This window comes from Trachypithecus francoisi, unplaced genomic scaffold, assembly GCF_009764315.1.
Source record: "Trachypithecus francoisi isolate TF-2019V2 unplaced genomic scaffold, Tfra_2.0 Lachesis_group7, whole genome shotgun sequence".
NCBI classification, from domain to species: domain Eukaryota; kingdom Metazoa; phylum Chordata; class Mammalia; order Primates; family Cercopithecidae; genus Trachypithecus; species Trachypithecus francoisi.
This window is the reverse complement of record NW_022681472.1, coordinates 28,499,170-28,643,348: the sequence shown is the minus strand read 5'-3', so window position 1 is coordinate 28,643,348 and position 144,179 is coordinate 28,499,170. Positions and strand designations below refer to the sequence as shown.

At 41.7% G+C, this 144,179-nt stretch overlaps 2 protein-coding genes, 1 long non-coding RNA gene and 1 other non-coding gene across 7 annotated transcripts; 2 read left to right on the top strand and 2 right to left on the bottom strand.

Moving 5' to 3' along the window:
* Positions 1 to 34,150: 34,150 nt before the first annotated feature.
* Positions 34,151 to 65,482, top strand: SBSPON (somatomedin B and thrombospondin type 1 domain containing). Its single transcript, XM_033203621.1, is given in 6 exon segments — positions 34,151 to 34,372; positions 34,375 to 34,509; positions 46,431 to 46,625; positions 56,038 to 56,128; positions 58,244 to 58,420; positions 61,431 to 65,482. Coding segments are annotated over 6 exon segments (792 nt in total). The 5' UTR covers positions 34,151 to 34,296; the 3' UTR covers positions 61,549 to 65,482.
* Positions 65,483 to 76,969: 11,487 nt separating this feature from the next.
* LOC117079597 lies at positions 76,970 to 80,530 on the bottom strand. Its single transcript, XR_004435507.1, has 2 exons — positions 77,800 to 80,530; positions 76,970 to 77,587 (listed from the first exon to the last, which is right to left on the bottom strand). It is a non-coding gene; the product is annotated as an uncharacterized LOC117079597 (long non-coding RNA).
* A 557-nt stretch (positions 80,531 to 81,087) lies between these two features.
* Positions 81,088 to 118,704, bottom strand: TERF1 (telomeric repeat binding factor 1). Of its 4 annotated transcripts, XM_033203616.1 has the most exons (10): positions 118,318 to 118,704; positions 111,148 to 111,243; positions 103,617 to 103,738; positions 102,103 to 102,189; positions 99,136 to 99,285; positions 97,135 to 97,247; positions 93,750 to 93,809; positions 91,996 to 92,090; positions 85,544 to 85,647; positions 81,088 to 82,876 (listed from the first exon to the last, which is right to left on the bottom strand). In XM_033203616.1, the coding sequence occupies exons 1-10, from the start codon at positions 118,625 to 118,627 to the stop codon at positions 82,700 to 82,702; spliced, it is 1,314 nt and encodes a 437-aa protein (XP_033059507.1). In that variant the 5' UTR covers positions 118,628 to 118,704; the 3' UTR covers positions 81,088 to 82,699. The 4 variants fall into 4 exon arrangements, with proteins under 4 accessions (XP_033059507.1, XP_033059510.1, XP_033059509.1 ...); XM_033203619.1 differs by lacking the exon at positions 99,136 to 99,285; XM_033203618.1 differs by lacking the exon at positions 93,750 to 93,809 and having other exon boundaries at positions 118,318 to 118,644.
* On the top strand, positions 105,352 to 105,455 carry LOC117079757. Its single transcript, XR_004435599.1, has one exon. It is a non-coding gene; the product is annotated as a U6 spliceosomal RNA (small nuclear RNA).
* Positions 118,705 to 144,179: the final 25,475 nt, after the last annotated feature.

Below are 144,179 nucleotides of genomic sequence, written 5' to 3'. Positions count from 1 at the left end.
ACACTTGGAGAAATCCTGCTTTTCTCTTTTAAGGCCTAAACTGTGGCAGGTCACTCAGCTTCTGAAGTGTTCCATGTTATTTATTTAACAATACTTTGTATCCTTTGGCTTGAGAAATTCAAAAGTGAAAAGAGGACTTGAAAGGATGGGTGTTAGAAAGCAATTAGCACCCTAAGCATGCACAGAACAGTTTGTAAAAGTCATTCTTATTCCCTGTAGCACACGAATGGGGATGGGCTCACGTCAGAGAGATCAGCAGCAGCCCATTCAAGAATGTAATTAGAGATAAGAGCATCTGAGTGTGCTATGTTTTCCATGGTACAGAGCTGGATCCAATGGCTCTCATCACTCAGCATGGCAGTAATCCTTGGCATGGAGCTAAATGGAGCAGTGACTTCAGAATGACAACATTGATCTTGATTTTAAACTGAGCTCAGGAATTTCTGTGTTCTCAGGTTTCACTGCATGCCTGATATTGCACAAATTCTTCAGGTTTTTTTTTTTTTTTTCTCTAAATAGACCTTTTTAAGCTCAAAATGAGTTCTATATGCTGAATGGACTGTCTGACCCAATGCCAGGCACAACAGCAGGGTCACAATAGATTTTGTATTCTTGCTGGGCCTCCTCGACGTCACTTTGCAAGTAGTATCTTTGGAAGAATATACAATGGTACTCTGTATTATTTTTCAAAGCACATTCATGTCTTTCATCTCATCCTATCTGTCACAGATATTAATGACAAAGCCAGGAAGAGAATCCAGGTTTCCTGGATCTTAGCCTCATGTTCTATCTGCTTCGTGCTCCTGAAACACTTTTATCTCAGTCTCTAGATCAATGCCCAGGACGTTGTTCCATCTATAGGGGAAACATAGCCTATGGGGTAGGCGGGGAGAAAGAAAGAGAGAAATAAAGAGAGACAGACAGAGGTAGAGACAGGGAAGGAAAGAAAGAGAGAAACTGACAGAGGCAGAGAGACAGAGGCAGAGAGGAAGAAAGAACAAAAAAGTGGAGAAGATGAAGGTAACCCCCAAACAGGGAAGGATAAGCAAAGGAGGAAAAGAGAAAGAAAGAAGAAAGAAAATAGACGCTGAACGCCCTAAAGGACCATTGGAAGCCATCATCTTCCATGTACTTGAACAGGAATCATAATCTAATTTCCTTGGGATGGTGACAAAACACCATCATAACCCCTAGAGAAGTGGTGGGTGTCACAGTGATTAATTACAGATAACAGTTGTCACTTCCTTTTCCCTTGGCTCCTTGCCCTGCCCTTGAGTGATGGCTCAGCTTCTCTTGCCTCCTCCCCACTTTCTTCTCCCTCACTGCTGGGGTCTGAGAGAGCTGTGTAGAGAGGTTACCTGTCTGCAGGTCACCTTGTGCTGTTTACAGGCTGATCTCAGGGTCCTCGTGGGGCAAAGTGAGGACTGGACAATGACACGAACATGCTGCCTATCACTTGGCTTCAGTCCCATGCTGTTAGCATCACAGGGCACCCAGAGTGATTTCTGGAACAGAAACTGGACAAACAACCCTTGCTGTTCTTTTTAGGTGTCATCTTGGCTCCTATAAGATTTAGATTATGAAACCTTTTGACAGTGAATAAGAGTCAATGTAACACTGCTCAAAATGGTGAAATATTTTTAGAATCTAGAATGGAAATACTATATCCCTTATGTAAGTATGCTTTAACAACTGTCAGTATGTCCAGGTTGGGGGATGGGGAGATGGCAAAGAAGAAATGCCTGTCAAATGTTAGAGGATGCGCTGGATTTTGTTTTGACTTTTAGTATCCAGAACCATCTCACTTTTTTCAAGGATCTCTTTCTTATTCCTCATCTGTATTCTCTCATCCTATTCTCTGTACCTACATAGGTGTTTCTTGAGTAGTCAGGATCCTGGCATAGCACCTGGCACACTGCAGGTGCTTAATGAATGAGTAGGGGGATATTGGAGACAGAGAGGCACTGCTTGTGGAAAGAACTCAGGCAGAGATTGCTGGGCCTGTCATTTGGCAGGAGTGTGGGAGTCATGCATAAGACAGATGGTTAGGCTCCATGACTCTACCATTCTTCCAAACCCTGGGAGTTCACAATTCTTATGTATTTAGAAAAGTTCAGAAATGCCAATATCTGCATCTGAAGGTGTGATGGTTAATACTGAGTGTCAACTTGATTGGATTGAAAGATACAAAGTATTGTTCCTCAGGGTGTCTGTGAAGGTGTTGCCAAAGGAGATTAACTTTGAGTTAGTGGACAGGGAAAGGCAGACCCACCCTCAATCTGGGGGGGCACCATCTAATCAACTGCCAGCATGGCCAGAATAAAAGCAGGTGGGATGCTGTGAACAAGCCCTAAGCCTGTCATAAACAGGCCTTAAAGAAACTGACCATAAACAGGATTTCTGCAGCAATGTGACATGTTCATGATGACTATAATGCACACTGCTGAAAGTTATTGGCTTACTGGAGCGTGGCAAGGAAAGTCTGGCCTGCCCGGAGTGGAAAACTGCTCAAACCACAAACAATAGCAGGAGCGGCCTGTGCCTCAACAACATGCTTTTGCTGCAAATAATCAGCCAGAGCCTGTTTCTCTCCTCCTCTCTAAGAATGCGTTGTTTCCCGTAAGGAATGCCTTTAGCTAATCTATAATCTATAGAAACTATGCTTATCATTGGCTTACTGTCAATAAATATGTGGGTCAGACTCTGTTTGTGGCTCTCAACTCTGAAGGCCGTCAGTCCCCTGATGCCACTCTGCATTCTATTTTTGTGTCTGTGTCTTTAATTCTTCTAGTGCTGCTGGATTAGGGTCTCCACGACCGAGCTGGTCTCGGCAGTGGAAGAACATGGAAACACTAGGCTGACTTAGTCTCCCAGCCTACATCTTTCTCCCATGCTGCATGCTTCCTGCCCTCAAACATCAGACTCCAAGTTCTTCAGCTTTTGGACTCTTGGACTTACACCAGTGATTTGCCAGGAGCTCTCAGGCCTTGAGCCACAGACTGAAGGCTCTTCTGTCGGCTTCCCTACTTTTGAGGTTTTAGGACTCAGACTGGCTTCCTGGCGCCTCAGCTTGCAGATGGCCTATTGTGGGACTTCACCTTGTGATTGCATGGATCCATACTCCTGATAAACTCCCCTTCATATATACATCTATCCTATTAGCTGTGTCCCTATAGAGAACCCCGACTAATACAGAAAGGAATTGTATTAAAGATTTACGGTGTGTTTTTGTCAGAGGTTTATAAATGCACCATAATTTGTCTTTAGCGTAAGTTCCAAGTTTTTAATATTCTCATTTACTTATATTCCATTTCTATAACAGAATTGGAAACCAAGAGTCTGAGAACACTTACTATTGTCATACTGTATTATTTTACAAAACTGAAAGGGTATGTTTTTAGAATTGCAAAAGAAAGTTAACTACTTCAAATGGAGCAAATACCAGCAAAACATAAATTGCCTCTGCCCAAGGAAAGTAGTAAAAAGGATCAAAACTTGGGTCTTTCAAATATTTCCATAAAAACATCCATCAATCTGAAAGCTCTGGGAGACCAACAAGGCTTAATAAATGGTTTCCCGTGGTGATAATGTTTGGTTGTAAAAAAAATAGCTCAAAGTTCTATAGCTGAAGGAAAGAGAAAGAAAAGTAACAAATATCATAACTATGAAATTTTAAAAATTGAAGAATATTTTACTTCTAACAACTATAAGCAAGCTTCACATAAAACAAAACAAGCTTCATGTAAAACAAAAAACTCAACCTCCATTGTCACCAATCCCTGCAAGATTTGCCAGGTTTTATGTTCTTGAGGAAGAGAGTAAGGAACTTGATAAGGAGGCTCCCAGCATGGTGCAGAGACTTGATTCGTACCAAACCAAAAACTGCCCCGAATTGTCCAGGAATTTCTGTTATCTATTATAGTTGCCGAGGGGATGGAGGCTTGAATCTGTGCAGAAATATCACTTACATGAATGTTTGGGAAAGGAAGTTCCCAAAGGAAAACAGTAACATTCCACCTAAGAAATTGTACAGTCTCAGGCTTTGACAGTCATTGCAGAAGTAGGCTTCTTTCATATTTGATAGCATTTTATATCAACCCTTAGATTATTTGCTGATCATAAATGGGGAAGTGAGTCTTCACAAAGAAGGGATGAAGCTGTCATCTCCTGAACCCACTGATCAGTTTTTGTCTCACTAAAAGTGAGAGAATAAGACATTATGTCTCCAGTATCACACATTATGAGGACATTGCATCATTATCAAGTATTCTTCCCAGAAAGTTAGAATGCAAACTCAAGCATTTAGATCTAACTTCCAGTTTATGGGAAGCACAGTGGATAGAAGATCTGTTTCAACAACACCACGAGGAAGTCAGTAGAGAAATTCAGAATGTGAGAACTTCTATAACATACCTGACATCTCCCAACAGGTCAATGGCAGGAAAAAAATGGCATGTGTGCTGATAGAGCAGAGACTGTTGAAGATCAGGAGACCAAGGACATGGGGCAAACAATGTGTGGACCTTATATTTGGATCCTGATGAAAACAAACCAACATTGGGGAAATAGTTGGGGAAATTAGAATATTAGATGATATTAAGGCATTACTGTTGCACTTCTTGGTTGTTACGTTAGCATAGTGGTTATGTAAGAAGCTGACCTTAATTTTTAGAAAGATGTACGTAACTATTAGGGTAAAATAGCCTTTAAAATACCTCAAAAGGTTTTCATGTCGATATAAGTATCAATAATCCCTTAATGCCTTCGTCAGTCAGTTTGAATTGCGTTTTCTTAACAATATGTTTGAATGTTGATAGTGGTTATCTAGTAGAGAGAGAGGGGAGAATTTCTGGAGTCATGTCTCTGAGCAGGCAGGAAGAGCTGTGATCTAGCACAGGGCTAGCTACTCACAGTGGTTCAGGGACCCTTGCCAGCCTGTAAAGTGCTTGCTATTGGTCCTCGAGAAGATAAACATGAAAGTCGAGAGTACACATTTAGAAACTCTTATACAAATTCAACAGAGTAACAGAGTAATTTTATCCCCATTGAATCTAATAATTTTTAAATGAGGCTTAAAATGGGGTTTTCCTGTTACCCATAACAGAAAGATTCCTAAGTGATATGATATTTCTTATTTTACCATCCCTATTTTCTGGGCTTCATAGCCTGGATTCTTGGGTGTGCTTCATGGGGTCTGTGAACCTCTTGAAATTGCATGCCAAATGGAATTGCAGACAGATACTCTCACACACACATCCATGCCCTCACACACATTTGCCAACAGCTGTCATCAGATTCTTGTAGAGGTCCACAACATCCAAAATGATAAAGAACCCTTTCCCTAGAGTTGCCTTAGAGTAGTCCTCCCCACACTGCTTAGAGCTGCCTGTGCAGACGCTTTCATTTTTTCTAGTTTTCAAATGCTTCAAATGCTAATTTCTAGCTCTATGCCCCGCTACAGGTCTTTAGTTGGCTGCTCTCCTCATCACTTTGCCAAAAGGCAGCTCTGAAAACACACACTATGGGCCAACCAAGCTTCCACCAGGACAGACAAGCTCCCTTCCACCCAAACTGGGTGAGGGGGGTGAGGGGTGCAAGCCACTTTCTCAAGCCTCTGGCACCAAGTGCTGAGTGATTGCCCTCCTCAGCTCTACCAGGTTGGCAGCCTCCATTTGCACAATCCTTTTTGGCTTAGCTACTCACCACACGATGCACTGTTTAAACAAATTCCAGAAAGCACATCAATTATTACTAATGAATTCCAAATCAAATCATCCAGAACTACAAAGGACTGCCAGATGTTTCAGGCAAGGAGAAAAGATGGGGTGGGAGGCATGGGGAGAGGAAGGATTCTTTCCCACGCTCTATTAACTTGAATCTAAAAGCCATAATTTATCAGGCACCCAATGTAAAGAGGCATCACATACATCTGAAAATATTTTTTGGAGATTGTCCTGATGTTAATTTCAATGTGCAATATTACTTTATATTGGTATCATACCTAAAAATAATTTTCAGACCTCTTTTACACAGACATATATCACTTTATCCTTAACAGTGTCTGAGTGAGGATGCAAAGGCTGTGAATGTTTCTCATTCTTTCAGATGAGTAGGTTACAGCACAATGAGACCCACAGGATTTTTTTGTTTTGTTTTATTTTAATAGTAGGGAGGGCTATGTTTAGAAACCAGGTGTTCTGAAGTTTTGTTTTATTTTAATAGTAGGGAGGGCTATGTTTAGAAACCAGTTGTTCTGTCATTTCCAAACAACCAGTGAGTCACTAGGAAAAAAAGCTTTCCAAGGAGTAATGTCACAAGGGCCTATAGGAAAACCACATGATGTGTTTTAAAGGATGTATGTTAATGAGCTAAAACCAGGGCCAGAAAACAAATCTGCAGGGGTGAGCCAAAGTGAGAAAGTGAGAAAGCTGGGATGGCTGTGGCAGGTGACGGTCCCCTGTGGTTGGGATCCCTGGTAGGGAGTCAGGGGCAGAGGTTCTTTAGGCAGTGGGATACCACCTTTGCAAAGGTACGCAAAAGTTTTCAGTGGTAAATTGCGGCCGACTGGCCCTTCTCTGAGCTTCTGACTCCTCTGGGAAGCTTGATCCATTACTAACCAGAATTAAAGACCTCCAGAGGACTCGTGTCTAAACAACACCCCTTCAAACGGCTGGGGGTCAGTGTTATCAAAATATAGATGACTTACAAAGTGATGATTTTGGACTCGGAAGTGAGAAGGAGGGAATCGTGGCATAGGAGGCCAGGAAGGGACCTGAACATACGTGATCCAACATGTTCATCTCTCAGGCAAGGGACCTGGGGCCCAGGTAAGGGCAAGCCATTTGCTAGGTGTACACTCCTTTTCTTTAGAGATGGAGTGATTATATGTTAATGAATTGTTTCCTTCTACTTTGTCTCATCTTTATGCTCCTTTTAAATATTTACAGGTTTCCAGTAGGTTTAAATATTTAAAACTTGTGCTCTGAAATGTTAGAATGAGTAAGAATTAAGTGCTGGTTTTTGTCTCTCCTACCATATATTTGATCAAGAAGTCAAATTTTCTTTGAAGGTAGATTTCTAATATTTTTTAATAAGAACACATGTTAAATATCTCAAAAAAAGGCCTTCATGTAGCAAAAAGGCTTAGTGGCTACACTTCTGTTGATACTGTGTGAAGACTGCTGAAGAAGGCTGGATTTTTGTTTGTGAGTGCATTGCATACTGCATTCCAGCCCTACAATACATTTGATTTATAAACTCTAAAAATAAGACATACTTTAGAAAAAGATGTGGGCTTGGTCAGAGTAAAAGTAATGGAATAAACAATTTCTTGCTATCACTAACATTCCAAAACCATTTTCCAGAGTGATTATCAAGTCAAGAACTACAAAAACACTTTAATTTACAAATCAATGCACAATAAAAAAGCTTTATTTACTGACTCAAGAATATATTGTTTGTTTTTCAACTCTAAGATCAACTTCTTAACCATTCATTTTTTTTTAGAACAGTGAGGTGATAGTACAATTAGAACTACACCTCCTTTCTTTCTCCTATCTTCTCCCTGTCTTCTTTTTTACTGGATTTTAAATGAACTTTCATTTAAAAACTATAGTATATAAGCATGCATAATAAAAAATGTTAAGTGTTTAACATCTAGGCTATTTTAAATTTTAAGAATACAAAAATTCGAAATATATAAATATTATTGCTTCATGGGGTCTGTGAACCTCTTGAAATTGCACGCCAAATGGAATTGCAGACAGATACTCACATACACACATTCATGCCCTCAAACATTTGTGTGAGAATGTGTGAGAGAAAGTGTGTATCTCCATCAAGTTCTCTTCTGACAAATACCACAACCCTCCTTTTCTCTACTGAAGCCACTGGCCAAGCACCATGCTTGAAGTAACCAAAACCCAATATTTCAATATTTCTTCGGAGTTATAAAGAAATAACTTGAAGGACTGCCAACCTCCTTGAGAAACAGAAGTGTTGAGCAAAGGCACCATCCAGGCATTGTGAGCCATCACAACTTTGTGTTTGAGATCTACTTTCCAATGGAGTAGTCACTCAACAGATATGTATTGTTAGCCACCCACCAGGAGCTGGATTTCACTGATGAGTAAGATATAGTCCCTGGCTTACAGGTTCTAGTTCTGGAGAGGAGATGGATGAATGGACCATACAGCCTCACATTGTAATATGCACTGGAATGAAGAGATAATAGTGATAACGGCTAACATTTATGAAATGCTTGCTGAGGGTGTGGCGTTGGGCTGATAATGTACATGGTGCTGAGAGAGTGTGGGGAAGGGATGGGAGTAGTCAGGAAGAGAGAACATTTTGTTATATATGAAAACAAAAGCAGGCTGCCCACACACACACACCACACAAGATGACACACGATGGAAGAAATGTGGCAGCATGGCGCCGGAGAAAGGCCACAGGCAGGCTGGCTGATGGAACGTTGCTTTATTTTCATTACCTCATAAAACCTGAAGTGACAGATACCTGGAAGCCTGTGTCCCTCAGCCCACCCCTGAGCCTCACTCAGTTTCGTCCACTCTCTGGCACTCAAGGAAGTCAGGAACAGACCAAAATGCCATTGGTTAAACAAAAAAGCTGAGAGTTTATTAAATACCCTTTTTCCGCCTCAGGGAAATGTTCCTGGCTGTGGCATTACAATGTATGTTAAAGCCATCTCATGGCTTTGGAGTCTGCAGAGGTGGCTCTGAACCCTGTCTAAGCCCTCTGAGGGACTGGGTGTAGGACCCTGGACACATACATCACCTAACTGAGCCTCAGTTTCTTCCTCTGTGAAGTTAGACTGTGAGGGCTTCACTTCCAGGGCTGCTGCAGGGATTCAATGAGCTGTGAGAAAAGCACAGTACCTGACACACAGTAGTTAAGATCAGCAGCTCTTACTGCTGTTATTCAGTCACCCTAGCCTCTAAGTGACAGCCCAAAGCCTTGGCACCTGGGACTCAGACCCAGACCCAGATTCCTGCATTCACCCTTGGGTGCGCACATGTGTGTGCATTCATGTGTGTGTGTGTTTGTGTGTCCTGGGCATGGAGTATAAAAAAAGGGAAACGATGGATCGGTCTATACCAGGGTTTACCAACCTCAGCACGATTGACATTTTGAACTAGATAATTTTTTGTTGTGAGCAACTGTCTTCTGTTTTATTGGATTTTAAACTAATTTTCATTTAAAATTATAGTATATAAGCATGCATAATAAAAAATGTTAAGTGTTTAACATTTAGTCTATTTTAAATTTTAAGAATAAAAAAATTCAAAATATATAAATATTCAGAGAAAGTGTGTGTCTCCATCAAATTCTTTTCTGACAAATACCACAACTCTCCTCCTCTCTACTGAAGCCACTGGCCAAGCACTACACTTGAAGTAACCAAAACCCAGTGTTTGTTTAGAGTTATGACTTTGAAGGGCTGCCCAACACTCTTGAGAAACAGAAGTGCTGAGCATTGCAGGGTGCTCGGCAGCACCCTGTCCTCTACCCATCAGATGCTAGTAGTGCCCATACCCCCCAATCCCCTGCCAAGTTGTGACAACCAAAAATGTTTCCAGACATTGCCAAATGTCCCCTGGGCAAAATCACCCCCGGCTGAGAACCACGCTCTATACATTGGCATTTTACATCTCTTGTTGCCAACTAAATAAAACACGGGGTTGGGGATGACTGAGCCCATGGGGATTAATGTTACATGAAAGGTTTCCAACATTCTGTAGAGATAGCACTGTGGTCTTTTTCCCCACCCGTCGAACCAGAGTAAACAAAAAAACACAAAAAAACCTGCTTCTAAGGACAGACCTTGCCAATGTTATCTGCAGCCTTTCACTCCTGCTCTTACCAGCAAAGCGCTCTTGCTTTTTGAGTTCAAAATGCTCCTTCCGAAACAATCTCCCCCTCCAGGTTCTCTGACCCACCGCAACTCCTTTCTGCCTCCCAAGTCAGCTCCCTCCTCTGCACTTGTGTGCCAGGACACTGTGGCAATCTCATCCCGTGCACCTTGCTGGGTTCCTGTTTCTCATTTTGTCCAAGGGGACATCCTGTTGACCTCTTTCTTGTTCTTCTGGATGTCTGTGTTCCCCACCGCCACCCCAGCTGAAGCAGCCTCCCACCTCCTTCCTGCCCATCACCCCATCTTTTCCTTGCAGAACTTTTTCCAAACCCTACTCCACAGGGAAGTCTTTCCACACTCTCTGTCTGCTCATCTCTCTTCCCTCCAACAACTTTCCCATGAAGATATCTATCTACCCCTTGGTGGACAGATTCTGAGAAAAGCATCGTTTGATAACATGCCCAGGGGATTTTATTAAATGCATGGAAACACTTCACTGCTCTCGACCGCCATTCCTGAGCTGCTTTCACACAGCAGTTGTGGTGAATTTCAAAACTGTCTCTCATATTTATCTTGATCAAACTTCTGTGTGTTCTATATCTACTGACAGTTGAAAAATGAATGCCTATACAGTAGATGATTGGTTGTTTACAAAGTCCACTGACTATCAGACGTGAACACACAATCAAGCCTGTACCCTTGGGCAGTTCGTTCTTGTCTTGTTCTTGCCGACTTTGCTCTCTGATTCAAATCAATTTTGTTTTCCAAACTCCCCCCCTTTTTTTCTGGCATTTAGCTCTCCAGTTTATAACACTTTCTCCTATACTTCAGTTCTGGCTGTAAAGTTAGAAGTAATTTTTAGTGAGGGAAAAAGACTTAAAGTTAAGTGAATAAAGAGATGACAGTGGGTAGGGAAATAAAGGCTTTGATGAATGTGCTGTATCTCATGTTCAGGACACATTTATGTTAAAACATATTAATGTTTTTATGTTTATTCTTGCATTTCATTGAGCCAATAGCATTATCAAAGGCTACTTAGGATACTTTCAGGAAAGATTTGGGCGTATGCTGTGCTTAATGAATCCAGTTACCAGAAATGTCTTCATCAGTGTAATAAGAATGGCTTTTTCTTCTGTGTTAAAATATAAAATAGACTACTGAGCTTTTATGTTTTACAAAAATTCCCCGCTGTGCAGTTCTTCGTGTTCTGGTTTTCATTAAGTTTATCCAGCGATGTATTCATAAGCTGTGAGCATGTTCACCCATTTTCCTGACGAGAAACTAAATAGAGGCCAGCACAGTGAATCACACCAGTAATCCCAGCATCTTGGGAGACCAAGGCAGGAGGGTCAGTTAAACCCAGGAGTTTGAAACCAGCCTGGGCAAAATAGCAAGACCCCGTCTCTATTAGAGAGAGAGAGAGAGAGAGAGAGAGAGAGAGAGAGAGAGAATGAACAGTATAGTCTCTGGGTTCCCTTAATTGAGATCTCAGTCTTAGCACTGGTAAGACTAGCACTCCTATTCCTCTCACTTCCTGCATCATTGATCCCATTCATTAGTAGAAACTCATAGTTTTTCACTGAAGTTTATCCATTTCATCCCTACAGGTGCTTATTTTTGTCCGCTTCTTTTCTATTTGCATAGGTAATTTTTTAAGACTCTCAGCATGCTTGTTGCTCTCCTGACCGCATTTCAGTTCTGCCATAGAAGCTCATCTTCCTGTCCTAACAGCTTTATAGAACCTGAAATATAAACTGAACTGAAAACTACCCTTTAGAATTTATTAACAAGGCCGAAATTTTAGCTGAGGACTACCTCAATCCACCCTTATTTTACCTACACTGATGCCTATCCAAACGGGGTTTAAATCCCCACTTTACCATTTTCTAACTGTGCGTTTGGAGCAAGATGTGTCAGTTTTTTCCTCTGTGAAATGTATTTCATAGGATTGTCATGAAGATTAGATGAATTAATAACTGAAAGCACTTCAAACAGTGCCTAGCACACAGTAAGAACTCAATGGATGTTAGCCCTATTATTATGGAAACTGTGATCAGAGAAGAATATCAAAAGAAAGTTCTTAACATTTCTCTTGGAATGGAATCAGAATGAGAGCTCTAACAGGAACAAGGCAAGATACAGATCATTACTCTAAAAGTTAGAAAATACCAACTATGATTGTGAGGCAATAAACATCAATTTTAAAGTGAATTACCTGGCCGGGCATTGTGGCTCATGCCTGCAATCCCAGCACTTTGGGAGGCCAAAGCGGGTGAATCACCTGAGGTCAGGAGTTTGAGACCAGCCTGGCCAACATGGTGAAACCCCATCTCTACTAAAAATACAAAAATTAGCTGGGCATACTGGCAGGCGCCTGTAATACCAGCTACCCAGGAGGCTGAGGCAGTATAATTGCTTGAACCTGGGAGGTGGAGGTTGCAGTGAGCCGAGATTATGCCACTGCACTCCAGCCTGGCGACAGAGTGGGACTCCATGTCAAAAAAAAATTAACAATAAATAAATAAAATAAAAAATAAAGATAAAGTGAATCGCTCAATTAAAAAATGGGCAAATGACTTCAATAGACATTTCTTTAAAGAAGATATACAAGTGGCCAGTGAGAGGCCATGCATGGCAATGCATGGCCAGTGAGTGGCCATGCATTTCAGCCCAAGTGCATGAAAAGATGCTCAACATCACTAGTCATTAAGGAAATGCAAATCAAGACCATGATAAGATACCACTGCATCCTCGACAGGATGGCTATCGTTTTTAAAAATGTGCACACTGACCACCTGGAAGCTGGGGCCATATCACCCCGCAGTGCCCCCAGCCTGGTGTAAAAATAAAAAGTGCATATTGCTGGTGGGAATATAAAAAGGTACAGCTGTTGTAGAAAACAGTTTGGCAGTTCCTCAAAAATTTAAACATAGAACTACTATATGATTGTATAATCCCACACCTAGGTATATACCCCAAAGAGCTGAAAACAGGTATTCAGACACACACATGTGCACACATGTTTATAGCAGTGCTAGTCACAATAGCCAGAAGGTGAAAACAACCCAAATGTTCACCAACGGATGGATAGAAAAATAAAATGTGGTACATCCATGCAATGGAGTATTATTCAGCCAAAAAAGGGATGAACTACGGATGTATACTACAACACGGATCAACCTTGAAAAAAATTATGCTAAGTGAAAGAAGCTAGATGCAACAAGTCACATATCATATGATCCTATTTATATGAAATAACCAGGATGAGTTTATCCATAGAGACAGAACACAGCCTGGTGTTCGCCAGGGCCTGGGGAAAGGGGAGAATCAGGAATACCTGCTTAATAGACACAGGGTTTCCTTTTGAGGTGATGAGAATGTTTTGGAACTAGATAAAGGTGATGGTTGCACAACATTGTGAATGTACTAAATAGCACTATTGTCCAGTTTTTATTACTCCACTACAACCCGCAGTACTCCAGGGGCAACTAAGTGTTGTTCATTTTCTTCATTATCTGTCCAGCTCAATGAAACCAAATTGCACTGAGTTTGGCTTTGATGCCAGTTGGCTGAATCATTCATATTAAAATGATTAATTTTATGTTACGTGAATTTCACCTTAATTAAAACACAAAGCAGAAGTGAATCACTCATTTGCCAGTGAGCATTTAATACTTCATTGAAATAGAAGGTATATTATCTATGCATTCTCTTGGATACTTCAGTACACCTAAGAAAATTCTGAGGAAATACTTTCTTTGAAAACCAAAAATGCCAGTCATGGTGGTTCATGCCTGTAATCCCAACACTTTGGGAGGCTGAAGCTGGTGGATCATCTGCTCAGGAGTTTGAGATCAGCCTGAGCCACATGGTGAAACATCGTCTCTACAAAAAAATACAAAAATTAGCCAGGTGTGGTGGCATGCACCCTGTAGTCCCAGCTACTCAGGAGGCTGAGGTGGGAGAATCACTTGAACTCAGCAGGTGGACGTTGCAGTGAGCAATTGTACTGCAGCCTGGGCAACAGAGAGAGAACCTGTTTCAAAACACGAACGAACGAATGAAGAAAGAGAGAGAGAGAGAGAGAGAAAGAAAGAAAGAAAGAAAGAGAGAGAGAGAGAGAGAGAGAGAGAAAGAAAGAAAGAAAGAGAGAGAGAGAGAGAAAGAAAGAAAGAAAAAAGAAAGAAGAAAAAAAGAAAGAAAGAAAGAAAGAAAGAAAGAAGAAATAAAGAAGGAGGGAGGTGGGGAAGGGAGGGAGGGAAGGAAGGAAGAAAGAAAGAAAAGAAAAGGAAGGAGAAAGAAAGAAAAAAAAGGAAGAAAGAAAGGAAGGAAGAAAAGAAAGAAAATGAGAGAAAGAAAAAAGAAAAAACAGAAAGAAAGAATGAAAGAACGAATGAACGAATGAAAGAAAGAAGGAAAAGAAAGGGAGAGAGAGAGAAAGAAAAGTCAAAACCCCAACAAAACTGATAATGAACTCGGCACTTTAAATTGCTTTGGTGTGAAGCTGCACCCTCCACGCTGTGGTGGAGTATGTATCCCTCTCGCTGTTCAAGCCTCACTGCGTTTATGGCCTGGGCTGCTGTGGCTCGCCGGGCAGGTGGGCATGGCCTGCTCCCCAGTAATGCAGGTGCCATGAAACAGCTTGGTTGGTGGAAGAGGAAAATCTAACCAGACAAGGGAAAATTGCTAACCTCAGTTAAAAAAAAAATGAGTGTCTCTGTTATCAGAATCTTCCAACATGCTCTCAACGTACACATTACAGCAGACACCTCCAGTGCTTTAATCCAGAAGGGTGACTAGTCAGGGAAATTTGAAGCCCCGTAACGTGGCAGTAGATACAGGGGATGGTATTTATGAAAGTGGGGCTTTCTGCCCATTTCATACCAAGTATGCCATCACTCCTCATGCCCCTGGCTACAGCCAGCCCAAATGGAATAGAACTGACTTCAGAACAATTGTGTGGCTATACCAAGTGCTGCTTTTTCACTGCCAGCTTAGAACCTAGGTGAGCTCAGTGAAATCTGTGGTTTTAGCCATATAAAGCCAGCCACTGCCTGCAGGCCACATATTTTCCAGGATGTCCCATCTCCAACTCATGTGTCACTTCAGTTTAGCTACCCCTGTCCACACTGCCACTCCATCTCCAATTTCCTATGTCCTATCTCTGCTTGTCGTCCAGCTTTTATTACACTGCTACAGCCCAAATACTCGAGTGGTGACTACATGTTCTTTTCTTCATTATTTGTCCAGCTCATGATACCAAATTACATGGAGTCTGGCTTTAATGTCAGTTGGCTGGCTTCTTTCCAGGTGTTAATTATTGAAGACCTTGTCTTACTATTTGATATTAATTATTTTGTGTGGGCTTCAGTGGGAAAAAAATGGTCCAGGAATGGAATGTGACCTTGGAAAACAAACAGGTCTAAATGCTGAATATTCTTCCCACAAGACAGGCTGCACAGAGATTTTAACCCCGAGAGGAATGATGCAGTGCATGCGGGTGCCTTTAGAGAAGTCTTAAGACATTGCTAAACCTAAAGAAAAATGGGAAGAACAAAAAGAGGAGGATCAAGGAGAGTGGATGAGTGTGATGGGTGTGCAGGACACAGCAAGGCAAAGGCACTAAAAGGACGGAGATTCAGGGAGCACCCCTGCTAGCCATCCTAGGGATTAAGATGGGCTACAAATGGTCACTTTCCACATAGTTGCTCCTGGGAGACATAATAGTTAAGACTACAGATTTGGGAATCAGAACAGTGTGGGTTTTAAGTCAAGCTTTTCCAGTTACGCAAGTAGTCTTCAGGCAAACTGTCTCATCCCTTATGTTCCCTGTTTCCTCCTATATAAAATGGGGATAAAATTGACTGCAGAATATCTTTATTATTGTGAGACTCTCATTTCCCACCTCTCCTTTTATGATCATTCCACTTCCATTTTACAAGAGGAAGATTCAACCTATCTCTAATCTTACCATACTGCATTGTCCTGTGTCTGACAAACCTCTGGGGTGCCTAATAAAGGGACAATTTGGCAAATGGGTTTTTTTGTTTGTTTGTTTTGAGACGGAGTCTCGCTCTGTCATCCAGGCTGGAGTGCAGTGGTGCGATCTCGGCTCACTGCAACCTCTGCCTTCCGTGTTCAAGTGATTCTCCTGCCTCAGCCCCTTGAGTAGCTGGGACTACAGGGGTGGGCCACCACACCTGGCTAATTTTTTTTTGTATTTTTAATAGAGACAGGGTTTCACAACATTGGCCAGGTTGGTCTCAAACTCCCAACCTCAAGGGATCCCCCCTACCTTGGCCTCCCAAAGTGCTGGGATTACAGGCGTGAGCCATTGTTCTCAGCCTGGCAGATGGTTTTGACACTGGTCTTGAGAAGGTGAGTGATTCTAATGATCAGGTAACATGTTTTTGCAGTTCAGTTCGTTGTCAAATATTTGCTCTCAATACAATTGAAGGAAGTCCTTTTTGAGCTGTAAGCTGATTATTACAAATAATTTGGATTATAGAATACTCAGATGATGTTCAAGGGGCTGAGGGGCTTTGCTATGACAAAACACCTTCCATTCTCGTAAATTTATACTAACTTCAGCTCATTGTAGCAATAAATATGTATTTGTCCATGGATACATGAAAGATTTTTTTTTTTAAATTCCAGCTAACCCATTAAGAGACATATTTCAGGACACACCCCCTCCAACACCCTAGGGCCTCTCACTACCGGGGTCCCTTCTTGACAGTTCTACGAACTTAGAGACGCCCTTACTCCCGGCCCCCTTTCCTGGACATGCAGACTGACTGGTGGGCTACCCCAATGTGTAGACAATCTTCTATGGTTCTCCTTAGCACATTGACACTGCTCAGCTGAATTAATTAAAGAAAAAGGCCTTTGTGTTTAGTGGAAAGATATTGCATAAAAGGCTTATTGAACAGTCAGAATTTAGTTGATCACAAACAAAAAATAGTCCAATCTTTTTTATTCAATCGTTGCTTTTTAAAGTACTCTGTCAAATCCCTCATCCACAGCTTTCTGATCCCTTGTGGCTTTTAAAAAGTAGGATCCTGTCTAATTTAAAATGAAGTCATATCCAATTTGGCAATTGACCTGTATTATTTCATTGAAACTTTCTCTCTCCCACTAAATAGTTTATTAAGAAAAGCACATTTCACGGCTCCTCCCACCCTCAGATGAGGCCACGAGCTCTCTAATGCAGTGGTCAGCAAAATATTTGTTTCTACTCCCCACCAAAGGAATGTTGAAAAACTTTGTATCCCCATACTTTAAAAAATGTGACATCGGCCGGGCGCGGTGGCTGAAGCCTGTAATCCCAGCACTTTGGGAGGCCGAGATGGGCGGATCACGAGGTCAGGAGATCGAGACCATCCTGGCTAACACGGTGAAACCCCGTCTCTACTAAAAATACAAAAACTAGCCGGGCGAGGTGGTGGGCGCCTGTAGTCCCAGCTACTCGGGAGCCTGAGGCAGGAGAATGGCGTAAACCCGGGAGGCGGAGCTTGCAGTGAGCTGAGATCCGGCCACTGCACTCCAGTCCGGGCGACAGAGCGAGACTCCGCCTCAAAAAAAAAAAAAAAAGTGACATCTAAGTTTTTTTTATTTTGATGCAAAAGCTGTAATTTTTATTGTATTGTAAATATTGGCACTTATAAATAACACTACTATAATTACTCTTAAATAAACCTACTATGCTACAGATATGGTAGTCATTTTATAACCACTGTCATGCATTTGTAATACATGGGAAAGTTCTCCCCTAACGCTGGGAAAGTTTGCAGCGCTTCTTTGCCTCCTTGGACTTGTATTTCCATTCCACTTCTCCCACAGAATTTTATCCCCTTATCTTGTTCTGCTTAAAAGTTTTTGCTAACCACCCTATCATAATTTCCTACAATAAAAATACCTCATGTAAATGTAAATGTTTTGATTTCCTATGTCTCTAAGACCGTAAGTATTTTTAAAAAATGTATTCTGGAGTGAGTTATCAAGTGTTTTTAGGGCCAGGTAAAGTGGCTTATGCCTGTAATCCCAGCACTTAGGAGGCTGAGGTGAGAGGATCACTTTAGGCCAGGAGGTAAGATCAACCTGTGCAATATAGTGAGACCTCTGTCACTATATTTTTAAAAAAATTTTTAAACTAGCTGGGCATGGTGGTGAGTGCCTGCAGTCCTAACTACTTGGGAGGCTAATGTGGGAGGATTGCTTGAGCACAGGAGTTGAAGGCTGCTATGAATTGTGATCATGCCACTGCACTAGCCTGGGCAACAGAGAGAGACCCTGTCACTTAAAAAAAAAAAAAAAAAAAGGGTTTTTAGGGCCGGGTGTGGTGGCTCATGCCTGTAATTCCAGCACTTTGGGAGGCCGAGGCAGTTAGATCACTTGATGTCAGGAGTTTGAGACCAGCCTGGCCAACATGGGGAAACCCTGTCTCTACTAAAAATAAAAATATTAGCTGGGCATGGTGGTGGATGCCTGTAATCCCAGCTACTCGGGTAGCTGAGGCAGGAGAATTGCTTGAACCCGGGAGGCAGAGGTTGCAGTGAGCTGAGATCACACCACTGCATTCCGGCCTGGCGACAAAGTGAGGCTCTGCCTCAAAATATACACATATGTATTTAAATTTTTAATAAATAATTTTTGTTGGAAAAATTATTTATTAAAACATGAAAAATAAAACATGAAAAATAAAAGTTTGTTGGAAGTTTATTTTAGGGAGCCTCCAACTTTTCCCTCCAGTCCTGTCCCGCCCATGGTGCTGTCAGGGACAGTGCAGCAAGTTCTGGGAAAGGAGCTTCTTTCTCTTTGGGAATGGAAGTAAGTGGTGGCTGGTGTGGAGGAGCCCCAGATGTAGGCCAAACAGCTGCACCTCAGTTCTTTCCCAGGTGGCTACCTTCTTCCACAGGCCACTTGACTTCTTTTAGTCTCTGTTTCCTATTCTTGTAAACTGGGGTTAATACAACACGTGCCCTGTTTCCCTCAGAGTTGTAGAAAGCTTCACTCAATATAACGCAAAAGTGCTTTGTAAGCATTAAAAACAAAAATACCATTGTTAGTCACTGTTTTGGGTAAGAGGGAAATGTTCTTTCTGAAATTTGGCATCAGAGGTCTGGAATTTACACTGCAGTTTAATCTGACCTCTTTGGTATTGCTTTAGCCTTATCTGTGTCCAAGATATTAAAGTACATTTATTTTTCTAAAGAAAAACATAAGGATCTTAATCATCCTTGAAGTAATCTTAAAATTAAAAGAATTCCTAATAATCCTAAATGATTCGGTGACCACTTGAGTGAGACGTTAGCTCTGGGTCAGTCCCCAGCCAGGACCTGGAAGCCAGGGAAGGTGTATCACCAACTAGTCAACCAGGAGTGAAGCTGCGAATCACGGAATCACGCAACCAGGCAGCTTCTGGTCTTAGGAGCTTCTCATTCAAGGCCCTTAGAGGAGAAGAAAGATGGGAAGGGAGGGAAAGGAGTGAGGGAAGGAGGGAGAGAGGGAAAGAGGGAGAGAGGGAAGGAAAAAGAATGTCTTTCAAGAGTACACAGATATAAGGAAATAAGCAAGGGAGAGAAGAGGGGAAAAGAAAAACAGAAAAACGCAGCTTGTGCGAAGTGCCCTCATCCTGATTCCATCAGTTAAATCCCTGGAGAGTAAACAAAGCGAGCCCTGCACATCTGTAGTCCCAGCCCCGGGTGGGTCCCAGTGTGGAGGTGGAGGTGTGGCATGCTCTCCCCTGACAGATCCTACATCTCAGCTCCTCTTTGAAGTTGACCTGAACAATCCTTTCATCGGGTTTTCAATATTGCTGTGGCTATAATTTAAACTTGAAACAGGAACAAAGTGTTTTTGCTATTGAGTAAATCCTCTGTTAGAAGAGATTCTCTGCATGCAGATGGTTTCCCTCTGTTCTCCTCTTCCTGGTGGTGCATTTAGCCCCCACATTTCACACATCAAGTTTGGAAACATCACTCTGCAGAACAAGACAACAAATACACACCAGGACTGACTGCGGGGTCTGAACATTGACAATCCCTTTTCCCAAGCCTCTCTTTGTCCCTTCCAACCTTACTCTCTCCATTCCTCTCTCCTCTTTTCTTTTTCTTTTTTTCCTTTTTTTTTGGGGGGGGGCTTCTTTTCTTTTCTTCCTTTCTTAAAATAATTTCTTATAATACTAATGCAATAGTACTGTAAATATGATGTTTATTATAAAACATTAAGAAAATACAAATAAGCAAAACCAAAACAAATCAAAATAAAAACATGAATTGCTTTATCCAAAGTTACTCAGTTAACATTCTAGTAAAAATTCTTCCAGGATTTTCATCTACCTCTCTCTCTCTCTCTCCTTTCTCTCTTTCTCTTTCACTCTGTTTGTGTGTTTGTGTGTGTGTGTGTGTGTAGGTGACTGTACTAGAAATAAGGTGTCTTGAGGGTAACGACTTTCATTTTTCTCAATTTGACCCAATTCTAAATAGAAGCTTCTTCTTGTTTTCCTCAGTAGAGATACTTAAGTTTTACCTACAAAGAGCTAACTCTTAGATCATGTAATCCAATGTGATTTTTAGGTCACAGTTACTTGAGAAGGTCAGTCTAAAGTTTTTGTTCCTGATGGTGACTTGGGGTTAAACTTTCAGGGGTGTGAATAGATGCTGAAATCAGAGCTTTTTCTCTGAGTAGGCTTTTCTGATCTTGACCAACAAGGTGTGATTGAAAAGTGTGAAGTAAAGCAGCCCCTCAACAAGTCCCTCACCAACTGCCCTCCTCCTCAGCTAACTCTGGCCCCTACACATTCCAAGAACCCAGTGTTCTTTGTACTACAGAAATTCTGGGAGGATTTGCAAATGGAAATGTGCCTGCTTGTAGATATCACACCAAAGCCTTGTCATTGGTGTGATGGCACTGAAGGACACTCTGACTTGGATTAGATCATCAGTTCCTGGGAAGAGAAAAAGACCTTGACAAAGGTGTGGGTTGAGTTGGAGGAGAATTAAGGAGAATGCAGAGTTAAGGGGCGGGAAAGATGAGGAAAGATTCTGACATTATACAGTTTCTCCAATTTGATAAGTGTTCAATAGCAACGACCAAAAACCCACTCGACTTAGTGCACACTCATACACACACACAGAGAGGGAGGGAGGGAGGATTCCTGTAAAGATCCAATATTCTTAGAAGCTATGGGGACATGAAATAAAGTAGAGCCAGTCCTTGGCAGTTGGAAATTCAGAAAGAGCTCCTCTCTTCCTTTTCTGCCTCTTTCTCTTCAGTTCCTCTATCGTCCAAACAACACCTTCTAATCTCTCACTTGGCACTTGGCCTAAAATGGTCTCAAGCCCTGATATTACAACAACACTTTTCCAGTACCCACCACTGTTGAGAACTGTTTCTGTATCTTTTAATTCAAATTTACTAGAGTAGTGGCTCCCAAGACTGGCTTGTTATTTACATCAGTTGGGGCAATTTCTAAAGATCTAGATTTCTAGGGTCCAGCTGGGCAGACTTTGTCATAGCTGCTGGTTGGTTGCCCTTAGGTCAAGTGACCATCCAAGGACACTGAACTATGTTTGGGGTGGAGGGGCTTCCAGAGACACATGGGGCCACTTTAGGGCTGCGGCCAGGGCAAACCCTTCAGTGCTCCCTTCAATTCACTCTCTACTTGTCACTAGGGAGTTTTAAAAAAATATGTAGAAATCACATCATGCTCAGCCAGCTTCAAATCCTTTGGTTGATTAGCAATCTTCTTAGATAAGGATCAGAATTCTTAATGTGGTTCACAGGAAGAGAAAGATGAGGGCAGGAACAGAGGGAAAAAATAACTAAATAGAAGAATTAAGTTCTAGTGTTCTGTAGCACTCTAGGATGACTAGTTAACAAAAATATCCTATACAGTTTCAAACAGCTGGGAGGATATCGAATGTTCCCAACACAAAGAAATTATGTTTGAGATAATGGACATGCTACTTAGCCGGGTCTGATCACTATCTATTATATATTTTAAAACATCACCATGTACCCCACAGATATATACAATTATTATTTGTCCATTTAAAAAATACAGCCGGGGATGGAGGGAACATGGCCGAGGCAGGAGGATTGCTTGAGGCCAGGAATTTGAGACCAGCCTGGGCAACACAGAAAGACTCCATCTCTTCAAAAAAAAAAAAAAAAAAAAACACATTAAAAGCAAAACTGGAGTCTGGAGATCTGAATTATGGTTTGGAGTCTGCAAAATCTTGTCAGTCTTGCAACTTCTCTGGCCTCAGTTTCTTCACTATAAAAGTATGTAGGTAGGCCAAGCACAGTGGCTTAAGCTTGTAATTCCAGCACTTTGGGAGGCCAAGGCAGGAAGATCGCTTAACCCCAGGAGTTCTAGACCAGCTAGGGGAACCTGTCTCTGCAAAATGTTTAAAAAATTAGCTGGGCATGGTGGTGCATGCCTGTAGTCCCAGCTACTCAGGAGGCTGAAGTGAGAGGATCAACTGAGCCCAGGAGTTCAAGATTGCAGTGAGCTATGATTGCGCCACTGCACTGCACTCCAGCCAGGCTGACAGAGCAAGACCCTATTAAAAAAAAAAAAAAAAAAAAAATATATATATATATATAATTTACAAAGACAGATAAGATGATCTCTAACTATCTCAGCTTTACCTTTCTGACATTTCTTGGTCCTGTGCCACAATCTGGGGGAAAGAAATCCATTCCAGGGCAAGGTAGGATTTGGTTGGTGCAACATGGGTCATGAATACATTCACCTCTTATTAATTACTGAGATGTAAAACTAAAAAATCAGTGGTAATGAAGGACTCTGTGTACAAGATCCTAACCAAACCTTGGCTTTGTAGACAATAAACATGCAGACTTTTTCTGGCTTTTGATGACACAATCAAATGATTTAAGTGAAAATTGTGATTCTGAGACTATTCTTTCAAAAAGGATAATTCTAAAGCTGACTTGCTAGTGCATCCAGATTTTAGCTTGCTGAGTGTATAGCAAATGCTGAAATAATTCAATCCTAAACAAACTGCAAGAATTGGTGCAAGTGGAAATGATGTGAAACTAACTACCAAGAGAAAATCAAAAGTTTCTATGGATGACTGGCCACATTGCAGCTCATAATAGTCATCTGTAGGGTAGATGAAATAGTGTGTCAACAATTCATTGCTTGGATGATTATAATGATACCTGTAAATTGATGAAGAGGCTTGAATTGCAATTTTTAAAGCAAGTTCAGAAATGCTTCATTCATTTCCACCGAGCAATGTGCATGTCCCTGAGGTCAAAGACAGCATCCATCACTTCAGCGTACCCAAGTCCTTAACAAATTCAAACTAATCCACAGCAGTAGACTGAGGTCGTGGTTGGATGAAAGACTGCTCAAAGACCCTTTCACCTCGTATCCCACTTGCACTTCCAAGCCGCCTCCCAGGCTTCCCGCAGTGTGCTAAAATGCCTCTCTCTTCTGCAGGCTAGGCTTGGTTTCTTAGGCTCAACCTACTAACAGATTTTATATTCACCGAGAATGCTGTCCTTTATTGCATAGATAGGGACTGATGACTTCTGATACCTGATGCTTACTTAATCTCTGCATTTTGCGTGCTGCCGTGTCATCTTACAAATACCGTGATTACGAGGCTTGGAGCATTGATTATGTCTGTCTGCCTTCTCGTTACAGCAGACATCAATGCGTCACTTCTGTATCTCCCACATCTACCACAGTGCCCAGCACATAACTGGTTCGCAATAAATACTTAGAGAAAAAATTGTAACGATGTCTTGCAGGGACGTGGGTGGGAAGGGGAGAAGAGATAGTTACTATCTCATAAGGACTTTTGTTTTCAAGTGTTTTTTTCCTAGGGACAGGGTCTTGCTCTTTTACCAGGCTGGAGTGCAGTGGCATGATCATGGCTCACTACAGCCTCAAACTCCTGGGCTCAGCCTCGTGAGTAGCTGGGACCACAGGTGCACGCCACCAGACCCAGCTAATTTTAAAAAAATTATTATATATATTTTTTGTAAAGACGGGATCTTGTTATGTTGCCCAGGCTGGTCTTGAATTCCTGAGCTCAAGCAAACCTCCTGCCTCAGCCTCCCAAAGTTCTGGGATTATAGACATGAGCCACTGTTCTTAGCCAGGAATTTTATTCCAATTTATTTTGTGCCACTTAAAATACTACACATTGACAATGTAAATATATCACATTGCAATAGAAGTTGAATATTAACGATTGAAACATGAAAATGCTGTGTGGGAAATATTTATCTTGAACAATGGTGCTGGAGGGAAAGAAAATAAACTGGTTTAAATAAAGGATGGTGAAGAAAGACCTTCGGAAGATAATCCACACCTCCTGAGTGATTTTAGGAGTTGCTCACACTCTACCCAGGTCTAGTTAAATTTCAAAGCACATGGCCTTCTTTTTCCTAGACATGCCCATTCTTATGTGTTCCTATTCCATATGTGATACTTTGTAGGCTGAAGGGTAGGTAGAGAGCATGTAGAAGAGAGATTGAAGATAAAAGACTGCCTTGAGGGGTCTGAGCAAATTGGAAGAGAAAAGAAGATGGGGAACAGTTACGCGTTGAATTGTGTCTCTCCCCACCATCAAATTCATATGTTGAAATGCTGGGTGTTAAGCCCAGTATTTCAGCATGTGACCTTATGTGGAAACAAGTTTGTTGCAGACATAATCGGTTAAGTTAAAATTTGGGAGGGCTCCAATTCAATATGACTATTGTCTTCATAAAAAGGGAATATTTGAATACGGAAACACGTACACAGGAAGACTGCCGTGTGAACATGAAGACAACCTTCTATAAGCCAAGGAGAGAAGCATGGAACAGATTCTTCCCTCACAGCCCTCGGAAGGAATCGACCTGCCAACATCTTGATCTCTGACTCCCTGTGCTACTGTGAGGCAGTAAATCTCTGTTTAAGTCACCCTGTTCGTGGTACTTCACTATGGCAGCCCTAGCAAACTAATGCAGGAATGACAGAGAATGTGTGTGTACATGTTAAAGAATGATTTACTGAGATAGAATTAATTGAATTGTGGGCTGTGAAATAGCAGGTCTGAGGAGGACAGCTGGTGTTAGACAGTCCAGAGGAGGAAAAAAGGTGAGAAGATATTGACTCTGTTCCTGGCACTAGCCTGCAGATGGGCTGCTGATTGGAACAGCCTCTCTGTAGGAGGAGGAGAGATGTTTGTACTCGGTGGGTCTTTCCAATTTGTCAGATATTTGAAAGTGGAGTGGCCATGTAGCCACAGTGTGGAAATTGCCGGACAGGCCGACTACTGCTAATCTGTGGCCCTGCATCCTCTGTGACTCTTGGAAGGCTGTAAAAGCAGGAATTTGTGGAAAATAATACTGGTGGCTATAATCTAGGTGGGTGCACATGTGTGCTGCGTGGTGTGTGGGCATGGAATTTAAACTTTTACCACATCTGACATTGCATTTTAATGCAAACTCCTAGAGGGTTTGTAACTGTGGCTGTACCACTCTCTTGGCATAACATCTTATGCAAAGCTAGAAGATAGCTTCTCTTTGTGATAATAATTTTATCCTTTTAAGCTTGGTGAAAGGAGAAATACTTTTGAAAGTTATATTTTTAAGCCAATAGTATGCACAAAGTCTGCATTTACATCTACTGAAATCTTTGAGACATGCTTCTGTTTACTTCTTAGAATATAAACATTTTAATATAAAAAACTGCAATATAAAAAATGGAACCCAACAGTAACCAAGAAATAATAGTGAGTGTTTTCAAAGCACTTTCACATATACTATTTTATTTGATCCTCACAAGATCCCTGTGGGATTGTCAAAGTAGATCTTGCTGTCCCTCCCTTACAGATGAAGAAAACAGACTTGTAGAGTTTAAGTAAATGTAATCACACAGGTAGAGAGTAGCAAAAACAAAACTAGAACCTTGGCTAGTTTCAGTGACTCATGCCTGTAATCCCAGTACTTTGAGAGGCCAAGGCTGAAGGATCACTTGAGCCCAGGAGTTCAAAACCACCCTGGGCAACATGGCAAAACCCTGTCTCTACAAAAAGTGCAAAAATTAGCTGGGTGTGGTGGTGCACATCTGTAGTCCCAGCTACTTGGGAAACTGAGGTGGAAGCATCCCTTGAGCCCGAGAGGTGGAGGTTGCAGTGAGCTGAGATCGTGCCACTGCACTTCGGCCTGGGCAACTGTACTTCAGCCTGGGCTACAGAGTGAGACCCTGTCATAAATAAATAAATAAATAAATAAATAAACCTTTAGAACCTCGTTCTTTCCATCTCCAATTCAATAATCTTTATCATTAATTAAATATTTTAAAATTTAAGAAACTTAACAGAAAATAATACCACAAGGTTTAAGGTCTTAGGTTTTTTTAACGGTCTAAATATGCCTTTTTTGTCTTCAAGATATTTATCATAAAAAGTCTATGAAATCTTAATAGAAATCCAATTGCTAACTGTACAATTCATTTTCTAAGTAGAAAAAAATGTGACTCTGGAAATTGCAGAACTGGTTTGAATATCTCTAATTTGGGCACGTTATTTTACATCTTCAAACTTCAATTTTTTTCAACTGTGAAAGATAAATGGTAACACCTGCCTTATAAGCTCCATCAAGATAAGATACATTAAATATTTAATATAGTTCCTGGTACTAAATAGGCCTTAATAAATGTATTGTGAATAAGAGAGTATTTGGAGGCTTAGTGTGCAAAGAACATGTTTTCCCTCAAGCAAATGTCTAGGATCAAGGTCAAAACCATGATACGCACCCATGAGCTGCATTCACACCCACACAGGGCTGCTGCTGGCCAGTGAGTGCACTTACTTCCCACTTACTTGTTAGAACTAAATGGGGTAGAACATTCCTTTCCCTTGAAGGGGCACATTTCTCTCTGATTTGTCGTGTGGCAGGCTTCCTAGGACTCTCTGCCCTTCGCTGACACAAGGAGAGTTTTGCATGTAGGAAGAAAGAACAATTTGCCATAAAGATCTCTACTGTGGATCAGAGAAGGCTATTTACCAAAAAAGGAGCAAAATTAGATGACTTCTTTAATGTCATCCAGATGATTTTCTCCTTTTCATTTTTGTAAGCTCTCTTAGAATTCCACAGCATTTTCTAGCAGCACAGGATTAACCTTGGCATTATCCGTAGTTTTACCATCATAAACAATGTTTGCTGGGTGTGAGTGTTCTGGCTGCGCCTTTTTAATTTCAGAATTCCATTTTATCTAAACCCCTTATATATGGATTAATGCTGTGTAGTTTACAAAGTGTTTAATGTCACCTCGCCTACTGAATGTGTCCAGTTCTAAATTTTATTATTATTTATTTATTTTTGAGACAGAGTCTCGCTTTGTTGCCCAGGCTGGAGTGCAGTGGTGTAATCTCAGCTCACTGCGACCTCCGTCTCCTGGGTTCAAGCAGTTCTCCTGCCTGAGCCTCCTGAATACCTGGGATTACAGGTGTGCTCCATCGCATGAGGATAATTTTTGTATTTGTGGTAGAGACGGGGTTTCACCATGTTGGCTGGGCTGGTCTCGAACTCCTGGCCTCAAGTGATCCACCTGCCTCAGCTTCCCGAAGTTCTGAGATTACAGGCATAAGACAGTGTGCCCGGCCCAGCTCTATGTTTTAGTTCATGGAATTTTAGAGCTGGACACATTCAGTAGGCATTGGCAGACATTTCTATAAAGGCCAGGTAGTAAATATTTTAGGCTTTGCAGGTCTTACAGTTTCTGTCTGCTGCAACTACTCAGCTCTGCCCTTCTAGCATAAAAACAGCCATAGACAATATGGAAACAAATGGGCATGGTTGTGTTCCAATAAAACTTTACTTATGGACATTGAAATTTGAATTTCATTTAAATTTCACATGACACAGAATAATATATATTTTTTTTTTTGCCCATCATTTAAAAAAATGTAAAAAAAAATTAGCTTACAGGCCATACAAATAGGCATAATTTGCCTACCCCTGAATTAGAAGATTATATTCATAGAATCAGTGTTGGATTTGTAGGAGATCTCATAGAGCCTCTCAAAGCCTTTCTTTTTATAGCTGGGATTCTGAGCATAGAGAAATTCCATACTTTCCCTAAGATCATACAGCTAGTGAGTTATAGACACAAAACTACAATATCCATCTACTGATTCTTAAATCCAAATTTCTTTCTACCATGTAATTGCTTCAATAATCACCATGACTTACGCACATCCGGGAAATCATCTATGATGAACTTGTAATTAACCTGTCGACATAAATGTCTGTCTCCAAATTAGCTCTACTTGGAGAGACTTTGCAAAGTCACTTCTGCAGTTGTGTTACTTGCATCCTACTATTAAGGTCAAAGAGATCACACGTGAGACCACTGCCTTGTGGCTTACACTGTTACTTAAATTGAATATTACAATTTTTGAACTAACAGGGTTCTTGGAGATTTTCTTGGCTCCCATTATCAAATTATATAAGGAAAATTGCGGCCCAGAGAGGCTAAATGAACTGTCCAAGATCACTCATTGGCAGGATCAAAGCCAGGGTTTTAGACTCCCACTACGGAGCTCTTCCGATTGCACCATGTAGCCTGACACACTAGTTAATGGAAACAAAAATTAGTCATCATTAAAGCATGTCTTTTGTGTTAAAATCCAGGGCTAACATACAATAATTATTAATTACCAGCTCATTTTTATGAAGCAGGAAGTATACTAGACATGTGTAAATTATATAATTAAATGTTTTTCTTATTTATCTCCATTTTTACAGATCAAGAAGCTGAGACTTGAGTTTACAATAATTTATTTCATGTTGCATAATAAGCGATAAAGCCACAGTTCAAATCCACTTTTCTCTTTAAAACTTGAGCTCTTTTCACTTTCCATATCCCGTCTGTTGAGTGCTTTTGTTTAAAGCCACGGAAACTGCAATTGAAATGGCATAAATTACAAAAAGGATTTAATAGGGCAGAGGACTGAGAAGGGGGAAGTTTGACTTCTAATGTCAAGCAAAGCCCCTGTGATTTCCTGGCTCTCTCTCCCCTGGCTTGTTGCCTAAGATCTCAGGCTGACTTCACATGGCCAAAGGTGTCCCCATTCTCCCCTAGTATGTGAAGAGATGAAACCAAGTCATCCATTGAACAAATGTCCCTGATCCCTGGGGCTCTGATTGGACCAGCCTCTGAGTGATGGATTCATAGACTGAGGATAAGATTAATCCTTAAAGCTCATCCCTAGAACTAGGGGTGCAGTCTAGTAATGGAGGGAAGATGTGCTTTCTCTAGAAAGGAAAATCTAAAAAGTCTGTTAGAAAAAGAAGGGAAAAATTGATTGACTTTATCTTTACCACTTCCATATCCAGTTTACATTTTTTTTTTCATTGACAGGGTCATCATTTTTTCCCTTCTTTTCTCTGTCAATGAAAAAAATGTAAACTGGATATGGAAGTGGTAAAATAAATTCATTGACAGGGTCAAGGGCATAGAAATGGCAGCATAAACCTTACTGGTGATGTACTTGACTGCTTTCTATAAGGTGATAGGAGAAGAATTACTCAAAGTGAGTTATGCGTACCACCTTAAACAAGCATCTTTGGATACTAGTCTGCACATTTTGGCATTATTAAATAAATGCAGGTACTAGCCTACACAGGCAGTACCTTTCCAAAAGTTATTGGAGCTTTCCTGGTGGCTGAATCCGCATTTTCCAGGGAGAACGTAAAGGGATGAATCCTGATCTTCATAACCCAAATTCAAAATCCTCCTTGTCTGCCCGGATCCAGTGTCAGTATCTCAGACATCCCTTCCCCTTCCCTTTAATGGTAACACTTACCACCACCTGCTGCAGTGACTGCTTACATGTCCACCTCCTCCACTGGATTTTGGTCTTCTTAGGGAAGAACCATTTTTACCCACCTTTGACCCTCAACGTGGAATGACATTACACCCTCAGAAAGAGAATGCATGCAACCACATGAACAGCGCTAGCTCTCCAGAGAGGGCTGGGCTTGACCCCTTGGGACACTGCCCAGGTCATTTAGCTCCTTTTAACCTCCCCTTCAGCAAAACAAGCATGTTATAAAATGTGAAACAATGAAAATGATATCTTGTTCCATTTTTTCATTGGTTCAGGGATGCACATGCTTCCAAATTTAAACATCTCTGAAACTGAAATCTGTCCTACAATCATCTATAAGTACGCATCACAGTGTAATTGGCAGACAGGACTTTTTTTTTTTTTTCTATATTAGTGTCAGATAAAATACTGGTGCATCTTTTTTTTTTTTTTTTTTTTCTGAGACAGAGTCTCACTCTGTCGCCCAGGCTGCCAGGCTGGAGTGCAGCGGCGCGATCTCGGCTCACTGCAAGCTCCGCCTCCTGGGTTCACGCCATTCTCCTGTCTCAGCCTCCTGAGTAGCTGGGACTACAGGTGCCCACCACCATGCCCGGCTAATTTTTTTTTTTTTTTGTAATTTTAGTAGAGACAGGGTTTCACCATGTTAGTCAGGATGGTCTCGATCTCCTGACCTCGTGATCTGCCCGCCTCGGCCTCCCAAAGTGCTGGGATTACAGGCGTGAGCCACTGCACCCGGCCTACTGGTGCATCTTATAAGCAAAAGTGGCTAATATCCAATATTCTCTCTCTCTCTATCCATACAGTATTCTGCCTCTGACAAATGTCCCCAAACTGTGTAAGAATCAACTACCTTATTTGTCAACCTCAAAAGGTTCCCTCTACAGCCCTCATAGCATTCCGGTTGCTTTTAAAAACTTTTTATTCATCTTACACAGATAAAAATGTAAAACATAGGCTAGGTGCGGTGGCTCACACCTGTAATCCCAGTACATTGAGAGGCTGAGGCAGGCAGATCACCTGAGGTCAGGTGTTAGAGGCCAGCCTGGCCAACATGGTGAAATACCATCTCTACTAAAAATACAAAAATTAGCTGGGCCTGGTGGTGCGTGCCTGTAATCCCAGCTACTCTGGAGGCTAAGGCACAAGAATAGCTTGAACCCAGGAGGGGAGGATGCACTGAGATCCAGCCATTGCACTCCAGCCTGGGTGACAGAGTGAGACTCTGTCTCAAAAAATAAAAAATAAAAAAGTAAAACTTACATTTTAAATGTACCCAAACCTTTCTGGAAAGTATTTGTATTTTGATTTACACATACACTATTATAGTTACAGAACTTAGTACAGTACTTAATCTTATTTGTCTTTACTTTCTATTCCAATCTTTCCCAACTCCTCATAAAAAGCTTTATGTAAGGGGAAGAATGTTGCGGTGTTTTGGAAAGAATAATTTCAGTTCTAGTTCTGTTTTGTCACTAATTAGCTACATGTCTAATCTCTTTGTCATCTGCAAAATGAGGATGCTAATATTTTCCTCACAATTATGCAGCATCAAATAAAATCATATACGTGGATTTTTTTTTTTAAATTACTACATTCTGGCCAGGTGATGGCTCACACCTGTGATTTCAGTGCTTTGGGAAACCAAGATAGGTGATCTGCTTGAGATCAAGAGTTTGAGACCAGCCTGGGCAACATAGCAAGACCCAGTGTCTCCAAAAAGTAATTAGCTGGGTGTGGTAGCATGTGCCTGTAGTCCTAGCTACTTGGGAGGCTGAGGTGGGAGGATCGCTTGAGTCCAGGAGTTTGATGCTGCAGTGAGCTATGACTGTGCCAGCGCACTCCAGCCTGGGTGACACAGCAAGACCCTGTCTTAAATAAATAAATAAATAAATTACTATGTTCTAGAATGATGAATAGGTAGATCTCCATTCTCCCCTCTGCCTTGCCCCCCCCCCGCCTGTCTCCATAATTTTACCAATCCTGGATAGCTTCCAAAGACAACACTTCAGAAGAAAGAGTATCTTCTAAGGTACATTTTATTACTTCCTGTAGTCATCCACCTGATCACTGGGATGATTTCTGCTCTCCAAACATCTCCAGGGCAAGGAAAACAAAGCCACTAATTGTTACAGTGGACTGCATCCAGTTTCCAGTAAGGATGTCAAGTCCATTGCTTTAAATGTCAGGGTCCTCTGACTCTGCCCATTCCTGCAGGAACAGCTTCCTTTGCTAGAGCCTGCTACGGGAGACTTATCTTGATATTTTCAAGACAGTACAAGCTTTAACTTGAGATTGTTTCTTTTAATGTCACTTACCAGAGACAAGCTCCTTTTTATGCTGTTTAAGTAGTAATCATTTGTGGTTTTCTTTTTCTTTCTTTCTTTTTTTAAGCAACAAAACCTTTCTGCTTTCCCCAATTTTGCACACAACCAAAACTGCACTTGTCTTCACATGATTTAGCCTTAAATTATGGAGTGGGAGTGGGGTGGACATTAGGACATTAATAGAGATATTTAGTTCCCACTAACATCGCCTCATCTCTATGGGCATCTCACAACAATTTAAAAAGATTTAGTGTTCTATGTTTGAGTTAGGGGCACTGAGATTTATCAGAAATCACAGAATCAGAACTAGACCCAAATTTTGTAATTCTGGAACCTAAATCTTGTGAGCACAGACGTCCTAACTTTTTGTTTTTGATTTTCAATTTTGTTTTTTTCTATAAGGAAAAGGGCTGGTGGGGGTGGGGAAGGGGCTGAAAAAAATGGTTATACTTTTAATTCTCTTAAACCAGACCTCTTCTTCTCCTTTCTGTTATCACTTCGTTTCATGTTTTATTCCTGAAAGTGAATTGTCAGCAAATCATTTTCCTTTACATCTTTCTGGAATTGTTCCAGATTCTTATGGCATTACAAAAAAAGTATCTGCCTAAAGGCGTTCTATAAAGCAGACAGTCTTAGAGAAGGCGTGGGTATAAATTACATGAATGAGTTAATACAAAACTGCTAATAAAACCTATAACATGGGAAAAAGCAGAGGGTATAATTTGCTGGCAAAGTTATTTAGTTCCAGCTACAAAAGCTAAAGTTACACACCCACAGCCACACTCACACACACACATGTTAGTATATATGTATATGTTATTTCTTTAGACTACAAAAGTAAGAGAGACTTATCTAAAGAAGAAAAAATAATCTCAATGTTGAGAATTTATTTGTATAAGCTCACAAAGAAAAAATTTCTTTTTGACTTTCGAGTGTGTTTTTCTTGGAAGATGAAATAAGATTAGTCTCCACTGGTCAAACTTTGCGGTTAGAGTTTATAAGATAAAATTCTTATAATGTATTAAATCTTTTTCATTTCACAATGTGTTTGTTATGTTTCATTACTGTATTGTTTTACTACTTTTGTAGTCAAGCTTTTCATTTCTACTTTTGTCAGCTTTTCTCTCTGATAAGTAAAGAAAATTCTTCTAAAAATCCTTTTATGAGAAAGGAAGAAAGTCTATGAAATAAATTTGATTTCTTAGGTTCACAGATGCAAAAAACGTTATATTCTTGGCTTCACATAAAAACCATATTAGATTAAATGATTTAAGAACATAAAATGAAAATTCCAGAATAAATTTTGGTGAACAAAAAGAGTGGTGCAGAAAAGTAACACATTTGGAGAGAAAGGGAGAAGAAAATATATATATAAAAAGTTAGGCAAACATTTTATTAAAGTGAAAGTTCTAAAATATCAGTACACAGAGTTTTCAGGGGGAGAAATTGGCTTTATCAGAAAGCAGAGCCCCGTTATTTTATTTATTCTTCCCAGCATTCATGAATTGCCTCCTCGTGAAGCGAAGTGGCATTTTCCTGGTGCAGAAGAGTCTCATTATAAAATGCAGCAGAAAGAAAGGATGCTCTTCGGACTTATCTCCTGGCTTCTCTGCGGCCTGCGGGGACTGAGAGGGTGGGCGAGCTGCTGTCCACTCTGTATTTGAATGAGCTTTCCCAGGCGAAGGCGGGTGGCCCGCGCAGAGTGCTGCAGAGACGGGTTTAGTGCACTTCGAGTACTCTTGGTCTCAAGGCTTTAGAGTGAAAATACCCGCTTGCTAATGTGTCCCCAGGCGTTAGAAGTACAGTTTAGAGCCAGGAAATGTGGCCTCCCTGGCCGGGCTCCTGGCTACGCCCCGGCACCCCACCCTAACCGCCCCCCCGCCAACCAGCACCTGCTTTTCCGCTCCCGCGCCCCGTAGGTCCCCGTGCGGGAGCTGGGGTGCGGGCTGGCAGCGGGGAGTGGGTGGCGCCGGGACCGTCGATTGCGGGCGCGTCCCGGGAACTGCAGCGCCCTCCCCACCTGGGCAGGGGCAGCCCCGCCACCCGCCTGGGCCTCGACTGGCTCACCGCCAGGGCTGGGGAGGGGCGGCGCGGAGGGCGGGGGCCGGGAGCGGGGCAGGGCCCAGCTGTGCCTCGCCGGCCGTTCGGGCAACTCCCGGGCCGCGGCCAGCGGAGGAGCAGAGCGCTTGCCCCGGGGGTCTGCCGCGTCGCAGGCGCCGCCGGAACCCTGGCCATGAGGACCCTGTGGATGGCGCTGTGCGCGTTGGCGCGGCTGTGGCCCGGGGCCCAGGCCGGCTGCGCCGAGGCCGGCGCTGCTGTCCCGGCCGGGACCCCGCCTGCTTCGCCCGCGGCTGGAGGCTGGACAGGGTCTACGGGACGTGTTTCTGCGACCAAGCCTGTCGCCTCACCGCGGACTGCTGCTTCGACTACGACAGGGCGTGCCCAGGTGGGTGGCCAGGCCGAGGGTGGGGCGCCGGTCGTTCGCCTGCAACCAGCGGGCACAGGGCAGGCGCTGTGCCAAGGACCTCAGCCCCTGAGCCAGGTGTCCTCCAGCCCCTTCCCTCCTGGCGTGCCAGCCCCTCTATCCCCCCCATCCCCAGCACTGCCATCCAGGTACGCCCGGCTCCATTCATCCTAGAGTCTCCCAGTCCCCTCCTAGACAGCGAAGTGTCCTCCCCACAACCCCAGACAGAGCAGAGCCTGGATGGAAGGGATGGATCCCGCTGTTCTCCTGGAGGGGAGCCGGGTGACGAAATCTCCGACTCAGGAACTCCATTTGGATAGGGCCACCTCTGGCCGGCAGAGATGGCACTGACAGATAACCGGCATGCCCCGGGCCAGGCTCCACCACCTTCATTCTGTTAACCCTCGGGGATCTTTGGGGCTGGTGAGGGGTGATGAGGGCAGGATTGTGTAATCTTCCCACTTTGTGCCAAGGGCGTGCTCTGGGAAGGTATTGATACTTTCTTCTGAAGAGCAAGGTCTTAAAAAACTGAAGGTGTCCTCATCTCTGGACCCCAAAATGTAGCACTGGCTCTTTTTCCTAGGAGGTGTACAGTATGTTCTTGGAATTCAATTTTCTCTGTACAGCATGACAAGGGTTGTATCTTGAGGTCCCTATTATGTTGTAATCTTGCTGGTTTTCCTTTAGGGTCAGTCTTTTTCAACTTTAGATTTCCCACAGTATCTCACAGTTCCTTGTCCTTGTAAGGGCTCAATAAAAACCGGTTTAATTGAATTAAAAGATAAAGGAACAAATGATGAGTACAGCCCTGAGGAACAAGGTGTACCTGAGAGAAGCCAGCCATGGAAGTGGAAGTTGCCCTGCTCCTGTTAATCACATCATCCCCAAAGCCACACAGATGTGAGGGTTCGAGCTGAAGGATCCCGACCTGTCGGATCCTCAGCACTTTCTGGGGCTATGCCATTCCCTGGGCAACCAGATACCCAGTGGCGGGGGGCATCCCTCCTGCCTCTGCACTGTTTGAAGAGGGCTTCAGCCCACCGCCAGGCTGGATGCTGAAAGAACACACTTGAAAGCATTAAGATTTTTTGACCCTGGTTGAAAGCTAATGATTTACCTGTGAATATTGATATTCTTTTTGATAAAGCTTTCTGATAAGCTTCTTTCCCTTTCTGGCTGCAAGGCCAAAGTATTTTACTACTAAAGTAAGATGGAAGAGTTAGCTATTTAGGAAATGCAGCGCCCTTAAGCCAGGTGTCTCCAGCCCCTCCTCACAGCATCCTAAACTGTGGGCCTTGTTTCCCTGTATAACTCAAGCAAAGCCTCTCTCTCATGAGGGGCTTGCCTATGTTTTAAAGGTAATTATGGAATTCCTGTGGCCCAGTTAGTGTCCCCTGATCTGTGGTAAGCGCAGGGATAGAGAAGGGATGAAGATGCAGTCTCTGCTTTCTAGGACTTTCTACTCTAGCCAGGAAACCTGTGCAAACCCGTGTGAGACACACTTAGCACTGAAATAGGTGATCCAGGAGCTGACCTGGAAGGGAGCACTTAAAAGACCTAAGGAATTCAAGGAAGACTCCCATGAGGAAGTAATGGGTGAGCCTGGACCCGGAGAATGAGGAAGAGGCCGAGGCAGGCTGTAGGAGGGAAGCCCAATGTCACAGTCCAGCAGTTACTGCGGACGTCACCTGCTTGTGCCAGGCCCTGTGCTAGGTCTTGAGGCCAAAATGGTGAACAGGACAGATGCTGGAGGCAGCCAGATCTGGAGAGATGCAGGCACATAAGAGGGATGAGGAGAGACAAGGCGAATGTCTCGAGAAGAACTTGCTTTCTAGTGAGACCTAACAGTGCTCCCAGGAATTTCAAAACCCTCAGTCTTTATTTGGTCAAAAAAAAAAATTGCTTATTTTCGGTCTAGGCAGTAGAATAGTGTGACAAAGAGCTTATGGTTTTGGAGTGGGGATTTAGTGGCTAAGTATGGAAGCGGTGAGATGGCCTGCTGTCTTTTGAAGCTCTCAGAAATCACTGTAAGTGTGCGCCCCAGAGAAGAGCTGTGAGTTGGGAAAAAGGAGATGGTGTCAGATTGAATTTTAAAAGGAGCATATTCTGAAGCCCTCAATACCCTGTGGCAGAGTCAATAGAGGACCTTGCAGGCCTAGAAGGAAGCAGGTGTGGGACTGAAAAGCTCTGTGTTGAGAAATTCTCTGTGTCTGAAGTTTCTTGCAAAGGGAGGAGGAAAATAAAGACAGTTGGAAGGTGGCCACTTGGTGGGACTGAGTCTGCTCCTTCGAGGGTAAGAGCAGAGGGCCGGGAGCCGAGAGGCCCGGCCTGCTTAGCCCTGGACCCACGCCACAACCATGTGGACCGTGGCTCCTGGCCTCCTGGACCCAGAGCTGATCTGGCAGCCGGAAGCTGGTTTGGGGCAACTCCTGGAATGCAGCCTTCCCTCTCACAGAGTCTAAGTCTCAAATATTTCTTTTTTATTTGTGATTTTTTTTTTTTAATTCCAGAAGTAACCTGAATGCCTCAATTTTGCCTCTAAAGTCAGAATCCTGGGTTCAGCCTTTACCCTGGTGCCGTTTGGCTTTGTGACTTTGGAAAAGTCACCCTCATGGGGCCTAAAGCACCTCATTAAAGGGGAATGATACTGCCAGGCAGCAGTGATTCATGCCTATAATCCCAGCACAGTGGGAGGCCAAGGCAGATGGATTGTCTGAGCTCAGGAGTTTGAGACCAGCCTGGCCAACATGGCGAAACCCTCTTTCTTCTAAAAAGATAAAAATTAGCTGGGTGTGGTAGTGCACCTGTAGTCCGAACTACCCAGAAGGCTGAGGTGGGAGGATCACCTGAGCCCAGGAGGTAGAGACTGCAGTGAGTTGCGATCACGCCACTGCACTCTATCCTGGGCCACAGAGTAAAACGCTGTCTCAAAAAAAAGTGAGGGCAGGGGAGATGAAACCACTGTGTGGGACTGTGGAGTTGACAGAAGGAGGCTACACTGCACCTGGCTTGTGGTAGACATTTAGGTAGCAAATGTACTGTTGGTTGGCTCTTAGCACTAGTGGACAGTGGAGAATATTTTATTTGATTAAATATTTACATCGTAATTTTCTGACAACATATTGCTATAATTTGTATTCGTTAATATTAAATCATAAATACATTATATTCAACTCACACCATGTGCCAGATACTTAATACTTTGTCTCATTTAATCCTCCCAACAATTTTTTTTTTTTTTTTTGAGAAGGAGTCTTGTTTACTCTATCACCCAGCCTGGAGTACAGTGGCGTGATCTTGGCTCATTGTAACCCTCGCCTTCCAGGTTCAAGTGATTCTCTTGCCTCAGCTTCCTGAGTAGCTGGGATTACAGGCAGCCGCCACCATGCCCGGCTACTTTTTTTGTAATTTTACTGGAAACAAGGTTTCACCATGTTGACCAGGCTGGTTTCAATCTCCTAACCTCAAGTGATCCACCTGCCTTGGCCTCCCAAAGTGCTGGAATTACAGGTGTGAGCTACCACGCCTAGCCATCCCAACAATTCTTAAGAACGGCAGGTCAGGTCCACAAACCCATATGACAATCCCAATCTAAAAGGTGCTAACATTTTAAAGCTTTTTCATAACTCATTTGGTGGCAAAAATCTCACCTGACTTGCACTGATAGAAGGATATTGATCATCGTTGTTTATATTTTGCCTCAAAAATATTAATATATTTTTCAAGGAACTGCTCCAGACCCTGCTAAGGAGCGGGGGATACTCCAAATAAGGTACATAGACTGTATTCCCTTTCTAAGATCCGGGAAGTCCTGAGTTCTGAGACTCAACTGCCTCAAGCATTTGGGAAAAGAACCTGGTGACCTATACTAGCATTTTTATAGACAGAACAGTGAAGGCTTTCCAAGAGTTTTCATCACTCAAGTTAACACCAGTGAGCAGAGCTGAGATCTGAAGTGCCTGATTTCAGACTGCCAATTGCCACATATATTTATGCCAATTTATGGCTATTATTTATTCCTAGATAAATCAGATTTCAGCATCTCAGAACCCTCAGTTACTCTATGCCCATAGAACCCTTCTGCCTCTTAGAATCTCTTCTCTCTCTCTTTTTTTCTTTTTGAGACAGGATCTGATTCTGTCACCTAGGCTGGAGTGCAGTGGCGTGATCTCAGCTCATTGCAACCTCCACACCTCTGCTTCACAAGCTCAAGTCCATCTTCCCACCTCAGCTCCCTGAGTAGCTGGGACTACAGACATGTGTGCTGCCAAGCCTGGCTATTTTTTGTGGAGATGAAGTTTCACCATACTGCCCAAGCTGGTCTCCAATTCCTAGGCTCAAGCAATCTGCCTGCCTTGGCCTCCCAACATGCTGGGATTACAGGTGTGAGCGATGGCGCCTGGCCCTCTTTTCCTGCTTACCCATTATATTACCTATTGTTGCTACCTAAAGCCTTTTTTGACTGATATTACATTCAACGTGAATGGAAAATGTAACTGAGTCAGTGTAACTAAGCATGCTTTACTTCTATTCCTTCTGATTTTTTCATCTTGATAAATACATTATTATTATTATTATGTGGCTAAGAGATGAAATACTGGCATTTCTTTTTCTAAGTAAAAATACTTTTTTTCTCATGTAAAAACTAAAATGTTATTGAATCTATACAATTACTAAACTGTCAAAGACATCTGTTCGGGAATGATCTCAGGAAATCTCATTATGACAATGGCATGAGTTTCAACACCAAGGGAGCATCACGGCTCCCTTCCCACCTCCACTAAAAAAGGGATGGAAAATTCTCCACTGGCTGCGCCTTACCAGGGATGGAGAAAAGTAGAGTAGGGGAACAGATCCTGCCCTGGAATAACTTCTTGGAAGATTTGCTAATGAGGTGGATAACACCCCCAATCTCTAATTCTCCAACTGGGTTCCTAGGGTTTGCATTTTCTAAGATCATAGAACAGTAGTTGCATTAGATAATTGATTGGCAGCTTAAGGAGAGGGTAATAATTAACCCAAGTGAAGCAGGACAAACATTGAATAGCCTATACGGGCTGGTGTCTTCTCCTAGATTTATGGAGAGTCTAGGAAACACACTAGCCAAAGTCTGATGCCATCATATTTGGAGGGAAAGAGGCACCATGCTTGAAAATATAGGCTCCAAACTCACCCAAAGGAAAGATGCCAGAGTCTACGATGATTTAGAGAGTTGACGCTTTATAGGAGCCAGAACGGTCTGAGAGACGTCGCCTTTGGCTTTAAAGAAAAAAAATGAGCGGGGCCTGCCTGGAGCCAGTATTCAAATAGAATTGACTTAGTAGAATTTGGCTGCGGCCCTGGGTGAGCAGTGAAGGAGGGTCAAGTTGTTAACACTTAACATTTACTCCATACCAGGCACTCTCCCAAGCACTTCACAGTTATTAACTTACTTGATCCCACAACCCACTGAAGCTATTCCTCGTTTTGGTCTCATTTTACATACGAGGTAAACAAGGCACGGACAGGTTCGGTAACTTGTCCGAAGTCACAGCGCTAATAAGGGGTGTAGTGAGATTTGAAGCCAGGTCCTCTGGATCCAGAGCCCACATATCAAAACATGATGTTTTTCTGCCTCAGAGAAATGAGGTCTTATGAGAAGCAGTGTGCTTTGTGGGGTAGGCCCCACATAAACACCAGTAGAGTGAGCAAGCCTTCTCCCTCCATCTACTCAGGGCCCCTCAAGGGCAGAGTGCATCTTGCTCATCTTCATAAACCCCAATGGCTATCATGATGCTACTTCATAATGTTTGTCAAAAGAATGTGAGCAGTCGTCCCACCCATCCCCACCAGGAGATGTTGTCCATGGCTTCAGATGACACTGCCATCCAGAGTGTTGCCACATTTCCTTTATAAAAGATTTTCCTTCCTTTGTATATATTTTGTATACAAAATATATGTTTGTTGCAGAAAATTTGGAAAATACAGAAAAGCACAAAACAAGAAAACAACTCACCTAGAAACCTGTTACCCAGAAAAAAAAAAAGTACTATTTTCTTTTTTATTCATATCTTTTTTCCCCTGGGTTACATAGTGTATAAAATTCTATTTATCAAATGACGCAGCCCATATCATCTTGCTAGTACTTCAGGAACTAGTACAGTAAATGTCTCAAAAGAAAAAAAAAAAAAACACCCTTTGGGGGCCAAATAGCATGGTTTCGGCAAGAGGGAAAAAAAGTCTTGATCATTTTTTTGAGCTTTCTGATGGAGTAATAGGCACTTGGGGAATGCAGTCTCATTTGGCTTTCAGAGAAGCTTTGACCAGGTTCTACAGAAAGAGGAATACACAAGGAGAAAGAGAAAGGAAGATGATGGCCAGGCACGATGGCTCATGCCTGTAATCCCAGCACTTTGGGAGGCCGAGGTGGGTGGCTCACCTCAAGTCAGGAGTTCGAGACCAGCCTGGTCAACATGGCAAAACCCCGTCTCTACTAAAAATACAAAAAATTAGCCAAGCGTGGAGGTGCGCTCCTATAATCCCAACTACTCGGGAGGCTGAAGCATGAAAATCGCTTGAACTCAGGAGGCGGAGGTTGCAGTGAGTTGAGATCGCGCCACTGCACTCTAGCCTGAGTGACAGAGCAAGAGTCTGTCTCCACAAAAAAAAAAAAAAAAAGAAAGAAAGAAAAGGGAGATGACATATATTTAAATTTTTGTCCCTATGAGGTGTGCATGTGTGGGTGTTGGGGGATAATAGGGCCGGTTTTTTTTCTTCCACAGAATGTGAAGAAACAATAGCTATGCATAAACGGGTACTGCTGTGAGTATGGTGTAAGAACATTTCCTTAGGAATGATTAGGACTATTTGAACTTCACAATGTGAGGGAGAAAGCACTTGTTTGTGGGTGGCCTTAAACTTTTAGATGGCAAAGAGCCAATAGGCAGGGCTAGATTACAAAGGAGAGTGCTTGAGTCTCTGTGATTAACCAAGGAGACACCGTTACATGAAAACAAGAACAACGCCTCACATCGAAGAAGAAATAGTCCAAACTCTCTTTATAAAATGAATGGCTCTGGCTCTCGGCTCATTTTGTTGCTCTCTGTGTGCATGTATTTGGCATTGCCTAGAAAAGCATTTGAAAAAATATATGTATTTTTAAATGACCCTTTGGTACCTAAAGGCTGAGAATAGGGTGTTTTGCTCTGGCTGGCACAACTTCCTGAGCTGTGAACAGACCTAGAGAAAGTCCAGTGGTGACTCTGAGATGAGAAGTGCCTAGAAAGATGGGTCCAAAAGCGGAAGACATGACCTTGAAGAGTCTGGCTGGGAGGAAAGGAGACCTCCCCAAACCATGAGTGGCACAGACCACGTCAGACCATGAGTGGTACATAAAAAGTAAGCATGGATTATTACTTTTTAAAACATATTCTGAAATTCTTGAGTGAGGGAAATTTGGATCAGATGAAAGGAAATGCCATGTTATGGCATAGATAATAAAAGTAAAGAAGCTTGTTACTTTCAAAATGTGGTCCTGGCAGGAGATATACATAGATCAGAATGGATCTAAAGGACTCGCAGCTGCCAGGAGAAGCTTGGACCTACCTGATCTTTAGGCACAGAAAACAGTGCTCCTTCCAATGGACACCCTTGGGGCCATTGCTGCCAGGAGAGCCCAAACTCTAGGCCAGACTAGGAATTCCCATGGGTTTGGCTGTGGGGGCTTCTGATTTGTTTGTGTCCTTCCGCCCTACTTCCTTCCTTTGCTGAAGCCTCCATCAATGCTTTGGTTTCTAACAAATGATATGAACAGATCAGAGTCTGTTTCAATGTAGAACATTATCTATGGAGGAGGGGAAACATGCCCAATACCATTTATTTCATTCATTCACTCATTCATTCAATGAATGTGATTAAGCACCTACCATGTGCCAAGCGCCAGGAATGAAATAAAAAACTATCATGTCCTCAGGGGCATCAACAATAAACACAACAAATGAATATGTAATTATGAATTATGGCAATGCTACAAGGCAAGGAACACCAAGCTCTGAGAGGAAATAAGTGTGTGTGTGTGCGTGTGTGTCTGTGTTGTGGGGTGGGGCGAAGAGCAGAAAAAGCTGGCCAGAAAAAGATTCCCTGAAGAGGAAATAGTTAGTCTGGGAATTAAAGGGTGAGTGGGACCCAGCTATGCCCAGTGTGGGGAGAATATTCCCAGCAGAGTAAAAATGTGTACAAGGGTCCCAGGGTGGGAAAGAGCTTGGTGTGTTCAAGGGGTAAAGAGACCCATGTGGCTGAACTTGGAGCAGAGATGGGCGGTGAAGTGCAGGTGGAAGTGGAAGGTCAGGCAGAGGCCAGGTTACGCAGGAATGGAAGCTTGTAGGTCACAGCAGGGAGTTCGGATGTCAGATGAAATCCAAATGAAATGAGGGAGTTTAAGTCATTTATTCTTTTTTTTTTTTTTGAGACGGAGTCTTGCTCTATCTCCCGGGCTGGAGTGCAGTGGCCGGATCTCAGCTCACTGCAAGCTCCGCCTCCCGGGTTCACGCCATTCTCCTGCCTCAGCCTCCCGAGTAGCTGGGACTACAGGCGCCCGCCACCTCGCCCGGGTAGTTTTTTGTATTTTTTAGTAGAAACGGGGTTTCACCATGTTAGCCAGGATGGTCTCGATCTCCTGACCTCGTGATCCGCCCGTCTCAGCCTCCCAAAGTGCTGGGATTACAGGCTTGAGCCACTGCGCCCGGCCAAGTCATTTATTCTTTTAAAAAATTAGTGAGCCATCTTTTAAAGTAATTGTACTTGGACGTGACTGGCTATCTCCATTAGGACTGTGAAAATGTGCTGCTCTTGTGTGTGATTCATTACTGAGATATATCACTTATTCTCCTTTGGCTGTGGTAGGAATCTCTGATAACTGGAAAGGTCTTGAGAAAGGGGGACCAGTTGGTAAATGGGCAAGGACTTGATAATTCCTTGCACTCTGAATCTACATCCATTATCTCACTCTCCAATGAGCTGAGAGCCAGAGGTGACTGCCAGGCCTTCAGCAGAGCTTTTAGGTGTCTATTTTCTGTCTGTGCTCTCTTCTGTCTGCTTCTCTGACTCTGTTCTCCACTTCTGTATGGTGCTTGAGATCACCTCACAAATAAATTGCTTGCATTTAAATCCGTATCCCACAGGCTGCTTCTGGGGAGACCCAACCCGAATATTAACTTGAGTTTAAACAAAGAAGAAAAGAGCAAGCTTACCGAGCTTCTTGGCACCCATTAAATCTAGGCTTTCTTCTCCTAAAAGGGGTGGGTGATGTCATCAAATCGTAACTCTGAAGCAACTGAGAAGCTATGACAAACTTGGAGTCAAAGGCCACCATGCCGCTCCTAGGTGCCACAGTCTATCGGCTCCATTAACAGCTGGTGAAACTCAAGTGAAGATTGAGAAGGTCAGATTGTAAAAAGAATATTTTGATATGCTGTGAATAGATGTGAATTTGATAAGCTAGTGGGAAAGGGGACACGAATACTATTGGAATCGTCCAGAAGGAAATCTGTGTCAGGCAGCTGTAATAAATGACTTGTAATAAATCTGTCAGAAGTTTCCGTACTTCCCCTAACCTCCATGACCAAAGATCTCTTGTGATCTATAACGGCTTGCAATCCAAATAATCAAAAGTTCACAGGCTAACCAAGAATAGAATCTTTGGGGCAGTATAGGAATAAATACTTCTTAATTTATTTCATCTTCTGACACAAAGTATTTTGTGAAACACCTTTTTATTCCTGTAATTCTGAGTGAGTGTTTTTTATTTTGTCTCATAATGAAGCTATTGAGATGTCATTGTTCTGGACCCTACAACTTTCTGATTCTCTTTGTGGAGCTTTTAAAATCATGGATTGGAAAAACAGGATATAGCGTTTTGCTAAGGACAAACTGTAACCAACAGGAACAACTTGATGCAGTGATTGATTCTGTAATTTTGAGGACTTCAACTGTGAGACCAAACCAAATGCAAGAAACAAATACTAGACAAGAGACACATATGATGATGGAATCCTGGGAGGCTAAGTTCAGTCAGAAAACCCTCCCCAGTGTCATCTTTTACCATAAGAACTGAGTCTAACTCAAGGCCATATTACTAAGTTCTGAGTTAATGCTATGGCAAAATTGTATTTTATAGTGATGTCCAAATGTTAATCTTTGAAACAAGTGCATTCTTTTGTATGCCTTATTAAGTATTGTTCAAGCCTACCACATCACAGCAGGACTAGCTAGACTCAAGGCTGAAGGTGGAAGAAAAGAGGTATTGAAATAATGAAGGATAGAAGGAATCCTTCTCAATCAGCTCGCAGCCTAGGGGATCTCTTTAAATGCCTTTTGCTTCGATGGGCCAATGAAATTATGAAATCATGAAAATAAAAAGGGAAGGGCTAACAAGAGCCAACAAAAGCAGAAAGTGACCTGTTAGTGGTTTTCTGAAAGATGTAGGTATGCATGGCGGATATTGGGAATGAACTCTAATGTGGCTCATCCTGGCTTCTTCAGGTAGTCGACATGTGATACCTATAGGTATTTAGTTGATGAATGAAAGCATGTTTTAAACTAGTTTGGAAATTTTAAAAATACTGACACGTTTGTGTTGCTTGGGACCCTTTTTATGTCAGGGTTAGCTATGTGCTGCCAAATCACATGTCCTCCGAAAACCATAAATGCAGAAGTTCAAATCAAGCTTTCAAAGAAGTCAGAGTGCTAATTCTTGTGGGAAACACTATGAATTGGAAAGTATGAGGATGATAGGAAAGTGGATCACACTTCAAGGGAAAAAAAAGTTTGGCATCTAGGTCATGGGCACGTCTTCTGTCTTCTGGTTCTTTCCTTTTCTTATATTTAATTTTAAATCCTGAAATAATTCAATTTAAAAGCTGATTACAGTCTGAGACACATTAGAACTTTGAATGAGAAAGTTAAATGTGACGCCATATTGATTTTATGGTCATGGTGAGGAAATTGCATTTTTAAATTACATCTTACAGATTTGGTAAGTGGACTTCAGAATCAAGGAAGGAGAATGGCTTTAGTTGTCCATCAGGGGAATCCTAATACGTATTGCTGGACTCCAGGGAGCAGCCCAGTGCATGGCTGGCTGCTGAGAAACCAGCTGAGCCCCACGCCGACCAAATTGTGTGGAAAAGCATAGACCAACAGCACAAAGACTCCAGGGCTAGATTCTTGGCCTGACTCTGCCTCTTCATGCATGGCCGTGAATACTCTTTACCTCTCTGGGCCCTGGTGGCTCATCTCTAAACTCCAGCCCTCATAGTTTACAAGTCTACAAGCCATGGAGAAAGAAAATAGAGTAAACAGGAGAAACTTAAAGTATAGGGGTCCCTATGCATGGCCCTAAGCCCTGTTTCTTATGAAGACACATTTGCTGAGAAGAACTGACCTGGGTAGGTGATGGGATTGTTGGTGGGTGAAGTACATTTTCTTTTTTATACCTTTTTTTTGGTTTGCTGTCTATGATGAGAATGTCTTGTTATAATAAAAATGTTATGGGCAGGGGCAAATAAAGTTAATATCAAGGAAAAGCAAAAGCAAATATCCGATCTCGGCCCAGGGAGTATGAGAAATTCCCCTGAAAGCATCCGTCTCTTCTGCTTGGGTGTGTTTCCCTGGGTCAGACCCACATTTAGGATCCCGGGGTATCCAGCTGCTTCTAAGGGCTACCAGGTTATCAATTCACCATCAGGGTGGGCAGGTGGAGTCAGTGTCAACTGGGACCTGCTGAGGCTTTGTGTGCATCTTCTGATACAGGGCCTGGGGCCAGGCGAAGTTTACATGGGGCTAAACTCAGCTGTTTGTGTTGGCGGAACAGCCTGACAACCTGGCGAGATTTACTCAGGTGAGCGTCCTTTTGTGCTGTTTTTCAGCTCGCCCATGCTTCGTGGGGGAATGGAGCTCCTGGAGTGGTTGTGCAGACCAGTGCAAGCCTACAACCCGTGTGCGGAGGCGCTCTGTGCAGCAGGAGCCTCAGAACGGCGGGGCGCCCTGCCCACCCCTGGAAGAGAGAGCCGGCTGCCTGGAGTACTCCACCCCGCAGGGCCAGAACTGCGGGCACTCCTATGGTACTGATGTTTTCATGGTTGCTGCCTTTGTTATCTGTGATGACTTTTTGACCTCTTCATCCCATAAAAGGCCATATGCTGTGCCAGGGAAAGTTCCATCCACCACAGGGAGTGGGATGGGCCAGGCTGCCCAAAGTAGATAGGAAGCTCAGGAAATGCTTAATAAAGGAATTATGGCCAGCTGTGCAAACGCCTGCCTTTCCCTCACTTCCCTTCGTGTGTTTTATAATCCGATGGCCCATTCTCATTGTGCATGGACTCAGTAATGAAATAAACCGCATGCTCGTGGTTTTGAGTGAACTCAATCAAGCTAGTCATGAAGGACTTTAGATAGGAAGATGACATTTCACACAGCACAGTAAGTGTCCAGGAAGGATAACGCTATTTCACCTTCCACTGCAATTCCTGGTTCATTATGCACACTCACACATGTGGGAAAATCGTGGAAAAATCACAGAATTCTAAACAATGATAAAATGATTGTTTTATTATTATTATTATTTATTACTATTTTTGGGATGGAGTCTCGCTCTGTCACCCGGGCTGGAGGGTAGCAGCATGATCTTGACTCACTGCAACTTCTGCCTTCTGGGTTCATGCCATTCTTCTCCCTCAGCCTCCCAAGTAGCTGGGACTACAGGCACCCGCCACCATGCCTGGCTAATTTTTTGTAGTTTTTAGTAGAGACAGGGTTTCGCCGTGTTAGCTAGGATGGTCTCGATCGCCTGACCTCATGATCCACCCGCCTCAGCCTCCCAAAGTGCTGGGATTACAGGCATGAGCCACTGCGCACGGCCTTTTATTATTATTTTTAAATGATTCCTTTTACCTGCCTCTCCTCTCAAGACTGGATTGGGGCTAAAGCAATTTGAAAAGATCACTCTGGTTTTGGAGTGGCCAATGGAGGGGCCAGGAATCGGCTCATTAATGAGCCAGAGACTATGCAAGGCTCACAGAGAAATAAATGAAAAAGTTAATGTGTTGATCTGCATTGAATCCAATAGGGCAAACACTGACTTCTCAGGATAGCAAAAACCATATGTTTCTCATAGGAACGTGGAAATTTCATGTCAGCACAATCCTTGTAAAGCCATTTTGTTCCTTCTTTTTTTCCACACACGAATATTTATTGAGAGTCTACTTGATGCCAGGTGCTGGGCTGGGCGCTGGGGTCACAATGGTGAGAGAAGTTGATGTGGAGCCTGCTGTCAGGTAGATCATAGCCTAGTGAGAGGGGTGCAATCATCAGATAATCCAGGGAATTAATGGATTACAGCTGCAGTAATTGGTGCAACTTGTAGAAAACAAGTGAGAGGTGCAAGGAGCGCTCAGCGGATGTAATCAGGTGATTCTCCTTGGTCTTGAGGGAAAAGGAGGAGGGGCTTCCCTGGAGATGGGGCTGAGGTATGTAGACTGCCCAGGCAGTCAGACTAGTGCGGTTAAACCTGATGGCCAGGTGTAGAGGGTTTGAGGGATTTGGAAGCTGATCAAGGGAAAAGCTGTATCCACGAGAGGCAGTAGCACAGCAAGCTTTACTGGGCAGTGTTTGGACAGGGCTGCATGAGAGGGGCCGCCCTCACAGCATGAGGCTTTTCAGAGGCTTATGGTGGGCTGAGGAGAAGGGCACAGCAACTCCTGGGGGAGAGGGAGACTGGAAAGGGGCCTTAAATGTCAAGGTGAGGTCACCCAGCAGCACAGTGGAGAGTCTGTTGGTCAGAGACCTCAGAAGGGCAGCAGCATCTTGGGGTCTGATAACACAAGGCCTATCAGTGGCCAACAGATGCTGGGTATAGTTTCACAGGTGTACAGGCAGGCAGGCCTAAGTGGCTAAAAATCTGCCTATTTGGCTATTTAAAAACAGTTGCATGTGTAAAAGATTTGAATTTTGTGCCAGCATGTTTGTGAGCTAAAGGGTCTTAGCCTAGGGTCAGGAATAAGCATCTTTGGCTCTTTTATGTAACATGGGGGAGTGCAAGGCCCGCATGCGATTGGCAAAGGAAGGTTGGCGTGTGGGGCACACAGAGAACACCATATTTGGGATTCTGGGCTTTATCTTAAGAGCCATTGGGGTGTTCTTTGCAGGGGAGAAGATCACTCTGGTAGTGGAGTGGCAAGTGGAGGGGCCAGAGTGTTGTCCCCCATTGATGCGGAGGTCATATTAAGGTCACAGGGAGGTCACTGAGCGCTTCAGACGTGGTTGCTCACAGACATACGCCCAGTCGCTTTCAGAGACACTACACAAACGGCTCGGGGAGGAAGACGCTGTAGGTATGGATGTTTTTGGTGGTTCTTAAAAGCCAGCGCCAACTTATCAGGAAAAGCAGCCCACCTACTCCCGTGCCGCGCCTGACTGCTAGAGGGTTCCTTCAGCACATTGGGCTCTTCGATGGGACACCAGGCTGTCGCGCTCCCCTTCCCAGCCCTGGGTCTCTACCCAGGACAATGCAGGAAGTTGTTAGCGACTATGTCTTAGCATATCTGTACTGAACAGCCTCCTTCCCTACTATCATAAAATAAAAGATGTCAGCTTGGGAAGAGAGAAATCCCTACTTGAGGTAGGGCAGCTGGCATTTGCAGTCCTGACTTTGGTCCCCAGCATTCCCCTCCTGTTGGAGATGTCTTGGCGATGATTACTCCTGTCACAAGCTAGTTGGGGAAGACAGGACCCCTCCAACAACCCTGTCTGGTGATTCCTAACAGGTGGTCCTGGACCAGCAGCATCAGGATCTGCTTCCTCAGCCCCACCCACCCAGACCCATGAGATCATAATCCCTGCATGTGGGCCCAGCACTCTGCATTCTAGCAAGGCTTCCAGGGGCTTCGGATGCTCACTGGAGTTTGAGAGCCACTGCTGTAGCCCAAGCCTGACAGACACCCCCCTGTCATAGCTGGGTCACCTAAGTAGCACTTTCCTGAAGGCAGAAGTTCCCAAAGCGTATCCTCTTTTATTAGAATAGTTGTGCAAGGCCAGGCGCGGTGGCTCAAGCCTGTAATCCCAGCACTTTGGGAGGCCGCGACGGGCGGATCACGAGGTCAGGAGATTGAGACCATCCTGGCTAACATGGTGAAACCCCGACTCTAATAAAAAATACAAAAAAAATAGCCGGGCGAGGTGGCGGACGCCTGTAGTCCCAGCTACTCGGGAGGCTGAGGCAGAAGAATGGCGTGAACCCGGGAGGCAGAGCTTGCAGTGAGCTGAGATCCGGCCACTGCACCCCAGCCTGGGCGACAGAGCGAGACTCCGTCTCAAAAAAAAAAAAAAAAAAAAATGGTTGTGCAAGAAAAGGGATTAGTAGGACAATATGGGGTAAATCAGACAGTTTTCTCTACCAAAGAACTTTTCAGAGCCTTTATTATGTGGATCTGTATTTTCATTCTATAAGAGAGAGAGGGGGGATTTGCAGTATTTTCCCACTTAATTTGATTATATGACCTCCTTTTCTATGGAGCATCCCACTAAAATCGTTCATGTGCTGTGGAATGCTCTTTGGAAAATGGTGGTTTACTAGAGGAAAACAAGAGGGACATGAGAGGCAATCATGTGAACATCCAATTTGGTGGATTCTCCATGGGCCCCAGGCCCTGTTTCACTCCAGGCACTATGCATTCACTTATGTGTTTCATTAACTTAACACTCACTGAGCACCTCCTATGTGTGCCAGTACTGTGCTAGGTTTTAGAGATCCAAACTTGATTAACAAGCATATCACAGCTAAATAGAACTCACGTTGGTGAGCTCTGGGATAGAAGGAAACACAGGTTGGCGTGGGAGCGTGGAGAAGCAGCCCGCACTCAACCTGGAGGCTTTCATCCTGCTGCATGGTCACCTGTGTCCCTGTTACTGCCTCCCACCCCCACCGGACTTCCTGTTCACAGATCAGGCACCTTTGTGGTGCGACACATGAATCCCTAATGTTTGCAGAGCAGAGAGATCTTACAGACATCATTGGTTCAGCCTTCGTAGCAACCCCGTGAAGGAGTGCATTTATTTTCTATGGCTGCTGCTACAAATTACCCCAAATTTAGTGGCTTAAAACAACACAGATTAGGCGGGGTGTCATGGCTCATGCCTGTAATCCCAGCACTTTGGGAGGCTGAGGCAAAGGTATCACCTGAGGTCAGGAGTTCAAGACCAGCCTGACCAACATGGTGAAACCCCGTCTCTACTAAAAATAAAAAATTAGCAGGGTGTGGTGGCATATGCCTGTAATCTCAGCTACTTCGGAGGCCGAGGCAGGAGAATCGCTTGAACCCGGGAGGCGGAGGTTGCAGTGAGCCAAGATTCAGCCATTTCACTCCAGCCTGGGCAACAAGAGTGAAACTCTGTATCGAAAAAACAAAACAGATTTATTATCTTACGTTTCTGAAGATCAGAGTCTGACATGGGTTTCTTTGGGCAAAAATGAAGGTGTCAGCTGGGCTACAGACCTTTCTGGAGGCTCTAGGGGAGACTCCTCTTCCTTGCTTTTTCCACCTTCCAGAGGCTGCCCGCATCCTTTCCTCACTGCCACCGCCCTCTATCCTCATAGCCAGCAACAGTGCATTTCTCTGTCCCTTTCTTCTGTTGCCACATCTTTTTTTTTCTTTTTCTTCTTTTCATATAAGATGGAGTCTTGCCCTGTTGCCCAGGCTGGAGTGCAGTGGTGCAATCATGGCTCACTGCAACCTCTGCCTCCCAGGTTCAAGTGATTCACCTGCCACAGCCTCCCAAGTAGCTGGGATTACAGGCGTGCGCCAACACACCCGGCTAATTTTTGTACTTTTAGTACAAATGGGGTTTTGCAATGCTGGCCAGGTTCTGACCAACTCTTTCTAAGGCTCCTGTGATTACACTGGGTCCACCTGGAAAACCCAGGCTATGCTTCCTATTTTAAGGTCAGCTGAGCAGCAACCTTAATTCCACCTGTAACCTTAATTCCTTGTTCCCATGTAATATAACATATTCACAGGTTCTGGGGATCAGGACACGGACATCCTTAGGGGTCACAGTTCTGCCTCCACAGAGAGGTAGGACAGAGTCATTATCCTTGGTTTACACCTGAGGACATTGGAGTTCCGAGAGGTGACAGCACGTGTGAAGGATTACTGGAACTTAAACCTGGATCTCCTGGCTCTAAATCCTGTGGGATTTTCCCACCTCAATGTGTTTTGCTATTAACTGTCATCATTACAGCTAAAATTGTAATTACAGATTCTTGTAACTAAGTAGAAATATAAAGGCCCGTGAAGCCAGTGAAGGAAACATGATCCCCGAAGCTCTCTTATTAATGATCAAGTGGCTATTTCCGTTTTCCTGTTTCATGTAATGCATACCATGATTATATTTTTATCATAAAAACAAATTTAAAAAGCCACGTTACTGAATGTGTTGCACATCAATGACAATTGTTTATATATATATGTTTTCCTCCTAAAAGGAGACCAATGGTGCAATATGATAAACCATATGCCTCTAGGTAGATATTATTTGTTAATTTTTCATTTTACTCTCTTCTGCACCATATCTACAGACCAGTGATCCCAGGCCTGCTTTTGTGACACCCCATTGTGTCAGAGGGCGTTATGAAATTCTCAAAGCAAATTTAATTTACTTTCATGTTCAAAGTAAGTATATGCAATGCCCTGCTTTTAGAAGTGGAAGTTGTTGTAAAACCAAACAATGGTAGGCTGATAGAACGCCAGAAACATTGGCAAATCGCCTATGAACAAAGAATATATTGCACTTGAATACTGTTGCCAGGAAGGGGAACTTAGATTTATTGGGGGCCTTTGTCCCGGGGATGCTGGGTTACGTGCTTCCGCACATTAGCAGAAGTGGGGCGGGAGGTAAAAACAATTTCTAAGTTATTTCATTACTTAAGTAATGCAAGTTGAATCTGGGGGGTGTATTAAAAAGTGGTGCTAGTTCTGGGACCTCCAGGCAGTCTGGCTCATGTGAGGAGAGGGACCTTGGCAATAGAATGTGCCACCACCAAGCCCAAGGCCTGGGGGCAGGACATGGAGGGGAGCAGCCCTGGCTTGCTCTTAGGATGCATCCTAATCCCAAGAGCATGAAACCAAGCTTGATAGAAAGTCCTAAAAAACAGATGGGCCAAGCTTGGTGGCACATGCCTGTAATCCTAGCACTTTGCGAGGCCAAGGCAGAAGGATTGCTTGCGCCCCAGAAGACCAGCCTGGGCAACAGAGTGAGACCCTATCTCTACCACAAACAGAAAATAGAAAACAAAAATGAAAACCCCCAAGTCCTCAGAAGATAACTTCTGTGCTGGGTTCTTGCTTAGTCACGTACTATTTATCTTCCCTTCATTTAACCTCGGTGAGCCCCAGTTTTCTGATGAATGAAATTGGTATAACACCACTTTACAAAGTTTTGGTGAAGGTTAGTAACATGTGATGTGAAATTACTTTGTAAATGAGAAGGCCATACACATACCAGGGGCCATGGTACCCATGGGGTGATCCTGCGTCCACTGCGTGCCCTCCCTGGCTCCCCTACCTCATGGCCTGAGGGCACTCCAGATAAAGGGGCTAAAAGTTTCTCTTTTCCGTTCTTAAATCTGACTTCACATAGAACACAATGATTAGTGACAGAAAGGGAAAATAAAGCCGAATTTAAATAATTCATGGGAAAGATGCTGCATACAGTACTGGAACTTTGTCATCTGTGTTATTATAGAGGCAGTGGCGTGCCTCCCTGAGGAGTTTCATTTCGGAGACATTGCCTGGCTGGGCTATATTTAGATATGAGCCTTAAACAGATTTCTTAACCTCTCTGTGCCACAGTTTTCTCATCTGTGAAATGGGGGAAATAATAGGATCTATCTCAAGAGGCTTGTGAGAATTAATACATGAAAAGCGACTTAGAGTTGTCCCTGGAAACTCAGAAATGTGTAATTGTTAGCTTTTATTTTTATTATTAGAGAACCTTTTCCAAGAATTTTGTATCAGAAACTAGAGTCATATATTTATGTTTTCCTTCCACTTCATAACCTTTTTTTCTGAGCTATACATTAAGAACCTTGCCTTTGAACTTTTGTAATGATATATGCTGCACAAACTCGATTACATAAATATCTGAGCTAAAGAATCCCCCAAAAATTACAGGTGGACTTGTGTAATGCTGCATGGATTTAGCAGTAAATTTATTCTTCACTTAGTGAAGAAACATATACATGTGTCTGAAGAACAGTAATGCAAATATATGGGAGAACTAAAATCCTTTAGCTGTTTGTGTTTCTGATAATTAGGTCTGAGAGAAACAGAGGGATCCTGATATACGCGCACTCACTTGTTCTTTCTAATTCTGTCTATAGATCTTAGAAATGCAAACGCTACGGTCACATTTAGAAAACAATTAAACATGTCAGTGCAGCAAAAAAAAAAAGCTACACAGGAGCAAGTGGCTACCTGGTATTAGGCAGCTGCTCTTGTCTTTTTTTTTTTTTTTGAGACAGTCTCACTGTGTTGCCCAGGCTGCAGTGCAGTGGTGTGATCTTGGCTCACTGCAGTCCCCGCCTCCTGGGTTCAAGTGATTTTCCCAGCCTCCTGAACAGAAGGGTCTACGGCCGAATGCCACAACATCCGGCGCATTTTTGTATAATTTTTAGTAGACTGGCTCAATTTGTATAATTTTTTAGTAGAGACCGGGTTTCACCATGTTGGCCAGACTGGTCTTGATCTCCTGGCCTCAAGTGATCTGCCTGCCTTGGCCTCCCAAAGTGCTGGGATTACAGGCATGAGCCACTGTGCCTGGCCTCTTGTCTTAAATTCCCTAGTAGTACAAAAATAACTCCTCATTAAGAAAAGCTCAAGAAGAGTTAAGGTTTGTCATCTTGGGATAGTAAAGAGACAGGTAAAATCAACATGTAGGCTTGAAGCATCTGTTTTGCAACCAGTATCCTCACATTGTTGAACTCATGTTGATGATGACTTTGGCATTTCACAAGTTGATATCAGCTTGTATCTACCCTTCCTGGAATTGCCCATTTTCTGAAACAGAGGTAGGGAGGACTGTTGAGCCATCTTGGCTACAAGGCTCAGTATAGGTACAGAAGACTACAGAGAAGTAGGGCCTGTGTGTCTTGGCTGCAAGCCCATGACCTCATTCATTCACTCACTGGTTCATTTATTCCTTGCACAAATATTTATCGAGTATGTAAATGTGTGAAGCTATAGTGATGGACAAGGCAAAACTCTTCCTTCCTCAAGATGACAACAGAGTCAATCCAGGAGACTGGAACCTATAGGTGTTATTATAGCAACAAATGCCTCCCTAGACTTAGTGATGAGGTAGAGAGGAGACACACAAACACAATAGAATTAAAAGTGAGCAGAGGCAGGAGGAAGGATTCTTTTTTTTTTCTCTGACCCAGAGCATCAGAGTTGGGGTAGAGTTGTGGGGAGGAAGAGGGAAAAGAAGGGGACCACTGAAGACTTCCTTTCCCTGAGCTGGTGTGGGGACAACGCTGTGCAGGCTGGCACTGGGCAGCCACATTGGTACTATGTGGTGGGCAGACCTTCCATGAACTTTTCCCACCGTGGTTACCTGAGGCTTGGGGAAGACTCACCTTCTTTCCTCCTCTGCTTCTTCTGCCTTTTTTTTTTGAGAGGGAGTTTCACTCTTTTGCTCAGGCTGGAGTGCAGGAGCGCAATTTTAGCTCACTGCAACCTCCGCCTCCGGGGTTCAAGTGATTCTCCTGCCTCAGCCTCCCGAGTAGCTGGGATTACAGGCACTCACCACCACTCCCAACTAATTTTTTTATTTTTAGTAGAGACAGGGATTTGTCCTGTTGGACAGGATGATCTTGAACCCCTGACTTCAGGTGATCCACCCACCATGGCCTCCCACAGTGCTGGGATTACAGGCATGAACCAAGGCACTGGCTGCTTTCTTCCTTTCTCATTTTTTTCTCCCTTTGGTTGTCTGTTTTCTCTCCTTCCGTCCCCTTTTACTCTCTTTTGTTTTCTCTTTCTCATTTCTTCTTTCTTTGTTTCCTTTCTATTCTTTTATTATCTTCTTATTTTTCCCTTTCTTTCTTTCTCTTCCTTTCATTTTTAAAAACCCCCTCTTCTCTTCATAATCTCTATTATCTCACTTTTTCCCTTGTTCCCCTTCTCACCCCCATTTTCCTTTCCTTTTAGTTTTTCCTCCTGGCCCCTCTCCTTCCTCACACAGTTGTATTACTGCAGACAAATGTGCTTGTCAAAGGTCTGCAGGCCCCCTCCCTACCCATCTGTGTGCACACACATCTTTATCGAATTTGTAAGTTGGCCTCATTTCACACCTTGATGGTGTGCCGTAGCCCTGTGAGTTTAGGAATGGAGACCTTTAGACAGGTACAAAACCAAGATTGGGAAACGATGCTCTGAGTACTTTGGCTCCCTGAATTCAACAGAAATCTCCCTTTTCCAGTTCCTGCCTTTATAACTACCTCTGCATTCAACAAGGAGAGAACACGACAAGCTACGTCTCCACACTGGTCTACGCACACAGAGGATGCCGGGTAATTTCGTGTTTTTTTTTTTTTTTAATCATGTTTTTCCAATTATATAGTCAAGTCAATGCAAGAGGGTCAACTTGGTTTATGTTTTCTTCTGCTACTTGCTCTTTGACTTTGGCTAAAATATGGACTCTTCATCAGGGTTGGGAAAATACTTGTCCCCTCCTGGTTTTGTGGGGCTATAAAGAAGTATCTACCTCTCAGGTCCAATCTCCAACAAGAAACAAACTGTATACAAATGAGATTATTTTACGAGCTTATTTTATCAATCTACTAAGGATGCTTCTCTTGCAGTCTTTATGGGACCTTAGACTTCAGCACCACCTCTGTTTGGTGAATTTGAAAGTGACACACACTTCAAGTCAGAGGTTTCTTATGGAAACCTATTGGCACAGGCTGGAAGTCACCTTCACGCTCAACTGAAATCCATTCTTCTGCCATCAGATAAGGAATACCAGACAGCTGCATGCTTAGGTCCCCACACTGCCCTCACTAGCATAAGACCTTGAACAACTTTTTCCACCTCAGTTTTTTCTTCCTAAAAAATGACTGTTAATAACCTACCACATGAGGTTGGTATGAGTGTTTAATGAGAAAATAGCATTGAAGAGATGCCTGAGGCTGGGCCTGGTGGCTCATACCTGTAATCCCAGTGCTTTGGGAGGCTGGGGCGGGAGGATTGCTTGAGCCTAGGAGTTTGAGACCAGCCAGGGCAACACAGTGAAAACCGCATCTCCATGAAAAATAAATAATAAAAAAAAGAGATGTCTAGGGTTAGCTGTCTGAAATTGATTGAAGCCACATTGTAGAATTTCTTATCTCAATAACTAAAGATACTGTTACCTTTAGTTACTAATTAACTGTACCTATCATTATTAAAGGTCTTTAAAGCAGATTCTCCAAACGCTTCCCATTCAACCTATTGTAACTCACAGGGTAAGAAATTAGCCCATGGAACTGACAATGCAACAAGTTTCTGCTACAATACTCAGAGTTTTTACTATGTCTTGTTTCCCTGAAGAATTGGAAAACTGTGTTGAAGTACAGATTTCTAAAATATTCCACATATCTGGATGCTCCCCTGGGCATTCAGTGTCTAGTCACATATAATGTTAGAGATTTCCACAGCTCAGTTTAAGGTGACACTAACTTCTGTCAGAAAACTATGTCTAAGCCTCCCACTTCTGCTTTCACCTGTGATGTCCAATATAACTGTGATGATTGACTTCAAGTCAAAACTCATCATCATTACTCCAGACCATGCACGTGAGGTGGGTGGAGAGGGTGAGGAATATCCCGGGTACTTTCGTGGAGCAGAACAGCAGAGGTACTGGCCTAGGTGTTAAGGACTAGCCCTCCTGGGCTCACGTTTTAGGGTTCTCAGGCTCAAGCAAGTGCTTGTTCAATTTATAGAATTCCTTAAGATCAGCAAAATTGGCCAGGCGCGGTGGCTCACGCCTGTAATCCCAGCACTTTGGGAGGCCGAGGCGGGCGGATCACGAGGTCAGGAGATCGAGACTATCCTGGCAAACACAGTGAAACCCCGTCTCTACTAAAAATCCAAAAAAAAAAAAAAAAAAAATTTAGCCAGGCGTGCTGGCGGGCGCCTGTCGCCCAGCTTCTCGGGAGGCTGAGGCAGGAGAATGGTGTGAACCTGGGAGGCAGCGGAGCTTGCAGTGAGCCAAGATCACACCACCGCACTCCAGCCTGGGTAACAGAGTGAGACTCCGTCTCAAAAAAAAAAAAAAGAAAAAAAAAAAGATCAGCAAAATTATCAAGAGCTGGGTTTCTACAAAAACCTGGCCTTCTGTGCACAATTTAGTGATCTGATTAGACAGGGTGCAGGATATCCAAACTTCTGCACATTTATGTTGCGCAGAGAGCTCAGTGATGGACTGAAAAAGGGCAGAAAGGTTCTTTGTGATTATCAGTAGTGTTTCACCGTGGTTCAGGGAATGAGAAACCTTAAAGGTGATTGACACGTAACTTGTGAAGATGCACTCACTACCTGCTCCAGTCGGCCAAATGCCCTAGGAGGTGACAGGCTTCCTAAGACTTTCTACAGCGTTAGGCCACCGCTCATTACAGCAAGTGTCATTGTTACTTCTTTTGCTGTAGATACTGTATGGAGTTTAAGACAGAGTCCTTGACTCCTCACTGTGCTCTGGAAAACCGGCCCTTGACTAGATGGATGCAGTATCTCCGAGAGGGATACACGGTGTGTGTGGATTGTCAGCCTCCAGCTATGAACTCTGTGAGCCTTCGTTGTTCCGGAGATGGCCTGGACTCTGATGGGTAAGGAGGGAAATTAACTGAAGTACTTTTCTTGTCATTCATTCTGAGAAACCTGTCCTCTCCATGTCCGGACAGTTGACCAGTATGTAACATATCAAGGGATGACTGGGAAGTCAAAACAGTAGGTGAGGAGGACCATCTTTCTGGCACTGCTAGGGGCCAGGGCTCCAGTTCCCACTATGGAACCCACAGGCCCTATACACCAGCAATGAATATGGATCCATTTGGATACTGGGGGCTGGGAGTGGTGGCTCATGCCTGTAATCCCAGCACTTTGGGAGGACGAGGCGGGCGACAGCACTTTGGGAGGACGAGCTTGAGCTCAGGAGTTGGGACCAGCCTGGGCGACATGGTAAAACCCCATGTCTACAAAAAATTAAAAATTAGCCCGGCATGGTGGTGCATGTCTGTAGTCTCAGCTACTGGGGAGGCTGAGCCGGGAGGATCACATGAGCCCCGTGAGGCGGGGATTGCAGTGATCTGAGATCGCACCACTGCACTCTGGCATGGGTGATAGAGCCAGACTCCGTCTCCAAAAAAAAAAAAAAAGGATATTGGAGTTTAGATCACATTCCCAAACGATCACCAAAAACCTGATCACTCCAACTCCAAAGTGGTGTTCTGAAGATCACTAGAATCAGAATCTCGTGAGATGGAGATGTAAAATGTGCAGATTCCTGAACCTCATTTCCTACTAACTCAATCACTCTTTGGAGGTGGATTTTTTAAATAATGTCTTAGGTCAGGATCCAGAAAATGTTTTCTGTAGATATTTTTGGCTTTGTGTGGTCTCCGTGACAACTCCTCAACTGACTTTGTAGCAGGAAAACAGTCACAGACACTATGTGAACCTTGGATTTGTGCTAACAAAACTTTATTTATGGACCCTAAAATTTGAATTTCATATAATTTTCATGTGTCACAAAATATCATTATTGTTTTGATTTTAACACTTTAAAACATAAATATTATTAACTCACAGGCCAGACACAAAGAAGGGGTAGGCTGGCTTTGGCCTCTACAGGGTCTTAATTTGGGGACCCCTGCCCAGGTAATTCATACCCACGGTGAAGTTTCAGAACTGTTGCTTGGTGGGGCTTCTTCATAAAACCCTGACTGAGACAGTGGTGGGGTCATTTCTGCAGTATAATAATCTTATATAAATCTGTACGTTTCTCTGAAAGAATTGACTCCAAAAACGTTTTACCGTCATGCACCTGTATCCCAGTTCTGCACTTATTTAGTGTTTAAATTTGATAACACTATTCAAAACTAAAAGAAGAGTCAACTTCGTGCTGGGCAACTATTGGGCAAAGACTAATTTAGGTCACACACAGATTATGGTTTTCAGTATGTCAGGTGAAACTGGTAGAAATACAGATTAAAATGTAAAATATGGGCCTTTCCAGTCAATTATTATTCCTGTAGAATGTTTTCATATTTAATAACTTGTATTTATGTTTAATAGTCACTAGAGCCTCATGGCCCCCATTGAGCACACCATATGAACAATAAAGTGGGCAAGGAATTTATATCAAATAGAAAATATTTACATAATATTTTTCTGAATACCTCATCCATGTTTTGATTTTAAATGAATTTATAATGTATTTTGTACCCATAAAGTATTTACACCCTGGCTGAGGTAGCAGTGACTTTAAAAATAATACTTTTGCCAGGCGCGGTGGCTCAAGCCTGTAATCCCAGCACTTTGGGAGGCCGAGACGGGCGGATCACGAGGTCAGGAGATCGAGACCATCCTGGCTAACACGGCGAAACCCTGTCTCTACTAAAAAATACAAAAAACTACCCGGGCGAGGTGGCGGGCGCCTGTAGTCCCAGCTGCTCGGGAGGCTGAGGCAGGAGAATGGCATAAACCCGGGAGGTGGAGCTTGCAGTGAGCTGAGATCCGGCCACTGCACTCCAGCCTGGGCGACAGAGCGAGACTCAAAAAAAAAAAAAAAAAAAAGAAAAAGAATAAAAATAATAATTTTAATCACCTGGCTTTGCTCTTTTCAGCTCTCTCATTGTTTTTTCATTATGAAATCAAAGAGTTGGAAAGCATTAAAAGAGATCATTTAGTTCAGACCCCCCAGTGTAAATACACATGGAACAGTCAGCCATTTTCCTTTATGCAGCACTTGTACTCAAATAGAGCAGGAAAAGCAAATACAGTAACCCCAAGTTACTCTGTCAACATAAGGGTGTCCTAAAGTAGCAATTAATTAAAACTTGCTTTCAGAGAAACTAAACAAGGGAAACTCTGTGATCATTTAAAAAAAAATTGGGGAACTGGGTGCAGTGGGTCATGTTTCTAATCCCATCGTGAGCCAGAAGGCCAAGGCAGGAGGATCCCTTGCACCCAGGAGTTTGGGACCAGCTTGGCAACAGTTAAACTCCATCTCTACAAATAATTTTTCTTTATAAAATTAGCCAGACGTGGTGGCATGCACCTGTGGACCCAGTCACCTTGGAGGCTGGGGTGGGAGGACTGCTTGAGGCCAAGAGTTCGAGGCTGCAGTGAGCCATGATTGCACCACTGCACTGCAGCCTAAGTGGCAGAGGGATACCCTGTCTCAAAAAAAAAAAAAAAAAAAAAAGGAAAGAAGGAAGGAGGTAACACAGAGTTTTCAAGTGCATTCCAAATAATTTTTTTTTTTCTTTTTTGAGACAGGGTTTCACTCTGTCACCCAGGCTGAAGTGCAGCAGTGAGATCATGGCCTCCAACTCCTGGGCTCAAGCAATCTTCCTACCCCAGCCTCCCAAGACCATAGGCATGTGCCACCATGTCTGGCTAATTAAAAAAAATATATATATATAAATTATATACTATATAAATATTATATATAATATATATAAATATATATATAGGTTTTTTTGTAGAGACAGGGTCTCACTGTATTGCTCAGACTGTGATCAGTATTTTTTAACTTCGAGTTTTAATTTTGTAAATTAGACTTTTCTTTGGTATGCTTTTAGTATAACTAACATTTTCGAAATATCGTTTCAGAAATCAGACTCTCCATTGGCAAGCAATTGGTAATCCTCGATGTCAAGGAACTTGGAAAAAAGTTCGGCGAGTAGACCAGTGTTCTTGTCCAGCTGTTCACAGTTTCATTTTTATATAGATGGTGATATAAATATTTCCAAATGCATTTGTAAACGTGCTAAATATTCTCAAGTCATGTTCAATGTTTCCTAAACCTTCAATTTTGGCCAAAGTCCCCAAACACATCATTGCCACACTTTGAAGTAGAGAAAGAAAATTTAGGGGCCAGTTCTCAAGGAACACAGGTCCTTTATTTTTATTTTAACTAAGTTGAAGACCCACTCAAAAAGCTCCTGTGGTTTTATGTTCTTGACCTTTCATCTGGAGTCCTCTCATTCAGCAGGTGGCTTGTGAGACATAGAATACATGTCTGTTTGCTAAAGTAAAATTACTGTAACTCAGTCCAATTATTGGTGACGGAAGTGTCATTTAACGGGATCTATGTTTTGAATCTTGCAGTCTTTCTTTCTATTTTATAATCTTTTAAAAGCTTCTCCCTTTAAAAAATGTATACAAGAATGCACACTCTACACATATATTTCCATATATTTAATATTCCACAAATTCTGAAATAATTTCAAGCAAATTATCACAAATAATTTTTCCACAGGGCAAATTATTTAAAATTTTAGTAAGCATTCTGTAATGAAAAACCAACAGCTATACTAAAAACATTTTTTGAAGAAGAATACATTTTTTTTCATGTAAGTGAAAGGATCAAACGCTCATTCTAGGTCAATGGGAGTTCTTTTAAATGTTATAATTTTCATGAAGAGAAATGTTGGTACCAGTGAATGAAACAATTGCTTTCATTCCGAAAATTCTGCCACCATTTGCATCTAAGATTATTTCCAAGGCTAAAAGCCTGAAGCTGAATAAAATAATCTTTCAGAGTCCAACTTCAAGTTTAGTTGATGTAAGCTCACTATTCTTTTCCTACTACATGCATTTTCTAATGTTTGGGGTGGATGGCATGTCAGTTATGGAAGGCATAGACGTCATTACAGATGCTATGATCTCACACATACACAAGGAAATGTTAGTCTCCTTATTTTATGATTGGGAAATCAATTACCTAGAGGCAAAGTGGCATGTTTAAGGACCTTGGGTGACAAGTCATTCTGCAGTCAGCCAAAGAGCCAAATTTGGACTCCTCATCCAGGACTCCATGAAAAGCCTGACTTTGCCAAACACTGTACTGGAAAAGCTAAGCCCCTTTCATTTTTGAAGTAAATTTTAAATTCAAGATATTTAGTTTAGATAATTGAGTCTTGAGATGTAAACTATATGAAATTCCTTTGGTTTCAATGGAATAATATTCACTAAAAAATGATTTACTAAAATACATATTTCTTGGTCCTTATCATGTAATGACAGATTGACAACAGCAACAGGGATGGAAATTTCCCCAATAATTAATGACACCAAGAGTGGCAATATTTCTGACTATATTTTCATTTAATTGTCAAAGTTATTTTTGTGGAAAATTAAATTCTTTAGAAATTAATAATAAAATATGTGAATCTCATCAAGGCTAGCAACTTTAAGTCAGTATTAACATTTTCATGCTGTTTCTAACATTTATAAAGCTAGATTTTTGAGGCTATGTCCAGGTAATTTCCAATGTTACTTAAAATTTTTATACTAGTAAATAAACTGTTTGTTCACATTTATAGAAGCTCTATACTCGTTTGACTAGAAAATAACCCAAATTTTCTGGACTAGTCAGAGAATGATAAAATTTCACCAAAAACACAACAAAAAATCCTTCAGAATTGATAGGTATAGGTACAGCAACTACTAATAGCAATGAAGCAATGGTGCATTTACAGTTCCGATATGTGTTATAACATTTAACATAATTGAGTTGTATAAAATAAATTTTTCACCTTATGCCTTTAATTTTTGGTGGATGACCAGTAATTGCTTTCTTATTGAAGTTAAATTTTTGTTATTTCTATTCTTGAGAAAATTTTATGGGCTAGAGGAGTTAACTTAATGTTAACTAACAGTTTTGAAAAGCTTGTTATTAATTTTAGCAAAGCCCAAGGGAAATAGTTCAGAACTGAAACGTGCAGTCCAAGTGATGAATGAAAAACCAAAAGTTTTTATTTTCAAAGTTAAAAATCAAAGTATATAAGACCTCTTAGCACTCTTTTTTAATAAGTACCTTAGTCTTAGGGCCCTATCCCCAGGCACTCTAAAAAGATTTACGAACTCTAGAATCCCTTATTAGATTGATTTTCAAAAGTGCTCATGGAAAAGAATTTGAACAAAAATAAATACAGCCACCAGGAAAGAAGCGGAAAGAAGCAAGGGATAAGGGCCACTTTTGAAAAGTTAAAAACAAGTGAAAGAAAAAAAGAACAGAAAAAGGAATAAGGTGAACTATAATCATGGTATTCTTTTTAGAGTTTTGCTTTGGTTTTTATTTGAGAATGTTACAATTAAGCATAAACCACAACAGCAATAATTTAAAGTGTTAGGTTCTCATCTGGCATAAACATTTCAGTTAGCTATCTTTTCTAGATATGCACAAAAATGATATTCTGTTCCTGCCCTCTAAGAATATTCTAGTGAAGGTTCATACAAACAACCACAGGTTGGCTTAGAAAACAAAGACCTGGGCCTTCTGAGGTCCAGGCGATCAGACAAAGAGCGCCATGAGGGAGAAGGTCACACTCTAGGTCAGGGTGACAGACACATGTTTACCCTTTCTCCTTCCTCAGATCCCACTGAAGAGACAGGGTTCACAGAAGAGAGTAAGTCCATAGCAGATGAGAAGTGAGGTGGGCAGAATCAGCCCACAGATTTTGAATAATTTTCTTGAAAATTGAAAGCAAATGAGAACCTACTGATAGATGAACCAGAATAAAGGGGCCATACCCTTTAACACGGGTACACAAGAAGCTGGAATCAGAGGTGAGAGCCATCCTTGGTGGGGTGGTCCCACTAAGCACCAAAAGATGAATAAAAAGACTCTCAGCCCTAGAGACAAATTTGTGAAACTGAAAATGAAGGATAAAGAAAAGACCATAAAACCTTCCAGAGAGAGAACATCAGATTACCTGTAAAGGAACAGGAGTCCCCATGAAGACAGCACTCTTCTCATCAGCATCAGTGCATGCTTAACATCTAACAGAAGAAAGCCTCCAAGCTCTGAGGGAAAATAAACGTGAAACTAACATTTGATAGCAGCTATCACTAATAAAGTGTGAAAGCAACATGCAGACTTTTAAAGGCACAAGGATCGGAAGCTTTATTAAAATGTCCTAAGCAGGACATTCTTTTTTCCGGTTAAACATGGCAGGTTGGACACATGTATTTATGTGCTGATTCCCAGTAAAATTACAGTTAAGGGATTTTCAAAGCCATCCCCCCACCAAAACAACAACGAAGCCCATATATAATGAGGAGGTCAAGAGAGAAAAAGCAGAAGAGATGGCCACAACATTTCAGGACCAGAAAAGATGGCTATTAAAATTGGAGGAGAAAGCCAAACACCTAGATCTACGGGTGAATTTGAGTAAGCAAGGTAATTTCTAGCACTGAAGATTCTAGGTATTTCCTTCAATGGAATGAATGGCTGATGGTTGGTCTAAAAAGTCAAAGCCTTAGATTCCTTCCCCAATGCTGCAGGTCAACAGCCTGACAGAAGGTTCAGTCTATGGAGGAGTTTGGATTGGAAACACCAGCAACACAGACTGAGAATGAAGCCTGAGTGAAAGTCTATTCTGACTGGTGACCCCCGGTTCCCTTTTCCATGTGCTCTGAGAATATTGCAAGCAGGGATAGATATGCCCCTCCTTCACTCCCTCACTGCCATTCTCATCCCTACCCACCAGTTTGTTAGATTCCTCTCTGAGGAAGTGGATTATCCAAGAGAAATGACAACAGGTGTTGACAGTTGAGGGTCCCCTAATGAAGGAGCCATGTCCCTGTCTAATCACTATACAGGCATATTACTACCTGGATGTCTTTGTTCAGGCTGCTATACATTAAAAAAAAAAAAATACCATAGATTGGGTGGTTTAAACAACAAACATTTATTTCTCACAGCTCTGGAGGCAGGAAAGGCCAAGATGAAGGTACCAGTAGATCTGATATCTGGTGAGGGCCCTCTCCTTGGTTTGGAGATGGATGCCTTCTCGCTGTCTTCAGATAGCATGGAGAGAGACAGAGGGAGAGAAAGAGAAAGAGAAAGAGAGAGAAGAGAGAGAAGAGAGAGAGATGGGACAGGAGGAGAGAGAAAGAGGAGAGTAAGCGGGGAAAGCTTTTTCATGTCCCTTCTTATAAGGGCACTAATTTTATCATCAGGGCTCTATCCTCATGACTTCATTACCTCCCAAATGCCCATCTCCAAGTTCCATAATATTTGGGATAAATGTTTGAACATACGAATTTTGCGGGGACACAACCATGCAGTCCATAACATTTGACATTCCCATCAGTGCTCACAGAACTTGAATCAGCTTTTTAACTTTTTTAAAGTATTATTTATTTATTTAGAGATGGTAACTTGCTATGTTGTCCAGATTGGTCTGAAACTCCTGGACTCAAGTGATCCCCCCACCTCAGCCTCCTGAGTCACTGGATTATAGACATGAATCACCTCATCTGGCTTCAATCAACTTTTTTGTTCTTGTCCATAAATATAAATGGACAGCACAGGACAACCAGACATTTCAGAAAAACCACTAACAAGAGCAACCAAAATTAAACATGAAGAAACAAGCAATATAACAAAACTCAGAGTAAATAAATCACTGATCACTACCAGGAACGAAGAGATGACATGATAAATCATAGAATAAGGACAGGATGCTCTAAAAAAGAAATATTTAAAGCTCTTGAAGATTACAAAGTTTAATAGTCATATATAAATGTTATGAAAATTTATAACATAAAGCTTAATGCCATTTTCCCCAGAAAGTAAACAAACAAATTACAGACACAGAAATTAGGAGATAAAATATGAGGACATTTGAGAATCAGTCAAAGAGATATAACACCTGAATAATGGGAGCATGTCAAAGTCTACTGAGTGACAGGCTCCTTACTTTACAAAGAAAGGCTGGCCCAGTACAGTGGCTCACACCTATAATCCCAGCACATTGAGAGGCCAAAGTGGGTGGATCACTTGAGCCCAGGAATTTGAGACCAGCCTGGGCAACATGGCGAGGCCTGTTTCTATAAAATTTTTTTTTAATTTTTTTATTTTTATTATACTTTAAGTTCTAGGGTACATGTACACAACATGCAGATTTGTTACATATGTATACATGTGCCATGTTGATTTGCTGCACCCATTAACTCATCATTTACATTAGGTATTTTTCCTAATGCTATCCCTCCCCAATCACCTCACCCCACAACAGGCCCTGGTGTGTGATGTTCCCCAACTTGGGTACAAGTGTTCTCATTGTTCAGTTCCCACCTATGAGTGAGAACATGTGGTGTTTGGTTTACTGTCCTTGGGACAGTTTGCTCAGAATGATGGTTTCCAGCTTCATACATGTTCCTACAAAGGACATGAAGTCATCCTTTTTATGGCTGCATAGTATTCCATGGTGAATATGTGCCACATTTTCTTTAATCCAGTCTATCATTGATGGACATCTGGGTTGGTTCCAAGTCTTTGCTATTGTGAATAGTGCTGCAATAAACATACGTGTGCATGTGTCTTTATAGTAGCATGATTTGTAATCCTTTGGGTATATACCCAGTAATGGGATCACTGGGTCAAATGGTATTTCTAGTTTTAGATCCTTGAGGAATCGCCACACTGTCTTCCACAATGGTTGAACTAGTTCACACTCCCACCAACAGTGCAAAAGTGTTCCTATTTCTCCACATCCTCTCCAGCATCTGTTGTTTCCTGACTTTTTAATGATTGCCATTCTAACTGGTGTGAGATGCTATCTCATTGTGGTTTTGATTAGCATTTCTGATGACCAGTGATGATGAGCATTTTTCATGTGTCTGTTGGCTGCATAAATGTCTTCTTTTAGGAAGTGCCTCTTCATATCCTTTGCCCACTTTTTGATGGGTTGTTTGATTTTTTTTTTTTTTTTTTTTTTGGTAAACTTAAGTCCTTTGTAGATTCTGGATATTAGCCCTTTGTCAGATGGGTAGATTGCAAAAATTTTCTCCTATTCTGTAGGTTGCCTGTTCACTCTGATGGTAGTTTCTTTTGCTGTGCAGAAGCTCTTTAGTTTAATTATTAGATCCTATTTGTCTATTTTGGCTCTTGTTGCCGTTGCTTTTGGTGTTTTATTCATGAAGTCCTTGCTCATGCCTATGTCCTGAATGGTATTGCCTAGGTTTTCTTCTAGGGTTTTTATGGTTTTAGATCTAACATTTAAGTCATAATCCATTTTGAATTAATTTTTGTATAAGGTGTAATGAAGGGATCCAGTTTCAGCTTTCTATATATGGCTAGCCAGTTTTCCCAGCACCATTTATTAAATAGGCAATCCTTTCCCCATTGCTTTTGTCAGATTTGTCGCAGATCAGATGGTTGTAGATGTGTGGTATTATTTCTGAGGCCTCTGTTCTGTTCCATTGATCTGTATCTCTGTTTTGGTACCACTACCATGCTGTTTTGTTTAATGTAGCCTTGTAGTATAGTTTGAAGTCAGGTAGCTTGATGCCTCCAGCTTTGTTCTTTTGACTTAGGATTTTCTTGGCAATGCGGGCTCTTTTTTGGTTCCATATGAACTTTAAAGTAGTTTTTTCCAATTCTGTGAAGAAAGCCATTGGTAGCTTGATGTGGATGGCATTGAATCTATAAATTACCTTGGGCAGTATGGCCATTTTCACAATATTGATTCTTTCTATCCATGAGCATGGAATGTTCTTCCATTTGTTTGTGTCCTCTTTTATTTCATTGAGCAGTAGTTTGAGTTTCCCCTTGAAGAGGCCCTTCACATCCCTTGTAAGTTGTATTTCTAGGTATGTTATTCTCTTTGTTGCGATTGTGAATGGGAGTTCACTCATGATTTGGCTCTCTGTTTGTCTGTTCCTGGTGTATAGGGATGCTTGTGATTTTTGCACATTGATTTCGTATCCTGAGACTTGGCTGAAGTTGCTCATTAGCTTAAAGAGATTTTGGCCTGAGACGATGGGGTTTTCTAAATATACAATCATGTCATCTGCAAACAGGGACAATTTGACTTCTTCTATTCCTAACTGAATACCCTTTATTTCTTTCTCTTGCCTGATTGCCCTGGCCAGGACTTCCAACAGTATGTTGAATAGGAGTGGTGAGAGAGGGCATCCCTGTCTTGTGCCAGTTTTCAAAGGGAATGATTCCAGATTTTGCCCATTCAGTATGATATTGGCTGTGGATTTGTCATAAAGAGCTCTTATTGTTTTGAGATACTTACCATCAATACCTAGTTTATTGAGAGTTTTTAGCATGAAGGGCTGTTGAATGTTGTCGAAGGCCTTTTCTGCATCTATTGAGATAATCAAGTGGTTTTTGTCTTTGGTTCTGTTTATGTAATGGATTATGTTTATTGATTTGTGTATGTTGAACCAGTCTTGCATCCCAGGGATGAAGCCCACTTGATCGTGGTGGATAAGCTTTTTGATGTGCTGCTGGATTCGGTTTGCCAGTATTTTACTGAGGATTTTTGCATTGATGTTCATCAGGGATATTGGTCTAAAATTCTCTTTTTTTGTTGTGTCTCTGCTCGGCTTTGGTATGAGGATGATGCTAGCCTCATAAAATAAATTAGAGAGGATTCCCTCTTTTTCTGTTAATTGGAATAGTTTCAGAAGGAATGGTACCAGCTCCTCTTTGTACCTCTGGTAGAATTCGGCTGTGAATCCATCTGGTCCTGGACTTTTTTTGGTTGGTAGGCTATTAATTATTGCCTCAATTTCAGAGCCTGTTATTGGTCTATTCAGGGATTCAACTTCTTCCTGGTTTAGTCTTGGGAGGGTGTATGTGTCCAGGAATTTATCCATTTCTTCTAGATTTTCTACTTCATTTGTGTAGAGGTGTTTATAGTATTCTCCGATGGTAGTTTGTGTTTCTGTGGGTTCGGTGGTGATATCCCCTTTATCATTTTTTGTTGCGTCTACTTGATTCTTCTCTCTTTTCTTCTTTATTAGTCTTGCTAGCGGTCTATCAATTTTGTTGATCTTTTCAAAAAACCAGCTCCTGGATTCATTGATTTTTTGAAGGGTTTTTGTGTCTCTATCTCCTTCAGTTCTGCTCTGATCTTAATTATTTCTTGCCTTCTGCTAGGTTTTGAATTTATTTGCTCTTGCTTCTCTAGTTCTTTTAATTGTGATGTTAGGGTGTCGATTTTAGATCTTTTCAGCTTTCTCTTGTGGGCATTTAGTGCTATAAATTTCCCTCTACATACTGCTTTAAATGTGTCCCAGAGATTCTGGTACGTTGTGTCTTTGTTCTCATTGGTTTCGAAGAACATCTTTATTTCTGCCTTCATTTAGTTATTTACCCAGTTGTCATTCAGGAGCAGGTTGTTCAGTTTCCATGTAGTTGTGCAGTTTTGAGTGAGTTTCTTAATCCTGAGTTCTAGTTTGATTGCACTGTGGTCTGAGAGACAGTTTGTTGTGATTTCTGTTCTTTTACATTTGCTGAGGAGTGTTTTACTTCCAACTATGTGATCAATTTTGGAATAAGTGCGATGTGGTGCTGAGAAGAATGTATGTTCTATTGATTTGGGGTGGAGAGTTCTGTAGATGTCTATTAGGTCTGCTTGGTGCAGAGCTGAGTTCAAGTCCTGGATATCCTTGTTAACTTTCTGTCTCGTGCATCTAATATTGACAGTGGGGTGTTAAAGTCTCCTATTATTGTGTGGGAGTCTAAGTCTCTTTGTAGGTCTCTGGGAAGTTGCTTTATGAATCTGGGTGCTCCTGTATTGGGTGCATATATATTTAGGATAGTTAGCTCTTCTTGTTGAATTGATTCCTTTATCTTTATGTAATGGCCTTCTTTAGCTCTTTTGATCTTTGTTGGTTTAAAGTCTGTTTTATCAGAGAGTAGGATTGTAACCCCTGCTTTTTTGCTTTCCATTTGCTTGGTAGATCTTCCTTCATCCCTTTATTTTGAGCCTATGTGTGTCTTTGCATGTGAGATGGGTCTCCTGAATACAGCACACTGATGGGTCTTGACTCTTTATCCAATTTGCCAGTCTGTGTCTTTTAATTGGGGCATTTAACCCATTTACATTTAAGGTTAGTATTGTTATGTGTGAATTTGATCCTGTCATTATGATGTTAGCTGGTTATTTTGCCCATTAGTTGATGCAGTTTCTTCCTAGCATCGATGGTTTTTACAATTTGGCATTTTTTTGCAGTGCCTGGTACCAGTTGTTCCTTTCCATGTTTAGTGCTTCCTTCAGGAGCTCTTGTAAGGCAGGTCTGGTGGTGACAAAACCTCTCAGCATTTGCTTGTCTGTAAAGGATTTTATTTCTTCTTCACTTATGAAGCTTAGTTTGGCTGGATATGAAATTCTGGGTTGAAAATTCTTTTCTGGCCGGGTGCAGTGACTCACGTCTATAATCCCAGCAGTTTGGGAGGCCAAGGTGGGCAGATCACAAGGTCAGGAGATTGAGACCATCCTGGCTAACATGGTGAAACCCCGTCTGTCCTAAAAATACAAAAAATTAGCCGGGCGTGGTGGTGGGTGCCTGTAGTCCCAGCTACTCAGGAGGCTGAGGCAGGAAAATGGCGTGAACCTGAGAGGCGGAGCTTGCAGTGAGCCAAGATCGTGCCACTGCACTTCAACCCTTCAACCCTGGTGACAGAGCGAGACTCCATCTCAAAAAGAAAAAAAAAAAAAAAGAAAATTCTTTTAAGAATGTTGAATATTGGCCCCCACACTCTTCTGGCTTGTAGAGTTTCTGCCACGAGATCTGCTGTTAGTCTGATGGGCTTCCCTTTGTGGGTAACCCAACCTTTCTCTCTGGCTGCCCTTAACATTTTTTCCTTCATTTCAATCTTGGTGAATCTGACCATTATGTGTCTTGGGGTTGCTCTTCTCGAGGAGTATCTTTATGGTGTTCTCTGTATTTCCAAATTTGAATGTTGGCCTGCCTTGCTAGGTTGGGGAAGTTCTCCTAAATAATATCCTGAAGAATGTTTTCCAACTTGGTTCCATTCTCCCTGTCACTTTCAGGTACATCAATCAAATGTAGATTTGGTCTTTTCACATAGTCCCATATTTCTTGGAGGCTTTGTTCATTTCTTTTTACTCTTTTTTTCTCTAAACTTCTTGCTATATTTCATTAGTTTGATCTTCAATCACTGATACCCTTTCTTCTACTTGCTTGAATTGGCTATTGAAGCTTGTGCATATGTCACGTAGTTCTTGTGCCGTGGTTTTCAGCTCCATCAGGTCATTTAAGGTCTTCTCTATGCTGTTTATTCTAGCTTGCCATTCGTCTAATCTTTTTTCAAGGTTTTTAGCTTCCTTGCGATGGGTTCAAACATCCTCCTTTAGCTCAGAGAAGTTTGTTATTACCGAACTTCTGAAGCCTACTTCTGTCAACTTTTCAAAGTTATTCTCTGTCCAGCTTTGTTCCATTGCTGGTGAGGAGCTGTGATCCTTTGGAGGAGATGAAGCGCTCTGGTTTTTAGAATTTTTGACTTTTCTGCTCTGGTTTCTCCCCATCTTTGTGGTTTTATCTGCCTTTGATCTTTGATGCTGGTGACCTACAGATGGGGTTTTGGTGTGGATGTCCTTTTTGTTGATGTTGATGCTATTCCTTTCTGTTTGTTAGTTTTCCTTCTAACAGTCAGGTCCCTCAGCTGCAGGTCTACTGGAGTTTGCTGGAGGTCCACTCCAGACTCTGTTTGCCTGGGTATTACCAGCAGAGGCTGCAGAACAGCAAATATTGCACAACAGCAGATATTGCTGCCTGATCCTTCCTCTGGAAGCTTTGTCCTAGAGAGGCACCCACCTGTATGAGGTGTCAGTTGGCCCCTACTGGGAGGTGTCTCCCAGTTAGGCTACACGGCAGTCAGGGACCCACTTGAGGAGGCGGTCTGTCCAGTTCTCAGAGCTGAAACACTATGCTGAGAGAACCACTGCTCTCTTCAGAGCTGTCAGACAGGGATGTTTAAGACTGCAGAGGTTTAGGTCAAGGTGGGCAGATCATGAGGTCAGGAGATCGAGACCATCCTGGCTAACACAATGAAACCCTGTCTCTAGTAAAAATGCAAAAAATTAGCCAGGCATGGTGGCAGGCACCTGTAGTCCCAGCTACTTGGGAGGCTGAGGCAGGAGAATGGTGTGAACCCCGGAGGCGGAGCTGGCAGTGAGTCGAGATTGCTCCACTGCATCCAGCCTGGGTGACAGAGTGAGACTCTGTCTCAAAAAAAAAGAAAAAAAAAAAGACTGCAGAGGTTTCTGCTGCCTTTTGTTCAGCTATGCCCTGCCCCCAGTGGTGGAGTCTACATAGGCAGGCAGGCCTTGGTGAGCTGCGGTGGGCTCCACCCAGTTCGAGCTTCCCAGCCAGTTTGTTTACCTACTCAAGCCTCAGCAATGGCAGACGCCCCTCCCCCAGCCAGGTTGCCACCTCGCAGTTTGATATGGGACTGCTGTGCTAGCAGTATGCAAGGCTCCATGGGTGTGGGACTGACTGAGCCTGGTACGGGATATAATGTCTTGGCGTGCTGTTTGCTAAGACCTTTGGAAAAGCCCAGTACTTGGGCAGCAGTGTCCTGATTTCCCAGGTACAGTCTGTCACAGCTTCCCTTGGCTAGGAAAGGGAAATCCCCCGACCCCTTGCACTTCCTGGGTGAGGTGATGCCCCATGCTGCTTCAGCTCACCCTCTGTGGGCTGCACCCACTGTCCAACCAGTCCCAATGAAATGAACCAGGTACCTCAGTCGGAAATGCAGAAATCACCCGTCTTCTGCGTCATTCATGCTGGGAACTGCAGACCAGAGCTGTTCTATTTGGCCATCTTGGAATAGACCAAAAGTTTAAAAAATTAGCTGTGTGTGGTGGTGCGTGCTTGTGGTCCCAGCTACTTGGGAGGCTGAGGCAGGAGGATCACTTGAGCCCAAGAGGTCAAGGCTGCAGTGAACCATGATTACATCACTGCACTCCAGCCTAGGTGACAGCGCAAGAATTTATCCCAAAAAAAAAAAAAAAAAAAGGTTCACACCAAGGCATCTTACCATGAAATTCCAGATTATCAGACACCCAAGAATCTAAAATATTCCAGAGAGGAAAAAGTAGGTCATGTGCAAATAATCAGTAATTAGAATTGTATCAGAATATTTATGTAAAGCAACATTTGAAACTATAAAACAGAGCAATGCCTTTAAAATTCAGAAAGAAAGTGTTTTCCAAACTAAAATTCTATATCCTATAAATTATTCAAATGTAAGGCAGAATAAGGATATTTTCAGACATGCAAGATAGGAGTTTTCCATTCTCTGTGCTTTTTCTGTGAAGGTACGGGAGGAGGTGCTCTATCTAAACAGGAATGTAAACCAAGCAAGAGGGTCCAGGTAATACGGAACACAACCTGGGAGAGAAATGAGGATCCCCAGAGTGCAGACGAAGGGCAATGTAAGCGTGACAGCTTGCAGCAGGCTTGCAGAGCAGCCAGACTACCTGGGAGCAGGGGCAGGGACTGTTCCAAAAAAAACAATGCAATCCGAAGGAGGGCCTACATCTTTCATTATGTTCTGAGATTTTCAATTTGGTTGGAGAATTTGGAGATGAATAAGTGACATGTACATAGAAACTGCACAGCTCAGGTGTAAAGAACAATTACAGAGTTAATATAATATGAACACTTAAAATTGATTCAACAAAAACTGGCATAAATGTGCTGAAGGAACTGGGGAGGAGAAGCACATGTGTGAGTGCAATGTGTGTATGTGAGGTGTGGCCAGACACAGCATCCCATATAGAAGAAGTCAATAAGATATTATCTCTGGCCAGGCACGGTAACTCACACTTGTAATCCCACCACTTTGGGAGGCTGAGGTAGGTGGATCGCTTAAGTCCAGGAGTTGGAGACCAGTCTGGGCAACATGGCGAAACCCTATCTCCTTAAAAACAAAACAAAACAAAACAAAAAAAATGGTCATGATGATGCATGACTGTGGTCCCAGCTACTCAGGAGGATGAGGTGGGAGAATTGCTTGAGTTGGGGAGGCAGAGGTTGCAGTGAGCTGAGATTGCACCACTGCACTCCAGCCTGGGCAACAGAGCAAGACCCTGTCTCTAATAATAATAATAAACTGAAAAACAACAAACAGCAGTAAGAGCACGTTTTTAACAAATATAAAAATCAATAACTAAGAGAAGAGCTAAAAGAGTTGAGAATGGTGGCTTATAGGAAGTACCAAAGGGTAGTGAAAGGGAAGAGTGTTTTGCATTTTAAGCCATGGAGAACCATTTCAGTTTTAAAATTGTGAACATGTACTACTTTCATAAAACTGGAAAAAAGCTTCAGGATGAAATTGCAAATAAAAATATCAAAATATGAAACTTAAATGTGGCATGATTTTGAGCTATTGAGGGGGAAATAGAGAACATTTTGACACTTTAGTTGTATGAATTTTTTGATACAGGATTACATTTTTAATGAGTCAACCACACTTCTAGGAACTAATGTGAATAATATACTACATAATCGTAGTACAGGTTTATTGATTTCCGATTTTTTAGAATCTACCCACAGATAAAGTACAAAATATTTAATTATAATTAGTGGACAGACTGTTTGAATGGTGAAACAAAAACCAAACCAACCAACCAACCACTTGACAATGAAATAGTCATAGCTAACAAAATGAGTGAGTGTAACATTGGGGATTGCTTTTCCCCATCTTAGTAAAGCCAAGGAATTCTGTCTAAAGTCGATGGCATAAGAAAGAGTACCTTAAGCAAGTAAAAGAAGAATAACATTGAACAAAGCATGGGAGGTGCATGGGGAAGGAGGAGGAGTGAGTGTGAGGAAGCTAAACATCTCATCTTCTTTTCAGGGAGTTACTGTAATAGGTTTCAAAATAAAAATAAAAATAAGAAAGCTGGGCATGGTGGCTCACACCTGTAATCCCAGCACTCAGGGAGGTCAAGGTGGGTGGACTGCTTGAGTCCAGGAGACAGAGGTTGCAGTGAGTCACTGCACCACTGCACTCCAACCTGGAAGACAGAGCAAGACCCTCTCTCAAAACAAAACAAAACAAAACCAAAAACAGAAAAAAGAGAAAGAAATAATCCAGAAATATAGAAAAGACTCTTTAAAAGGGAAGTCAAGGGAAGTCGACTGAGGTGTATTTTGCCTCTGTGCTTCTGTGCTTCATACACATATAGCATATAGGGGTCACACTGTGCCATGAGAGATGGCCCTGGGATGAGGTAAGTGTTAAACACATGTTTAACCTACTTCCTATTCAAAATTCCAAATATATAATACAGAGATCATTTTTCTTTTCAAAATTGCTCATCACAGGATTCCTTTGAATAACAGCTCATCAAAGTTGTTGTAACCACTTGGTAGAAGTAAGAAGGGCTGGGATGGCTGGGTGTGGTGGCTCATGCCTGTAATCCCAGCACTTTGGGAGGCTGAGGCTAGACGATGGCTTGAGGCCAGGAGTTCAAGACCAGCCTGGGCAACATGGCAAGATCCCGTCTCCACCAAAAATACAAAAAAATTAGCTGGGCGTGGTGGCAAGCACCTGTGGTCTCAATTACTTGGGAGGCTGAGGAGGAGAATCACTTGAATCCAGGAGTCAGAGGTTGCAGTGAGCAGAGATTGTGCCACTGCACTCCAGCCTGGGTGACAGCATGAGACTCTGTCTCAAAAAAACAAAAACAAAAAAAGAAAAGAAAAGCTTGGGGCTTGGGATAAGAGGAACATCAATCTGCTTGATGCCATGCCAACAGATCTATAACCAGACACAGAGGAAAAGCATCTCTGAAATGATGAAAAATACACTTCTACTGTAGGTACATTTGGGTGAATTCCCATACATTCTACTATCTGCTGCAGCTGCTGAGCTCCACGGGTGTCGAGGTCACAGGCCTGGGCTTATTTATAACAAGCATATCAACATGTATAGAACAAAAGGGAAAAAAAATCTACCTGAATAATGAAAAGTTTTAATTGTGGAGTATCAGCAAATAAAGTTCTGTCACTTACCAAATCAATTTTGGGCAAGTCAAAATAACTGAAGCTTGATTCCTTATCTATTACATGCAATTAATAATACCAATCTCCCTGTTACTACTACCATTCTGCTAATTAATAATACCATTCACCAAGGTTTTGCAAGAATTAAATGATATAATCCATGCAAAGCAAAACACTATACAAATTTGGGCTAAAAGAGATGTGAGTTCCTTGAGGACTTACATGGAAAGGGAAAAATTAATATGTATCCCTTTAAATTATGACTTGTAGATACCATCAAAACATTGCAAAATTATTACACTTTTCCTTTGAGAGTTGTAGGTCATATAAACCATTGCATTTCTTGAGTCAAACTGCCATTTTTTTTTTTTTTGCTCTTTCAATATAGGATAAATTTAAATGAAAACTTAGTGTCATTTTGACATATGAAGGGGTGTGTGTGTGTGTGTGTTGGGGGGAGTAAGTTGAAAAAAATTAAAGCACTTTATGTGCCAGTTATCAATATAATGGCTCTCAGCTCCAAATCCACCCTTCTTTGCCCTGCTTTGTGATAGATGGACATGGGCTGGACTCTAAACATCTGTTGACACAACGACCATTAAGCTTTACCAACAGAGGGCTTTGGAGGGTCTCTGGAGTGAAAGTGACAGGAAAACCATTCCCTTCTAGTCCTCGTCCTGTCATTATTATTGGGAGTGGGGCGGGGGTGGAGCTACATGGATGAGTTCCAGTTGCACCCTCAGGCCACCTTTCCACCTTTCCACCCGGCCACACCCTCCAGTTTTAATGGGCTGTTGTTCCAGGTTAGCACCACCTGTGCCCTCTGGCCAGTTTCTTCCCCAAAGCGGGCTGTGGTCCAGGGGTAGGAAGGTCCTCTTTGAAGAGGTCTGTTAGCCTTCAAGGAAAGGGGGTCCTTCTACACTTCTTACTTCCATTATTGTCTTCTCTTCCTCAGCAAGGGGGCCAGAAGTCAAAGCCTTAAGGATACATTGAGGTGGGAATAATTAAATGAGGACACTGAAAGACTATATTCTTAGGGGGAGATTGAACCAGAAGTCACTTCAAACCCTCCCTTAAGGCTCGAGGAACTGTGCGAGCATTGAATGGGACTAAGAGGTCACTGGCAGTCAGCTATCTTATCTATCTGAAGCCCAAATTCTCATCACCAGGCTGATCTTGGAAAACCAACCCGTTAATTTTTAAGTGGTTCCAAACTTGGAAATTTCCAAAACTAGAAAAAAAACCAAGAGAATTAAAAGAAGTTCCCAGATTCAGAAGTAACTTAACTGCCTGCCAGAACAAGGTCCAACAAATTTGAAAGGAAGTAAACACACTCTAGAATTCCACAGCAAAGGTCAGGAAACTATAACCTGTGGCTAAATCCAGCCTGTTTGTTGTTGTAAATATAGTTTTGTTGGAACACAGCCATACTCACTCATTTATATATTGCCTATGGCTAATTCGAGGCAGAGTACACAGACTGTATGGCCCGCGAAGCCTATATCTGGCTCTTTACAGAAAAAGTTTGCCATGCGCCTTCTGGCTTAGACCGTTAACATTTGATATAACTATTGATGTGGTTGGATTTAGGTGTACCATTTTATTTCTTCTGTTCGTCCCTGTGATTTTGTTTCACTACTTTTTGTTTCTGGTTCATTAGTATTCCAAATAGAGTAATTTAGTATTCTATTGGCTGTCTGTATTTTTGAAAAAATGCTTGCTCTAGGAATTATAATATTCATACCTAACTTTTCATAGTTGACCCTTGCTGTCGAGTTCTAGATTGTGTTTCCTTCCTTTAAAATTCATTGGACCTTGTTCTGGCAGGCAAGAGTTCATATTATTTCTAAAATCATACTTCATGTGAGATGTAAAAGCCTAGCAGTCAGAAACTGGAAACAACTCTGAGACGAGGCACATACACAGACGATGGACAAGCTTCTGTGACAATAGAACTCTCACCCACGCCTTCTGCAGCAACCAGTCCTGGAAGCCAAACCACAATCTCCACAGTGATCGATTCAGAATGGTCAAGACTTACTCAGTTACTGTCATCATCCCAACATTTTGCTCCCTCTTCCAACCTGGGACCAATCAGAGAAAGCCAAATAGGTTCCCCGAAACAATCCTGTAAGACACCTGCGGCTAGCTGGTCAGCCTCCAGCTTCCTCATGCCAACACCCTCCAAGCAGAGCATTCCTGAACCTTGCCCCTTTTCCCCCCACTATAAACCTACCTGCCTTTGAGTCTGCCAAACACAAGATATTGTGGCTAATTCCTTTGCCACAGCAAGCTCTGAATAAAAAGTCTGTTTTTCACGTTTGGTCTTCATTTTTACTTCAAGTGCTCACCAACGGTGTAAAACTGAGAGAATCATGTAGTGGATTAGTGTAGAAATAAAAATAAACAGGCTACAGCTACAATTTGAATTGTACAAACATGCTGAGTGAAAGATGGCAAAGAATATGTACAGCATTTCACTTAATTTCCCTAACTGTCATGAGTTCAAAAGAACAAAAGGTACTCTTTCACTTTGAAAGGTTGAGGCAGGAGGATTTCTTGAGGCCAGGAATTAAAGACAAGCCCAGGCAACAAAGCAAGACCATGTCTGTATTTAAAAAAATAAAATAAAACATTAAAAATGATAATTCTCCCAGGCTTTGCAGATTGGTTCTGACTTGGGCATTCCTTCAGCGCTTAGCCAGGCCACCTAAATTCTGCTTTAGCTTCCACCTTCTGCTTCTGTGGAGCCTAACGATCAGTCAGAGGTGAAGGCCTAGAGTCCTCTCAGGTCTTTTCCAAAACTGTGCCCAGTGCTAGGCACGTGTGTGGCCTTCCAGACTACTTAGTACAGACAAAGGCCTTTCTGAGCCTTCTCTCTCCCACATATCTTCCTCCCAGTTACTTCCTTCCCGAGCTTTTTGGTGTTTGCTGCCTGCCCTATTTGCTGTCCCCAACCCCAGATGGCTGCAGGTAATGCTTCTGATAAGCACTGTGAGGCTGTTCTAGGGTGGAGGGGGCAAAACAAAGGCAAACCTCTGAGCTGAACCTTTAGGAACTGGCAGGCAGGTCAAAGCACACCCACATTTCTGTGAGAGCAAGATCTGTATTGCCCACTCTGGCACCATCAAGATGCACTAGGAACATAGGACACTGTCCTCTCAGCTGTTGCCTGGCTGGGAGACAGGGCATGGTAGGTACGTAAGCAAAACCACAAAAACCCTTTTACCAAAGTTAAATAGCCTCTTCATTAAGCATGCCTCTGGCTGTTGTTGTTATTAGATAGTAGAGATCCAAAAATTGATCTGAAGTTTTTGCTAGCAATGGTTGTTTCAGTGGAGGGACAGATCTTTGGAGCTCCCTCTTTTGCTATTTTTGGTGATGTCACTATATAAGATTTTAAAATGATTAACTTTTATAAATAGAGGATAGGTTAGTGGCTGTCAGGATTTGGGGGAAGGATGCAGGAAAGAGGTATGTATGCTTACAAAAGAGCAATGTGAGGGATCCTCATGGTGGTAGATATATGAACACAAGTGATAATACTGTTTAGATCTAAATACACAGAATACAAAACTGGGGAAATAAGATGAATGGGTTGTATCAATATCAATATCCTGGTGGTGATACACTATAGTTTTACAAAATATTAATATTTGGGGAAACAGGGCCAAGTGTACAAGAGATCTCTGTATTATGTCTTACAATTGCATGTGAATTTACATGATCTCAACAAAAATTCTGACTAAAAAGAATTCAGGGGCCAGGCTCAGGGGCTCATGCTTGTGATCCCAGCACCTCGGCGGGTTGAGGTGGACGGATCTGTTGAGCCCAGGAGTTTGTGACCAACCTGGGCAATATGGAGAAGCCCCATTTCTACAAAGAAATACAAAAATTAGCTGGGCGTGGCGGCACATGCCCGTAGTCCCAGCTACTTGGGAGGCTGAGGTAGGAGAATCATCTGAGCCTAGGAAATAGAGGCTGCAGTGAGCTGTGATTGTGCCACTGCACTCCAGGCTGGGCAATTAAGTGAGACCCTGTCTCAAAACCAAAACAAGGATTCAAAAAAGATTCAAACTGGAGAAGATGAGGTTTTAGGAATATATTACCCAACTTATTTTGCTTATCATTTCTCTTTTTTAGTATCCACAAGTTATGTGATAAAAATCTTATGTTTAAATAAATCTAAACTAGTTCTTCTAATAAGTAAAATTCAAAATAAGAAAGCACCATACTATAATTGATTCTGATCTTCTCTTCTAGTTGTATGTGAAATAACAGGGCATCTTACAATTAATGGCAACTTAGATTTGATGATTTATGGCAGGTGTTTGGAATGAGGTTGACTTAAGTCTATTTTGACTCATGATGCCAGCCTTGGCACTAATCAACAAAATGTCTCCAGTAAACAGTATCTCTTGTGACAGTATCTCTTGGTGTAACAAGATAAAGGAGAAAGGAGTCAGGAAGCATATGGTACTCATCCATGTTTCTGTTTATATATAGGATAACAAATTCAGGAACAATGGGAAAGTAATATATGAAACCTTAATAGGAAATACAATAGAGATTACGAAACACTACCATTTGATTTTTTATGCAAATACTTCAATATTCCAATATTTTTACTTACTTGCTAAATAAAGCACATAACTCAAAATGCTAAATAATTCTGTTAGTCTAAATCTTTTAAAGAACAAAATGGCGAAAAACTAAAATTGCTTAGTTAGGTATATATGACATTGTTTATTATCTATCATAGACATCAAGATGATCATAGTTAATACCAATTTAAGCTTTGCGGAATACTGTTTTAGGCCCAATATTGATATATTAAATGAAGGTATCAGACAGAGATTCTTGTATTTATGGCATTAGGTTATAAAGATCTATTCAAAACCATTTTTGTCAAAGTTTAAACACTGAGCAAAAGTCAAATTGTTTCTAAATGCGACACAAAATGATCTTGCTAATAGTACAAATTTTGTACCATGGGTAATATTATTGTCTTTTTCTTTTTTAAAAAAATCATTTCGATTTTTCTTTGAGATTCAGGGAACACATGGGCAGGTTTGTTAGCTGGGTATACTGTGTAATGCTGAGGTTTGGGGTACAGATGATCCTGTCACCCAGGTAGTGAGCAGAGTACCCAGTAGGTAGTTTTTCAGCTTTTCCTCCCGCTCCCCACCCTACGTCCCCAGTGTCTACTGTTCCCATGGGTCCTCAGGTATTACTATTTTCAAGTTTTTTTATTTACATGAAACTACTGAAAGCAAAAGTATGTCATGTTTATAGGTTACTTTGTACATTTATCATTCTATTAATAAACATCTTAAGTAATTAAGTAGTATATTAAGGCCATAAACCAAGTCATTATCTCATATCAAAGGACTATTGTTATTCAATCATCTAGAAAATTCATTTTAGGCAGGACACAGTGGCTCACGTCTGTAATCTCAGCACTTTGGGAGGCTGAGGTGAGCAGATCATGAAGTCAGGAGTTGAAGACCATCCTGACTAGCATGGTGAAACCCTGTCTCTACTAAAAATACAAAAATTAGCTGGGCGTGGTGGTGTGTGCCTGTAATCCCAGCTACTCAGGAGGCTGAGGCAGGAGAATCATTTGAATCTGGGAGGCAGAGGTTGCAGTGAGCTGAAATTGCGCCATTGCACTCCAGCCTGGGCGACAGAGACTCTGTCTTAAAAAAAAAAAAAAAGAAAATTCATTTTAATGGGTTATGTTACAGGGCTGAAGTCAGCCTAGAGACACAAAATAGGTTAACTGAAATTTTTTTTTTTTTTTGGATCATGTTTTAGTTTTTTCATTGGAACAGGATTTGGGGGTGGGGATACTAAATGTGGCAGAGTTCAACAAATTTACATTTTATTAAAATAAGGTTCTTAAAGAATACAATGATAGCATATGCTTTAACTCTTATAGCACAAACCCTCATAATAATTGATGGTCACAGAAAAATACTGTAATGCTTTAAACAAAAGTTTTAAAATACATAAATGACGCAAGTTTCAAACAAAATGCAGTGATCAAAATACTTAACTGTCCTTTCATCAAGCTTTTACAAACACAATCAGTCTTCGCTGTCTGAGCAAATCAGTTTTAGTTTCTTCATGGTCCTCCATCTGTCTTTTAACATGACACTTGTCCGGTTGTTGAATTTATAATGCAGTAGTATTTTAGACCAGTTTCCCTCTCCATATTTCCTCACGCCAGATCTCAAATTCTTGTCTTCTTCCCAAAGCCATGCCTTTTGATAAAAAGCAAAACAGTTATTTACAGAAACAATTATTCAAAAAGAAAATACCTACTATAAATGCCAGTTTAAAAAAATCAAAATAATGCTTAGTTTCTTAAAGATGGAAGATTTCTCTAAACATTTCTTAGATTTTTTATAAGATTTTACATTTATCATAACATTTTTAGGGGTCATTATTATTACCATTCATTTTATCTAAGCTCAGCTGCCCAAGATCAGATAGCTAGCAAGTGACAGCGCTACACATCAACTCAATTTGTCTGACTTTAAGCCCACATTGTCTCTTAAAATGCTCTTCTACAATTGTTAATAGTTGTATTTATTATCCTCCAAATCTCCAAATAGGCTTTGTGAATGTTGGCCGGGTGCGGTGGCTCAAGCCTGTAATCCCAGCACTTTGGGAGGCCGAGACAGGCGGATCACGAGGTCAGGAGATCGAGACCATCCTGGCTAACACGGTGAAACCCCGTCTCTACTAAAAAAAAAAAAAATACAAAAAACTAGCCGGGCGAGGTGGCGGGCGCCTGTAGTCCCAGCTACTCGGGAGGCTGAGGCAGGAGAATGGCGTAAACCTGGGAGGCGGAGCTTGCAGTGACCTGAGATCCGGCCACTGCACTCCAGCCTGGGCAACAGAGCGAGACTCCGTCTCAAAAAAACAACAACAACAACAACAAAAAACACCTCATATTAAAGGATCATTTATCTCATTTCCTTTTACCTGATATATCTAGCTATCAGCAAAATATTATAAGCATGCTAACAAGCAAAAAACACAGTCTGAAGAGACAAAGGAAGCACCAGGACCACACTCAGATATGGCACAGATTTTGAAATTGTCAGACTTGGAATTTAAAATTATTATGATCAATATGTCAAAGGATTTAATGGAAAAAGTGGACAACATGCAAGAACAGATGGGTAAATGTAAATGGAGAGATGAAAACTCTAAGAAAAAACCAAAGGGAAATGCCAGAAATCAACAACATGGTAACAGAAATGAACAATGCCTCTGATGGGCTCATAAGTAGATTAAACACAGCTGAAGAAAGAATCAGTACATTTGAAGATATATTAATAGAAAGTTCTCAAACTGAAAAGTAAAGAGAAAAAAGAATGAAAAAAGATAAAGGAATACCTAAGAACTGTGGGACAACTTTAAAAGGTGTAACATTTGGAATTATAATGGGAACACCAGAAGAAGGAAAGGAACAAAAGAAAGATTTGAAGTAATAATGGCTGAGAATTTTCCAAAACTAAAGACAGACACCAAACTACAGATTCAGGAAGCTCGGAAAACACCAAGCAGGATAAATAAACAAACTATATACATGTACATCATATTCGAACTGCAAAACAAATTCAGTACAAAACGTATGCATGACTGTGGTCACACGTGGTAGGATAAGGTTAGCATTTCCCTCTTCTCCTTTGGGAATTCACCCAAAAGCAACAAGAAATAAAATCCTGAAATAAAACTCTGAAAAAACTAAGAGACATTTACAAACTGAACCATAATGTAGGTAGAAAGGGTATACATAATCAGTGTAACTTAGGTGTATGAAAAAGCAACTTTGTCTATAGATCTCAGGAAACATGTGGTGTATACTTTTCTAATGAAAATACCCTGAGGTACACCCCCTAAATCTCTGGTCAGCAACAGCAGAAGCTCCCCTCAACCTACTAAAGGCCAGAGATGGCAAGGCTAAAAAAGGGAATCACAAAGGCAAGTAATATGTGTAGGAAGCAAATCCAAAGTAGAAGTTGCTTGCTATGTTCACTGGGGCAGAAATGAAGGGTAACATAACCTTAAGTCACAGAAGATATTCCTAGTAGCCTGCAACTTGACACTATCCGCAACACCTCAGTATGAGCTATTTGCAATTAGCTTGTCAAAAAAAAAAAGACACCTTCAAGTAAGAAAATGGTTCCAGCCACAAAAGAAAACAAGGGCCTGACTGGGTGCAGTAGCTCATGCTATATATAGTCCCAGCACTTCTGGACCGCAAGTTGGGAGGATCACTTGAGCCCAGGAATTCAAGACCAGCCTAGGCAACATTGTGAGACACCATCTCTACAAAAAAAGGGGAAAACACACACACACACAACCACAAAAACAATGACCAGATTTATCCATCTGCTGTGAACAACTAGACAATCAAAAAATATATAAAATAATGGTTTCAGACACTGGACAGATGGCACAAAACTACAGTGACTGAAAGCGGAAACAAATGAATCAAGCCCTAAATTGATCCACCTTAATAAAATGTTGTGGTCAAATGGTATCTTTTCTTTGTTTTTAAGTAAAGAAAAATCTTATTTAAACTGGATCCCTGTTAGGAAATTTAAATATCAAAGCTTATAATATGGAGTTAAGTCCCACCCTTACATCTAATAAACAGATTTTATGATATATCACAATAATTCCAAATAGATGTCAGTACTAACACCCAACTTAAGACTTTTTAATGTGGGTGAAGTACTTCATTTTGAATAGGCTGATCAGTCACCTAATCTAAGATGGCAAAATAAAAGATGGCAAAGCGTAAATATTTTATACTCAAGATTTTTGGGAGGTTGAACAGAAATAATCACAATTATTCAAGTTATAACTTTAATGTCCATAAGTGTTATTCAAATATAAAAAAAACCAAATACCTGTTTTTTTCTAGCTCGATGTTTTTCAGGAGTTACCGGTTGACCCTTTGAAACAGGTATTCTGCTTTCAGTGGCTCTTCTGCTTTCTTTTTTCTTTTTTGTACCTAAAAGTAGAAAAATAATGTCATAAATATTGTTTCACATTAAAGAAAAAAGAACAATTATATTTTTAACGATTATCATGAAATTCTTTTAAGCTATTCTAAGAAAAAGTACTCTACATGTTTGATTTTTTTCCTTCAAATCTGGAAGCAGTATGGTATAGTACAAAGATCAGTCTTTGAAATCAGATGGGGAGTGTTTTGAGACTTGATTCTTTTATATGTCTTTAAATAAATCATTTCACATCCCTGAACCTGTGTTTTCATCATCTGTTTAAAAAAAAGGAAAAATATTTATTGCATAGGATCGTTGAAATTTTCTTACGATAATGTTTTAGGAGTACTAAGAAGCAAATCCTTTCCTAACTCCTTCTTTCTTACTCATAGTTTGATAAGACAAGAAATATACTTAACTGAAAAGAAACAGAACTGTAATTATTGAAAAATGAATTGTTTGGGCAGAAAATCTAAGAGAATCTACAAATAGAATTAAAAGATCAGTAAGATCAATACACAAAAAGGATTTCATTCATTAGCAATAGGATTTCTAGTCATTAGCAGCAAAGAGTTAAAATAATTTAATTGAAACAATAGAAAGATACTATTTACAATAGCCACAAAAAATCTAACATTCTTAGAGATCACTTTTTTTTTTTTTTAAGAGATAGGGTCTCTCTTTTTCGCCTAGGCTGAAGTGCAGTGGTATGATCATAGCTCAAACTCCTGGGCTCAAGTGATACTTCTTCCTTATCCTCCCTCACCTCAGCCTCCTGAGTAGCTGGGACTAGAGGCACCTGCTGCCATGCCCGACTAATTTTTAAAAATTTTTTTGTAAAGACATGGTTTCACTATATTGCTCAGGCTGGTCTCTTAATTCCTGGGCTCAAGTGATCCTCCTGCCTCGGCCTCCCAAAGTGCTGGAATTACAGGTGTGAGCCATCATGTCATGGCCCCTTAGATAACTTTAGCAAAAATGATACAACATCTGTATGTAGTAAATTATAAAGCTTCACTATGTATATAAAACATGTTATGAGAAGTTTTATCTATCTATCTATCTACCTATCTACTTACCTACCTACCTACCTACCCACCTACCATTGGCCCTCTATATTCGCAGGTTCCACATCTGTGGATTCAACCAATCTTGGAATAAAACATTCGGGGGGGAAATATATATATATATATATATATCAATACAATAAAAAATGATACAAATAAAAAATACAGTCTAATAATTATTTACTACAATTTAGTTATTTATCATTTACATTGTTTTAGTTACTATAAGTAATTTGGGGATGAGTTAAAGCATGTGGTAGGCGGGTGCACAGGTCTATATGCAAAGACTATGCCATTTTATGTAAGGGACTTGAGCATTTGAGAATTCTGGTATCCCTGTTGGGCGGGCAGGGGGATGAGTCCTGGAACCAACCCCCTGTGAAAACCAAGGGATGATTGTATATATAAAAACTGTTAGAGAAATATTTTTTGTTCATGCATAGGAAAACAATGTAATAGTGTCAGTTTTCTGCAAAATCATCTATTGTTTTTTTTTTTTTTTGAGACGGAGTCTCGCTCTGTCGCCCAGGCTGGAGTGCAGTGGCCGGATCTCAGCTCACTGCAAGCTCCGCCTCCCGGGTTTACGCCATTCTCCTGCCTCAGCCTCCCAAGTAGCTGGGACTACAGCTCCTCGCCCGGCTAGTTTTGTGTATTTTTTAGTAGAGACGGGGTTTCACCATGTTAGCCAGGATGGTCTCGATCTCCTGACCTCGTGATCCGCCCGTCTCGGCCTCCCAAAGTGCTGGGATTACAGGCTTGAGCCACCGCGCCCGGCCCATCTATTGTTAACAATGCAATTTCACATAAAAATTTCAACAGGGTTCTTTGTGTAATTTAACAAGATTATTCTAAAATTATGTGTTAAGAGAGGTAGTCCACCATTGGCTCTGAGCACCCCTGCAATTCTTGTTGCATGTACAAAAGCCTTATTCATCCCCTGAAATAGTGCATTTTCTATAGCCAGTCAGATAGGCAATTAAGCAGGTCAAGGAAACCACAACATGATGACCAGGCCAACTGCTCTCTCCTGGGAGAGGGTACTGGCTTGTTTGCTATTTGTTACAATGTTTTGTTGCTTACTCAAAAAGCACTGGGCCCTTGGCTCTGAGTTTTCCTCAGCTGAAATATAGCTTACTGCCTTCACAGCATCCATTTAGGCCTGCTGCATAGTCCACAGGACTTGGGGTAGAGAAATCTGAACAACTACATCAATGCCATGTTGTTTGCTATAATAATCTGTCTTACTCTAACTCATTAAGTCGCTAAGTCTTGTTGTCTCCCTTTTGTACCTATAAAGTAGCAGCAGGTTTACTGCTTATAAAGCCCTATGGCTAGGTTTTTTCCCTGACAATATGGAAGACCAAAACACCAGAATAGTCAAGATACTCTTGAAAAACAATAAGATTACCCTACTACAAACTGAGCTATTATAAAACTACAGTAACTGAAACAATATGGTATTGTTGCAAGAGGAGACCAAGAGACCTAAACATACATGGGATTTTGACATATATATTGGGTGGGTTCCAGTCAGGAAAATGGAAACCACACTAGCTCTGATGGAGAGATTTTAGCATTAGGAGAAATGTTTAAACAGGTGTTAGAGGACTAAAATAGAAAAAAGGAAATAATCACATAAATGTAAAGACAAATTCATAATTATAGCTGGGAGATTTTATCACTTTTCTAATTGACAGAACAAGTAGGGAGGAAATGAGTACATATATAGATACCTGAACAGCATTATTAAAAACTTGACCTAATTGACATTTTAAAACACTTCATACAACAATGCCAGAATTCACGTTCTTCTCTGGGCACATCCAAATGGACCAAAATAAACCATACTGTGGGCCATAAAACAAATCTTTTTTTTTTTTTTTTTTTTTTTGAGGCGGAGTCTCGCTCTGTCGCCCGGACTGGAGTACAGTGGCCGGATCTCAGCTCACTGCAAGCTCCGCCTCCCGGGTTTACGCCATTCTCCTGCCTCAGCCTCCCGAGTAGCTGGGACTACAGGCGTCCGCCACCTCGCCCGGCTAGTTTTTGTATTTTTAGTAGAGACGGGGTTTCACCGTGTTAGCCAGGATGGTCTCGATCTCCTGACCTCGTGATCCGCCCGTCTCGGCCTCCCAAAGTGCTGGGATTACAGGCTTGAGCCACCTCGCCCGGCCAAAACAAATCTTAAAAAACAAAAACAAACAAAAAACTATGAAGCATATTCACAGACTGAAATAGAATTAAACTAAAAATCAGTAACAGAAAGATATTTGGAAATTAAACAGATTCCCTCATAGGTCAGTAAAAAAGTCTCTAAGAAAATGAAAAAATATTTTGAACTGAAAATCCAACATGGGCAAACAATGCTACAAATATTGATTATATAGAATATAACCAAGAAAAATTGGGGATTGGTGGAAGAAATTTTTGCTACGGTCAATCAACAAGACTAAAGTTAACCTATTAAAGCATTTCATATTCTTTATTTTATACAGATCATAAAGGTTACTGATAGATTTCTTGTGAAACCACCTTCATCTGAAGTACTGAATCCTTGTTTTACATCTTAAAAATTAAATGTAAATATATTTTAAAGTAACATATGTAACTTTATCACAATTTTCTAAAATTTTATTTGCTCTTAATCTATCCATTCTTCTATTGAGGCAGTCCATCTAAGCAATTAGAGGCCTGGGCTCTGGAGTCAGACTGTCTGATTTCAAATTGTGGCTCCTGTTCTATTTATACACTAAAACCAAAGGCATTTTATTTACCTTTTTAAATCTCAGCTTCCTCATCTGTATAATGGAGATGATAAAAAAAAAAAAAAGCACTAATCTCATAAGGTTGTTTTGAGGATTGAATGCATTTACCTATAAAAAGTTTTCAACTCAAGTATTAATAATTTCAATCAATGCTCGTGAGTTTTTCTGCACTGATGAAATCTGGATGATTTGGCTTTTTCTTTCAACTTTTCTGAATTAACTTGATTTTTTTTTTCCCTAAGCACATGTCAACTGTACAACACAAAACTTAGTTTTTGAAAAAAAGGTTAGGGCTAGGAGCAGTGGCTGCCTGTAATCTCGGCACAATTACAGTAAGCAGATTGCTTGAGTTCAGGAGTTACAGACCAGCCAGGGCAACATGGCAAAACCCTATCTCTACAAAAAATACAAAAAGGCTGGGTGTGGTGGCTCACGCCTATAATCCCAGCACTTTGGGAGTCCAAGGTGGGCGGATTGCCTGAGGTTAGGAGTTCCAGACCAGCCTGGCCAACATGGCGAAACCCCGTCTCTACTAAAAATACAAAAATCTGCTGGATGTGGTGGCACACTCCTGTAATCCTAGCTACTCAGGAAGCTGAGGCAGGAGAATTGCTTGAAACCTGGAGACCGAGGTTGCAGTGAGCCGAGATCAAGCCACCGCACTCCAGCCAGAGTGACAGGGCAAGACCCCATCTCAAAACAAACAACCAAACAAACAAAAAAACAAAAAATAGCAGGGGTGGCATGTGCCTGTGGTCCCAGCTACTTGGGAAGCTGAGGTGGGAGGATCAACTCAGCCCAGGAAGGTAGACGCTACAGTGAGCCAAGATCTCACCACTGCACTGCATTCCAGCCTAGGCAACAAAGTAAGACTCTGTCTCCAAAAACAGATAAAGAAGAGAAAAAAAGGTTTAGCACAAACAAAATTATTATCCTCAAACTATAAAGAGGGGGTACCTGGGTACCACTGAAGTACACCGGATTTTTTTTAAGAAAACATTACTGACACCTAATAAAATGTGCTAAAACTCAAAGACCTTATAGACTCAATAGCCACAGTCACTGTCAAGCCAGTCTGCAATGAGTTTATAGTCTTCAAATTTGCTGATAAACCATGTTTTATCTCTTTTGAGACAGTCTCGCTCTGTCACACAGGCTGAACCTCCACCTCCCGGGTTCAAACTAGATTCTTGTGCCTCAGCCTCCCGAGTAGCTGGGATTACAGGCAGGCACCACCACGCCTGGCAAATTTTTTCTATTTTTAGTAGAAACGGGGTTTCGCCATGTTGCCTAGGCTGGTCTCAAACTCCTAAGCTCTTCAGGCAACCCATCTGCCTCACCGTCCCAAAGTGCTAGGATTATAGGTGTGAGCCACTGCAGCTGGCCTACATTTCCTTTTCTTTGAATTTCGCACTATGAAATTAAGTGTCTAGGAAAATGCTCACATTATTCTCATTTAAAATGATTCCCAGCTGTCTTGCAGCAATAAGTGTAGAAAATCAATCTTGGAACTCCACCAACATTAAGCACATAACTACTGAGTTTCCATTTTCTCATCTTTAAAATGGGAATGATATCTATGAATGTAAATATTTTAGAGCTCTATTTACAAATATTTGCTAATGGTTGCCATGTCATCAGCCATCAGGTATAAACAAATTTATTCTATAATATTTACTGCAGGCCTATCATTTGCCTGACATCAAGATGGTACCTTATGAGCATGGAGAAATAAACCTAATTTCATTATGTCTATTATTTTTATCAATAAGTATTTATATTTAGATCCATATTAAAAATCTCAGTATCAGTTCAGTACCTAAAATATTAATGTGGGGTCAATAAACATTTGTTAAATGAATACATACCAAAAAGAAACTTGTAATTTGCTAATTCAACACTCTCAGACTTTATAAAACATAACTACTGTGAATAACAAGAATCAACTGTACTTAATGTTTCTGAAAAGTAACTACAGTCATGCATTGCTTTACAAGGGGGATATGTTCTGAGAAATGGGTCGTTGGGTTATTTTGTCCTTATGTGAACATTAAGAGTACACTTACACAAACATACATACATATATATATATTCATATAGAAAATCCACGGTTCCCAGTACCATTGCTAATTATCAATCATTTCCCCTACTTGATATGCAATGCCAATATCAAGTGCCACATTATCAAGTTTCTATATATGCTCCATTACATTATTACAGGGTCACCATCCTACATGCAATACAGTCTGTCTTTGACTGAAATGTCATGATGTGGCATATGACTATATTTGAAGTTGCTAAACACAGTCAAGGTAGAAAAGCAGTGTACCAAAATAACTCTAAGCTAGACAGTCAAAATAGCTAACTTTCGCAATTAAACACTACTTCAATTAACTCTATGAAGTCAAGACTTTGTGCTTCAGTTTTCTGAAGTGTGTGTTTTTTTGTTATAGTAGTAAAGTCAACAGCTGGGTTGTCTGAGGACACATAAATTCTCCCCCTCTAAAACTGTTACAACAGTACTCACTTTGAAGAGTTCCTATTCTTCTTTCTTTCTTATTATTAAAGTCTTGTTGCTGGGTTCCATGTTGCAACTTAGATAAGAAAAGATTCTTGTGAGACCTAAAATAAAACACGAAGTTTGTAATTGGTTCCAAAAAGATTAGTAAAGCAATGGAAAAAAGGTAAAGCATTTGCCTTAATCTGTTCTAGGATCTTCTATTAATACTTTGGCCTACTTCCTTTGGTGGTCTCCCTGCTTAGTGCCCCATCTTAACCTGTGGCCTCTTAAGATTTCTGTTGCCTCTCTCATCTTTCTCTATCTCATCTACTCAGCAGAAATCAAGATGTTTTTTGACGTCTCAGAAGAAGCAGGCAAAAAAAAAAAAAAGAAAAAAAGACAAGACTCTTTTGGCTTTCCAATTAGATACATCAAGGAAAAAAAATCCTAAAACTACAAAGTATTAGCTTTCATTCTCTCTTAAGGCTTTTATTTCCCCAAAGACGGATTTCAAAATTGCTTTACATAATGGCAGGTATCACTTGATTATCTTTACAGCTTCCAAAAAGAGTTTTGAAAGGTAAGGCTGTTTGGAAACATAGGATGTGGCATCATTTTTTTTAAAAACCCTGCCAAATTGATATTATATTAATCCAATTTTATGAAGGAGCAAACTAAGATTCAAAAAGCAGTTCACTTAAGCTTAGGCAGCTGTTATTACCTACACCTAAAATGTAGGTTCTTTTAGCTACACTTTTATCCCTATAGATACTCTATGTGACCAGCTATCATTTCTCTCTTCCCCTCTCTCCCTCCTTCCCAAGACTTTCTATTGTCCTTTCTGGAATGTCATTCTCAATCTCTTCAACCATCCCTCCCTGCTCTTTGCCTTGTCTAAAAATCTAGCTTTCCCCTGGGGACAATGTTTCTCTCCTTAGTAGCCTTCTCAAGTAGAGATTGGCTTCATCTTCCACCCTCCATAAACTACAGGACGCCACAGACAGCAGTTTCCATTTCCTAATGAATGCCACTTTCAAGATCCTGCTTCCATAGAAACTTCAGCCTTGAGGATTCATGCCACTGAGATATATCACCTTCCATCATTCTTCACAGCCATTCACCATCCTTCCAAGCACTTCTTCATCATTCACAGATCTTTCTCTACACCTAAGTGCTGCTATTATGAATTATTTCAGTATTCTCACGGACAATTCATATACCATCTTGGCCTCTCAATTCCTCATGTCCAATCACCTCTTCCACATGAAGTCAGCCACCTCCTCCCACGGTTCCACTTGTGATCCCAACTGCTCTATCTTATAAATCATTCATGCAGACTTTCTGCCCTCTGGACAGGTTATATTGTCTGTCACAGTGATTCTATTAGATCGAATAAAGTTTTTCAAGTAACTTTGATAATACTGGCATTGGGGCATTCATTAAAAATGTAATCCCCATCCCCTTCCTGCCCCAGTATCGTATCTTTGTTTTTATGACAGATAAGTGCTTACTAAACATCTGTTTTAAGCTCAAGAACTCCCTATATGTGTATTCCAATAAGGGCTTTGTAGAAACAATGTGAAACAACCCAGTCTCAGAAGCAGGTCTCTACAGTTTGGAATTGCAAGATGTCTCAGAGTCGTCGAATATCTGTTGGGCTAAGTAGGACCCTGAGATATTCTTTCAATTGTACCATTTATGTAGTAGTTATATTAGGTCTGCATGAATTGCTTCAATCAAAGATTTGAAAGACAAAGAAGAAAAATGTCAATTTACTTCACCTCAATAAGGATACTGTACCCTCTGAGGATTCAGTTACCGCAGACTGTTTGTCACTAACACTTTAAAAGAAGAAAAAACTTGTAAGAATGTAAACAAAAGAAACTTTTCATAAGGGTAGTACTTTCCACATAGTCAAGACATATTTCAATTTACAAAAAATAACTTTGGAAAGAAACCTCGGTAACATTGGGACATACACAGTCCATTACAACATGGCTAATTTTTGTCCAGACATGCTTATACTTATAAGAGGTATCAAATCAAGCTTCTCCAGACATAAGCATAATTAATGCTGTAGTCAAGCATTTATAATAACACTCTTTCAAAAACTCTTCCATGGCACTTTATTTCCATGAATTCAAGTTTTAAAAACTGCTTTATTAAGGTATAACTGATACATAAAAAGCATGGCACATGTTTAAAGTATACAATTTGATGGGCTCAATTTTAATTTATGGTTCTCCCCACCAGTCTCCAAGTGAACTTTTGGGAATTGATTAAGTTCCCATTTGCTATAGTTAAAATGGTTTCCACACACACAACATGACTATTTACACCTCCATGCTTTCACTGGTACTATTCCTCTCTCCTAAAATGGTATTTCCTCTTCTATCCATCTGTAAAAATCTTAACCATCCTACAAAAGCCCCTGCTCAAGGTTAGTATCTCCATGAAGCTGTCCATCTCAACTATTTCAGCACTGTGTTAGGTATTTTAAGTACTCTAGAGATGACTTAAAGTATATGGGAGGATGTGTGTAGGTAATATGCAAATATTACACCTTTTTTTTTTTTTTTTTTTTGGAGACAGGGTCTTGCAGAGGGTCAGCCAGGCTGGAGTGCAGTGGCACAAACACAGCTTACCGCAGACCTCCCAGGCTCAAGCGATCCTCTCACCTAAGCCTCTCAAGTAGTTGGCACTACAGGCATGCACCACCAAGACTGGTTAATTTTTGTAAAGACAAGGTTCTGCCATGTTGCCTAAGCTGGTCTCAAACTCTTGGGCTCAAGTGATCCTCCTGCCTCAGCCTTTCAAAGTGCTGGGATTACAGGTGTGAGCCATTGTTCCTGGCTATTACACCATTTTTGTAAGACACTTGAGTATCTGTGGATTTTGGTATTCACGGAGGGTGGATGTCCTAGGACGAATCCCCTTCAAACACCAACGAACAACTGTATAAGCTTTATCAGAGCAAAATATTTATTTCATCTAGTCTTCATAACATGGGGGTTTCAATTTTTCTAGGATTTGTCTGACCTCACAATCACACTTCTGATTCTATACTTGCTTTACTTGAACCCTTATTGGTAACTGTCCTGACACTGGTGATTTAATGCTTTATTTGCCCTGGTTCTGCTTCCAGGATGGTTTTGGTATTTGCTCAATTCTTGATCTTTACCCTGTTTCTAGTTTTAGTTTTGTTTCCTGTAATTAGTGTACAGCAAGTTCTAATGTATGCTTGGTAATGAATTAGGCAACAAGGATACCAAGCTAATTAAGATGCTTCAAAGCTAAGAAAGAACCTTCAAATAATTCTCAATCTAGTGAAAGAATCAGGTAAACAGATAAGTTACTAACGAAGATAAGTCCTTTTATAGAGATGTATGCTATGAAAGCACAGAAGTAACAACTCTGATTACAGAGCTGGGAAAGACTTCATCCGGGTGATCTCTGAGATAGATTGAATAGCAAGTAAGAGCTTGCCTTGGAGAAAATAAAATGATAGGAATTGAAATAGAAGGAACAAAGCAAGGGCAGAGGTATGAAAACTTCTAACATTTTAAGATCAGGGAGAAGTTCTGTGCTGCTAGAAAGTACGATGTACAGGGAGGGGTTCATGCTTAGGGATAAGACTGAGAATGGGTCTACGTAAGGCTTTATAAGCCATGGCAATAAATTCTGACTCATCTAGTAGGAAATAGGAGCCAAAAAGTTTTTAAGCTGGGAGTGATCTAAAGAGATTTACTTTTATTTTTTTGGAAGCTAACTCTGTAAGTTATGTCAAGGATGGATTTGAATGGTACAAAGCTATATAGATAAAAATAGACTGGAGAAGCATTTCTAAGGTGGGGTTCTTAATACTTGGAGAGACAGCTGGATGTGTGAGGTTAAAGAAGAGAGGCAGGGTGTAGAGAGGCAAATGAGAACATGAAGAGTTCTGTTTGGTACACATGGATTGCACCGTGTTTGTGTCTAAGAGAGCATCTGAAATAAGTGGGTAGTACTATATAAGGAGAGTCCATAGGAAGTGTGCTTGTCATTATCTGTAAGAACCATGGTATTAGCAGTATAATCATGAGCAGGATGGCTTGCCCACAAGAATGTATTGGGTATTAGTATCATTAAACTTTGATTTTTGAAACAAAATGAAGTAATTGGGCCAATAAATATGGAATCTCTACTTCTTAAACTGGGTTTTAGAAAAAAGTACATCAATGTGAAATAAGACTTTAGTACAGCCTTTGGAGAGATGAAAGGAACAGGTCATGCTTTGACAGGCAGGAACAATAGGAGGGACCACTATAAGATGACAGAGCCTCAGTCCTAAGATATGACAAGTGCAGTGTAGATCCAACTTGAACCCCAATCTCTATCACTAAATAAGTAGTTAAGATGGGGTCGCTGCAACACTTAAGTCTTGGTCCCAAGAAGAAAGTAATATTACATCCATTTCCAAATATACCCATCCAGAGACCACAGAGATTTGATTATCTGGCCTTGGTTTAAGGTAGAAGAACAGAGAAAACAGACCATGGGTTCAATAGGAAAGAAGATCTTTATAATATCAGAGTTATAGCTTCCTCAATAGGGGAAGATAATTAAGCTTCTAAAACAAAAGACAAAATCACCCCTGAAAATCCCTAAAGAAAAAATAATTTTGGAGACTTAACATATCTCTCAATATACAGGACTGACACAGCTTGTTTTCCTCCAGTATTAAAGCAAATCACTATTTCTTCAGTCAAGCACCAGATGAAGCAGTGAGCTTACCCTTAGAGAAGATATACGAATAATATCTTAATATACTAGACTCTTAGTACAGTGAAACATGAATCACGTAATGAGAACATGTAGAATCTAAAAACAACTAAGGGGCACAGGAGTCCAACCTCATCTTTGTTCCTAAGCATACCCTCAGTAAGAATGGTAAACTATCCACATTATTTAAACTGTAATATTTTCTTATTCTCTACTTTTGCTTGGCATATGTAGTTTGCACAGGTCATGAAATAACTCTACAGTACTCCAAATACCTAAATGTTAATCATCAGCAAGATAACATGCTACTCAGTAATTATTTTTAACAAAAAGACTCACATCAATTTTACATAAAGACAGAACATTCATAAAACAAAGAATATACAAATTGATTAAATTACAAACCTTTTTCTTGTATCCAAATTAGCTTCATTTTCCATTTCAACATCATTACCATTAGGTTTATCTTGAGAAGTTATTGTTCTTGTTCTTTTACTTTCTACTACTTTTGCTGCTGCCTTAAAAAATGGTGTGTGCGGAGGTAGGAGGATGGGAAGAAATGCATTAAGCCATTTTAAACAAATAGCATTAAATTAAGCCTTTGATAGTCATAGTCAATATATCTGTTCACAGGCCAATAAAGGGCACTGTGTTGTTATTTTCACCAATAATTATGACACTGCCAGCAGCTACATTAGCTATCTGCTTGGTTTAACAGCATTACGAAGGTGTTCTTTCCTTGTAAATATATTTGACAGACAAAATGCTCTCTAGGTAATTTTAAGAGAAAAGGCTGCATGAAAAAAATATAAATTCTATATATTTTGAAATAAAAATTATCTCAATCAAGATGCTCCACTATAACACTGTCAACTTAAAACTTCTGAGGTCAAGACAGAGAATAAAATGTTATTAGAAAAATTTTATTGTTGTTTGTTTTGAGACAGGGTCTCACTCTTGTCACCCAGGCTGGAGTGCAGTGGCACAATCACAGCTCACTGCAGCCTCAACCTCCTGGGCTCAGGTGATCTCCCACCTCAGCTTCCCAGGTAGCTGGGACTACAGGCGTGAGCTACTACGCCTGGTTAAATTTTTGTATCTTTTTTAATAGAGACGGGGTTTTGCCATGTTGCCCAGGCTGGTCTCAAACTCCTGGGCTCGAGCAATCCACCCATTTTGGCCTCCCAAAGTGCTAGGATTACAGGCGTGAGCCACCGTGCCCAACCAGAAATGTCTTTTTTTTGAGACATAGTCTCACTTTGTCACCCAGGCTGCAGTGCAGTGGCTCAATCTCAGCTCACTACAGCCTCAACCTCCTGGGTTCAAGCGATCCTTCTGCCTTAGCCCACAAGTAGCTGGGACTACAGGCATGCGCCACTATGCCTGGCTAAATTTTTTATTTTTTTTGTAGAGACGGGGTTTTGCCATGTTGCCCAGGCTGGTCTCAAACTCCTGGGCTCAAGCGATCTATCCATTTCAGCCTCCCAAAGTGCTGGGACTACAGGCATGAGACACTGTGCCTGACCAGAAATGTCTTTTTTTTTAAAGACAGGGTCTCGTTTTGTCACCCTGGCTGGAGTGCAGTGGCTCAATCTCAGGTCACTACAGCCTCAACCCCCACAAAGTAGCTGGGACTATAGTGCATGCCACCATGCCCACCTATGAGTGCAGAGGCGCCATCTTGGCTCACTGCAAGCTCTGCCTCCCAAGTTCATGCCATTCTCCGAGCCTCAGCCTCCGGAGTAGCTGGGACTACAGGCGCCCGCCACAACGCCCGGCTAATTTTTTTGTATTTTTTTAGTAGAGACAGAGTTTCACCGTGTTAGCCAGGGTGGTCTCGATCACCTGACCACGTGATCCACCTGCCTCGGCCTCCCAAAGTGCTGGGATTACAGGCGCAAGCCACAGCGCCGGCCCAGCTAACTGTTTTGTAGACAAGGGGTTTTACCATGTCACCCAGGCTAGTCTCGAACTCCTGAAACTTGGCCTCCCAAAGTGCTAGGATTATAGGCATGAGCCACTGCACCTGGCCTAGAAAAATTTTAAAAGGCCCTTCTTTAATGCAATTCCACTTTTCCCCAAAAATGTGTTTAAAAAGTCTTTAAAATTTACTTAAATTACAATGAATATTTGCTTTTGCCTATTTCTTATTTTTAATTAATTCTAAGTTTTCCCTTCAACTTTTTCTTTTGAAAATTTTCCTAAACTAATTTTGAAAAGTTACAAAAGTACTACAAAGATCACTCATAGGAGGTCCACAAAATGTAACATTTTACCACACCTTTCTACAAAACCACAACAAAAAATTCCCATTAGTTTTAAAGGATTTCTATTTCAAGTATTCTCCTTTATTACAACATTTCCTTTAAGTCTATTATTAGACTCACTCTTGAATAATATGTATACCTTCATTAGAAAGGTTGACGATTTTTCACTTAGCACATAATTCACATAACTCTTAATTTTCTCCATCATGTGGTTGTAGCTGAAGTGTTGAAAAAAGGAATGAAATGTATCTTTCTGAGAGATTATCATAAGCAATTTGCTTTTGAAAGGCTAAAGAAAACAGAAGAAATGAATTAACATAAATCACACAAAGTTACAGATACAAGGATTTTTGTCATATATTATTTAATTGGAAAGAAATCACTTTATAAACTCAGAGACACAGATACTTTTAAAATGAAGTTTTAAATGGCATGCCAATGTACTTTTTTCTTACTTCTTCTGGCCTCTCCTCATTAAAAAAAAATTTTATATTTTAGACAGATGCAAAAAGATACATATTATAAACCAGAGTACCCACTACCCAGTTTAAGAAATAAAACATAATCGATATGGTTAAAATCCCTGTTTACTACCATAATCTGATTGTATCCCCTTTTCTCTCCTCACTGTAACCATTACCCTGAATTTAGAATTCACCATTCCCATGAATTCCTTTACTTGCACTACGTATGTATCCAAAAATAGCACGTAGCATTGCTTAGCATGGTTTTAACTCTACAAATGGTGTTGTACGATCTGTATTCTTTTGAAACTTGCTACATTTTAGTTAACTCTATGTTTACAACATTTATCCATGCTGATTTGATATTCCTAGAAGTAGTTATTTTTGCCATTATAAAGTACTACACTGATCAAAAACATCACTTATTCATCCATTCTTCAAACCTACTGAGGGATTTAGGCTACTTGCAATTACTGTATTGCTCTTCAACATGTTTCTACATTATCTTCTGTGCATTGTATGTGTTTTTCTTGGACAGTAGCTCTTTCAATGCTGGCTGCACAATAAAAGCTGTAGAACTTTAAAAAAATTCTTAGGCTCAATCTCAGAGCAACTGTCTCAGGAAGGCCTTGGTTTTTTGTTGTCTTTAAAGCTTTATGGCTTTTAAACTATGCAGTTAAAAATGAAACCAGCTATTCTAGGGTATTGTCTAGAAGTGGAATTGCTGGAATGCATGCTTAAAAGATTTTGCTAAAATGATCTCCCAAAGAAGTACCAATATACAGTCTTGAAAGGAAGTTATGGCAGGCAGTACAATCATTTCTCAATTTGTTGAGACAAGTATTGGCATTCTAAGACATTTTAACTGATGCCAGTCTAAGGGATGGGAAGTAGTGTTTCAATATAGTACTTAATATTGCTCTAATGAGGCAACACTAATACTAGTGAGGTTAAGTACTTATCTTAACCTCTTAATATTTCCTGGCCGTCAGTTTTCCTCTTCTGGGAGGTATGAGGAGAGTAGAATTTTCAGTAGTCTCATAGTGCTATGGAGAAAATATAAGGGTAGGAAACCCAGGCTGCGCGCGGTGGCTCAAGCCTGTAATCCCAGCACTTTGGGAGGCCGAGACGGGCGGATCACGAGATCAGGAGATCGAGACCATCCTGGCTAATACGGTGAAACCCTGTCTCTACTTAAAAATACAAAAAACTAGCCGGGCGACGAGGCGGGCGCCTGTAGTCCCAGCTACTTGGGAGGCTGAGGCAGGAGAATGGCGTAAACCCGGGAGGCGGAGCTTGCAGTGAGCTGAGATCCGGCCACTGCACTCCAGCCTGGGTGGCAGAGCAAGACTCGGTCTCAAAAAAAAAAAAAAAAAAGGGTAAGAAACCCAAAAGACATATCATGCTATTGGCTGAAATTTCTGGAGGGCCATACCCCAGGGACAGGGTTATATTAGAGATACACAAAGCTTTGCCAAAACTGCCCAACCTACTCTCAACTAGGCCCAGGTTCCTTATTGGATTAAGGTAGTCACTCTCCAACTCTTTCTACTAAAGTTATCAAAAGGTGCTCAATCTGATTATTCATCAGGGAAACAAATTAAAATCCAACGGGACAGCACTACATATTTGCCTGAATGGCTAAAATGAAAACCCAGATGTAAGATCTGTGGAGCCACTAGAATTCTTTTACACTACTGGAGGAATTGACATAACTACTTTGGAAAACAGTTTGGCAGTATCTACTAAAACTGAGTATGTACACACCTTATGACTCATCAGTTCTACTCCTCATATAAACCCAAAAGAAATGCAGATATTTCTTCCACAAAATGTATGGGGGAAAAAAATTGCACCTGTACTGAACACAGACTTTTTTGTATCTTTTTGTTCCTAAACAGTACAACTATTTACATTGTATTAGTTACTATAATCTAGAGATGATTTAAAGTATACAGGAGGATGTACATATGTTATATGCAAATACTATACTATTTTATTATTTATTTACTTTTAGAGACAGGGTCTCTCTCTGTTGCTTAGGCTGGAGCACAGCAGCAGCATTATAGCTCACTGCAGCCTTGACTTCCTGGGCTGAAGCAATCCACCCACCTCAGGACTATAGTATTGCGCCACCACACCACGCTGATTTTTAACTTTTTCGTAGAGAACAGGGTCTCGCTGTTTTACACAGGCTGCTCTTGAACTACTGACCTCAAATGGTCCTACTGCCTCAGCCTCCTAAAGTACTGGTATTATAGGCATGAGATATTGCACCCAGCCTCTTTTTACTTTTTTAATATGACTACTGGAACATTTTATTTATTTTTCATTATTTATTATTTCTTTTTTTTGGAGAGATGAGGATCTCCCCATGTTGCCTAGGCTGTCTCAAATGTCTGAGCTCAAGGGATCATCCCATCTCAGTCTCCCAAAGTATTGGAATTATAGGTGTAAGCCACTGCATCCAGCTTATTAGAAAATTTTAAATCATATGTGACTTGCATAGTTTTTCTATTGCACAGTATTATTGTATACTGTTTAAAAGATAAAGCACTTATTTTCTCCTCCAATTTTCTTTCAGTTTTCCTCATTCTACATAAACAGTTCTAAAATTCTATGGTTTTAATTTAAATAATTACCATATAAGAATTTGGATCACCAAATATTCTTTCAAAGACTTCTTCTGCTTCTTTAAAGTTGCCATTTTCCATACAAACAGCTATAGCCTAAAAGATGAAAAATACCAACCTTAGACTGCGTTTAAAAATATCTAATAGTTATTTAATTATTAAGATAACTCAGGTAAGTCTGAAATCCTCTGTTGAAAACATTTTTATGTAGTTTAATAATTTTAATTTGATAAAATATATAAAATACTTTTTCAAAGACAAAATAAGTGTCGCTTGAAATGACATGAAAAATTTGCACTGGTCCCATGCACATTTACTCATAAATGCCCAGCATTCTATCTCTAATTTAGACCAAATCAAAAGCATGTATTAGTAAATAAATTAGAAGCCATACCATGGACATTTAGGACCCACCTAAATATTAATTTTGAGTAAAAGGGAAATAAGAGGAGGTAGATGATGTTTGTGATGATTAGGATACATAAAATTTGCTAGTCAGAATCTCTGGAAAATATCTAACACAAACCTAAGAAGCTAGATGTTTTTGAATGATCATTTTTTTCACGCATTGACATTTTTGGTAACAGGGTACGACAGGACCACTATTACCATCTGGGTAGCTATGTAAACTTGGTAAGCTACTTAGCCTCTTGGTGCCCCAGTTACCTTATAGGTAAAATGGTGGAAACAATAGTACCTATTTCATCAGACTGTTATGAGGACGTTAAGAGTTTTATGTGAAAGAGTTTAGAACAGTGCCTGGCAAATAGTAGGGAATATATTAAATGTCTGCTATAAACTTTGTCACCCATTTGACTTTACAGTAGTGTACTAAGAAAGACTTGCTTTCTCTAGCAGTCTAAAAGATTGCAATAACATGACAAATCTCTTTGCTCTGGGTTGAATTCATAAAGGAAGCAGTCGTTTTTCTGCCCATTTTCTTTTCTTCAGGTCCTAATTCTACTTGACTATCACCACACTAATTCTTGGGAAGGTGGGGAATGACCTGGCTTTTCTTTTCTATTCAACCTGAAAATAAAATTTTAAAATTCTCAAAAGAGAAAAAGTTTATTTAACTAAGAAAGTACTTAGTATTTGCTCTGACTGCTAGCTACTGTATCTTTGAATGACTTTTTTGGACTACTCACTGTCTACTGAAATTCTCCCTACATGGTTAAAATTTTACATACTCTTGATTAGAAAAATCTAAAATTTACCATTAATTAAAAATATTATCTACTTTTTCCATAATCTTTAAATATCAATTGGAAGAGCACAAATCCCTGGTTTTAAAATTTTCCACAACATGGGGGCAAGATATACTTAAGTATGGAACATTAAGTTCCAGCCCCCAGTGATCATGTTAAGGCTATAAACCAAAGGTCAAATTTCTGAAGAGAAACAAACACATTAAATTTTACTATTGCTCAACCTCTACTAGGTTTCTCTTAATTTTTTTAAGTGTTAAATGTTCTTATTTTCTAGAAATATAATAATTATAAGCATAAGTTATTTATTCATACCTGAATTTTAATTAAATTCTGTATTTCTTCGTGAAGTTTGTCATGCTCCTTTTCAATTGAACCCCAAATCATCAGGGCTGATTCCAAGGGTGTAATTCGTTCATCATTTTCAAACTGTGCATCTTTTAAAAACAGAACAAAAATAAGTAACTCAGAAAGCTAAGTAGAACTTTGTCAGTTTTTAATAACGCATTCCCTTTAAATATTTATTGAGTATATACTATGTGCTAGGTGCTCCTCATTTATACCAGTTTAGAGAAGTCATTTTATTTTCTAAGTTAATTTTCTCATTAAGATCAATTTCAAATGGAAAAAGGTTGATGAGATTACAGACATTTGAAGATTTCTTTACAAAAATATGAATTTTAAGAACTAAACTATTTTACATAACATGTCATAGCAACAGAATTCTTAAGTGGTTCCTAAGTCTAATGCACTATAACAAACCTCAAGACAGGCCAGTTTTCTCACCTATAAAATGGTGACAATAAATACTATCTCACAGAATTTATGTGACTATATAATGAGATAATAGTTGTACTATTATTAAGCTTTCCTAAAAGAATTGTGATCAAGTTATTCAGAACAAAGACTCACAACAACTGATAAGTAATTAGCAAATTACACAGCAACAACCCATTCGGACATTCAAGAGCCTTCACTATAATGTCTTATATGTCTAGCATCTACAGTCTACAATTCATTTAATAAATATTTATTGATCACTCACTATATATAGGCACTTGCCTGAAAACTTGGAATGTCTCAGTGAATAAGACAAAATCCCCACTTTAATGATGCTCACATGCTAATGAGAAATACAGTTTCAGAGTAGTAAGGGCTAGAAAAAATAAAAAAGGTACTGGAAATGAAGAATGGTAGGGGAGGGGGAAGCTCTTTCAGACAGGTTAAAGACCTCTCTGAAGAAGTGACAGTGGAGCTGAGAACAGCATAATGTGAAGCAGAAGGAACAGTCACCCAAAGATCTGGAAGAAAAACATTCCAGAGGGAATGGCAAGTGCAAAGATCCTGAGGAGGAGTTTGATGTTCAAAGGGCAGGAAGAGCCAGGTGGGGGCATGTGCCTGTAGTCTCAGTTACTCGGGAGGCTGAGGTGGGAGGACTGCTTGAGCCAGGAGTCTAAGGTTCAGTGAGTGAAGAAGACACCACAGCACTCCAGTATGGGTGACAGAGTGAGACCCTGTCTTGAAAAAACAAACACAAAGGGCAGGAGGAAGGTCAGTGGGCAAGCTGGATGCACGCTCTTAGAAAGATGATGGAAGAGGCAAGTAGTTAATCAGTTCTGGAACTTATTTTGAATATAGAATAGAACCTGTTAATGGATTACATGTAGAGTATGAGGAAAAAATGGAGGATTCTTGGGTTTTAATAATTGGATAAATGGTGCTAACATTTACTATCATAGGAAGCCTGGGTGAGGACCAAGTTTATGAAGTTGTATATGGAAATTAAGAGTTCTACTATCCAGGTAAACTACAATTTATTTTCAAAATAATGCTAATGTTTTCATTTTGTCTAGACTACCTTCCCCCCCACCCCCACACCACATCTGAGGATGTGGATAGACTACCGTTTTTATACTTTCTTTCTGACAAAATCTAGCAATTAAGAATTGCTGTAAGCAGGCATAGCGCAAACTCCACCTCTTTATTGAATGCTGTCCTTACCCCAGCAGCTAAGAGACTAGGAAATGTCCTTTCTCTAAATCTCCTGTATGTGCTTGCTTTGGCAGCACATATATAAAAATTGGAAGAATGCAGAGATTAGCATGGCCCCTCAACAAGGATGACACAAAAATCCATGAAGTGTTCCATTAATTAAAAAGAAACTCTTGTATCATTATTCCTTTTTTAATGCCTTGCAGTACTTTATACTTACCTCCACAACCCTATTAGATTTTAAGTGTCTTGAAGACAAAAACTTCATACTCTATCATGCATAATATTTCAAATTTTGGGGGGCAGGAGCCACTTAGTGTATTTTTCTAAACCCCTGTAATCCTAGCACAGTTGTAGTCCCATAGCAAGTATGCAACAAATAAGCATAATAAAGAGAATTTTTTATTTTTATTTATTTTTTGAGATAGGTGTTTCGTTCTTTTGACCAGGCTAGAGTGAAGTGACGCGATCTCAGCTTACTGCAACCTCTGCCCCCTGGGTTCAAGCAATTCTCCTGTCTCAGCCTCCCAAGTAGCTGGTGCCCGCCACCACGCCTGGATAATTTTTGTACTTTTAGTAGACATGGGGTTTCGCCATGTTGGCCAGGCTGGTCTCGAACTCCTGACCTCAGGTGATCCACCCACCTCGGCCTCCAAAAGTGCTGGGATTACAGGCGTGAGCTACCGAGTCCAACCGAATAAAGAGAATTTTAAATAGCACATCCTTTTTCCTTTAAAAACCAGAGTGAGCAGGGAGTTTAAATATTTGTAGTTTCAAATATTTTTACTTTATTTCCTGTTGTCCTCTCCAAATTGTTTTTCCAACATTTTAAATATAAAAATATATTCATTCACGGCCGGGCGTGGTGGCTCAAGCCTGTAATCCCAGCACTTTGGGAGGCCGAGACGAGCGGATCACAAGGTCAGGAGATGGAGACCATCCTGGCTAATACGGTGAAACCCCGTCTCTACTAAAAACTACAAAAAACTAGCCGGGCGAGGTGGCGGCGCCTGTAGTCCCAGCTACCCGGGAGGCTGAGGCAGGAGAATGGCGTGAACCTGGGAGGCGGAGCTTGCAGTGAGCTGAGATCCGGCCACAGCACTCCAGCCTGGGTGACAGAGTGAGACTCCGTCTCAAAAAAAAAATAAATAAATAAAAAATAAAAAAAATAAAAATACATTCATTCACATACTAAGTCTCTTTATATTCCAGGTTGTGTCAGGTACTTAAAATACAAACATGAAGAAGAAAGTTCCTGACCTTGTGGAATTCACATCCTAACTATGGAGGAAGACAGGCAGACAAACCAATATAACTGGTACTTTAATGGAATTGCGCATTATGCCAATGGTTCTCCATGTTTGCTATACCTCAGAAACATCTGAAGAGCTTTTGAAAAATACTGATGCGTGGCCAGGCACAGTGGCTCATGCCTGTAATCCCAGCACTTTGGGAGGCGGATCTTGTGATCCACCAATCAAGAAACCGAGACCATCCTGGCAACATGGTGAAACTGTCTCTACTAATAATAGAAAAATTAGCCAGGCATGGTGGTGCACACCTGTAGTCCCAGCTACTCGGGAGGCTGAGGCAGGAGAATCGCTTGAACCCAGGAGGTGGAGGTTGCAGTGAGCCAAGATGGTGCCACTGTACTCCAGCCTGGCGACGGAGCGAGACTCCGTCTCAAAAAAAAAAAAAAAGAAAACAAATTATTGATGCCTACACCCATCTCCCAGAGATTAAATTCTCAAGCAGAATCTAGTGTATTTGAGGAACAGGGTATTCATTCTAAGTAGGAATACTAGAAGTGAATCCTTCATGAAACAGAAGTCATCCAAATTGGGGCATTAAGGATAAACAGATAAACTAAGTGTAGAGTACCAAGGATGGGAAGGAAACACTTCAGAAAAATGGAGCAGCATAAGGTAAGAAAGGTGTACAAAAGATATTCATGCTAATAACTAACACTGAGTGTCAGGCACTGTGGCACTTGTTTTATACAGTAAGATCTGAGAGCTAGAGAGGTCACACACCTAGCAAGTAGTAGAAGCAGCCACCAAGACACTTAAAAATCACTTACCGTGTCTCAAAAGTAGTAAAATGAAGATGCAAAGGTAGATTGCCTAATTTTTCTTCCTCATTTCTCATCTGCTTGCTTTCTTTCAGAAACTAATTTCTTTCTTTTTTTTTTTTTTTTTTGAGACGGAGTCTTGCTCTGCCACCCAGGCTGGAGTGCAGTGGCCGGATCTCAGCTCACTGCAAGCTCCATCTCCCGGGTTTATGCCATTCTCCTGCCTCAGCCTCCCGGGTAGCTGGGACTACAGGCGCCCGCCTCGTCGCCCGGCTAGTTTTTTGTATTTTTAAGTAGAGACAGGGTTTCACCGTATTAGCCAGGATGGTCTCGATCTCCTGACCTTGTGATCCGCCCGTCTCGGCCTCCCAAAGTGCTGGGATTACAAGCTTGAGCCACCGCGCCCGGCCTCAGAAACTAATTTCAACACATATTTTCAAATAAGTATTTCTTGACTGACATTACTTAACCCTTCTCACTTTTCTGCCTTCCTTCTTATAAATGTGACATATAGAAAAATGTATGTTAGCTCTTAGCTTCAAAATATTTACAGTATAGACATTTACTTCCAGGTGGGATGTAGTATACTGCAGCAAACAAAACACTCACACTACAACTAGAAAACAGTTAAACTCCAAAATCATGTTGCTAAAGACATGGCATAGACATGGAAAGCAATGAAAATGAGATGAACTAAAATTCCAGAGAGAATCCCTTCTGAGGTGAGATGCTGATTCGCTGATTTTGGATAAGGTTGAGGATCCAGTGTACTCCAGCCAGAGCGACTTTATTGGGAATAGCTTTTGGTGGTTTCCTTGGGACTGGCACAGTCGACTGGAAACTAGAGGAACTGCAAACATGATTGGTTTTTCTTCACAGGACATGTGCTGAGTTCCACGGCAATGCAATAGGCTGTGGTGAAAAGGTACATTAAGTCTCCCAGAGTTTTGGGAGGCCGAGGTGGGAGGGTCACTTGAGGCCAGGAGTTCAAGACCAGCCTGGACAACATGAGACCTCGTCTCTACAAAATATTTAAAAATTAGCTGGGCCTGATGGTACACCTGTAGTCCTAGCTACGCAGGAGACTGAGGTGGGAGGATCACTCGAGCTCAAGAGTTTGAGTCTGCAATAAGCTATGACGGCACCACTGCATTCCAGCCTGGGCCAGAGAGACACCCTGTCTAAAAAAAAAAAAAAAAAAAAGCTTAAAGTTCCATGAGAGGAGGATGACAAGCATTTCCCCTTAAGATATCTGCTGTATTTTGCAGCTACGTGGGGGTCTAAGGCCACACCACCCCAAACATGTCCAATCTTGTCTAAGCTATGTGGGGTAGGAGACTAAACCCAATATGGTAGCTACTAGCCATACATAATTACTAAACAGCTAAAATATGACTAGTTTGAATTGAGATGTATCTTAAGTATAAAATACACATGAGATTTCAAAGACTTACTCCAAAAAAGGTAAAATATTTCTTTTTTTTTTTTTAAGAGATGGGGGTCTTGATGTGCTGCCCAGGTTGGGGTACAGTGGTGTGATCATAGCTCACTGCAGCCTCAAACTCCTAGGCTCAAGTGATCCACCCACCTCAGCCTTCCAGAGCTGGGATTACAGGTGTGAGCCACGTGCCTGGCCTTACTAACATTTTTTACACTGATTACTTGTTGACATAGTGTTTGAGAAATATTGAGTTAAATAAGATTATCAAAATTAATTCCATCTATTTTATTTTTTTTTTAGCTACACCTGCTAGAATGGGAATTTCTTTTTTTTTTTTTTTTTTTTTTTTGAGACGGAGTCTCGCTCTGTCGCCCAGGCTGGAGTGCAGTGGCTGGATCTCAGCTCACTGCAAGCTCTGCCTCCCGGGTTTATGCCATTCTCCTGCCTCAGCCTCCCGAGTAGCTGGGACTACAGGCGCCCGCCACCTCGCCCGGCTAGTTTTTGTATTTTTTAGTAGAGACGGGGTTTCACCGTGTTAGCCAGGATGGTCTCGATCTCCTGACCTCGTGATCCGCCCGTCTCGGCCTCCCAAAGTGCTGGGATTACAGGCTTGAGCCACCACGCCCGGCCCTAGAATGGGAATTTCTAAATTTCATGACAGAGTTTCATTCTGTCACTCAGGCTGAAGTGAAGTGGCACAATCACAGCTCACCACAGCCTCAACTTCCTGGGCTCAAACGATCCTCCCACCTCGGTCTCCTGAGCACCACACATGGTTAATTTTTTTAATTTTTTGTAGAGACAGGGTCTCGCTATGTTGCCTAGGCTGGTGTTAAATTCTTGGGCTCAAGCGATCCTCCTGCCTAGGTCTCCCAAAGCACTGGGATTACAGGTGTGAGTCACTATACCTGGCCTACTTTTCTTAACATAGCTATTACAAAATTTTAAATTAGACATGTGGCTCACATATCTCTATTACACAGTGCCACTATAGAGCAAAACAAACAAACAAAAAAGGGTTATGTATAGCTGAAAATTCAACACGTAAAATTTTAAATGCTGCCTCAGTTGAGTGTATTATGGTGAAATACATTGATTCTTGATAGCTGACCCTTGCCAATTATATCTAGGATATATCCAAAAGAGTATCCTGGTAAATTCCAAGATTAAACCATGAGATCACACATAAAATCTGGATTCCCCATGCCTTTTTTGGAGAAAAAGTTATCCAGGAAGCAACTAAGATGTGCTGAACAACTGCTATGTGTAAAGCACTGCCAGGCACTTTAGAATACTTTTCCACCTTAATTTGGAAAACAACCCTGTAACAACAGTGTCAACTTATAGTATGCATGGTCTGGAATTTTGCTCCAACCTGCTACTTCTCCAGCAACTGGCCCAGGCCTACCTATAGCTCTGTCTCTTTCACAAAGATTCTGCCTCTATCCAGTTCTGTCCATTTATGGTACTGGCACCAACTCCAGACCTACCCTCATGCCCCAAACAAAGCTGACTACATCAGCCAGAGCTACTTTAGTGGGGGCCTTGACAGTGGTGCTAATACACTGGGATTTTACGTAAGACAACACTTCAATAAGCAAGCAGTTTTATGTAAGTACTGCCCACTACTCAGGATTGTTGGAAAAGTATTTTGTAAATTATAAAAACCAATCTAAATATAAAATTATTTGCATCAAATAGCCTTTTAAAATGACCATGTTGTAAATACCAGCCATTGCTGATAAACTGAATCAGGCTTGCCCATTACAATCTAAAATGAACTACAGAGACAAGGGAGAGAGATTATAGCTATAAACTGTACTTCTTACATAAATAAATGCTGGCATCAAGTTCAAATAAAAGGTTTCAAATATAATAGTTGCCAGTAAAAAAGAGTGTGTATGATTGGAGTCACCACAAAGTTACCAAATAGAGTCAATGAAACACACTTCCCCAATAGTAGCATCAGAATCACCTGGGAATTTATTAGAAATGTACATTTCAGAGCCCCATACCCATCCTACTGAATCTGAAACTCATGGGAGGTAGGGAGACTCAGCACTATGTTTTTTTTTTAATAAGTCCTTTAAGTAATTCTGGAGCAGGCTGAAGTTTGAGAACCAATGTTCTAAGATGACAGGGACTACATTTCTTTTACTTGCTTTAGATATGACTGTATGTGTGTACACACACACACACACACACACACACCTCACACTCCTATGCACCAGACACTTGTAGGCAAACTCCCCCCCACCCCCAAAAAATCTGTTTCTTCTCATTGTCTTACATTTAGACACAGATTGAAATATTTCCAATATAAAATAAAAACACATATTTACCAAGGGTTTTTCCTGCTGCAATTCTTGTCAAAAACTGACATATGTATATCGTTCTCAACTGGTAAGCTGTTAGACTGGATAGTCCATGAATAATAGCTAAAAAAGAAAAAAAGTAAATTTTATTAAAATCAAACTTGATCCAGTAGTGCCACTGTGTGGTTTGTTCAGTAATAGGCTACAAACATGTTGTAAAAATTATCATAGAGTTGTACATTTAAGATGTGATTAAAAATCAGAACAAAAAAAGGAATAGCAATGAAGACATTTCTTACAAAATATAACTTTCACATGCAGAATAAAAATTGTTGAAAATTCTTTCACAAGTAGCAGTCTACATTAACAAAAAAGATTTAGATACAAATTGTAAAATGTGTAAAATCACTGGTTGGAAACATACCTAGAAACATGTCATATAACAGAAAATATTTTATATTATTTTTATCAATGTTTCAATTAAGTGAGTCTGCTTAGCTTACAAAGCTGTATTTTAAAACATATTAATATTAACCTCACCAAAACTTGAATGCCCACCCAGATGCTGAGTCAGGCAGTGACTACATACAATACCAAGTAAGCCATACTCATGGACCACAGTGAGCTTTTTACCATGTAGCAATGAGAGACAAGCGATTGAACTACTGAAGTAAAAATGTGGCGAAAACTTTAAAAAGACAAGTACAGAATGCTTTGGAAGCATATAACAAGAAATCTGTGTGTTTAAGTATCTTCTGCACAGAGGAGGTGTTAGGGAAGGCTTTTCTGAGGAAATAATGTCTAACCTAAGACCTGAAGGTGCCACTACTACCATTACACTTAACTCAGGGCTTGGCTGGTGTATATAAAAAGCTTAAAAAACTAGCAAACTGAAAAGCAGTTCTTTAGCAATTAGGCATATAAGACAAATATATGTTTACCCAATTTCCTCCCTCAATTCTAACATAATCTTATGCTATACCAGAGATTATCTGGACCATACACAGTCATAATAGAATTTAACAGGATTTTAAGAGAGCACAAAATTTATATAGAATTTAAACACAAGCCATTCAATATTTACTGAACATCTACTGCCAGCCTGTGTTAGGAGGTGATGACTTAAGACAGCCAGTCTCTGCCCCCATGAAGGTTTTAATCTGAGACGACACAAATTAAACACAAAGTTATGTAAGTAACTAATTAAAATTTTAATGAGTACCACCAAGGATAGGTGCAGGCATACCTCATTTTATTGTGCTTTGCAGATAGCATGTTTTTTATAAATTGAAAGTTTACAGCAGCCCAGCTTGAGACAAGTCTAATGGCACCATGTTTTTTTTTTTGAGACGGAGTCTTGCTCTGTTGCCCAGGCTGGAGTGCAGGGGCTCATCTCCGCTCACTGCAAGCTCTGCCTCCCACGTTCACGCCATTCTCCTGCCTCAGCCTCCCGCGTAGCTGGGATTACAGGTGTGAGCCACTGTGCCCGGCCCATTTTTCTAACAGTACCTGTACCTGTCACATTTTGATAATTATTGCAATATTTCAAACTTTTTCACTATTATTGTATCTGTATGGTGGTCTGTGATCAATAGTCTCTGATGTTACTATTGTAAAGGTTCTGGAGTACCACAAATCATGGCCATATAAGACACAAACTTGCCGGGGGCGGTGGCTCAAGCCTGTAATCCCAGCACTTTGGGAGGCCGAGACGGGCGGATCACGAGGTCAGGAGATCGAGACCATCCTGGCTAACACGGTGAAACCCCGTCTCTACTAAAAAATACAAAAAACTAGCCGGGCGACGTGGCGGGCGCCTGTAGCCCCAGCTACTGGGGAGGCTGAGGCAGGAGAATGGCGGGAACCCGGGAGGCGGAGCTTGCAGTGAGCCGAGATCCGGCCACAGCACTCCAGCCTGGGCAACAGAGCGAGACTCCGTCTCAAAAAAAAAAAAAAAAAAAGACACAAACTTATTCCATAAATATTGTGTGTGTTCTAACTGCTCCACTGACCAGCTCCTCCCCTTTCTCCCTCTCTTCAGGCCTCCTTATTTCCTGAAACACAACAATATTGAAATTAGACCAATGAGTAACTCTACGTGCCCTCCAAGTGTTTCAGTGAAAGGAAGTGCATGTCTCTCACTTTAAATCAAAAGCTAGAAATGATTAAGCTTAGTGAGGAAAGGATGTCAAATGCCACAATAGGCTGAAACATAGGCCTCTTGTGCCTAACAGCCAAATTGTTAATACAAAGGAAAAGTTCTCAAAGGAAATTGAAAGTTCTAATCCACTGAACACATAAATATAAGAAAGTAAAAGAGCCTTATTGCTCATATGGAGAAAGTTTGACTTGGATAGAAAAAAATCGAACTAGCCACAACGTTCCTTTAAGCCACAGCCTAATACAGAGCAAGTCTAAGGCGGCTGAAAGAGGTGAGAAAACTGCAAAAGAAAAGTTGGAAGCTAGCAGAGGTTGTTGGTTCATGAAGTTTAAGAAGCCATCTCTATGACACAGAAGTTCAAGGTGAAGCAGCAAATGCTGAAGTAAAAGCTACAAGTTATTGAGAAATCTAGCTACGATCACAAATGAAGGTGGTTACACTAAACTGATTTTTCTTTTTTTTTTTTTTGAGACAGAGTCTCGCTGTGTCACCCAGGTTGGAGTGCAGTGGCGTGACCTCGGCTCACTGCAGCCTCCACCTCTCAGGTTCAAGTGATAGATTCTCCTGCCTCAGCCTCCTGAGTAGCTGGTATTACAGGTGTATGCCACGATGCCCAGCTAATTTTTGTATTTTTAGTAGAGATGGGGTTTCGCCATGCTGGCCAGGCTGGTGTCAAAGTCCTGACCTCAAGTGATCCAACTGCCTTGGCTTCCCAAAGTGCTGGGATTAAAGGTGTGAGCCACTGCATCCAGCCAACAACAGATTTTCATTGTAGATGAAACAGCCTCATATTAGAAGATGTTATAGAGAACTTTCATAGCCAGAGAGAAGTCAATGCCTAACTTCAAAATTTCAAAGGACAGGCTGACTCTCTTGTTAGGGATTAATGCTGCTAGTGACTTTAAGTTAAACCGATTGCCCATTTCTTATTCTGAAAATCTAACGGCCCTTAAAAATTATGCTATATCGGCCGGGCGCGGTGGCTCAAGCCTGTAATCCCAGCACTTTGGGAGGCCGAGACAGGCGGATCACGAGGATCAGGAGATCGAGACCATCCTGGCTAACATGGTGAAACCCCGTCTCTACTAAAAAAATACAAAAAACTAGCCGGGCGAGGTGGTGGGCGCCTGTAGTCCCAGCTACTCGGGAGGCTGAGGCAGGAGAATGGTGGGAACCCAGGAGGCGGAGCTTGCAGTGAGCTGAGATCCCGCCACTGCACTCCAGCCTGGGCGACAGAGCAAGACTCCGTCTCAAAAAAAAAAAAAAAATTATGCTATATCAACTCAGCTTGTGCTCTAGAAATGGAACAAGATTAGATGACAGTGACTCTGTTTACACCATGGTTTACTCAATATTTTAAACCCATTATTGAGCTCTACTGCTTGGAAAAGATTCCTTTCAAAATACCATTGCTCATTGATAATGCGCCTAACCAGTCAAGAGCTCTGATGGAGACATACTTACAAGCAAATTACTGTTGCTTTCATGCCTGTTAACACGACATCCATTCTGCATCCCACGGATCTATTGTTCCCTGTCCCAGCCTTACAAGTAATTGTGAAACAACCAATCTTCTTTTTGTTCTGTTTCAGCTTCCTTAAGTCCTTATTGTCTATAAAGTCAACCCCCAACTGCTCAATTCATTGAGCACTTATTTTATGGAATAAAGTATTACCTGAATCCAGAATCACAATAAAGCCAAGTGAGGTCTTTAAACTAAACTTAGTTGTAATTTTTTTATTTTGACAGGGTTAAAGCTAAAAAGTAGCAGGGCCAGGAATCAAACTGGGACAGTTTACTCCAGAGTGCATGTTCTTAATTGTTACACTACACTGCTTCCCACAGTAGGGTTAACAGTCTATAAAAGGTATTATCTGAGATCTGTGAGATATGAGAGTAATTCTGAGTCTAAATAAAAGAATTAAGAATTTTCTAGAAAGCATCAATAATTGTATATTTTCACAATTTTGAAAACTGAGATTCAATAAAATAAGAAATTAAAAGTCCTTAAAAATTAAAAATGGGAACCCAAAAATAACACTATTCACAATTTGCTTATTGGCCACTGATTAGCAGTGCAACTTGAAAAATAGCTGACTCTCTTTGGTTTCTGTGCCCTTAACTTTAAAATAATGAGAGTAGCCTAGATTATTCCTCCAGTCTTGAGCTACAACTCTGAAGTTGGGTTTTTGTTGTTAATTTGTTTTTAACCTTGTCTCTGGGATGTTTTTATGAACAGGGTTTTTTTTTTTCTTTAAAAAAAGTCAACTATTTTCTAGAACAGTTTTAAACTCACATAATTACTGTAAAAATGGTAGATAGGTTCCATATACCTTGAAGCAATTTCTCCTTTTTTTTTTTTTTAACATCTTACATTAGTATGTCGTGTTACGGCCGGGCGCGGTGGCTCAAGCCTGTAATCCCAGCACTTTGGGAGGCCGAGACGGGCGGATCACGAGGTCAGGAGATCGAGACCATCCTGGCTAACACCGTGAAACCCCGTCTCTACTAAAAAATACAAAAAAACTAGCCGGGTGACGTGGCGGGCGCCTGTAGTCCCAGCTACTCGGGAGGCTGAGGCAGGAGAATGGCCTAAACCCAGGAGGCGGAGCTTGCAGTGAGCTGAGATCCGGCCACTGCACTCCAGCCTGGGCGGCAGAGCGAGACTCCGTCTCAAAAAAAAAAAAAAAAAAAAAAAAAGTATGTCGTGTTACATTAATGAATCAGTGTTGACACATTATTATTAACTAAATCCATGCTTTATTCAGATTTCCTTAGTTTTTACTTAATGTCCTTTTTCTGTGGCAGGATCCCATTCAGGACACTATATTAGTTTTAGTCTTATCTCTTTAGGAGCCTGTTGTCTATAAGAGTTTCTCAGACTTTCCTTGGTTCTGATGATGACATTTTGAGTACTGGTCAGGTATTTTGTAGAATGTCCTTCTGGGATTTGTCTGATGCTTTTCTCACAATAAGACTGAAGTGATGGGTTTTTGGGAATAAGACCACAATGATAAAGTTCTATTTTCATTACAAGTGAACATATCACCAACTATTACTGCTGATGTTGGCCCTGTTCACCTAGATGAGGTAGTGTTTGTCAGGTTTCTCCACTGTGAACTTAACTCTCTCTTGCCCCCTTTCCATACCCTACTCTTTGGAAGAAAGTCACTGTGTGCAAACCACACTCAAGGAGTTATGTTCCACCTCCATGAGGATGGAGTAGCGACATCAAATTATTAATACTTGGAATACTGCATGCAAGATTTGCCTCTTCTCCCATTTATTCAATTATTTATTCACATCAGTATGGACTCATGGATATTTATTTTATACTTTAAGCTTATACACTAATACCACTTTACATTCTTGCACTAGTGGTTCAGCTGTGGCCACTGGGAGGTCTTGCAGATGGCTTCTGTGTCCCTTTCTAACCCCACCACTGAGGTGTTTGTCTGTTTGGTTGTTTTTTTTTTTTGCACTTCCTTACTTTCTGGCACTACAAGATGCTCCAGGTTTACTTTGTATATTTCCTGTCCTAGTTCCAGAATCAGTCACTTCTCCAAACAGCCCTGGTTCCTTTTATTGGAGAATGGTATTAGAAACCAAGATCGGGATGCTAGGTGTACTCAAAGTTAGGTTGCTTCTGTGCCCTTTTATCTGACAGAGCAAGGAAATACATGTGTGTATAGTAACCTATGTCTACACATGCATATCTAAATATTTCTAAGTCATCTATACCTACATGAGCTAAACAGTTCATACTGATGTCTCCAACTCTAACAGAACTTTTTAATAATTCTGAGGAACTAGCTTCATTCCAGGATTTAATTTTCTACTTAATGTTAAGTATCCTTGGCTCCAGAGTTAACTGCAATATAGAGGAAAGATCCTTGAACTGGAAGGTAAAGCATGGGGCTGAAACACTCCCTTTTAACCTATCAGTACCTTAAAACTAAGATTATTTGCCTAACTCACAGGATTATGGTGAAGATGAAATGTCAATATGTCTTTCTGAGAATTCTATTAAATAGCATAATTATAGTATTATAAACATATACTTGCACAGTAATTTTAGCACCAACTATGAATGAAGTACCAGAACATCTTTCTGTTATTTTTCTTTTTTTTTTTTTGAGACGAAGTCTCGCCCTGTCGCCCAGGCTGGAGTGCTGTGGCCGGATCTCAGCTCACTGCAAGCTCCGTCCCCCGGGTTTACGCCATTCTCCTGCCTCAGCCTCCCAAGTAGCTGGGACTACAGGGGCCCACCACCTCGCCCGGCTAGCTTTTTGTATTTTTTAGTAGAGATGGGGTTTCACCGTATTAGCCAGGATGGTCTCGATCTCCTGACCTCGTGATCCGTCTGTCTCGGCCTCCCAAAGTGCTAGGATTACAGGCTTGAGCCACTGCGCCCGGCCCTTTCTGTTATTTTTCAAAAAGCTACACTAGGCCAAGCGCGGTGGCTCACGCCTGTAATCTTACACCTGCGGGTGGTGGTGCATGCCTGCAGACCCAGCTACTCCAGAAGCTGAAGCGGGAGGATACCTGAGCCTGAGGAGGCTGAGGCTGCTGTGAGCTGTGATGGCGCCACTACACTCCAGCCTGGGAGACAGTGAAACCCCATCTTGGGACAGGGGTGGGATCGGGGAGGCTCCGCTATTCAACTCAAACATCTGAGCTGGGAGAACCTTAGACTGAAAAAACTATGCTGGTTTTTTCTATGGATCTATGTCTTTGTCCATCACTTATAGGCTGTCTAAGCGGCAGATTTCATGAACGGTTTCATTCATTCATTTATTTATTGATACAGGGTCTCACTCTGTCACCCAGGCAGGACTGTAGTGGCACGATCTGCAACCTCTGCTTTTTGGGTTCAAGCGATCCTCCCCGATCCTCGGACTCTCAGCTAATCGGCCGCAGCAGCCCCTCTCTCCCGACCTCCCTCGGCGACGTTGGGAACCAGGCCTCTACCGCGCGCCACGGGGCCCGCATCCGGCCCCCGCATAGTCCCCAGCCCAGACGCGATCCGTCCTCACCCTCGGCGCTGTTGCGGGTCCGGCGGAAGTCCTCTGACCGGCCGTCGCGGAAAGCTCGGCAAAGAGAGAGGCAGAGGAAATCGAGCATCCAGCCGGCAGCCACGGCCTCGGCCTCGGTCACCACGCCCGCGTCCTCCTCCTCCTCCTCGGGGGCCCCCACCTGCACCTGGCACTCGAGCAGTTCCTGACACTCGAACTGCTCCTCGTCGTTTGTCTCCGTTTCTGCCATCTGCTCCTCGGTAGTGTCGGCATCCCTACCATCCGCACAGCCCCGCGGGCTTGGTGCCGCTGAGGAGGCGTCCTCCGCCATGATCAATGGCTCGCGCGGCTACTGCCCCTTCGGTCGCCGAGCAACGATTGGCTCGCACTCGAGGGCACGGGGCGTGGCCGCGGAGAGTCTCTTCCGCCGGCGGGAGATGGGCGAGAGGCTCAAGCCTGGCTTCTGATTGGCCGAGACCTGTTCCTGCCTCTGTGCGTTGAATTTTCCGCCAGTCTAGGGCGGGGCTTTGTAAGTAAACTGGTGGACTCCGTGCTAAGCGAGGAGTGAGACTAGGATGGGGGAGGCAGCTTTATTTTCCTTATAGCTTGTAAAATGCAGCCTTGACTGGAGCAACAACACGGTTATTTAAAATGAAAACGCATTTGCCTGTAGCCTGTTTCAGAAAGAGATGGGTAATGAGAACTTGTCACTGTTAGTCAAGCATAACACTTTTTTTTTTTTTGAGACGGAGTCTCGCTCTATCACCCAGGCTGGAGTGCAGTGGCCGGATCTCAGCTCACTGCAAGCTCCGCCTCCCGGGTTCCCACCATTCTCCTGCCTCAGCCTCCTGAGTAGCTGGGACTACAGGCGCCCGGCACCTCGCCCGGCTAGATTTTTGTAGTTTTTTTAGTAGAGACGGGGTTTCACCATGTTAGCCAGGATGGTCTCGATCGCCTGACCTCGTGATCCGCCCGTCTCGGCCTCCCAAAGTGCTGGGATTACAGGCTTGAGCCACCGCGCCCGGCCAAGCATAACACTTTTAAACCTTAGTATTCATCTGTTACTACTTGATCAACGAGCCACAGCTATTCCAACTGACTAACATCTGTGCTTCTCCAACCTCAAGATGCATCAAAATCAGCCTGGGGGCTTGCTAAAACACAAATTGCTGGGCTCCACTCCCAGAATTCCTGTTCTGCTGGTCTAGCTTGGGGTCCTTGAATTTGAAAGTCTAATGCTACTTGGCTGGGCACCACATTTTGAAATCACTGCTTTAGAAAGACTATACTACTAATGGAAATGTATCTGAATCAAGGTTTGAGACGACTATAGAATGCAGTTTGTAGAAAATAATAAGCGAATGCTTATTTTGAATTTTGAAACTTAGCACAAAAGGAAATTCTAAGTGGGGATGGGTGGTCTGGTTATTGTTATTGTTGTTGTTTTTTTCCTTTGAGACAGGATTTCGTTCTGTTGCTCAGGCTGATCTCCAACTCCTGGCCTCAAGTTATCCTCCTGCCAAAGTGCTGGGTTTACAGGCCTGAGCCACCACACCCGGCTCCGTTTTCTGTTCCTTGATGTGGATAATGGTTACATCAGTGTGTTCACATTATGAAAATTCACTGAACATCGTTTATGCACTTTTCAGTATGTGTGTCATAACTGACTAAAAAGTTTAATTAAAAGCTTTTCTGTTTATAACGCATCCAACATCATCAAAGCCTTTCCACATTTTCACACACTTCTTGTTGTCTTTAAGGTGGTACACTTTAAGTGTTGAGTAACTAAGGCACTGTATTCTAGTATTAAGACTGCTTAGGTTGGAATATTCCCTACCAGTTACTCACTAGCTGTGTGACCTTGGGTAAATTATGTCTCAGTTTTCTTGTCTGTATAATGTGAATAATAATAATACCTGCACGATTAAAGGGCTTGGTAAATGTAAAGAGTTTAAAACAAAACCTCAGCTAGGCACAGTGGCTCACTTTGTAATCCCAGCACTTTGGGAGGCCAAGGTGGGAGGATCACTGGAGCCCAGGAGTTTGAGGCCAGCCTGGGCAACATAGTGAGATCTCATCTCTACCGGAAAAAAAAAAAAGAGCCAGGGAAATAGTAAGTGCTCAATTAGTGTTAGTGTTAGCAGGAAGAGCAGAATATTTGTGCTGCCGGAAAAAATGATGATGCATCAGAAGAGATCTCTTCTTCAGGCTCTAATGGTCCCATGGGAAGTAAGTTCTGTTTTGAAATAATACAGTGGAATGGGGATAGAGGCTAAGGGAATAAGAGCTATGCTCTGCATATTTGTTTTCTCCCAGATTTGCATGCTGAAGCCCTAACCGCCAGTGAGATGGTATTAGGAGGTAGTACCTTTGGGCTGGAGTGGATTAGGAAAGAGAATCCTGTGTGATTTCGGTGATTTAAAAGTCATCCCTTGAGTAAAATTGTATTTCTTGCAAACCTGAGTTCATGGAGTAAGACTTACAAGTATAGTTGACTTTACATCATTTAATGGGACTGTTATGAGGGGAGAGATTCAATCTGTTTTGTGATGATCCTAAGAGCACCGCCTGAAACCAAAGATGGAAGGTTTGCGGTAGCAGATTTGACTTCATATCCCACATGGTTCCTAACCATTCAGGCTTTCCCACAGTAAAGTGCCGATTTCTACTGCCAGGTACTGATTTCTCACCATTGGAATCATTGATGATCCTGTGATCATGGTATCTCCCCTGCCAGGTAAGTACACATCTATGATTCTGGATGCCAGTAGGCAGAGATACTGTGGGAAGATTCCCATAAAACCTAGATGACATTCCCCATGCTGTTGCCTTTCCCAAGACTGTTTTTGATTTGGACTATTTCCTAAACAACACTTTGAAAACTGTAAGTTTCCTAAATTCTTATGTTTACCATATTAAATAATTGTGTTTTAACCCATATTTTAGTCTATCCCATTGCTAATATAAATTAATGGTCTCATTATGAATTATATACATTGCTTTATTTTTGCATTTATAAGTATCTCATCAATATCCAAACTACATATGTACTTATGAAACATCCTTTATTGAGTACCTATTATGTGAAATGTACTGCGCTAGGATGATGCAGGGTAAATATTGTAGCAGGACGAGCCGCAGACAAAACTCCTCAGACATCGAGTTAAACAAGGAAGGAGCTTATTCGGCCAGAGGCATTGGCAAGACTCCTATCTCAAGAGCCGAGCTCCCCGAGTGAGCAATTCGTGTTCCTTTTAAGGGCTCACAACTCTAAGGAGGTGAGCATGAGAGGGTCGTGATCAATTGAGCAAGCAGGGGGTATGTGACTGGGGCTGCATGCACCAGTAATTAGATCAGAACAAAACAGGATAGGGATTTTCACAGTGCTTTTCTATATAATGTTTGTAATCTGTAGATAACAGAACTGATTAGGTCAGGAGTCGATCTTTACCAGGCCCAGGGTGTGGTGCCGGGCTGTCTGCTTGTGGATTTCATTTCTGCCTTTTAGTTTTTACTTTTTCTTTCTTTAGAGACAGAAATCGGGCATAAGACAATATGAGGGGTGGTCTCCTCCCTTAATATAAAGATACTACTCCTCTCCATAAAGAATTATACACCAGTTGGGAAGACAAGCAACACACACACATTGTACATAAACATCAGACTAATGAGTGATGCTAACAGTAACCCTAATAGGAGTTTGGTGGAGGTGCAACCTACCAACGGGTTCACCTTGCCCACTGCCAAACAGGCTGATTTATCAAGACAGGGGAATTGCAATAGAGAAAGAGTAATTCATGCAGAGCCAGCTGTGTGGGAGACCAGAGTTTTGTTATTACTCAAATCAATCTCCCCGAAAACTCGAGGATTGGTGTTTTTAAGGATAATTTGGTGGGTAGGGGACCAGTGAGTCAGGAGTGATAATTGGTCAGGTCAGAGATGAAATCGTAGGGAGTCAAAACTGTCCTGTTGTACTGAGCCACTTCCTGCGTGGGGGCCACAAGACTAGATGAGCCTGTATATTGATCTGGGTGGTGCCAGCTGATCCATCGAGTGCAGGGTCTGCTAAATATCTCAAGCACTGATCTTGGGTTTCACAATAGTGATTTCATTCCCAGGAGCCATTTGGGGAGGTTTAGAATCTTGCAGCTTCCAGTTGCATCACTGCTAAACCATAACTTCTAATCTTGTAGCTAATTTGTTAGTCCTGTAAAGGCAGTCTAGTCCCCAGACAGGAAGGGGGTTTATTTGGGGGAAAGTGCTGTTATATTCTTTGTTTCAAAGCTAAACTATAAACTAAGTTCCTCCCAAAGTTAGTTTGGCCTACACCTAGGAATGGACAGCTTGAATGTTAGAAGCAAGGTGGTGTCGGTTAGGTCAGACCTCTTTCACTGTAATTTCTCAGTTATGATTTTTGCAAAGACGGTTTCACAGGGAGAGTGTCTAAGCCAGAGGGATTTCATTAAAAAGGTTTGAACAGAGATGCAGAGGGGAGATACCTGGGTATAAACTGATTTTTTTAAAGTAAATTTTACGGGGCCTAAAACACTAGTTTTGCTATCCTTATAAATAGTTCTCAACCTCGACCACACGTTACATGTTCTCAGTTGGCTGAGTTATACTTCATATTCACTAAATCAGAATTTCTAAGGGCAAGGCTCAAGCATATGTGTTTTTCAAAGTATCTCTAGGTGATCCCAATATAGAACCAGGGTTGCTAGCTACCAAACCATACAAATAAAATGAACCACCCCATTTTGAGGTAGTGGACATAATACAATAATAATGATAAAGAAACACACTCCTACTCGTGAAGACTTCCTCCCTTTTCGGAATCAATAAAGTAATGCCCAAGGACTGAAGGAATGTTTTGAGTTTAAAACAAAGCAGGTTTCAGGAAGAGAAACATTATTTTAGGCAGTTCTAATCATTTAGAGCTTTTAACATATTTAAAAGATCTTTGTGACCCCTTGAGATTTTTTAAAGTTGTTTCATGCATTACAGGACCCGCGTGTAGCCTGAGTCTGACAGAATATAGGCACTGTGGTGGTGCGGGCTCACTCTGCAAGAAAATGCAGTTCGTTGAAAACTGGAACCCAGGACTGAGTCTCCATGGTCATTTTGTTTGGTTGTTTTGTAAAAAAACAAAAACAAAAAAAACCCAAGGCCAGGTGCGATGGCTAACGCCTGTAATCCCAGCGCTTTGGGAGGCCAGGGTGGGCAGATCACCTGAGGTCGGGAATTCAAGACCAGCCTGACTAACACGGAGAAACCCCGTCTTTACTAAAACTACAAAATTAGCTGGGTGTGGTGGCACCTGTCTGTAATCACAGCTACCCGGGAGACTGAGGCAGGAGAATCTCTTGAATTCGGGAGGCGGAGGTTGGGGTGAGCTGAGATTGCACCATTGCTCTCCAGCCTGAGTAACCAGAGCGAAACTCCATCTCAAAAAGCAAACAAACAAACAAACAAACAGAAAACAAAAAACCTTCCAGTGTATGCCGTTATCAAGTCCTTGGTTAGCCAATATTTTTAATAAAACACATATTCCAAAAGCAAAAGCAATAACATTGTGTGTGAGTAAAAGAATATGAATACAAACAGCTGGGGACCTAGGGGAAGAATCCCGTTTCTACCCCCTGGAAATAAATCAATGCCCAATAAAACAGTGCACCCTGGTGATGTTTTCTACCCTTGAATAGAGAAATAACAGGAAGCACCTTGACCTTGACAGCACTAAGAAAGAAAACCATGAACAGCCTCTACTTTTTAAAGCAGCATACGAGCCACATATATGTAATTTTTAATTTTCTAGGAGCCACATTAAAAAGCATAGAAAGAAAAAGGTGAAATTAATTTTAATATTATAAATATATCCAAACTATTATTTCAACATGTAATTTTAAAACTTGGATATTTCACTTAAAAAAACAGTTTTTAAAATCCTGTGTGTATTTTACACTTACACACGTATCAGATTGGAGTAGCCACATTTGGAGTGCTCAAATAGCCAAGTATGACTAGTGGCTATCATACTGGACAGCACAGTCCCATGCAGTTAGGATTTCAGGCTCTGGAGTCAGAGTTCTAGGTTTGAATCAATCTTTCCCTCCCTTCCTTCCTTCCTTCCTTCCTTCCTTCCTTCCTTCCTTCCTTCCTTCCTTCCTTCCTCCCTCCCTCCCTCCCTTCCTTCCCTTTCTTTCTTTCTTTCTTTCTTTTTTTTGAGACGAAGTCTTGCTCTGTCGCCCAGGCTGGAGTGCAGTGGCCGGATCTCAGCTCACTGCAAGCTCCGCCTCCCGGGTTTACGCCATTCTCCTGCCTCAGCCTCCCTAGTAGCTGGGACTACAGGCACCCGCCACCTCGCCCGGCTAGTTTTTTTTTTTTGTATTTTTAGTAGAGACGGGGTTTCACCGTGTTAGCCAGGATGATCTCGATCTCCTGACCTCGTGATCTGCCCGTCTCGGCTTCCCAAAGTGCTGAGATTACAGGCTTGAGCCACCGCGCCCGGCCTTCTTTCTTTCTTTCTTTCTTTCTCCCCTTCCTTCCTTCCTTCCTTCCTTCCTTCCTTCCTTCCCCCTCTCTTTCTTTTTTCTCTTCTTTTCTCTTCTCTTCTCTTTTCTTTCTTTCTTGACTAGGTCTTGGTCTATTGCCCAGATTGGAGTGCAGTGATGCCATCTTGTCTCACTGCAACCTCCACCTCCCGGTTCAACTGATTCTCCTGCCTTGGCCTCCCAAGTAGCTGGGATTATAGGCTCCCCTCACCATGCCCAGCTGATTTTTGTATTTTTAGTAGAGAGGGGGTTTCACCGTGTTGACCAAGCTGGTCTCGAACTCCTGACCTCAAGTGATTCTCCTGCCTCAGCCTCCCAAAGTGCTGGGATTACAGGCATGAGCCACTGTGCCTGGCCTAAGTTTGAATTCTTTCTCCACCAATTTCTCTTTATCCCTGAGGAAATTGATTGGACACTTTACCCCATGTTCTCATTTGTAAGGTAAGAATAACAACACCTACTTTAAAGAGGTGTTTGATGGTTTAAGGACTCAATAAATAGTTGTGGTTGTTTATAGTCTTATCCAGTGTTGTCTTTCCACTATACCAAGTGAAAATCTAACTCATCTGAATGTTTGCATTTAATCTACCTCTTTCACTGCGTGGCTTTGTGTGTTTGTGGATGTCAGGCCTCTGAGCCCAAGCCAAGCCATCGCATCCCCTGTGACTTGCACATATACGCCTGTGACTTGGCACGTCCGCATCCCCTGTGACTTGCACGTATATGCCCAGATGGCCTGAAGGAACTGAAGAATCACAAAAGAAGTGAAAATACCCTGCCCTGCCTTAACTGATGACATTCCACCACAAAAGAAGTGAAAATGGCCAGTCTTTGCCTTAAGTGATGACATTATCTTGTGTCTGGCTCATCCTGGCTCAAAATGCTCCCCCACTGAGCACCTCCTTGTGACTCCCACTCCTGCCCGCCAGAGAACAACCCCCCTTTGACTGTAATTTTTCTTTACCTACCCAAATCCTATAAAACAGCCCCACCCTTATCTCCCTTCGCTGACTCTCTTTTTGAATTCAGCCCGCCTGCACCCAGGTGATTAAAAAGCTTTATTGCTCACACAAAACCTGTTTGGTGGTCTCTTCACATGGACGCACATGACAGTGGGAATGATTCTGTACCTCTCTATGCCTCTTTCTTTATCTGTCTTATTGGAAATAATAGTTCCAAACTCAGAGAGTTGACATCAGAGTTAAATGGAAAAATACATCGGAAAGGGCTCTGTAAACTGGCAGCATTTTTAAAGTGGAACTAGAGCCATTGACAGATGACATGATTTGTGACTTAAAAACAATTGGGATTGCAGTGGTGGTTTTTTGTGTAAAAACCAGATTGTGTAAAAACTCAGAATTATACACCTAAAATCTTTGGATTTTCCTGCTTGTAGGTTATCCTCAATCTGATTTTTAGGAAAAAACAATTTGGGGAATTCCTGTTTTTAAAAGGTAGAAGTTTTCTTTTTTATGGACTTCTCAGAGCTTTAAATACACTAATGTGGATCATGAATTTCTGAATGAAACATGTCCCATAATTGATCACTGCACTCCTTTTTTTTTTTTTTTCAGAATGTCTTATATAATTATCATACTCTGGGAACCATAAGTTCTTGATCACTCAAAGCTTCACTGAAAAACTAACATAAGGCAGATTGATTAACAGAAGAAAAGGCATACAAATTTATTTAATGTGTGTACATGGGAGCCTTAAGAATGAAGACACAACATCCTGAGCCACAGTAAAGAATGCAGACTCAGAGGGTGGCCAGAAACAGGTTATGTTGATAAATCAGCGGGTGATGAGGGAGAAAGTAACAAGCTTGGCTAGCAAAGGTGGCCTTGTTATGTAGATGAAGCCTCCCTTGGAGAGAATAGATGGTAAATGTTTCTTTTCAGACTTTTAAAAGGGTCTGACACTCAACCTCTCCTGAATTCAAGAAAGGCATAGAAAGGGGAGGGGGCATGGAGTCATTAATGGAAATTCTCTACAGATGCATATTTTCCCCACAAAAGAGTTTTGCAAGGCCAGTTCTATTTGCTGCCCAGGTGGTAGCCATTTCAAAATATGTCAAAGAAATATATTGTGGGGTAAAATATTTTGATTTCCTTCAATATCAACAAACACACTTTGAGAAATGCTGCTGTAAACTACTAGGCAAATATATGCAGATAACAGTTATTAAGTTTATTCCATGATATCTAAAGATTATAGAAGACTCAGATCACTTGACCCATTTGATCACGCCCTCCTCCTGGATGCGTTTTCTTTATTTGACTTACAGGATAACATCCTTTGCTGGTATTCTTCATACCTCACTAGCAACTTCTTAGTATTCCTTGCTGACTATACGTCTTCTTGCTAAACTCTAAATGTTGTAGTGTCCTTAACCTCAGCCTTTGAACTTCATTCTCTAGTTGATCTTATCTACTGTCTGTGTTTAATATCAGGTAGATCCTGTTGAGTCCCAAACATAAACCTCCCTCTCTAAAATTTCTGCTGAGCACCCCCACATCACTGCTTGGATTATTGTGCATCTAAAATTGACAAGTCCAAATATAACCCATACTGTATCAAACTAGACCAAGCTTGTCCAACCCGCAGCCTGTGGGTGGCATGCAGCCCAGGACAGCTTTGAGTGCGGCCCAACACAAATTCATAAACCTTGTTAAAACATATGAGATTATTTTGTGTTTTTTTAAAGCTTATCAGCTATTGTTAGTGTTATTGTATTTTATGTGTGGCCCAAGACAGTTCTTCCAACGTGGCCCAGGGAAGCAAAATGATCGGACACCACTGAACTAGACCTTACCTCATCTTTCCCATCTCAGTCAATGGCACCGCCATTCACTTAGCCAATTAATTGGGTCAAAGACACAAATTTCATCTTTGATTCTTTTTTTTAATCTCACACATCAGATCTAGTCCTTCAACAGCTTTGGTCAGCTCTACTTTCAAAATAGGTCTATAATCTGACTATTTACCATGATCTGCAACTCCACCCTCAGCCAAGTGACCCTCATGTCTCATGTGGCCCACATAGCTCTCACAATGGCTCTCCTTGCTTCCACTCTTGCCCTGCCATGGTCGATTTTTATTTTCTTTTTGAGCCAGAGTCTCACTCTGTCACACAGGCTGTAGTGCAGTGGCACAATCTCGGCTCACTGCAACCTGGGTTCAAGCAATTCTCCAGCTTCAGTCTCCCGAGTAGCTGGGATTACAGGCACCTGCCACCACACCTGGCTAATTTTTGTATTTTTAGTAGAGATGGGGATTTAACCATGTTGGCCAGGCTGGTCTCGAACTCCTGACCTCAGGTGATCCACCTGCCTCAGCCTCCCAAAGTGCTAGGATTATAGGCATGAGTCACTGCACCCAGCGATTTTCTACACAATAATCTGAATGGCTTTTCTAAAATGTAAATCACAACTTGTCATTCGCCTCCTCGAAACCTACCATGATATGTGATCATTTTTAGAATAAAACCCAAACTCTTTATTAAAGACTACAAGGCCTTACATGATATTTTCCCTACCTAGTTTTTAACCATATCTATTAAAAATTCTGTCTGTTGCCACCACTGCTATAGCTATTCTGGCCTTCTTGCTCTTCCTTAAATAGGTTAAGCTTGTTCCTGTTCCAGGGTCGTTGCACTTGCTTTGACTTGGTTGTTTTCTCACATATTTGTATTGCTCCCTGCCAACCCATTTCATTCAAATATCACCTTTCTTCAGAGATAATTTCTTTGACTACTCTGTTTAAATATTTTCTATCTGCAGTACTCTATGTAGCATGTTTCACTAACTGATGGTATTTTAGTTGTCTCTTTGTCAGTCTCATTAAAGAACAAGATACGCTAAGGAAGGCATTTTGTCTGTGTTGTCCACTACTGTATCCCCATGGCTAGAATATTGCTTATCATGTGGTGGACATTCAGTTGATATTGAATGAATCTATGTTACATTCTTCTTAGACATGACTAGAAGAAAATTGATAAAGAGTAGAAAACATTTTTATCAGTGAAATTCCTTATAGATTTCAAAACATCAGCTATTCAGAACTCAACAGGGCCGGGCGTGGTGGCTCAAGCCTGTAATCCCAGCACTTTGGGAGGCCGAGACGGGCGGATCACGAGGTCAGGAGATCGAGACCATCTTGGCTAACACGGTGAAACCTTGTCTCTACTAAAAACACAAAAACTAGCCGGGCTAGGTGGCGGGCGCCTGTAGTCCCAGCTACTCGGGAGGCTGAGGCAGGAGAATGGCGTAAATCCGGGAGGCGGAGCTTGCAGTGAGCTGAGATCCGGCCACTGCACTCCAGCCTGGGCGACAGAGCGAGACTCTGCCTCAAAAAAAAAAAAAAAAAAGAACTCAACAGTACTCTCAGATTTGCTGTTTATCCACAAAAAAACAGACCGTTCAGTTTCTATCTTTGCCCCCTTTCTCAGTAGGAGGGCAGACCAAGTCACCTGAGCCAGATACTAATGATGATAATGATCGTATCAACCACACTGTTTTAGTCTAATTGAACTGCTATAACAAAATGCCACAGACTAGGCCATTCATAAACAACAAAAATGTATTGCTCAGAGTTCTGGAGGCTGGAAAGTCTAAGATCAAGGCACTGATTGTTGAGATGTCTGGTGACAGCCTGTTCTGTTTTTCCAAGAGGGTATTTTCTTTTGGTGTTTTTAATTGGCAAAAGGGGCAAGGCAGTTCCCTTCAATCTTTTTTTTTTTTTTTCCTTTTTAAAAAATAGAACAGGGTCTTTCTATGTTTCCTAGACTGGTCACAAACTCCTGGGCTCAAGTGATCCTACTTCCTCAGCCTTCCCAATAGCTGGGATTATAGGCATAAGCCACTGTAACCAGCCCAACCTCTTTTATAAGGTCACTAATTCCATACACTGGGGTGATGTTCTCATAACTTAATCAGTTCACAAAAGGCCCTAACTCTTTTTTTTTTTTGAGACGGGGTCTTGCTCTGTCGCCCAGGCTGGAGCGCAGTGGCGCAGTCTCGGCTCACTGCAAGCTCCGCCTCCCGGGTTCACGCCGTTCTCCTGCCTCAGCCTCCCGAGTTGTTGGGACTACAGGAGCCCGCCACCACGCCCGGCTGATATTTTTGTATTTTTAGTAGGGATGGGATTTCACCATGTTAGCCAGGATGGTCTCGATCTCCTGACCTCGTGATCCACCTGCTTTGGCCTCCCAAAGTGCTGAGATTACAAGCCTGAGCCATGGCGCCTGGCCGGCCCTAACTCTTAATATATCACGTTGGATATTCTGTTCCAAAATATGAATTCAGACCATACCACATACTTAACATTTATTGCATTTATAATAGGTGCCAGCAACTTTCTCTCTCTCTCTTTTTTCTTTTTTTTTTAAGACAGAGTTTCGCTCTTGTTACTCAGGCTGGAGTGCAATGGCACCTTCTCGGCTCACCACAATCTCCACCTCCCAGGTTCAAGTGATTCTCCTGCCTTAGGTTCCCAAGTAGCTGGGATTACAGGCATGTGCCACCACGCCTGGCTAATTTTGTATTCTTAGTAAAGATGGGATTTCTCTATGTTGGTCAGGCTGGTCTCAAACTCCCAACCTCAGGTTATCCTCCCACCTCGGCCTCCCAAAGTGCCTGGCCGGGTGCCAGCAACTTTCTAACTGTGCCATATGTATTAACTCATTTAATCTTCATAGCAAGTTTATTAGGTAGATGTTAATATTATCTTATAATTTTGTAGAGGATGAACCTGCAGCACAGAGAGGGTTATTAAATCACCTGAGGTTGGAAAGTGAGAAAGCTAGTTAGTAAGTTAGGGGCCCACAACTTGAAACCAGACACTCCTGTTCCACATTATTCTCTTCTCTCCCAGTAAGGTCTCCCCAAGGGGAGTAGACATTAGCCAGAGTTCATGTTCCTCCTCGTCTCTGTTCCTTAGGCCTGGAGATCCATCTCCTCTTTCTGCCAAAGTCTTAAAGCCAGAAGCTCTCATGCATATAAACTTTTGCAGATAAGTGCGTGGGTGTATGAAGCAGGGCTGCCAGATCCTCCCATTTAATGACTTAGGATGTCACAGCATGATAAATTATTCTTCATCACAACAAGATTATTTCAGATGGAAAAGGATAATATTTTGTCTTATTTTAGAGAAGGTTCACGATCCAGAAAAAATATTTTTAACTTGTCTCAGGTCACAGTTGTTGGAATCAGGAACAAATCTTATTAATAGCTTCTGATGCCAAGGGACAACGAAGTTTTGTGTGTAAGAGGATGCTCAAGTTCTTGCCAGTTAAATCTCTGAAAAGAGACAAGAGGACCACTCTCAGCCCCCTCAAGAGCCTGGCTAGGGGTCTTAGAAAGCCACAAGGAAGGGGCATTGTAGAGTTCAAGTGCATCAGCAGCAGTAAGTGATTGGTTTATAGGCGTGCTTCTCGTGGTGCGTAGAATTCTTCACGGGGCTTCATCTACATATCACATCACATTCAGAGCAGGGAGTCAGACCGCAGGTCCCGCTACTCAGATATGTGACCTTAGACAAGCTAGCATCCTCTTTGTTTTGGTTTCCTTCTTTGTAAAATGAAGGTCATGATAGAAGATATTGTATAGAGTTGCTGGGAGGATTCAGTGATTTAAAGGAAGCACTTATAAGTGCTCAACATCAGCTACTGCTAGTTTTCATTGTCCTGGTTTTCAAATATTTTTGTACCTGATCTCTTTTGATAACTTTATCTTACTTACTTCTATTATGGTTTTTTTGTTGTTGTTGTTGCTTTTTTGTTTGTTTGTTTTGTTTTCTTTTTTTTGAGACGGAGTCTCACTCTGTCACCCAAGCTGGAGAGCAGTGGCACAATCTTGGCGATCTCGGCTCACTGCAACCTCCATCTCCCAGATTCAAGCGATTCTCCTGCCTCATCCTCCTGAGTAGATGAGATCACAGGCACCTGCCATCATGCCTGGCTAATTTTTGTATTTTTTTAAGTAGAGGGGCTGGGTTTCACCATGTTGACTAGGCTGGTCTCAAACTCCTGACCTCAAGTGATCTGCTTGCCTCAGCCTCCCCAAGTGTTGGGATTACAGGCATGAGCCACTGCGCCCGGCCCCTACCTCTATTATGAAGGGACATATTTTCCCTAGCTGTTTATTATTTATTTATTTTAAGAGACAGGGTCTCGTCATGTTGCCTGTGCTGGTCTTGAACTAGACTCAAGCAATCCTCCCCGTTCTGACTCCCAAAGGACTGGTATTACAGGTGTGAGCCAACAGGCCCAGCACTCTCCATCAGTTTAAATCTCAGGGTTTTGTTTTTTGCCCTGGGGAAGGGGAACATGGTCTCAATAATGGGCCAATTCAACCAGCAAAAAATTGTAAAATTTGTAATTATATATATGTTATTTCATTTATATAAAAACTTAAAGCTTGCAACACAATATCCTATATTCTGTATGAATACATATGAAGAAGAAGCTTGGGAAAAGATTTATGGGAAAGATGAAGAACAAGCAGTGCTGCCTGTTTTTTTGTTTTTTGGTTTTCTTTCTTTTTTTTTTTTTTGAGACAGGGTCTTGCTCTGTTGCCCAGGCTGGAGTGCAGTGGCATGATCATAGCTCACTGCAGCCTCCACTTCCTGGCTCAAGTAATCCTCCTGTCTTAGCCTCCCAAGCAGCTGGGACTATAGATGCACACCACTATGCCCAGCTAATTATTATTATTATTTCGTAGAGATGGTTTCTTACTATGTTGCCCAGGTTGGCCTTGAACTCCTGGGCTCAAGTGATCCTCCAACCTCAGCCTCCCAAAGTGCTGGGATTACAGGTGTGAGTCACCCCATCCAGCTAAGCAATGACCTAGGAGAGGTGATAAAGGGGCCCTTTTCAGGAAGTCAGGGTGTAAGGGCTTAACATATATGTAACTGTCTTATTTTTTAAAAAAGATGTTGGAGGCTGGGCATGGTGGCTCACGCCTGTAATACCAGCACTTTGAGAGGCCAAGGTGGGCAGATCACAAGGTCAGGAGTTTGAGACGAGCCTGGCCACTATGGTGAAATCCCGTTTCTACTAAAAATACAAAAATTAGCAGCCAGGCATGGTGGCAGGTGCCTGTAGTCCCAGCTACTCGGGAGGCTGAGACAGGAGAATCCCTTGAACCTGGGAGGTGGAGGTTGCAGTGAGCAGAGATTGCGCCACTGCACTCCAGCCTGGGTGACAGAGTGAGACTCTGTCTCAAAATAAATAAATAAATAAATAAATAAAAAATAAAAAAGATGTTGGTCCTATCTACTTGGGAGGCTGAGGCAGGAGGATTGCTTGACCTCAGGAGTTCTGGGTTACAGTGGGTTATGATCACACCACTGCAGTCCAGCCTGGGTGACAGAATGAGACCCTGTCTCTAAAATAAATAAATAATTAACTAATTTTAAAACTCTGGATAAATAAGACAAAATGTTAAGACTTGTTAAGTTTAGGTGGCAGGTATGTATTTATTATATTATCCTCTATATCTCATATGTTTGAAATATTTTACAAAATCTTTTTGAAAATAAACGTATTGAGAGTACACCTGGGCCTTAACAATTCTCAGTAACATATTTGGCTAGCATTGTCTTTCCATATTAGCCAATTCCTTGACTAAACAGACTAAATTGTCTTATTTTGTCAGCTGTGGTGATGCATTTATTCTGCCAGTAGAGGTCATCATGCAATGAAATATTTCATTAAACAATAGACTACATAGTATAATGCAAAGATTTTTCAATCTTTTTCTTTAATCTGTAAAATTCTTTCTTACAAGTCCACATGTAACCCCAATATGCCAAAGGGCTAAACACAAAACGGGGTGGAGGCCTGAGATCCCTGAAGCCTGAAGGTTTGAACCTGAAGATTTGAAAGCTACTGTGCAAATACAAGTAACATTTGTGACCATGGCATATTATATTTGCTTTTCTGGCCTTAAAAATTTCTGCTAATTTCGAACTCTCAGTTTTCTCTATTTGCTCTCCACAGAGCACCAATGTGGAATCTGTTGGAACTAAGTCTATCAGAGGGAGCTAAGGAGCACGGAGCCACCCTTTCAGAGGGTGCCTTGGTGGAAAAGGCCAAGGTGGTACCAACTGGCACCCCATACCCGACTAGTATTCTCCTCCACCTCCCAGAAGGATCCTTTCAATGCTCACTCTGCATCAGGACTGCTTTTATTTTTACTTATGACTATTCTCTCTTCTATCATAGATAATTTACCTCTCTCCTTGTATCATTTAGCATGATTTTGGTTGAAAATAGCAGAAAACCTCATTTACAATAGCTCAAATCACAAGGAGAATGTATTATACTGTATAACAAGAAGGCTGGGTGTGGGACACCGCCAATGTAGGTCAATCATTGGCTCAGCAACATCATCAAAGACCCAGGGTTTTTTCATCTCTCCACTCTACCCTACTCAGTGCTTTCCTGCCTTCTTTTTTTTTTTTTTTTTTTTTTTTGACACGGAGTCTCACTCTGCTGCCCAGGCTGGAGTGCAATGGCCGGATCTCAGCTCACTGCAAGCCCCGCCTCCTGGGTTTACGCCATTCTCCTGCCTCAGCCTCCCAAGTAGCTGGGACTACAGGCGCCCGCCACGTCGCCTGGCTAGTTTTTTTGTATTTTTTAGTAGAGACGGGGTTTCACCGTGTTAGCCAGGATGGTCTCGATCTCCTGACCTCGTGATCCGCCCGTCTCGGCCTCCCAAAGTGCTGGGATTACAGGCTTGAGCCACCGCACCCGGCCGCATTCCTGCCTTCTTTTTGAATGCCCCCCATTCATGGTATAAGAAGATTGGCCAGAGAGAACTCCTCTTGCATCCTATAGAACAGGAGTTCTCAACCCCCAGGCTATGGACTAGTACAGGTCTGTGGCCTATTAGGAACGGGGCCTGAACAGCAGGAGATGAGTGAGCAAAGCTTCATCTGTATTTACAGCCATTCCCCATCACTTGATTACCACCTGAGCTCCACCTCCTGTCAGATCAGTGTGGCATTAGATTCTCATAGAAGTGCTATATTAGTCAGCATCCTCTAGAGGGACAGAACTAATATATATATATATACACACACACACACATACACACACATACACACACACAGTATATATGAAGGGGAGTTTATTAAGGAGTATTGACTCATGCAATCGCAAGATGAAGTCCCATAGTAGGCCATCTGCAAGCTGAGGAGCAAGGAAGCCTGTCTGAGTCCCAAAACCTCAAAAGTAGGAAGTAAAAAATGCAGCCTTTGTCTGTGGCCAAAGGCCCGAGAGATGCTGGCAAATCACTGGTGTAAGTCCAAGAGTCCAAAAGCTGAAGTTGTTTGAGGGCAGGGAGCATCCAGCATGGGAGAAAAATGAAGGCCGGAAGACTCAGCACGTCTGCTTTGCTCTAGCTGAGCTGGCAGTTGATTAGATTGTGCTCTCTCACATTGAGGGTGAGTCTGCCTCTCCCAGTCCACTGACTCAAATGTTAATCTCCTTTGGCAACACCCTCATAGACACCCAGGAACAATAGTTTGCATCCTTCAATACAATCAAGTTGACACTCAACCATCGTAAGTGTGAACCCTGTTGTGAACTTCACATGCAGAGCATCTAGGTTTTGTGCTCCTCATGAGAATCTAATACCTGATGGTTGTCACTGTCTCTCATCACCCCTAGAAGGGACCATCTAGTTGCAGGAAAAAAAGGTCAGGGATTCCACTGATTTTACATTATGCTGAGTTGTATAATTATTTCATTATATATTACAATGTAATAATAACAGAAATAAAGTGCACAATAAATGTAATGTGCTTGAATCATCCCGAAACCATTCCCCACCACACCAGTCTGTGGAAAAATTGTCTTCCACGAAACCACTCTCTGGTGCTAAAAGGCTGGGGACCACTGCTGTAGAAGAAAATATTGGCATTCCACCCAGGACCCCTTGAATCTTTTTCTTTCTTTTCTTCTTTTCAACTATTTGTGTAGCTGTTCCTCCTTTTTGCTTCTGATAATCAACTCCTATTGCTATTAGAACTACCCTTGGGCTACTGGAGCTTCTTAGCTAGCAAGAGCACAGAAGATATGCTTGGGCATTGTCTTCCACCGGGAGGCCCCTGACCAATGACCGGTGGGGCAGGAGTATGAAGTCTAGCTCCTTTGCCTTCATGGGACAGTTCTGTGGTGAAATGTACACTTTCAGACTTCTGTGGAATCAGGGAGAGTCACCTTTGCTTGGTCTCCTCCCCTTTGCTGTCCTGCTTCCTACATTCCCTCTCTTGTCACATCTGGGACCATTTCCATGATAAATTATTTGCACACAAATTCCCATCTTGGTGTTAAACCTGACCTAAGCCACATAACTTTAATTTGAAAAGAAATTCTCACAGGAGACCCCAGCCAACTTCCTCTACCTCTCATTGACCAGAAGAGGGTCACATGCTTATGCCTTAGCCAACTCTACCTCAAGGGGAATGGGATCACCAAGGTTGACTTAGAGCATAATCACGGGCTGGGTGTGGTGGCTCACATCTATAGTCCTAGCACTTTGGGAGGCCGAGGTGGGAGGATTGCTTGAGGCCAGGAGTTCCAGACTGGCTTGGTCAACATAGTGAGCCCTGTCTTTGGGATTTAATTTAATTTATTTTTATTTTATTTATTTATTTAGAGACAGAGTTTCGCTCTTGTTTCCCAAGCTGGAGTGCAGTGGTGTGATCTTGGCTCACTGCAACCTCTGCCTCCGGGGTTCAAGCAATTCTCCTGCCTAGCCTCCCGAGTAGCTGGGATTACACAGTGAGCCCTGTCTTTTAAAAAAAAAAAAAAAAAGAAAGAAAAGAAAGAGACCAATCATGATTTACCTCTGGAGCTGGAGCTGGGGGAGTTCAGAGTCTCCTGAAGCATATGGCTGTAGATACTGGGGGTGAGAGATGTGGGGGTGGATATCAGGCTTTGGCCTGGAGGAGAACTGAGGCAGAAAAAGGCAACCAACAGTGCCTTTTTCTCCAGGGTCTGACTCTCCATATGGGAGGTAACTATTCTTGCCTAAAAATGCAATAATTCTCCCTTTCCATTGAAATGATAGTTTGAGTACAGTATGCACAAGTAGAAATTGCTGGAAGATACTGCTTTTTGTCTTTTAGCTTCTAGGAATACTATAGAGAGATCTGATGCATTTATAGTTTTTAATCATTTGTTTGGAAGCTTTTTTTTTTTTTTTTTTTTTTTTTACCTGTCTGGGAGGTTTTACAATTTTCCGTTTATCTCTAGTCATCTGAAATGTCATGATACTGTTCTCTCATGTGGTTTTATTTTTATTTACTGTACTGGACCCTTGGTGGTTATTTTAAATCTGGAAAATCGTATTATTTATTCAATCTCATATGTTGATAAATTATGTTATTTCTGGTAATTTCGTTCTCTCCATTTTTTTTGTTTCTGTTCTCTTTTTCTGGAACTCCTAATAGCCATAAAATAGCTCTCTGACTAAACATTTCAGTTTTTAAAATCCTTTCTTTCCATAAGAATTGTCTCTTGACTGGGCACGATGGCTCATGCCTATAATCCCAGTGCTTTGGGAAGCCAAGGCAGGAGGATCTGTTGAGGCCAGGAGCTCAAGACCAGCAAGATCCCATTTCTCCAAAAAAAACAAAAACAACAACAACAACAACAAAAAACAGTTAGCTGGGTGTGGTGGTGCATGCTTGTAATCCTAGCTACTTGAGTGACTGAGGTGGGAGGATCATCTGAGCCCAGGAGATTGAGGCTACAGTGAGCCATGAACACACCACTGCACTCCAGCCTGGGTGCTAGAGTGAGACCCTGTGTATTAGTCTGTTCTCATGCTGCTATGAAGAAATACCTGAGACTGGGTAATTTATAAAGGAAAGAGGTTTAATTGACTCACAGTTTTGCATGGCTGGGGAGGCCTCAGGGAACTTACAATCATGGTAGAAGGGGAAGCAAACACTTCCTTCTTAATATGGCAGCAGAAGAGAGAAGAATGAGAGGCAAGCAAAGGTGGAACCCCTTATAAAACCAACAGATCTTATGAGAACTTATGATCCCAAGATTAGTACTGAGGAAACTGCCCCCATGATTCAATTACCTCACACTGGTAATTGAAGGGTCTACCACATATGGGGATTATGAGAGCTACAATTCAATATGAGATTTGGGTGGGGACACAGCCAAACCATGTCATTGGATCCCTGGCCCCTCCCAAATCTCACATCCTCACATTTCAAAACACAATCATGCCTTTCCAACAGTCCCTCAAAGTCTTAACTCATTGCAGTATTAATCCAGAAGTCCAAGTCCAAAGTCTCATCTGAGACAAGGCAAGTCCCTTTGCCTAGGAACCTATAAAATCAAAAGCAAGTTAGTTACTTCCTAGACACCATGGGGGTACAGGCATTGGGTAAACATACCTATCCTAAAATGGGAGAAATTGGCCAAAACAAAGGGGTTATGGTAAGTCCAAAATCCAATAGGGCAGTCATCAAATCTTTTTTTTTTTTTTTTCCGAGACGGAGTCTTGCTCTGTCACTCAGGCTGGAGTTCAGTGGCCAGATCTCAGCTCATTGCAAGCTCCGCCTCCCGGGTTCCCACCATTCTCCTGCCTTAGCCTCCCGAGTAGCTGGGACTACAGGCGCCGCCACCAGGCCCGGCTAGTTTTTTGTATTTTTTAGTAGAGACAGGGTTTCACCGTGTTAGCCAGGATGGTCTCGATCTCCTGACCTTGTGATCCGCCCGTCTCGGCCTCCCAAAGTGCTGGGATTACAGGCTTGAGCCACCGTGCCTGGCCATCAAATCTTAATGTTCCAGAATAATCCCTGTTGACTCCATGTCTCACATCCAACTCATGCTGATACAAGAGCTGGGCTCCCATAGCCTTGAGCAGCTCTGCCCCTATAGCTTTGCAGGGTACAGCCCCCCTCCCTACTGCTTTCACGGGTTGGCATTGAGTGTTTGCAGCTTTTCCAGGTGCACAGTGCAAGCTATTGGTAGATCTATCATTCTGGGGTCTAGAGGATGGTGGCCCTCTTCTCACAGCTCCACTAGGAAGTGCTCCAGTGGAGACTCTGGGAGCTCCAACCCCACATTTCCTTTCTGTACTTTCCTAGCAGAGGTTCTCCATGAGGGCTCTGTCTGCAGAAGACTCCTGCCTGGACATACAGATGTTTCCATGCATCCTCTGAAATCTAGGCAAAGGTTCCCAGACCTCAAGTCTTGTCTTCTGCCCACAAGCAGGACCAACACCACATGGAAGCTGCCAAGGCTTGGGGCTTGCACCCTCTGAAGCAATGGTCTGAGCTGTACTTTGGCCTCTTTTAGCCACAGCTGGAGCTGGAGTGACTAGGATGCAGGGCACAAAGTCTGCAGGTTGCACAGAGCAGGGGAGCCATGGACCTGACCCAGGAAACCATTTTTCCTTCCCAGGCCTCTGAGCCTGTGATGGGAAGGGCTGCGGGAAAGGTCTCTGACATGTCCTGGAGACATTTTCCCCATTGTCTCATCAGCATTTGGCTCCTTGTTACTTATGCAAATTTCTGCAGCTGGCTTGAATTTCTCCCCAGAAAATAGGTTTTTCTTTCTGTGGCATCATCAGGCTGCACATTTTCTAAACTTTTATACTCAGCTTCTTCTTGAATGCTTTGCTGCTGACAAATTTCTTCCACCAGATATCTTTTTTTTTTTTTTTTTTTTTGAGATGGAGTCTGGCTCTGCCGCCCAGGCTGGAGTGCAGTGGCCAGCTCTCAGCTCACTGCAAGCTCCGCCTCCCGGGTTCACGCCATTCTCCTGTCTCAGCCTCCCGAGTAGCTGGGACTACAGGCGCCCGCCTCGTCGCCCGGCTAGTTTTTTGTATTTTTTAGTAGAGACGGGGTTTCACCGTATTAGCCAGGATGGTCTCGATCTCCTGACCTCGTGATCCTCCCGTCTCGGCCTCCCAAAGTGCTGGGATTACAGGCTTGAGCCACCGCGCCCGGCCTCCACCAGATATCTTAAATCATCTCTCTGAAGTTTAAAGTTCCACAGGTCGGCCGGGCGCGGTGGCTCAAGCCTGTAATCCCAGCACTTTGGGAGGCCGAGATGGGCGGATCACAAGGTCAGGAGATCGAGACCATCCTGGCTAATACGGTGAAACCCCGTCTCTACTAAAGAATACAAAAAACTAGCCGGGTGACGAGGTGGGCGCCTGTAGTCCCAGCTACTTGGGAGGCGGAGGCAGGAGAATGGCGTGAACCTGGGAGGCGGAGCTTGCAGTGAGCTGAGATCCGGCCACTGCGCTCCAGCCTGGGCGACAGAGCCAGACTCCGTCTCAAAAAAAAAAAAAAAAAAAGTTCCACAGATCTCTAGGGCAGGGGCAAAATGCTTCCAGTCTCTTTGCATAGCAAGGGTCACCTTTACTCCAGGTCCCAAAAAGTCTCTCATCTCCATCTGAGACCACCTACAGCCTGGACTTCATTGTCCATGTCACTATCAGCATTTTTGGTGAAAGCCATCAAACAAGTCTCTAGGAAGTTCCAAACTTTCCTACATTTTCCTGGCTTCTTCTGGGCCCTCCAAACTATTCCGACCTCTGCCTGTTACCCAGTTCCAAAGTCACTTCCACATTTTCGGGTATCTTAACAGCAGCACCACGCTACTCCCAGTACCAATTTACTGTATTAGTTATTTTTCATGCTGCTAATAAAGATATACCTAAGACTGGGTAATTTATAGAGGAAAAAGGTTTAATTGACTCAGTTTAGCATGACTGGAGAGGCCTCAGGAAACTTACAATCATGGCAGAAGGGGAGGCAAACACGTCCTTCTTAACATGGGCCACAGGAGAGAGACGAATGAGAGCCAAGCAAAGGGGGAAGCCCCTTAGAAAACCATCAGATCTCATGAGAACTAACTCACCATCCTGAGAATTGCATGGGAGAAACTGCCGCCATGATTCAAGCACGTTCCACCAGGTCCTTCCCACCACACATGGGGATTATGGGAACTACAATTCAAGATGAAATTTGGATGGGGACACAGCCAAATCCTATTACCCTGTCTCAAAAAAAAAAAAAAAAAAAAAGAAGAAAAGAAACAAAAAAGTTGTCTTTTTATCTTTTTACTTTCTGTGAAATAGTCTCAATTTAAACATTTCTTTTGAAATCTTTATAGCTATTTTTTTTTAAATATCCAAGAGCTCTTTCTTTTCTTCTGAATATTCCTTTTTAAAAGTGGCTTAATGTTCTTGTTTCACAGATGTCAGATCTTTTTTTATCTTTCTCAAAGTATGTGTTATATAGTTTGTCTCTAGCCTGATTGCTTCAGTGCTCCCCTCTGACTTCTTTGGTTATTTGCTTGTTTGTCTTGGTTTCTTCTTTAATATTAAATATTTTCCTCAAGTACCTCACAACCCTTGTCCATATTTGGGAATGGAACACTGAGAGGTGACTCGGGGCCAGTAGTGGTGGCTCACACTTATAATCCCAGCACTTTGGGAGGCCAAGGCGGGCGGATCACTTGAGGTCACAAAGTTTGAGACAAGCCTGGCCAACATGGTGAAACCCCGTCTCTACTAAAAACATAAAAATTAGCCGGGCGTGGTGGCACATGCCTGTAGTCCCAGATACTCGGGAGGCTGAGGCAGGAGAATTGCTTGAACCCTGGAGGCAGAGGTTGCAGTGAGCCGAGATCGCACCGTTGCACTCCAGCCTGGGCAACAAGAGCAAAACCCTGTCTCAAAAAAAAAAAAAAAAAGTGAGTTGGAAGCTGTATATGTTGTTGCTGAGATGGTCTTCTGTGGGCCATGCTGTAGAATGATTGAGAGAGACCTAGATATTTCACTGGAACCCTAATCTCTACCATCTTTTAGTATCTAGAAGTTTGGTTTTTATTTTTTTTTTTGACTTGGATGGTTTTTGTGGAGAGGAACTCTCTCTGTAATTTCAGCCAGAATGCCCATGATCTGGGAGCCAAACTGAGGGAAAGAGCTGGGGTTTAACATTCAGAATATTGACTTTCACACAAAATCTCTGTTTTTCGCACGGTGTCCTACCCCACTTCAGCTAGGCCGCTGTGTACCTGAGGATGTGGTGATGAATCCACCTGTGTACTTGGGTGGCAAAGCATCTGAAATTTATCTGCACAATTATTTTTTTTTTTTGAGACAGTGTCTTGCTCTGTCACCCAGGCAGCAGTGTAGTAGTACAATCACAGCTCACCACAGCCTCGATGTCCCAGGTTCAAGCGATCATCCCACCTCAGCTCCCACTTCAGCCTCTTAAGTAGTTGTCACCACACCTGGTTAATTTTTAAATTTTTTTTTTGTAGAGATGGGTGTCTTACTTTGTTGCCCAGGCTGATCTTGAATTCCTGGGCTCAAGCTAGCCTCCCAAAGTTCTGGGATTACAGACATGAGCCACCTTGCCCCGCCTATCTGTATCTTTTTGAAACTTACACTGTATTTCTGCTTTCAGAGGTACCTGATTTATCTAATTTCTTAGGTTTTCTAGGGTTCTGAAGAAGAATCCCCTCATCTCTGACTTTAGTTTCACGCTTCTGTGATGTGCTAAGTAAGTTAATGACCCCTGATTCATCTACTTTCCATAATTCTGTAGACATCTGTTATCTACTGCTATCTCCCTATCTATTCTCTATGTTAGCAAGGGCTCTTTTTATTAAATCACTTATTTACTTTCATTTTAGAGGCATTGCAGAGAGGAGGTAAAAATGTGTTCACCCACCATTTTTTTTTTTTTTTTTTTTTTGAGACGGAGTCTTGCTCTGTCGCCCAGGCTAGAGTGCAGTGGCCGGATCTCAGCTCACTGCAAGCTCCGCCTCCCGGGTTTACGCCATTCTCCTGCCTCAGCCTCCCGAGTAGCTGGGACTACAGGCGCCCGCCACCTCGCCCGGCTAGTTTTTTATATTTTTTAGTAGAGACGGGGTTTCACCGTGTTAGCCAGGATGGTCTCGATCTCCTGACCTCGTGATCCGCCCGTCTCGGCCTCCCAAAGTGCAGGGATTACAGGCTTGGGCCACCGTACCCGGCCCACCCACCATTTTTAACCTGAATTGTTTCATTCAGTAGGGTTTTTGTTTTTGCCATATTGCATATGAGAACGTTAAAGCTCAGAGAGATTAAATATCTTAACTAAACTAGTAAGTGACAGAGAAACTAGCACTTACTCTTGTAAATCTTTCTAATAGTGGATAGAAGACACGTTATGAATATCCACAGAACAGGACAATATTAGTGATGTGACTTATGGGTTAACTACAGTTGTAAGCTGTGTAGGTTTTGGGAAACCTTTCAATCTTGCTGTGAACTTCAAGGTCCATTTTCTATTTTGCCTTCCCTAACCTTTATAGGAAATTGTTTTAACAGGATCCCTTTGAAATAACCAACTAGAATGTACATTGTTAAATGTTTTAAACAGATCTAACAACATATTGGTTCCCAGAAAAAGTTACTTATAAACCACTTTTTGTTAGTTTAATGTTTTTACTCCTGACTGATTAACTTAGGGTTGTTTTGTCTTAATTGACATTTGGCTTTCAATTAGCAAGACATTCTATAATTTTTTATTTAAACTCCTATCTTCTCCTAGTTTTTCAGCTTTGCTTGTAATCTTTAATTAAATATATAACATACGTTAAAATTCCAAGTGAGGTGCTGCCAAAAAATAATAAATATGAAATGTTAAAGTGAGGGACTGAGTAACCATTAAGTTTTTAGGTTTTCAGAGGAAATAGCTTAGAATCTATTCTAATTTCCCTCACCTATTTTAAGATTGCACAAGAGTCCAGAGAATGAAAAAGGGGAGATTTTGTGAAAAAATTTCTTTGTACAGAGCTGTTATATCATGAGCCTGTACCTCTTTCTTGGGAAAGATCTGGGAGGTATTTTCTATTTCCTTCACATCAGGTCTAATGAAGCTTCCTCACACACCTGGTGAAGTTTCTCTTACGGGAACCTTAACTTGTGACCAAATAGTTGGAGGAGTAGTAGACTGAGGCTTACTCCTGTTCTGGAAGTACAGAGGGCAAGGAAAGAGCTCTTGCTTTGGTGGGGGTGGTTAAAAGGCACTACTTTGTTGATTTTGTTATGCAAAGGAGGTGTGAGTGCTCCCTATGGACCAGACGTAGGCAGCACTCAACTGAATCAGTATGGAGTGGTCTTGAGTCCTGAACACTAGGGCTGCCTTGAGTAGTGAAGGCACTTCAGCAGCAAGAAGCTGAAGGTGAATTCTTAGAAGCTGAGGAAGCTGTGGTTAGGAGCAAGGTTTGGTAGAGAAACACCTACAATTTATCAAGGAAGCAGAGAAGTATTGTTGGAGGATATTTTGGTA

Coding starts and splice junctions, on each gene's coding strand:
- TERF1 (XM_033203616.1), bottom strand. CDS start 118,627: ATGGCGGAGGACGCCTCCTCAGCGGCACCAAGCCCGCGGGGCTGTGCG. Junction 103,739..111,147: donor TGCAGCAGGAAAAACCCTTG/GTAAATATGTGT, acceptor TGTTTTTAAAAG/ATGCACAGTTTGAAAATGAT. Junction 85,648..91,995: donor AAGAATAGGAACTCTTCAAA/GTGAGTACTGTT, acceptor TTCTACTTTTAG/GTACAAAAAAGAAAAAAGAA.